The sequence below is a fragment of the Tiliqua scincoides genome, chromosome 2 (genome assembly GCF_035046505.1).
Source record: "Tiliqua scincoides isolate rTilSci1 chromosome 2, rTilSci1.hap2, whole genome shotgun sequence".
In the NCBI taxonomy this organism is placed as follows: Eukaryota; Metazoa; Chordata; class Lepidosauria; order Squamata; family Scincidae; genus Tiliqua; species Tiliqua scincoides.
In genome coordinates, this window is record NC_089822.1 from 184,472,005 (window position 1) to 184,593,900 (window position 121,896).

At 44.2% G+C, this 121,896-nt stretch overlaps 1 protein-coding gene across 1 annotated transcript; it reads right to left on the reverse strand.

The window, feature by feature from the left end:
• Nucleotides 1-72,917: 72,917 nt before the first annotated feature.
• On the reverse strand, nucleotides 72,918-112,692 carry LOC136640194 (organic cation/carnitine transporter 2-like). The gene is made up of 10 exons (XM_066615138.1): nucleotides 112,221-112,692; nucleotides 90,810-90,913; nucleotides 85,596-85,750; nucleotides 83,231-83,402; nucleotides 81,504-81,630; nucleotides 78,934-79,034; nucleotides 78,575-78,789; nucleotides 77,064-77,246; nucleotides 76,210-76,345; nucleotides 72,918-75,309 (listed from the first exon to the last, which is right to left on the reverse strand). The coding sequence occupies exons 1-10, from the start codon at nucleotides 112,608-112,610 to the stop codon at nucleotides 75,222-75,224; spliced, it is 1,671 nt and encodes a 556-aa protein (XP_066471235.1). The 5' UTR covers nucleotides 112,611-112,692; the 3' UTR covers nucleotides 72,918-75,221.
• Nucleotides 112,693-121,896: the final 9,204 nt, after the last annotated feature.

Sequence of the window (121,896 nt, forward strand, 5' to 3'; positions counted from 1 at the left end):
TAACCTTTTGTCCCTTTTATTTTGCTGCCACAAGCTCAGGAATCTAAACTGGAGCGGGGGAAGAGGACTTTGAACCTGAGTGGGTATGACTGTGTAACAAACTGGGTTGATGTGTCTTAGGGCTGTGATCAGTGCATGTGGAGCGGGGGAGGCTATGAGACACCTCCACAGCCATTATGTGCCCCTGCGAATGGCATTTGTTTTTTGCAGGATCGAACTGACAGTGAAATTAAAGTAGCAGCAAATTCAAACCAAATACAAATAAATGTTCCTTGATTCAGTGGCATGTAGCTGTATTGAGTCATTCACTGCCATCAAATGCAGTTAAAGTCCAGACATGTGGTATCAATAATGGAGAGACTGAAATGTGTGTGGCTGACCGGAGTACCCAGCGTGAGTAGAGTTTTGCTTCTGGGAAGGCACCATGCATTCTTAAAAATGTACAAACACAATCCAATCCTGCAAAAAAGAGACAGTTATATTCCTGTGGATGCACAGATATGGGTTCTGAATAAAGATCCCTACAAACTGTAAGTTTAGGAAGAGGAAAAACCTGGCATCAGTCAGACAAAGATGTCTACTCCCATTCTTCACTGTCTCCAAACTTGGCTTTGAGAGGAAATAAAGGAAAGGTCAGGAGCATCAGAGTGAGAACAGCCAAAGAATTCATCTCTTGCTAAATCATAACAGTTCCTCATGTAGTGTAGAGTTACATTGCAGTTGCTGGGAAGAAAGTCAGTACTGTACTTATAATCAATAAGAATGTCAGATCATGAGTGACACCTATAAATGTGCAATGAAGGGTGCAATCCTAACCCCAACCCTAATTTCCAGCACTGACATAAGGGCAATGCAGCTCCAAGGGAAGGTAACAAACATTCCCTTACTTTGAGGAGGCCTCCGTGAGTGACACTCAACTGCAGGATGCAGCACACGTCCCATTGGCACTGCTATGCCAGTGCTGGAAAGTACTGACATAAGGGGTTAGGATTGCACCCGAAATGGAACAAATGGCAGCCTCTCTTTGGGGCAAATAGGAGCATTGGGACTATCATTTGAACTAGGATCAGTGGTGGGGAAAAAAGTTAACCACCCCCCTTTCTTCATGCCATGGTCCTGGTTTGGATTGGGGACCCCATGTACCTGCAGTTTACTAAGGAAAGGGCACACTGGACCAAATAGCATGTTATAGTCAAATCTGATTTGACCCTGCCAGGCATAGTAGACAATACTGCGTCTAGATATAGCAATTATCTCAATCAGCTGCTCTCAAACTTTTAGCACCAGGACCCACTTTTTTTGAACGACACTCTATCAGGACCCACCTAGGTTTACAGGACCTTTTAAAAAGTAGATGTAGAAAGAAATAATATTATATTTTTTGTTTATAAGTAATGATACCCAGAAAAGACACTGAAACATTTATCTCTCTATATTTACACATGCTTGCAAACTGCAGGAACTGAGTTCTTTGCAGGATAAATAGCAGCCACAGCTTCTGATTTTTGAATAGTTTCAGGGTTTGAAACAATTAGTTATCTGATCACCCTTTGGCCACCCATCAAAAATCAGGTCCCAGTCCACAGTTTGAGAAGCACTGATTTAAATCAATATTGTACAAGGTGGCTTCATGTGCCCCTGGGCAGATATACAAGTTTCATCCCAAAGCTGACAAAAACTAATATTGCCAAGGAAGAGTTTTTAAAAAAAGGTCATTCTTCTTACATAGAATATGCAATGAGTCATAGTTTTGTTTTGAATTTGGCTTATGATTAATCAAGACACATTTAACAGTCTATATTTAAACTGCATTTAAAAAAATCAGCAGAAATCAGGTCTGGTAAAATGCTCAGATTTGCATGCTAGACTAAGGGTGCAATCCAGAGTCGCCCAGGAGGGTCGCAAATGTTCCACAAAGCATGTTTGCGCCTCCTCTAGAGTTGGCTGGGCCAGCACAGGGACATGTACTGGCCCACGGAGGCTGAATCCAGCCTCCATGCTGACTTTGGAATGAAGCCTTGCATCAGCTGAGCTCAGCCAATGCTAGGCTCTGGGGTGGGCGGGGAGGAGGAGGGAGGGAGGCATCCCGGGGCGGGAGTGAGCAGACAGAGGGCAATCCCAGGGTGGGCAGGGAGTGGGAAGCAGGACTGGGACCCAGCTGATATGCCAGATTCCAACCTTGTTTCCTGAGCAGCGTGGAGTGTCTTCAAGCCACTCGGCTTTCTTTGGACTTATGCCACTTCCAGAGGTGGCGCAAGTCCAAGGAGACCCACTGGGGCTATAGTGGCTTGCCTGGGGGCAGGGAGAAGAGTTTCCCCTTACCTCTGGCTGAGCCACTTTGTCCTCCTGGCCTGCATGGTCCAGCGCAAGATAGGATTGCGCTGTAAATCTGCATAAGCATCTTGTGCTTGTTTGCTTGTTCATAAGCAAACCTACTAATGAAAATAGTAGGACTTATTTTCAAGTACACATGCATAGAATTGCCTATTGAAAAATGCCCCTTGGAAAAAAGACAGTGTATCAGTTAAGGTTCTACTTTAACCAGTTTTTGCCTGGCCCACTGGTGTGTACACATTTGGTCCCTGTTGCATATATCCAATGTTATATAAGGCTTAGGGTGCAATCCTATCCTGTGCTGGGACAGGCAAGCCAAGAGGCTTGCTCTGTATCCAATGCAGGATAGGGGCCATAAGCAGCTCAACCAGAGGCAAAGGGAAACATTTCCCCTTACCTCCGGCTAAGGGCTGCTGGCCCCCATGGGTCTCCTTTGCGCCACCTCTTGCGCACAAGTCTGAGGAGAGCAGAGCGGCTTCAAGCCACTCCGTTCTCCCTGGGAACAGGGGTTAGGATCTGGCATAACTGGATCCTGCTGTATCTCAGCCCGACCTCCCGCTCCCCACCTTCCCTCCCCCGCACCCTCCCCCTCCCCCACCCAGGAACACCCCCCCCCGCTTACCTTTCCTACTTGAGTTGGCCCAGTTGGGGCCGACGCAAGCCAAGCAAAGGAAGCCAGCACAGAGGCTTGCGTTGGCCTCCACAGGCCAGCACTTCTCTGAGCGCTGGCCCAGCTTCTTCCTGAGGAGGCGCAAACATGCAAGTGAAGGGCAGGATTGTGCCCTTAATGTTATATATGGGCAGAAATTGCTTAAGTCAACTAGCTACACTGAAGTTAGCTATACCAGCCATATGTTCTGAAAAGAAAAGCCCACCCCATTATGTCTACGGAAGAAATTAGTTAGGACATAAAACAGATGGTATGTACATAAAAATGCACAGAAGGCAATGGGACCTTGATAAGAGGAAAAGCTACACCCCTTTGGGCATTTAATGAACCTCCAACTATTTTATTGGAGACAAGTTTTTCAGGCTGCTGCAGGCTTCCTTGTGCATCTCATGAGTCATTTTCTATTATTGTTGTAAGTTGCTTTGGGGATCATTGTGATTGAAAGGGTCTAAATCTATAGTGGCCCAATCCTATGGCCTGGATAGGCTGGTGGATGCAGCAGTGTACCCCGTGATCCACTGGCATGGCAGCAACCTCATATAGCTACTGCCAGGAAAAGCCTGAGAAGCCCCAAGCAGGCACCAGCAGTGCACAGATCATCTGTTGCACCAGGTAAGTAAGTGGAGGGGAAGGATTATGGGCGGATCGTGGTGGGAGGTGAGCCAGCCAGGGGCAGGCCTCAGTGGCAGCAGTGTCCACTGAGAACCAGACTCATTGAGGCCCAACTCACACTCTTGGACTTCCTAGATTCATGCCAGCAAAATAGCTGACATAGATCCATGTTGGTCCATTGGGGCCCAGGAAGCAGGGGAGTAGGGAAGTTTCTTTACTTTCCTCTCTGCCACTGCTTGGGTCCCAGTCAGACCATAGGATGCAGCAGAGGATTGAGCTGCAAGTAAATTAATAAAATAAACATCTTCCTTACACTGCAGCTGGAAGCCTTGAGTCACACATTAACTACAGTTGTAGCTACAGATCAGCACCCAGTTAAATGCAGTGAAACTGACTGATGTTTTTTCAATGTGCTCAGGTGTACCTGGCTTTTTGTTAGAATGTGCCTTTCAGTGTTTGACAAGGTAATTGCCACTCAGACATGGGTCTCTTGTTCAGGCTGTGCCAGGCTGCTACCGACGTCATTAATAAATGAAATAAATGATGACCCTGCATGTCTAGACAGAATTTTTTATGTATTTTGGTCAGAGAGTAGTTATATAACCAAACTTTTTGTAATTATTTTGCTTGTAAGCAATGATGTATGTGCACACCCAGCCCTGATTATCCTGCTTTGTTCACTTACTTGCATTGGTAAGGCTGCATACCAAGCGTCTGCTTTATTTCAGAAGGATACATTTGCAGAAGGAAACATTCAGGGGGGAAAAACATGTTTCTGTTTAGCTTGGAGACCAGATGGAGTGTTTTCAGCAATCACTATGGCAGTGAACTTTGATGCCCTTACTTCCAGGCACGAGAGGGCCAATTCACATTTTATACAAGCGACATCCTTGTGCAGGGCCCATGGGAGGGAGGTTCAAGAGGTACATTGTACCTGGGCCCAGGGTCAAAAAGGGGGCCCAAGAGCTGAAGTAGGAGAGCCAGAAATTTCCTGGGATCTCAGAAAATGTTTGCATATATTGTGTGAAGACTAGCATTCACATTTTGAGTAAGCCTGCATAGTTTTATACTCGTACATCGTAATTTGTGGAAATTGTGATCCAATGTTTGAATGAAATTATGATCCAATGGAGAAGGGAAGGAGTCCAAAGAAAATTTGTACCCCCCAAAAGAGGCCCAAAAGAAACTTTGTACCTCCTGATAAAATTCCTTTCAGGGGCCCTGTCCCTGAGCATGTGTTTGCACAGGTCCTAAACACTGCAAGGCATAAAAGGGATGTGTGCATCTTCGAACAGTTGGGAGTCCCTGGTAAATGTCCACAACAAGTTCTAAGTATTTTGCTGTATGCACCACCACTTCAGTGGAGTTAATGCATACATTTTAGTTAATTTCTTAACCACAGCTGAAAATAAACTTGCAAAATCATACATGGGAAATTAGCATTTTCCCCACAGATGTAGCACATGGTTGGATGCAAAACCCACATAGGTTTCCCAATCTGAGAATCTCTTTTCCCATCTTCTTTATCAGTTCCTTTTTGGAAGGTAAGCACACGGAAAGATTGTGGTGGTGGCCCCAAAACCTTTCTCCTTTCCCGCACCACCACTGCAACTTTCTTCCCACCTTGGGAAGCGAAGATGGCTACAGTGGCTGCCTAGGCCACAGTGACTGGAGAGAGACATGTGGTGTGGGCTTTGTGAAAAGCCTGTAGTCGCAAGTTGCTGCTTCATGAGTGAGCTGACCCTTTGCACCAGGGAGCAAGAGGTGGCTGTGCAGCTGCCTGGCCCATCAAAAAAAGCACAATTTGGAGAAGGTGGGCAAAGAGCCAGAGAGAGATCAGGAGCTAGCAACAGCTGAAGAAGTCTCTCCATTAGGTTAGGGAAGTGCTACCTGTTCCACGCACAGGGCCAGCGAGGCAGGCGGAGATCAGGGGTCTCAATGCGTGGATGAGACGGTGGTGTAGGGAGGAGGGATTTAGATTTGTTAGGCACCGGGGAACATTTTGGGACAAGTGGGGCCTGTACAAGAGGGATGGGCTTTACTTGAACCAGAATGGAACCAGACTGCTGGCGCATAACATTAAAAAGGTGGCAGAGCAGCTTTTAAACTGATCCCTGGGGGAAGGCCAACAGGAGCCGAGGGGCATCCAGTTCAGGACTCCTCATCCCTATGGGACGAGGATGGAGAGGTTAGAGAACAACAAGGCAAAGGCAGAGTAGGAGAAGAAACTGGGAATGGTAGCATGATGGGATGTGATAGACGGTTCGGCACTATGAGAGGATCCAGGGACAAAGGAGCTAATAAGCAGCCCATCCTGGGGCATTCCATGTACAAATGCTCTTATGCAAATGCCCGAAGTCGGGAGAACTGGAATGTCTGGTGACAAGGGAAAACATTGCCATAGTGGGCATAACGAAAACCTGGTGGAATGCGGAAAATCAGTGGGATATCGCAATCCCGGGCTATAAACTCTACAGAGGGACAGGGAGGGCATGTTGGAGGTGGGGTGGCTGTTTACGTTAAGGAAGGGATAGAATCCAGCAAAGTAGAGATTGAAGGTGGGTCCGACTCCACCATAGAATCTCTGTGGGTTAAATTACCAGGCTTGTGCAGCGATGTAATACTGGGGGTGTACTATCGTCCTCCGGAAGGGGACCTTGAAATGAGGAAAGAGATCAGGGAGGTGACAAGGAGGGACAGGGTTGTAATCATGGACGACTTCAATTGTCCTCATATAGACTGGGTCTATATCCACCCAGTCTATATGAGGTACTACCCATCTGGGTAGTTCATGGGTACATCAGAGGTGTGGTGGCTGGAAGGGGGGGGTGTTTAGCTGGGCAATGCACATGAACAGATTTGAGAGTGCATGCAGCTTAAGTGGACCTGAAGAAAGGAAGGAGTGACTGGTTGATGAGGAACAGCAATTGCTGTGTTAACAGCCCAACCCTGATCATCACACTAACCATCAAATTTTTGCCCAAACAGAAGAATCTCAAGGCAGAGCTATATAGTACATTCATCAGTGACTGACCCTCAGTTAGGCTAACGGTACATGGTTTCTTGATTTAGGGCACAATCCTGACCACATCTATTCAGAAGTAAGCCCTACTTTGTTCAATGGGACTTACTCCCAGGAAAGTGAGGTTAGGATTGCAGCCCTAATCTACTGAAATCCAGTCTGGATTTACCCATAGAAAATCAGTTTCTGTTCTTTATGGCTGCAGATATAAGCACTAACATTTTGTACAATTCCTGTTACAGTTCAGAACCAAGACAGCAGAACTTTATCCTGAATTTTTATCAATTGTGAAACCATTTCAAGGTTTTGGAAGGGTCACTGAAGGCTTCCTAGAACATAACTTGGTCAGCTGTAGTAGTGAACAATGCTCAGCAGGTGCACCTCAGCTTTTGCCTATTATCTTAATTACATGGAAAAGAAAATTACCCAAAGCTTCCAGCACATGATATATTTCCAGTAGGGATGTCAGTACCACCTGAGTCCTGAGATTTCACTGTTATGTTTATATACAGCAGTAGTACACTGAATCATAGAATTTGGTCAAGATACATAGAGAGGGTGGGGACCTGTAAAACTGAAGTTTCACCTTATGGTCAGATACCTTCAATTTTATGGTCCCAATTCAAATAGTGGAAGAGTTTGTGTTAAAAAAAACATTTAAACATTTTAAAAGGGTGGGGTGGGGGTAAAAAAACCAATGCATGAAGGGAAAAAAAACCAAACTCCCCCTAGTTTCATTGGGTAGCATCCATACTAGTGCTCTGTTATTAGAATCTCCCTCTGTTACAATCTCCCTATTTCTATTGTGGTCCATTCATGCAAAGGAACAAGAAAGGGTCCTTGGGCAAGCAATTCCTATTTTCTTTCCTATTACAGAAGGAACATCCAATTATGGAGAGCAAATCTGGATGCTACTATCTGCCTACAACAAAATAGTTCACTAATGCAGTGGTTCCCAACAGTGGGTTGGGACCCACTGTTGGGTCGTGACCTGATTTTTGGTGAGTTGAATAGCACTGAGCAGAGTCTCCAATGAAAACACTGGTGCTAGAAAGATCACATAACTAATTCCCACAATCCCTTTCGGTTTGCCGGAAGCACAGTTTATAGCGCTGGGGAACCTCACAGAGGTTTCTTTGGTGTGGGCTGCAGTTGTGCAAGGCTCCGTAAGCCTCTGGTGAGTAGTGGGGATATCTGCACAGGGAGGCGGTGATAGCCTATGGGGGGCGCCATCGCAGAGCTTTGCCCCGGGGAACGGGGCTGCAGAGGTTCACGGCTGCACTGTCTGCAGGATTAAACACAAGGTTTTGATATTGTCAGATGCTTGATACAAAATGGAGCCTATTTCCTAGAAAACCAGTGAGCAGGGGGCCACATTACAAAATACTTCTCAGGACTGTAATCAGTTCATTGCGTTATTCAGGAAGAGGTTTGCTGGTCTCCCAGCCCTTTACACAATTTGCATCTACCCACCATCAAGTGGAACTATATTTGCAAGGCAGTTTCACAATGAATTTGCTGCGGTCTATCTGACTCACAGAATCACAAACTCCACCCACTAAAGGCTTCTACCCCCAAGCATATGTGCACAGGTATTAATCATGTGCATCCACTTATTCAGGAAATTACCAGGCACTGCAATCTGTCTGGATTCTTTGGCTGAAGGCAGTTAATATTCTTCCCAGGTGCCCCATAACTTTCACTACGAGTGCCTTGATTCAGTGTTTGTGCCCAGCCTCTAAGGAAGCACCAGTGCAAGCCAGTTGTGACACATGATCTATAGTGGCCAAGGATAGAACAGGCCCAAGCATTACAATATAGCTGGATGGGTGTGCCCTACCCCATGAGTAGCATATGAGGTAACTGCTTTGCATCTCCCCTTTTTTTAGTCTTTTTATCGCAGGTCAGGATGTGGCTGTGCCTGCCCCAGAATACCTTCTTTTCCATTTCACCTCCTAGTTTATCTAACATAAGAACATAAGGATTGCCCTCAGGATCAGGCCAAAGGCCCATCTAATCCAGCTTCCTGTATCTCACAATGGCCCCAGGGACCAGGGAGCACGCAAGACAAGAGACCTGCATCTTGTTGCCACTCCCTTGCATCTGACATTCTGACACTTCCTATTTCTAAACCCATGAGGTTGCACATACTCAGAGGCTCTGCCAGAGAAACTCTGTCTGTGCCTCTTTAAGGGGCGGGGAAGGGGAAATGCAACAATGCAATTGTGATGATCGCACCACTGCCAGAGATCATCCTGATCACATTGCTGCATTCCCCACTCCCCCTCAAAGACTTACAGCGGCTCCTGAACATCCAGAGAGTTTGGGAGCCACTGCACATACCCATCACAGCTTGCAACCTGTGATGGACTTTTCTTGTACATTTCTTTTTGCCTACCTGTGCAAAGAATTACGTATTACCTATTGCTTACACTATGCTTAACCCCTGGGGGCTGGGGGATTAGAATAGGCCCTCAGTTTGGCTGTACTTGTCGTAAGAGGCGACTAAACAGCCACCGGGTAGATGGGACTCATTAGCCTGGGAAGGCAGCTCATCTGAGAGAAGGAAAACTCTGATCCCAAACCTCCACTGCCTTGTGGCTACATCCAGTTATGGAAAAGCCTTCAGGAGTCAACCTTGAGGCAAAATCCGGAGCTGGAGTCCCTGAGGCAGTTCATGGCTGAACAGTCACGTTCTGGCAACTCCTGCGATGCCGCTGGAACCAACCGTATTGGCCTCTGCCTTTCCATTGGACCATTTCAGCGACGTGGAGAGGGGGGATTTACTGCATGGGTAACAGTCTATCCTCCATACCTACTTTACCCAGGCTTCGTGCACTGGAGAGGACACTCTGTTCCAGAAGCACCATTCAGAGTGCGATACCATAGTCTTCTGAGACTGAAGGATACTAACAAAACACTACAGCAGCAGGCCACAGAGCCAATCCATGGGTAAAACTACTTTTAGTTTACAAACTACCAAGAGCAATCTAGGATAAAGTGATCTACTACACAAAAAGGCAGTCTTTCTGTATATTCTTCTTTTTGACCAGTGCAGCTTGTCATGAAAGGTGAGAAAAGTTACAAAAATTGAAGATCTTGCTTCTACAGGTCTGAAATGTCCAAGTAAGTAGGCTTGTGGTTGAAGTGCTACTAATCAAGGCAGCAATCTTATGCACATTGACATGTGTATAAGCTCTGGTTAATTCAGTGAGACTTCTTGTAAGTAAACATGCATAAGATTGTGCTACAAGGCTGTAATCCTATGCACATCAGCTTTCCAGCACTGCTGCACTGCATCCCGTGGTGTTGGTGGGGCAGTCACAGAGGCCTCTTCAAGGTAAGGGAAAGTTTTTACCGAAGGGCTGCAATGTGGCTGCATCAGTGCTGGAAAGTTGGATAGGATTAGGCCTTTATTTTCAAGTACCAGTACACATGCAGAAAATTGGGCTGTTAGGATGGCTTGATATGTATTTTGTTTCCTAGTCAGGCTCACAATGGACACTGAGAAGGTCTGTTTTAGGATTAGAGTTTCTGACACTCAAGATATCCTCTTCAGAAAATTTGTTCTTTTTCAACCATTGAAGTGGGAAGCAAATTTCTGTTTTGAAGACACAGGCAAAGTACGAGGTGGAAGTGAAGTCATAACAAAACAAAGAAGAGAGTAATTGCATCCTGTTCTATCTACCACGGTTTCCTGACCCAAAGAAGCAAGCAAAGCACTGCTTGACAGAGCAAACAAACTGAAACATGATGCTGACAGGGTGCTTTTGTTGTCATTGGTTGTAGAGAAAGTGAGATGGAAAGGTTCACACAGCTCCCAACATTTTAAATTCCCAAACTGGGAAATATGCAGCCCAATTTGATGCATGCCTACATGCATGACCGACAGTCCAATCCTGACCTGTGCTGGAACAGGCAGGCCAAGTGACTTGCACTGGATATAGCACAGGTTAGGACATGGCTGTGGTACAACTCAGACAGAATATTTATACCCTTAACCCAAGTAATGCCCCAGGCCCCTCCCCATCGCTCCTGCAAATCCAGGAGGCCTGCATAAGGCCAACCAGTCTGAGGCTGGGGTTAGGAGCCAGCCTAAGATACCAAGGCTGGTCCCACCCTTCTCCCAAACCCATCTCATCCATGGGTCCTCCCACTGGCTCACACTCCCATGTACTCTCCCACCCTCCCCTGCCCCAAAACACCCCTGTCCTGCCCTCTCCAATCCCCCATGCCCGTCACTCTTGGCCTGCGCATACTTACCAGATCAGGGCCTGGTTCTGGTGCGGGGAGGCTGGTGCATGTCCTTTTACTGGCCCCCCAACTCTGGAGTAGTCACAAACATGCTTTACTGCACATTTGCAATACTCCCAAGCCGGTTAGGATTGCGCCCTTATACATGTAAGTCCCACTAACTGTGTTCAGTAGGACTTACTCCCAAGTAAGTATGACTAAGGGTGCAATCCTAACCCACTTTCCAGCGCCGACATAAGGCTCCTGCTTATGCAGCTGTAAGCAATAGGTAGTGCATAAGGGTACCGACATAAGGGTAATGCAACTCTGAGGTATGGGAACAAACATTGCACTACCTTGAGGAGGCCTCCATGACTGCCCCCCAACTGCAGGATGCACAGCTATGCCAGTGCTGGAAAGTTGGTTAGGATTGCGCCCTAAGATTTTTTTCAGCCTATGGACCATTCCCCATTGCTTGAAGTCACCATTACTCAGCATAGGGAGGTCAAGGTGAGAAAACCATGGGGAGGTATTGCAACAATTGCTTCAGCTGCTACTTCTATATATGCATTAAAAATAAAAATAACACAGGCCTACAAAATTGAGGGTCAGAAAAGTTTTCCCCAAACTTTATGGTGGTTTGATATGAATTTGGGGTGCCGATTCCAAAAATGGCATCCGTGTTGCCCTATCACGTCTAGTTTTGGAGATATAGTATAGCCTCATTAGTGAATGGTTCAAGCAGCTTCCTCATGAGGAAGTCATGGTGTAGCCTTCCTCATGAGGAAGCTGCTTGAAACATTCACTAAAGAGGCTATGCCGTGTCTCCAAAACTAGATGTGATAGGGCAAAACGGATGCCATTTTTGGAATCGGCACCCCAAATATACCCAGGAATTGGCGTAACAGTCAGGGAAGCAAAATGTGCGTTGGCCTGCCTAATCAGATTGCTTCATGGTATTTTAAAACATGATACCTCACTTCTCATGAAGTCGTCCAAGCTGAATTGGTGCTGGAAAGTTAGTTAGGACTGGGCTGTAAGTCATTCTGTCTTAGCCCTACCAACCACACAAGTCTGGTATGAGGCTCAAAGGAGAAAAAGGAGCAGAAGTATGGCTGGGAACAGGAACAGAGCTCTGTGACTTGGTTTTTCAAAAGAACTTAGCTGAAAAGAAGCAGCAGGACCAGTGGAAGGTAAAGAGAGAAATTTGCTGAGGGGCACATGTCAATAAGTCAGTCGTCTTTCCCAAGGGCTGCCTGAGTAACAGTGTGTAGCTCATGCTACATTAAAGACCCAATTCTATACCCAGCTGCCACTCCACAGTACAGTGGTGCTGAAATGGCCACTAATGTCAACTGCCAGGCCAGGGAAGCAGCTGGAGGTCTCCTCAGGGTAAGGGAACATTGGTTCCCTTACCCCATATAGAGCCCTGGCAGCACTGGTTTATCTACTTGGAGCTGCACCAGCTATTTAGCTGGTGCAGAACCAAGGAGACCTGTGTTGAGTTCTGAGGTTCAGGAGAGGAGATATGATTCTCTGGCAGCCTCTGCCATACCCACCCTGCTCCTGGGCCTGAACCACCCCCTGGGCTGTGTTCCTCCAACCCAGTTTCACCTCTCCCAGCCTTCCCCCCACCAGGTATGCCTTTCCGCCACTTGGCAGGTTACTTACCACCACACGCTCTAACTGGTCCTTCTGCTGATGCAGAGCCTCACACTGTGTGGCTCTGGCCATCCCAACGGGGGCTTCTCCCCTTCTGGCTGCTGCAACGTGCCTTATGGCATGTTTGTGACAGCTTTTGCCAGGGCAGTGCCCAGACCACTGGCACTGCCCCAGCACTGGATTGGGCTACCCAGCTACAAGCCTTTGCAAAGTTACCTGGGAGTAAGTCTTATTGAACACAGTGGGACTTACTTCTTGGTAAATATGCATAGTCTAGCGCTTTGATATACCTTTTATATTTATCTGGGATATTTTTAAATACCATTTTTCAACTTTTATGCACTTGTTTTAAACTACTGCAACCCACTTGAAGGGTTCGGGAGTTAGATCTTTAACTGAAGCAGAATAAAATTTCAAAGTAGGAATTAATGGCAAGAGAAGAAAACGATCTAATGAAGAAATGTAAAGTTGATTTTTTTTTGTCGTATAGTCATACTGGAGCATGCTTATGGAGCATGATGCCTTCCTGCACTTCAAAATTTAAACCGCATTGCTGGGAAGGAGTTGTGTACTCCAGTTTTAGTACCTTTATTGGCATACAATTACAAAAAACATTGAACACTTTCGTACATAACAAAAAAAAATAGCTTAAAAGAGCTAACTAATGGTTAATTTACTGAAAACATACCAAGCTACAATTAATTCCTAGAAACCAAGGACTTCAAGAAGTAGGGGCACGCTTCAAGTTGGACGCCACAATTTGTGAGATGAATGTAGCAATCTGAAAAATGGTGTTAGAGTCAGTGGTAGCTAGTATTGTAGTATGACAGAGTCCTCAGAAAGGGAATTACGTAAGATGGGGTTGAAGAACTAAGCATTTCCCCCTGGCCTCATTGTGGAGTGGACAATGGAAAAGAAGGTGGTCCAATGTTTCTACCACTCACTGGGAGCAGGGACAAATTCTTTCCTGGGGAGGAGTACCATTAAATCTGCCCCAGAGAACAGCAGATGGAATAGAATTGCAACGGGCCATAGAAATGGCCCTTCTGATTTTTGGGCATTCCAAAATGTATAAAGAGTTGGGGATTTCCCCTACTTTAACCGGTAAGTGAAAGTGTATTAGTTAACATATTTTATTAGCAGCAGTTGTGTACTTCATGACTCCTGAGCTTCTTTGAGGAAGGGAATATAACACGTGATAGATAAATATTGCAGCCCTTTAGCAGTTTGCATTGTGTTCAGTATACGATATTTTGCCAAATAAACCAGAATTGTTTGACTGCACACTCGGAGTTGTCAGTCCTTGCTTTTTAAACTCTAACCAGAACACCAGAAATCTGTTCCGAAGGAGAAGCCGTGCTCTCTGGTAGGTCCTGCTGGGCTGATCGGGATGGCTGCTTGTCCGTGGTCTTAACTGGAGGTTTCCTCATCCAGGTCTCATTACTGTATTATAGCAAACCTTCTCAATTAAACGTTTTCCTCTTCTTCATTATAGTGTTATATTTACCCACTTCACAAGACTGATGACTCATTTCCTCAGAACACTGCTATTGTGTTTTCGAAGGGCAATGTTCCTCCCTTCTCTTTGGAGTCTGATTTGTGTTTTATCAGGAATCCCTCTTTCAGAATAAGTATAAACTCCGGAAGAAGCCACATTGCTGCCAGTACTTGTGACCCAAAAAGTTTGTGTGTGTGCAAGGGGCCCTGTTGGCTTCTTTACAGATCAGGTATACAGATAACTGAGTATCTGGATATGTTTCAATAGTTAGCGTGAGTCATTAGCAGCTTCCAGAATAATATTACTTACAAGCAATTTCATGCTTTGCTGAGTAATGTTAATGGCGTCATATGAGATGTTTCGATCAGGTTTCAAGGCTGTAACATTTGATGACTCAGCTTCTGCTAGATTGTCTCCTCAATGAGGGAATGCCAAGGATCAAAGGAGGGGTAGCAGGCGGTTTTAATTTAGAGCCTTATTGTATTGGCAACCTTCAGTCTCGAAAGACTATGGTATCGCGCTCTGAAAGGTGGTTCTGGCACAGCGTCTAGTGTGGCTAAAAAGGCCAATCCGGGAGTGACAATCCCTTCCACACTGGGAGCAAGTGCAGTCTGTCCCTGGTCTGTCTCCCTGGCTATGGGCCTTCCTTCTTTGCCTCTTAGCCTCAGACTGTTGGCAAAGTGTCTCTTCAAACTGGGAAAGGCCATGCTGCACAGCCTGCCTCCAAGCGGGCCGTTCAGAGGCCAGGGTTTCCCACTTGTTGAAGTCCATCCCTAAGGCCTTCAGATCCCTCTTGCAGATGTCCTTGTATCGCAGCTGTGGTCTACCTGTAGGGCGCTTTCCTTGCACGAGTTCTCCATAGAGGAGATCCTTTGGGATCCTGCCATCATCCATTCTCACGACATGACCAAGCCAACGCAGGCGTCTCTGTTTCAGCAGTGAATACATGCTAGGGATTCCAGCACGTTCCAGGACTGTGTTGTTTGGAACTTTGTCCTGCCAGGTGATGCCGAGGATGCGTCGGAGGCAGCGCATGTGGAAAGCGCTCAGTTTCCTCTCCTGTTGTGAGCGAAGAGTCCATGACTCGCTGCAGTACAGAAGTGTACTCAGGACGCAAGCTCTGTAGACCTGGATCTTGGTATGTTCCGTCAGCTTCTTGTTGGACCAGACTCTCTTTGTGAGTCTGGAAAACGTGGTAGCTGCTTTACCGATGTGCTTGTTTAGCTCAGTATCGAGAGAATGAGTGTCGGAGATCGTTGAGCCAAGGTACACAAAGTCATGGACAACCTCCAGTTCATGCTCAGAGATTGTAATGCAGGGAGGTGAGTCCACATCCTGAACCATGACCTGTGTTTTCTTCAGGCTGATTGTCAGTCCAAAATCTTGGCAGGCCTTGCTAAAAATTTAGAGCCTAAGACCAATGGATTGCTCCACAGATTTTTATAATTTCTAAATGATGTTTGTAATGGAACCACACCCACTTCTGAGTTCCAAATTAGAATCTTATGACAAAACTGTTTGGAATGATATTAGTGTAAGTAGGTAAGCTACTATAATAACATTTTATTGACTAGATAAAGGATAGTTTGGAAGCTTTGGGGCATTCTAGGTACTTGCACACTTCAAGTGGTTCACACAGCTCACACACCATTAGAAGAAAAATCCACCTTCCAAAGTCAGCCAAAAGTATCAAGCGGTGAACGTTCAAGTCCTACAGAAATCTTCATCAGGCAGATGGCAAGCAGAAGGAAAGGGGTGGACGAAATGGGGTGAGAAGCCGTGGGCTCCCCAACAGCCTGCAGTTTGTAAAAGACGGAGTTGAGAAGGTTTCTATGCAGACTTAGACCAGCCTCTGAAAGATGTGAGATGAAACCTCACCCTACTGTAGACTGTTGTTCATGGGATGTCAACTGAGTAATTGTATGAGCTATTACACATGGACCGATACAGAAACACTATTTTTAATCACTCAAATTCAGTGGTTTCTAGTAGAGCCTGATAAATTCAGCAGTGAATCAGGAAAAAAAAGTATTTTTGAATTGGTTTTCTGGTAATTATTACTGCTGGATGCATTCTAACAGAGAGTACTATAATTAGTTATAAATGAGACCCCACCTCTAATAGTGAGGAAAACACACAGTTGCATATTAATTTGAAGTAGAGGAACTGAAGTTTTGGAGACACGGCATAGCCTCTTTAGTGAATGTTTGCTTCCTCATGAAGAAGCCTACACCATGGCTTCCTCATGAGGAAGCTGATTGAACCATTCACTAATGAGGCTATACTATATCTCCAAAACTAGACATGATAGGGCAAAACGGATGACATTTTTTGAATCGGCACCCCAAATTCATATCAAACCACCATAAAGTTTGGGAAAAACTTTTCTGGCCCTCAATTTTGTAGGCCTGTGTTATTGATCTGAACTAGGCAAGGCCCAAGTGAGATCCTCAAATTAAATGCCCCCTTTCCTTTCAATCACAATCAAGTATTTTAGAGCCCAATCCTGTCCATATCTACACAGAAGTACATCCCACATGGGGCTTACTCCCAGATAAGTGTGAATAGGACTGCAGCCTTAGGATGCAATCCTATCCTGCACTGGAACAGGCAAGACAAGAGGCTTGCACTGTATCCAGCGCAGGATAGGGGCCCAAAGTGGCTCAACCAGAGGTAAGTGGAAACTTTCCCCCTTCCCTCCTGGTAAGGTGCCCTGGCCCCTATGGGTCTCCTCGGACTTGACCCACCTCCTGAGGTGGCGCAAGTCTGAGGAGAGTGGAGTGGCTTGAAGCTGCTCTGAACTGCCCGGGAACGGGGGTTGGGATCTGGGTCCCAGCCCCACCTCCCGTTCCCTACCCGCCGGCCCCCCGGGGCCACCCCCTGCCCGTCCCCTCTCTGCCCAGGAACACCTCTCTCCCACCTTCTCCCCGCCTCTTCCCCACCCACTCCAGAGCCTTGTATTGGCCTATCTGGGCTGCCACAAGGCTTGATGCCTCCATTGGTGTGGAGGCTTGTGTAAGCCTCCACAGGCTGGCGTGCCTCTGTGTGCTGGCCTTGCTGACTCCTGAGGAGGCACAAATGTGCCTTATGGCACGTTTGTGACCCTCCTGGGCCAGCACCTCTGGATTACACCCTTAGGGCACAATCCTAACCAGGTCTACTCATATGTAAGTCCTATTTGGTTCAATGGGGCTTACTCTCAGGAAAGTGTGGTTAGGATTGCAGCCTAAGGCCCAAATCCTAATTCACTTCCCAGCACTGGCATAGCTGTGCCAATGGGACACGTGCTGCATCCTGCAGTTAGGGGGTACCCACAGAGTCGTCCTCAAAGTAGGGGAATGTTTGTTTCCTTACCTAGGAGCTGCATTGCCCTTATGTCAGTGCTGGAAAGTGGGATTGCGCCCTTAGTTAATTAACTCTAGAAAAAGAAGGCAGATATTTGAAAGGAAAGTTTACAAAAGAAAAAAAAAAGTTAACTGTACAGATGTAGCCTCTGAGTGTGCTATTCACAGAGGGACCTCTGCATTCAGAAACAGGTTGCTTCAAAATAAAGTGATTCAGCCTTAAGAAGTCTGTTGCAACTTTGTCTGAAAGTACCTCTCTTTTACAGCTTTAGGGAAGGAAGTAACAGGATCTCATGGGTGTTATCACAAGCTCAACAAAGGTAGCAGATATTGCTCCTTCATTTACTGATAGCAATGTAATAGGCTGCTTTTCTGAAAACTTAAATACAAAAGCCTTGGCAGCTTTATTCAGAGCTGAAGCTCTCTGGTACTCGAGGACAGAGTTAAGTAGTGTCACTATGTACTTAAGGAGCTTGCATGTCTTGGTCCTTAACAGAATGCGTGGTGGAAAGTACTGTACAGCTGATTTTCACATTCAAGTTCAAATTTTTATATTAAATTTTTAAATTATGTTAAATTTTATTTTATAAATTTTTTATATAAATTCACATTAAATTTTATATTAAATTTCAATTTTCAAATTTTTATATTAGAATCTCAGCAGTTTTCTAGCAGTTTTAGCAACTACTGAAATTCCCTCCTCTACACAATTGTTAAAGATTCATGAGCCTTAAAGTTTAGTTTGTCTAGGTGTGGATTGTTGGTCTGTTATACGGCACCTATTCCTCAAGTCTCAAAATTCTAACAGGAAGCCAGTTCTGGTAAGTGTCCTCATTTAGATTTCTTCGTTTAGTGATCCCCCTCTTGATCTGGACACCATTTTGACCGACTTTCTCAGCTTGGGAGCAATCTAAGCACCCATGATTAAGATATAAAGTGATTGGTGCTAAGGAGGCAGGAGCAAGCCGCCAAGAGACTCATAGTCTCTCTGTGCCTTCTGTATGTGTTTGGAAGGAGCTAAGGAGACCGTGTGGCACACATCTCTTCGTTCCCTGCATGTTCTTAGCATAATGCTATGTGCCAATGCTGCACATGGCATGTGGCACATGGCACAGAGCACTGACACATGGCAAGTACCTCAACACATGTTGCAACAGTGGAGTCCCCTGCGGCAAGGGCTTTTCCTCTAGCCACCACAAGCTGACAGCACTATCTGTGCAACCCCTTAAGCACCACTGAAGTAAATTTAGCCATTGTTAGTTCCTTGAGGGTGAACACATGGGGAGTACTGGAAAACCAATACATGTTATTTTGGTCTATTTCTTCATCAGAATTATGTATTTGATTGGTAGCAGTGGTAGCAATGGTACAAGTCTCGTGCCGCCTGTTAGACTACTTTGCCAGCAACACCTTGGAGTTTTCAAAGGTCAACCTGAATGCAGCTTCAAGTCCATTGGAGCACCTTGACCTCTAAATTGCAAACATACAGATGTGGAAAACTGTGGGGGGCCATTTCTCTTGGCTTGTAACCCAGAAATATCTAAAGCAGAAGACATGATGAGGCTACAGCCTTCATTTTTGCCCATACTAGCAGCCTGGGAAACAAAAACCACAAATATGACACACATCTCCAAACCCACACTATTTGTGTCTCTTCTTTATTTTCAAAGCACACGCTCTATTTAGACCAAGAACATGAAAGAAAAAAAACCAAACAAAACACTGAGGCTTCCTGATGTATTAGTCTGGGTCAGCAGACCTTTAAAAAAAATGACATTGTGGCTTATGTAATAAAGAAAAGTTACAAGCAGACAAAAGTTCTCTCTCTCTCTCTCTCTCTCTCTCTCTCTCACACACACACACACACACACACACACACAATATACAGTGTATAAGGATATGGTGGCTCAATACAGAGGCTTTATGAGAAGACATCCCACTCCAATCCACCTCCAACATTAAGCATCTATGTACACTGTATCAGTTATATATCAATTGTTTCAGTTTTCCACAAAGAATCCTGGGAATTGTAGTTGGGTTAGTGCTGACAATTCCTTTAGAGATTGTTTGCACACTGCACAGAGAGAAAAGAAATTGCAGCTATGTCCTAAACTAGAGGAGATGTGCCCTAAGTATTCAGCCAATGCTCTAATAATGCATTTTTGCCATTTGTTGCAGTTCGATCTAGAATATATCTGTCACGTTTCAGTCTCAGTCACTGAAGAATTCTGCAGGCTAGTGACCTCTTCTGACAAACTCTCCTAACCTTTTTTCAGCTAAGCAGGGAGGTTTGTTTTCCTTTGATGCTTGGGAAGGATGATGATGGAAACATAAATATTTATCTCCTCGCAGTCCAGCTTATAAATAAAAACTAGGCAGCCAAGTCAGAGAAAGTTCAATGCGTACTGTCTCTCCACCCTCCTGCAAAAGTTTCTCCTACATTTTTTGTGAAAGAGCTGGGTGCGATAAATGGTGAACCAATGACATGTTTGAATGGAATGAGGGGAGGAATCTGAAGTGCTACAGTCTGTAACATCTGCCTTCAACTTTGGATCCAACAGAGCCAGTGTGCATCTTCCCCAGGGCAAAAATCCCTGGCGTGATGAGTAAGGTCTCCCTTTGTGCCAGAGTAACAGCTGGACTACTGATCTTCTGCACTGCCCGCCCCACCCCACAAGAACACACACAAGGCAATAGCCTTGACTCAGGGGCTTTTTTGTTAAATCATAAAAGGCCTGAGACAAAGAACTGCTTTCCCTTAATATCCTAAAGAAAGTGCATGAGAGATGCAAAGCTTTGTGATGCTTTGTCTAAAACTGAAATAGCGGCATCAGAATACTGGATATATAGCAATACTATATTTTTAAAAACACTCTGATAGACAATGTCTGAGGGCTTGCTTACACAACCTCTTATTCAGTCAAGACAACCCTGTTACATATTCCAGCATTATTTTTACTAGACTAACAGCATGATCCTTTCCGTGATTAAGAACCTAAGAAGAGCCCTGCTGGATCAAGTCAAAGGCCCATTTTGTTCCTGTACCTCGCAATGGCCCTCCAGGTACCTCAGAGAGAGATGTCCCATTGTGTTTAATGGGGCTTACTCCCAGGAAAATGTGTACAGGGTTGCAGCTTAAACATGTGGATGAGCATTTTGGCTCCAGTGGCTTTTTAAAAGAGTGCTGCTGTCATGCTCTTAGCCGTAACCTGCCTTAAAGTCAACCTGACAGTGGTCAGTTCTGGCACACCACCATGGCACAGAGAGACTAGTGTGTCTCATCTCCGATAGCTTGGTCCCAAAGGCCTCTGGTGGTGTCCTTGGTTGCCAGGTTATTCTATCAAAGTAACCACATTCTCATTCATTGCGAAAGAAACAATAAGACCTTTGCCTTAATTGTTACACAATCAAATTAGCAGCCTTCGAATAACCACAGGATTTCTGGCTAGAGCAGTATAGCTTAACTCAGCTTTTGCTCAGAGTCTCAAGCACAATCATGCTTTGCTAAAGAAACAACCCAAAGGCAGAGGCAGAAAAGTGTGAGTTTCTGAAGAGGTGTTAATATGACCGGATGCAGAGTGAAAATAAGGTGTATCCTTTGCTCTGAGCCCCTTTGTGCACACGCTGAACGCAATGTGGCAGGAAAGCAGCTCCCTGCCTGGAGTGGTGTGAAACCATCCATCGGTTTATCTTCGGTGGTTTCTGCAGTTATACATCATGAGTTCTCTCAACTTCGAAGCTGGAGAGACAGCTGCGGCGGTGGCTTTGGACACACACACACACACACACACACACACACACACACACACTTTACACATTTCCCACAGTCACCTTCTTCCTGTAGAGCTTGTCAGTCAAAAGGGAAGACAGAGTTCAACTTCCGTTTTTCAAAGTACATATTCATTCCCCTCATAATCCATTGTGAGGCAGTTAGCTGCTATCATCACTGGATAATATTAAAACTGAAGCATTAAAGGGTTAAATCAGGGTGTCAAACAGAAGGCCCAGGGGTCAAATGCAGCCCCTGGAAGCCATTTATCCGGCTTCTGTCATGATTTGGCTCTTCTAGTTTGATAATTGGGCTCTCTCTCATATCTTGAAAATATGAAAAAGTTTTGCACATTTTCTGTCGACTGTAGTTAATGAGGTTCTATGTGAGAACTATTTCTGGCCATCATCTGCTTAACGATGTCACTTTCTGCTTAATGATGTCACTTCCGGCCCTCAGTAGGCATCATGAATGCAAGCTTCGGCCCTCTGTATGAAACGAGTTTGACATCCCTGGGTTAGATAGACAAAATAGGCTCTGCAACAGTAGCAGAACCCCTTTATTAGGACCAACTGTAAGTCACAATGCAACAAGCAAAATTACTGATTCACCAGAAGTCTTTTTGAAGCTAGAATGTTAAGCATAACAAAAAAGACGTATTTGGAGTCAGAGGGAAAGAAGCTCTGCTGGGCATGATGAGATGCCCCAGTTTGAGAACTGGGATGAGGCAAGTGGCACAAAGACAACAAAATTTTTGTGCAAAAAGGACTTAGGTTCCAACAAAGCATGCTGGGATGAAAGAACTACAGCTCTTTGGAAAAATAAACATCTGCGTCTGTCTTCAGCACTAATTGAAATGCATAGGCAGAAAGCAGAAGTAAGGAAAAAATGGGGCAGTAATTGGAGTCTTGGTGGTCAGCCATGAAGCTCACTGAGGGTGCAGTCCTAACCAACTTTGCAGCACTGTCGTAGCTGTGCCAGTGGACCATGTGCTGCATCCTGCAGTTGGGGCAGTCATGGAGGCCTCCTCAAAGTAAGGCAAGGTTTGTTCCCTTACCTGGGAGTTGCAATGCCCTTACCTTGGTGCTGGAAAGTTGGTTAGGATTGTGCTCTGAATGGCCTAGCGAGGGATGACCGATCCATTAGGCCAACTGAAGCAGTTGCCTGAGGCAGCAGAGAGGCAGCCCCCCCACTTCCATCCACCCACTCATATCCAGTGATTCTTCTTCTCTCACTTCCTGGATTAGAAAAGGAAGAGGGCAATGGGGTGGAAGGAGAAGTGTGGAGGAGCGGAGAGAGGTGCACTAGAGTGTCATTGTAGCAGAGGCTGGCACATCACCAGGTAAGGAGGCAACATTTGACAGGCTGCCTCAGGTACCAAGAGGGCCTAGGTGAGTCCTGTTTTGTCAAATCAAAAAGGATTGAGTGGGAAGGAGCACTGTAAGAAGCTGCATATTTTTTCTGGTTTTGAGGGGACCAGGTACAGAGGTGGTAAGTCGGGGTGGCAGCAGGTGGTGGATCCAGCTGGGCCATCCCTGCTTGTCTCATAGGGTTGACGACTTCCAAAAGGGTAGCTGTCTATTTCCGCAAAAAACAACAGAGATTTGTGGGTCCTTAAAGAGTTAGGCTGCAGTCTTATGCACACTTCTCTAAGAGTACTGTAAGCCCCACTGGACAGACTAGAACTGACTTCTGAGCAGGTATTCAAATGTTTGAACTCTTAAAAGCATAAGCTTTTGTGGTCTACAGTCCACTTCCTGTCCAAGTTGCATGCCACTTGGAACAATAGCGGATGGCCCCTTCCTCATTGCAACGTACCCCCTCTAGACATTTCTCTGATCTCAACTGCTCCCTCCAATGAAGTTCCAGATCTGTGTTTCTTACAGAAGGGTCTGATGGGTCAATATTTCAGATAGCTGCAATCTAGTTTCAAATCACCAGCCTCTCAGTTTGGGGATAACTACATGGCCTTCTTAGCGGCTGAGATGCAAATTTGTGGAGTAAATTACTCGATGGTTTCCTGAATATAACCATCTAATTAAAATCTAACTGGAAGAGAACACTAAACTTGTACCCATGTAAGAAAAAAAACCTGGCTGTTCCTCATCAGGAAGCAGCATAAGAACGTAAGAAGAGCCCCACTGGATCAGGCCCAGGGTTCATCTAGTTCAGCTTCCTGTATCTCATAGTGGCCCACCAGATGCCTCAGGGAGCAGACAAGACAATAAGATACCTGTATCCTGTTGCCACTCCCTTGCATCTGGCACTCAAAAATAGGCTACCCGACTTGTAACCTCCCAAACCCCATGTCCTGGGGCAAAGGTCTGAGATGGCGTCCGCTTGGGGGATGCTGCTGCCCCCCGCATGCAAATCTGCCCCCCCCTCACCTGAGGCTCACAGTGCCTTGCACAACCGCAGGCAACGTCATATAGCTTCCTGAGGCTTCCCTGATGCTTTAAACTGTGCTTCTGGAAAACTGGAAGCATAGTTTCCAAATCTGTCGGGAGCCTCAGAGAGGCTTCTGCAGGGTCCTAAAGACTTGCACCTGGGGCATTTGCCCCATTCTTTGTAATGGGAAGTCTGCCACTGAACCTGTGATGGTCGTTTCCTATATTAATCTTTCCAATCTCCTTTTAAAAGCATCTAAGCAGGAGCCATCACAACAGCCTGTGGCAAGGAGTTCCACAGATTAATGTGCTGTGTAAAGAAGTATTTCCTTTTTTATTCACACATTTATTATTTTATTCGCAGATATAACTTAGCAGGGCATGCTCCTCAAAAGCTGCCATTCTTAACTGATTATACATGTGTAACAACTTTCAGAGTGTCGTCTCATACTGTGTTTTAAAGGAATCGATTATACATCAACGAAAATTTGCAAATGTTCAGTTGCAAATGTAATACAAGAATGACACAAACAAAGCAGCCCAAAGAGAAATATTTGGAGCATCTCTTGCTCCGGTATAGCGGTCAATGCAAGAAAACATTGAACTCTTGCTTTCCTTCCTATGACTTTGTGTAGTGCACTGTCAGCCCAATCTTATGCATGTCTACTCAGATGTAAGTCCCATTAGATTCAGTGGGGCTTACTCCCAGGAAAGTGTGGATAGGATTGGTCTGACAGTCACTTATTTCTGACAATAGGTTTTCACTCTCTGCCTTGACAGTTTTATGTCACACTTTTCACTTTGTCTTCATGTTTTGGTGTGACCCGTGGTTTCAAACAAATAAATTCAATTCTGAAACAAAAGAGATGAATAATGCAATATCTGAAGTGAGGCTTTTGAAAAGTGTGTATTATTATTTTTTATTTTATGACTATAATAAACCATTCACCATTCTGCTGATAAGGGGACAAGCCAATGGCCTTTCCTGTTGCACGTAAAATGGTTGCTCTATTCAGGCAGCCTCGAGTTTTCATCATTGTAATTAAAGAGCTTCAATGTCTCATGAAAGGCATCTCAAAGTTGTTGGCTTGGGAGTCAATAGGGGTGGGAGGAGTTCTACAACCAGATAGTACTTCAAAGGGACTGTGCTAGGTGGACTTTTAGCTGATACAGAAGATGGGGGCGGGTCAAAGAGTTTCTCACAGAAAACACTTTATGCAGAACAGAATGGAAACATAATGAGCAAAACTGTGGAAGAGAAACAAATAATGTGGTCTGGACTGATGGACATTTACAGCCAGCAAACATACATTCCTGATCCCCTGATCCTTGTAGCCATTGGCCACGGCTTCCCATTACAACACCTCACCTCAGTTACCCCCAAAATGGGGATGAAGGTGTTATAATTATACACTAGAAACAAGGCTGCCAGCGCTCTGAGGCTGCAATCCTAACCACACTTACCTGAGAGTAAGCCCTGTTGAACAAAATAGGACTTACTTTTGAGTAGACCTGGCTAGGATTGTGCCCTGAGTTTGTTAGCAGCACACCTGGAGGGTTTTTGGAAAGGGAGGGGGGAAGTGATGAATTTGCTGGGGGAGGAGAAGACTTTGTTTTGTGTGTATCTGCTAATTGCAAACTGATGCAAACTGAGACCCAGAGACTGTTTGGCTGGAATCCTAACCTCACTTTCCTGGGAGTAAGTCCCATTGAACACAATAGGACTTACTTCTGAGTAGACCTAGCTAGGATTGTGCCTTTTGTCTTATAATAGCAGCCAACAGAGTACCCCTCCCCCCCCCAAAAAAAAGGAGGCAGGAGGAAAAGGGGGATGGGTGAAAAGAAATGGGGATTTTTATTTTTAATTAATTTTTGGAGACAAAGCCTTCAAGAGTGGCTTTTTTCTTTTTTGAAGGGGGAGGAAAAAGAGAAAGGTGAAGATCCTGGGTTAAGCTGACACAGAACCCATGCCTATATAGGTCTACTCAGAAGTAAGCCCCATTTAAGTTAATGGGGCTTACTCCCAGGAAAGTGTGGAAAGGATTGCAGCCACATACAGCAAGATTACAACTCACCCCAAAGCAGATGGGGGCTGCTCACGCACATACACCCAGCATGCAGATGCCACCCCTGTTCCCCCCAGGCAAGACGGAGGGATGCAGGCTGGGGCATTTGGACACCTCCAACTAAGAGCAGGCTGGCTCCCTCCTTCGCTCAGCTGCAAACTCAACCCCCCCAGTTTGAAGCCTCTTCTCTCCTCCAGCCTTGACCAAACCCAGGATGAGGAGCACACTGGGAAATGTAGTCCTTGGAGCGAGGTTGCACATGGAGAGAGCTCCATGATGAGATGCGGCACCTCTGCCTGCCCAGCCAGCCTTCTCTCCCACCTCCCCTCACCATCTTTTACACGCCCCCCCACACCTCGGTCACAGCTGCAGAAAAGCAGCAAGCCAGCAGGCAGCTCTGTGCAGCAGAGCAGCCCAGCCCAGCCCAGCCCCTCTCCCCAGATGCCTAGCAATGCCTCTGGAGGCTAGCCATGCCTCACCAGGGAGGCGGGACGCACAGATTGAATACCTCAGGACTAGATGATCTACAAGTTCCCTTCTCCTCTTTGACTCCATCATTATATGCTAAGGACATAACTTATGTTAAGGGCCATGTTTGTTTATAAAAAGATAATGTATACAAGATGTACATATTTCATTATTTCTGAAAGAAACTGAGCCCTAGGAAGGGCACTAAGTTTTGTACAATCCAAGGAAGTTACATTTACACTCACAAATAATGCAAGCATCTTCTCCCATAATTGTCTAGTACCTGTTTGTTGCTGAGCTTCTTGAGCCCAAACAGAACACAAGACCCAAACCATGCTGTTCCAACCTTACCAAAATGCAAAAGTATTGCATGGGCATTTGGTGGAATATATATAGAAAAACACACTTACTGCACAATCCTATGCTTGTTTACTCAAATGCTTGTTTCCTCATTATGTTCAATGGGGCTTACTTCCAGGAAAGTGTGCACAGAATTGTAGCCTTATGCTTTTAATTTAAGTTAATTGAACTTACTTTCAGGGAAAAGGATTCGGGCTGGTTTGCTCTGTCAGTGTTGTTGACAATCTGTTGTTCAGCCCTAACACTGAAACGGGCACTTCCCCAATGAAGACCAGTCATTATAATGTTTTTGAAAAATCATTAAAATCATGTAATACCAAACCAGGCATTTTCTCAACCAGCTTTCCAGCTTGCAGTGAATTATGGGTGGGGTTGCATGACTGTTCACGGGCAGTGAATGAATGTCACAGAGATAGAAGGACATGAAGAGAAACAAAAGACCGAGAAGCTCACGTCATGCTGCAATGAGGAAGGATTTTGAAAAAGTCTTCTAAAGATTTTTAAAATGACAATGTTTCATAAGAATGCTCTGTCATTTCTCTTATTAATACCACAGACAGGCAAGTACTGAACTGTCTGGGATCACCATCAAGTGACTGAACAACAACTTAGGCATATTCAGGAAGCTGAGAACTGAAGTTGTTTACTTTCTCCATCTTTTTCCATTACAGTGTTTCTATAGATTAGTGCCTGTAAAGCCCTTTAAAAGAAAAAAAGAAGCATTCCCATGCTAAGGTCAGAAGCAAGGTCCAGGTACGTCATGGATCCACTCTAGTAGGTCAGGATGGTATGAAACATCTAACTAGATGGAACTATCCAGTCCCACCAGGGCAAAATAAAATTCAGGCAATCAATCTGAAGAGATTACATTCTGTGGACAGTGGAGGGTGGGGGGGGGGGGTGCAGGCCACACCAGGTGACACCCTCAAGTGCATTCTGCTGTGAACCTGGGAGAAGCAAGGAACCTCAGTGCAACCTGGAAACGGGATTTTTAAACCCTGAAATGAACTGTGAAGACTTGGAAATGGAGTGGTTTTGGCATGAAATGGCAGAAACCCTGATTTTCTTGCTTTTTGTTTGTTTAAAAGACTTTTAAAGAGGGACCCTGGTATCCACAGATTCCGCTATCCATGGGGGGCTCCAGCATGGAACTTCAGATACTGGGGTCCAACCTGTAGATCCCAAGGAAAGCCTACAACCTGCCTGCAGTGACCAGTGTCAGCCCACCTGCTGCTGACCTACTTGTTTCAGTTAGGCCCATGTGGCTTTGCAAATTCCATAGCAGACAGCGATACAGCAGGTGCAGCCAGACCTCACTGGCACCTGTTATTTGCCTGCCTGTTAGGTCATATGCAATGGCCCAACAACTCTGCTAGGAGAAGATGGTTGGCAACTCCCTTTTCAGATGCTGCTCCATCACTCATACAGTTCAACAAAAACTTTTTGTTTTTTATTTTATTCAATAAAACATGTAAAATTAATAAAAATAAAATGTTTCACAAAAACTGGTGATGCATGGTATGCAGAAGCTAAGAGCCCAATCCTATGCATGTCTCCTCAGAAGTAAGTCCCATTACAGTCAATGAGGCTTGCTCCCAGTAAATGTATGCAGGATTACAGCCTGTGTCTGGTTCTGCTCAGTGCCTGAATGGGAAACCACCCTATGTATATACACCATCTTGGAAGCCAATCCTGGAAGGCTCCATCATAGAAGAAAGGCAGAAAATATATATTTATCACTGGTTCTGAACCTGGGGTGCATGGAGCAAAGGTGGTCCGTGAGATCTCAGAGAAAAAGATTGCCTTCCATCACTTTCAGTGTCTCTCTAGAGAGGTGTCTCCCAGAGAGGGCAGAGAACAGACGGCCTGCAGCTGCAGCCAGGAACAAAAGCAGCAACCCACAAAGCTTCTCTTAGCGGTGGGGGTGGAGAGTTACAGACGGCCCACAACAATTCCAGTTTTTGCCTCAGTGATCCGTGGACTCCTAAAGGTTAGAAACCACTGATGTTAAAACAATTGGCTATCAAATTGTTTTCATTCTTTATTTCAGAAGTAGTCTGCATAAAGGACACTAGCAGAGATGAAATGCAATGCCTTACGTGGGGGAATGAAGGTTGGCAGATCTGAGACACCCCAGATCTGAGACAGGACCTGGTAGGCTGGCGGTGACATGTAATTGAATACTTTTGCCTGATTATTTTTTTTAATGTATTTTTTCAGGTGGACAAATCGCACTATTTTCTTTTTCAGAATGAGTTAAATACTTTTAAAAGTAATCTTTTAAAATTTCTTTTTTTTTTTGGGCAGCCAACTGCACTGCTGCAAAACTCCTGCTGCCACCCTAGTCTACCTCTTTCTCCTTTGGGACTACTGAGAGGAAGCAGAGACTGCACCAGCAGCGCACAATGAAGAGGTGTGCACCACTGGCGTAGCTAGAGGGGGGGTAGTGCACTAAGTTTTGCAGGGAGCCTCCCTGCAGCGTGCAAGCGGCTCCCCCCTCCCCTTGGGAGCCATTTGCCTCTGTTTCCCCCCACACACACGGCTCCCAAGGGGAGGGGGGAGGGCCGCTTGCACACTGCAAGGAGGCTTCCTGCAAAACTTAGTGCGCCGCCCCCCTCTAGCTACGCCAGTGGTGTGCACAGTCCACACCAGGTGGGGGGGGGAGAAGGCAATAGGCCTTCAAGATTAAAGTTTTACGCCCTCTAGAAACCATGGCATGGGCTGAAAGCCTGAGATCTCGCAACTCTCTGAGTTCCTTCTGAGGATTAGTTTGCTGACCAAGAATTCTATTCCTGGGAGAAAAAAAGCACAAAGGTAAAACACATAGTTAAGTTGTGGCAAAACTTTGAGGAAATTTTGTGTGGGATTTCTGTGGGGATAAACTCTCGCCTCCACTGCCCCCACAGGTTCCAGCATTCTCCTTAGTCTTTGTTTCCTTGAAATTCTGTGTAACTGCTTGACAGTACAAGCCTGGACAGTTTTTATTATGGTTAGATATGTTTGGCTTGATAAACTTAAAATGCAGAGGAAAAAATAAATTATTGTTTGACGTTTACAAAGGAAGCCACACAGCTGCTCAGGATAAAACCCAGAATGAATCAGCACATCGCTTAAATCTAGCTAATGACTGTGGATATGCAGAGAACTAAAAGGAGAGATTAACAAACATGAGCTGGGTGGAATGTGCATTTTCAAGGGAGGCAGTTTTAATGAGGGCTAAAATTCTGTGTGGACTTTCCTGGGAGTAAGCCCCATTCAACACAGTGTGGCTGGCTTCAAAGTAGACCTGCATAAGGTTGTGTTCTAAGAGAATTGGCGTGGTAGAGTTAGAACATAAGAACATAAGAACAGCCCCACTGGATTAGGCCATAGGCCCATCTAGTCCAGCTTCCTGTATCTCACAGCGGCCCACCAAATGCCCCAGGGAGCACACCAGATAACAAGAGACCTCATCCTGGTGCCCTCCCTTGCATCTGGCATTCTGACATAACCCATTTCTAAAATCAGGAGGTTGCGCATACACATCATGGCTTGTACCCCGTAATGGATTTTTCCTCCAGAAACTTGTCCAATCCTCTTTTAATGTGTCCAGGCTAGATGCCATCACCACATCCTGTGGCAAGGAGTTCCACAGACCGACCACACACTGAGTAAAGAAACATTTTCTTTTGTCTGTTCTAACTCTCCCAACATTCAATTTTAGTGGATGTCCCCTGGTTCTGGAGTTATGTGAGAGTGTAAAGAGCATCTCCCTATCCACTCTGTCCATCTCCTACATAATTTTGTATGTTTCAAAATACAAAATACAGTTGATAGATTTGGACTGAGAATCAGTACATATGTTACATTTATCACATGGTTTGGACCCCGATAGGTTTTCATGGCTGTCTGACTGAAATAGCCACTTTGATCAGTGGTTTTATTTTACCCAGTTGCATAGCCAGAGGGGAGTACAAAGCACTCAGTTTTGCAGGGAGCTTCTCTGCGCATACAAGTGTCCCCTCCCTCTCCTCTTTGCAGCCATTGTGGGCAAAGGGGAGCAAAATGGAGGCATATGATGCTGATTTTACCACAGGCTTGGTAGAGTTCCTACCACCCACTTCCCAACCACAATTTTTCCATTTTCCACTCAATTCAAAAAATATTTGATAGAGAATCCACATTACGCCTGTGTGATCAGAAGCAGACCTGAATACCACCACAAGGTGATTGACACAAGTCAGGAATGGAACCTGACCAACATATCCCAAGGATGAAGAATTCCATTCTCTGAATGTTTGGTTGCAGTTTTAAGTGGAAAACAAACACAAAACAAACCCCAAGTAAGGAAATCCCCAAACAATAATTACATGTTTGTCCTAGCTTTTATACCTCAGGCTTGTGGCTGAATAGGAATTCAATGTTTCCGGGGTGCTGTTGCTATATAGGGCTTTCTAATTTTATCCACACAACAGTCCTGAGAAGTACGGTGAAGGACAGGCCATGGGACACAGCAGTGAACCTAGTGCTGGGCAAATGAGGCAAATACCACAGGCACTGAGCCCATGCACCTCTAGGACTGCACGGGAAGCTCCTGATGCAGCCAGAAATGTTACTTCTGGTTTTCTGGAAGTACAGTTTAAGACTGTGGGGAAGCCTCAGAAGACTTCCCCAGTCAGTCAAGATTGCACGAGGCTCCATCAGGCTTTGTAGATGGAGGGGGTGGCATTGCATGGGGGTGGCATAGCACATGGGGCGGCATCACGGACTTTTGCCCTGGGAGCGGGGAGGGGTAAGTCTGCCACTGATAGGACAGCCACTTGCAGTCCGTCTTCACAGACTGTTGAGCAGATAACATTAGAAAGCTCCAAATAGACATTCTACATTTCCTTGGAGGAAAGACAAGATACAAATGAGAGTTTGGATTATTTCACACTAAACTTGGTAGATTTCATACGAAAGACTATCAATATGTCTCAAAAGATCTACATCATACCACTTGGGAATCATGTTTTTCAAGAAATGCTTATAAATCATTGTAAGGTGGTGTTAGGAAGCAAAATACTGGCAATAACTGCTACGGTGGACAGGGGTACCAGATAATAATATTAATAATAACAACAACAACTTGGTATTTATATACTGCCTTTCTGGTCATCAGATTTCTCCTCTGACTTTATTCAAGGCGGTTTACATAGGCAGGCGTTTCTAAATCCCTCAAGGGGTTTTTACAATCATATATAGTGGGTCCATGCGAATAAAGGAAGGCATAGTGATAACAGCCCAATACATTCATTCCATCTTCAGAACAGAACCTGCCAAATACAAAGCAAACCCCTGGCTTTTTATAGCCTTTAACTCTGCCCAGACTTCCCGTGATTGGTGCAACTGCAACCTTAACTAGAGGGCCAATTGGATGGTAGGATTTCGATCCATCACCTGATTAGCCAGCCATAAGTCTGGGCCAATCAGTTATGCGGGATTTCGATCCTACATAACTTACATACATAACATAAATGGTTCTCTCTGTCAAGAACCACACAACATTTAGATGGATCTTCTGGGTCTGATCTCACTTCTGGGCTCCAGTGCCTCCCCTGCAGGGAGGTGGACAAGCAGCCCCTTCATCTCTCTCAGGGAGGGCAGCCAAGACGCTTCTTCGCTCACACACCGAAGAGAAGAGCAGACGGAATAACTCGGCTCGGCTTGTCAGCTGTTTCAAGGTCTCGCCGTTCAGGGAGCTGCCGGTGTTCTCAAACTGGCGACCTTCTGATGTTATCTTCAGGCTAACAGAGGCTCTACCCTCTAGACCAGACCTCCTCCTCCAGATGATAAAATGAGCAACAAATGGTGAACGCAATATATTTTGACACACTCCACATGTCTAAATACTATAGCTCAGTGGTTCTCAAACTCACAGGGAGTTTGAGACTGCAAGTAAGTCTTGGCAGGAGTGGGAGGAAGACAGCAACTTGATCCACAAGTTTTTTTTAAAACTTACCCTTGCCTGCAGAAGCCTCCAGCGGTGTAGGGAGCCCCACAGAGCCCACTGCAAGGCTCCCCGTACCTTTTCTTCTTCTGGATCAGAATCGCCTTTTCTCTCGACTTTCATGTCGCCATGCAGTGTGACAAGCCAGCACTGCTTCAGTCGGCCCTTCAGTCATTTGCTGTCGACCGCCAACTGAAGGCCCTTCTCCACCAGCATATTGTCTTCAGTGTGCAGAATGTGGCCATACCATCACAACCGAGCTTCTCTCATCTTGTCAGCAGTTGGAGCTACACCATATCGCTACCAGATGTCGTCACTGCGAACATGGTCAAAGCAAGTAATACCACAAATCCAGTGCAGCATCCTTGTCTCCATGACACTAAGATGACATTCAGGATTTTTCTGGAGGAAAAATCCATTATGGGGTACAAGCCATGATGTGTATGCGCAACCTCCTGATTTTAGAAATGGGCTGTGTCAGAATGCCAGATGCAAGGGAGGGCACCAGGATGAGGTCTCTTGCTATCAGGTGTGCTCCCTGGGGCATTTGGTGGGCCGCTGTGAGATACAGGAAGCTGGGCTAGATGGGCCTATGGCCTGATCCAGTGGGGCTGTTCTTATGTTCTTATTATGTTAATTTCTTTCATTCCTGGCCAACATTCAGCTCTGTAGAGTGTGACCGGCTGGATGATTGTCCAATAGATCTTCGATTTAAGATGTCACTGATCTTCTTGTCGCAGAAGACACCAGTCATTGTGCACCACTTTATCCAGGCTGTGTTCACTTGCATGGCAAATCTCATGACTCAGGCTGCCATCAGCCACGATCATCGAGTCAAGATACCAGAATGTTTCAGTACGAGGCAGGTCAATATCATTTATGTGAATTGTCCCAGACTCACCGGGGTCCGTCGTCATGTACTCCATCTTCATGACATTGAGACAGAGGCCAAACAATGCAAGATGGTTGCTCCAAGCTTGTGCTTGCTACTCAAGGTCTGCCTTGTTGTTGGACACGAGGAGAACATCATCTGCATAGAGGAGCGTTGATGGCACTGACTTTTGCAGTTCACTGGGGATGATGTCCATCACTGTGATGAACAGCAGTGGAGAGAGTGCTGAGCCTTGGTGGATGTCAATGGTAATGCGGAAATCTTTTGACGTTCCAGTGACGGTCTGTACACGGCTCTTCAGATCCTTATACAAGAGCTTCACCCATCAAACTAGCTCTTCTGACACTTCTCGGCTACGTAGTACGACACAGATGTTCTTCATGGGGTTGCACATTTGGTTTTGGACTACTCTGCTTGTGTCCTGGCGCCGTCCTTGTGCCATGAACTCTCCCTCATCCAATTCTCAGACAGGCCGGGCCTTGCCTGAATGTGTGATTTGTGGAGGACGCCCTTGCTTTTCGGGGACACATGTTCATCCGATCCATGTTTGATATGATGTTGGGAAAAAAAACCGACTGGTCTGTTGCAGAGGTATGTCATTGGTGTTGGTCCGTGATTAGCTTTCCCCATCAAGGATGGGGAGTTTCTAGTGGCAGCACAAGGAGGAGCGGACCCCACCACCAAGGCTTCTTGCACCCCAAAATAAATTTAAAAATTTGATTGCAATTCACTTCTGGTTTTGTGATGGCAACCTGGATGTTGGTCACAATAGCATTTTTTTTATTATTCTGAGGTGCAGGGAGCCTTGCAAAGTGTGCTGTGGGGCTCCTCGCACTCCAAGGAGGCTGCTGCAGGCAGGTGTAAGTTAAAAAAAACAAAAAACCTTGTGACCCTGTCTGCAGTCATGTTGCTGCTGCTCCCCTACCCCTCCCCTTAAAGTGCCTGGGACACTTGCTCTCAAGCTCATGACCCACCATTTTGAGAACCACTGCTATAGCTGATGGTGCCAGCTGCTATAAATTCTAGAATAGTTATTACCACCAATGGAGGCACAGGCAGTCAATAACAGCGTGGCGGCATCATCTTCCAATGCTTGGCGATGACATCATGTGTCGTTGCTGAATTTCCAGGGTGTTGAGCTCCATGCTGCATAGCTTAGTGGGAACAGTGGTTGCAGGTCCTGCATACATTGGCACTTATGGATGTGTGACTCACAGGCTCATCCTCCCGTAGAATAACTACACTTCTGGTGGGGGCCTAAGTCTTCATAAGAATGTGGGGTCTGACTGTGGCTTAGGAAATCTCAGCTATCCTTACCATATCTATTTCTTGTCAAGTGATTTATGTTTTGTTTCATTCACTGCTTGCCTGGCATGCAGCATCTTGCACACTGTAATCTGTTTTTCTGAAGCTGGCATACGAATCGAATGGCTTGGATTGCATCATATTATTGTTATAACAGAAGCATAGACTAGTTTTGACCTAGCAGCTTGCTTTGTGCACAGATTTCTTTCATTACCAACAGACACAGAATGAAAGCTAAGAAAATCAGATTGCAGAAGTCTTAAGAAAATAGAATCTTAAAGCCAATCAGTCATTGATTGAATAGGAGAGTTAGTAGATCTCACAGTAGATCTCACAGTACTGTAGGTCACAGTAGATCTCACAGTGAATAGATCTCACAGTACTGCCTTGGAGTAGGAGGACTATATGAAAAGCAGAAATAGTTTGTTAGAAGTGATAACTATTAATTTTATCCAATAGGGATTGCATAAGCAATATCTTGCAGGTAGTGCAATAGCTTGGGACCAGAGTATGGGAAGGTCTGTCTTGTCCTGTATAGAACCCTCTAAGGTTGTCAGAGGGGGCCTTTCTTTCTCACTAAAGCAATGGGAGCAGCAGTGAGAGGAAGAGCCTTCAAGGTGGTGGCCCCCCAAATGTGCAACTCCCTCCCAACAGGACTTGAAGTCTTTTTTTAAATTTCAAATGGCTTTTGATTGTGGACAGGATAGGAGGAGTGATTCACAGCCACTAAAGGCAAGGCAGATCAAGATGGATGGGTAGCCCAGTCCTATACAGGATAGGGCTGTTGGCTATAGCTCTTTGTGACAGCCGAAGACGCTTCTGCTGTCGCAAAATGCTGCTCACAGTGTATGGGGCACTCTGTTGGTGGCTATTTTGGAAATGCCATTTGGTATAATTAATGGCTGGCACATTTTACATTTGTGTTAGGAGACCACTTTAAGCAAAACCTACTTAAGCATGTGAAAACAACCAGCATTTTGTACATAAGAACATAAGAAGAGCCCCACTGGATCAGGCCAAAGGCCCATCTAGTCCAGCTTCCTGTATCTCACAATGGCCCACTGATGCTTCAGGGAGCACAAAAGACAGCAAGACACAACCTGCATCCTATTGCCCTCTCCTGCATCTGACATTCTGAGACAGTCTACTTCTAAAATCAGGAGCTTGCACATACCTATCATGACTTGTAACCTGTAGTAGACTTTTCTTCCAAAAATTTGTCCAATCCCCTCTTAAAGGCATCTAGGCAAGATGCCATCACCACTTCCTGTGGCAAGGAGTTCCACAGACTAATTACACACTGGGGTAAAGAAATATTTTCTTTTGTCTGTCCTAACTCTCCCAACACCCAATTCTAGTGGATGCCCCCTGGTTCTGGTGTTATGTGAGAGGGAAAAGACTGTCTCTCTCTATCCACTCTTCCATCCCCTGCATACTTTTGTATGTCTCAATCATGTTCCCCTTCCGGCAGTTCTTTTCTAGACTGAAGAGCCCCCAAACACTGTAGCCTTTCCTCATAAGGGAGGTGTCCCAACCCAGTAATAATTTTGGTTGCTCTATTCCAGGGGTGCCCAAACCCCGGCCCGGGGGCCACTTGCGGCCCTCGAGGTCTCTTAATGCGGCCCTCAGGGAACCCCCAGTCTCCAATGAGCCTCTGGCCCTCCAGAGATTTGTTGAAGCCCGCACTGGCCCAACGCAACTTCTCTCAGCGTGACGGCGGCTGTTTGACCTCTCATGTGAGTTGTGGGATGACGGCTCCCTCCATTGCTTGCTCTTTCACATCTGTGATGCAGCAGCGGCAGCAAAGGAAAGGCCAGCCTTGCTTTGTGCAAGGCCTTTTATAGGCATTGAGCTGTTGCAAGACCTTCATTCGTTCATATAAGTTCATCTTTAATATATTCATTTATGTAAATTTATGTAAATTTATTCAAATTTTAAATGTAAATTAATTCTTTTTTTTCCCCGGCCCCCGGCACAGTATCAGAGAACTGATGTGGCCCTCCTGCCAAAAACTTTGGACACCCCTGCTCTATTCTATACTTTTCTATTTCCACAATATCCTTTTTGAGATGTGGCGACCAGAACTGAACACAATACTCCAGATGTGGCCTTACCATCAATTTGTACAACAGCATCGTAATATTAGCTGTCTTATTCTCAATTCCTTTTCTAATAATGCCAAGCATAGAATTAGCCTTCTTCACCACAGCTAAGGCTGTAAGGTTGTAAACCTATCTTACTTCACATTTCATGAGTACATTTCATGAGTACAGAGAGAGGAACCCTACAGGACCATACAGGGAAGGTCCTCATAGATGATGGCCAATTTCACCTGCAGAATTCCACAAGGAAGGCCTTCAGAGATGATGGCCAATTTCTTATCGCTACATTGGGATCTCATGAATCCCAGCTCAGGAAGAAGGCCTTTCCAGAGAAAGTCTGCAAATGAGGTCCCTCAGTCTCACTAGCACTGATGCTAAATAATTGTATCAAAAGGTCAAAGCACACAATGAACAGAGTGCAATAAGTACAGATTTCCAGGCAAACATAAGCCAAATAAGTCTACAAAACGCAACTTTATTGCCGCTCTCGGGTTGAATGGCAGCCTGGCAAGGGACCAAGAAGCTGATCTCATCCAGGAGTACACAAAGATGCAAAGCAACCACTTCCACAAACACAGAAGCTTTGTGAAAGAGTTCTGCTCTAGTTGTAAGAAGGTCGATGCCATTTGCAACAATAACACCAGTAGAACTGGTGTGCTTTGATCGGTCTCAACTTGATCTGTGACAGAAGTCCCCAGGTCCTAATGCTACAAAAGCTTTTGCACCCTCCAGCCAGCAGGTTCCTGCCACTGAGGGAATTTTCATCTGCATCAGATGATGCTCATATTTTTTTTCCTGTTACCATGATTAAGGCTGCAATCCTAAGCACACTTTCCTGCGCATAAGCCCCATTGAAGAAAATAGGACTTACTTCTGAGTAGACCTGGTTAGGTCTATTTATTAGGTCTGGGGTTACTTGCCTTATCGAGGGGAAGGGGATGAAAGTCCCCTTTCCCCAAGGAGCTGCTGTTCCCCTGTTGCGCACAGGATGCTGTTTCCCCTGTTGCGCACAGGATGCCACAGCAGCTGTTTCGGCGCTGCAGCAGTCCTGGTACAACAGGAAGCTCAGGATTGAGCCGTAAGGCTGTAAACCTATCTTACTCACTGGAAACAAACACCTCTAGTCATGGTAGATGACAGGTTCTTTCTCATCATAAGTCAGATGTGCTGAAACATCTTTTAACATGCAAACACCTTGTCCAGAAGGCAATGGATGTGCCCTGCATTTCACTAGTTTAGTTCCATGCAGCAAATCACCCTACACATGTTTACTCAGGAATAAATTCCATTGGATGCTATGGAAGTGTCTTGAGGATTACAGCCTTAGTAACCCAAAGTGAACATCACAGCCTCTATGTAATTAGCAGTTTCCATCTGACATCCACATTCTATGCCCTGAGAACACAAAACATCTTAGAGCAGTGGAAGACCTTAGAGCAGTGGTTCCCAAATTTTTTAGCACCAGGAACCACTTTTTAAAACAACACTCTTTCTGGACCCACCTAGGTTTACCAGACTTCAAAAAAAGGAAACCTGGAAAGAAATAATTGCATTTATTTATAAGTAATAATAACCAGAAAGAAAGACCCACAAACATTTATCTCCCTATATTTACACATGCATGCAAACTGCAGGAGCTGAGCTCCTTGTAGGGATCTGATTTTTGAACAGCAGGTTGAGGCATCTTTCCATCTTTCCATCACCCTTTGGCGACCCACCAAAAATCAGGTCCCGACCCACAGTTTAGGAAGCACTGCCTTCAAGGAAGTTTACGGCACATGCCTTGCAGGAAGGTAACACAACATTGGTGCATAGTTTAAACAGATTTTTTTTTCTGCTCAAGTGAAAAACAAACATTCACGCCCAGCATAGTGATGAGCTGTTCCTCAAAATCACGTGATTTGCTTTCATTGGCAAACTGCCAAGTCAGTGCTTAAACTCACTTCTCTCCTTGTGGCCGTTGTTAGAAAGCAAGGCTCAGGGAGACAAGAGGCTCGAAATAAAGCATTGAGGCTACAATCCTAGGCATGCTTTCCTGGGAGTAAGTCCTTTTGAACACAGTGGGACTTACTTCTGAGGAGACATGCATAGGATTGTGCTATAAGTCAGCTTCCTCTATTCCTTCTCAGTGCTCAGCCTTGTCTTCTTTATTTGTTGTGCTAGGCTTCTTATTTTACTGCCCTGCTGCCTTTTTAATGCTCTTCAGTTCTTTTCTAATACTTAGGGGGGAAAGGAATATTCTGGAAGATTATGTGGGCCATCTCTAGTCACTTGGTTATTTTTTTTAGGTGATAGGAATAACATTAATAATAGAAACCATTTGGGGGAGGATTCTTAAATTGTACTTAAGATAGCATGTCATATTATCCTGGGAGGAGGATCAATGCTTAATTTTTGTTGTAAGAGCTTCCACAACAGTAGCTCTGTTACATTGTTACAGAAAAGGCAAAGAAAATCTTTTGACCATCTCCCAGATTTATTGTGGCATCAGGGTTAATGATGGTTTCATGCCATCAGAGGTAAGAAATGTTATCCCCAGTAGGCAGATGTTTACCTATGTAGATAAGAAATATAGACAGGTATAAGGAAAAAGCTGTATAAAAGTGGGGTCAAAAGTTCATGAGATGCAAGAAGTCCATTGCACAGAAAGTTCAAGTGTGCTTTTCTTGTATGACCTGCTATTGACATTGCTTGTGGTTGCTACACCACTCCTACACATATGTCATCTGTCAGCTGGGGATGACACTCCTGAAGGGGGCTCTAGTCCCCAAAAACTCATGTGGCTTCCGGCAGTGCAAGGTTCTTAACAGCAGAGTGAAAGCCACTGTTGCTGCAGGTGGCAAGAGGCGTGGCATGCGCAGCAATGGCTCCCGACTGCTTTGCAAGCAACAGCACATTGGCAGTGGGGGCAGGAAGGGGGACGTTGGGGGCATTCTGAGATGGGGAGGGAACAGGGCAAGAGGTGAGGTGTGGGCCGGAAGGGGAGGATTTCAGTAGCAAATGTGTATGCCAGATCTTATTCCCCGTTTTTCAGCCTGGCCTGCCCCTTTCTCTCCTTGGATTTAGCTGGCATGGGTCCAAGCATAGGCCGTCACAGGCCTATGCAGAGGCAAGTAAAAATATTTTTACTTACCCCTGGCAGGACTCCAGAGGTTGCTACACCAGTCCGGATCTTTGCCAGCTATTTAGCTCAAGCAGGTCCAAGCAGACTGCCCTTGTGCCATGGAGGCTTACTGCCAGCGAAGGGAACAAACGTTCCCATATCTAGAGGAGACCTCCTGCACTGCCACCTTGCCCTGTAGGATGCAGTGGTTGCCATTTTGGTACTGCTGCATCAGAAGGGTAATGAATAGGATTGGGCTCTTAGGCATCTAGGAAACCATTCATGGCAGCGGTTTACAAACTCTCAGGGTTTCAAAACCAGAAGTGAAGTGCAATCTCTGTGCTTTTACTTTTCAAGACCTGGGGAGCCCTGAAGACTCTTGCACAGGGCTCCCCACACCCCAGGAAGGTTGCTGCAGGGACTGGTAAGTAAATGCCAGTCCCTGCAGTCCCCTTAGTGACACGATCCTGGGGATCACGTCACTGCCTTTCCCCCCCCCCTTAAGGGGAAAGTGGCCAGGGCTCACAGATTAGGGTATCATGACGCCCCAGTTTGAAAACTGCATTCAGGGTATTTTGGGAGGCATGTTTTCTCCATGTGTTTCTGATTACATGGAGAAAACACTGTGTCAAGCATCAGTACACAAAACATTTTGTAACAATTTCTGTGATAATGGTACCACCTAAATGTATTGCCACAATCCTGGAAATCACTCGCATGCAATTTTTCTCTGTGCCAGTGGTTCTCAAACTTTGGCACTGGGACCAGTGGCGTCACTAGGATTCGCGTCACCCGATGTGGGAGGCCTGCGCGTCACCCCATGCAGTGGGCGGGGCAACACCCCAAGTGGTGGGCGTGGTGATGTACCATCACCCCACCCCCACTGGTTTTTTGGCTGTACCTTTTGTTAGAACACAAATATTTCAATGTGGTTTGTTTCCTTGCATTCTGCATGAAATTACGCATTGATTGATATATAACATGATGGTATTATTCCTCCAGACTCTGATTTTAGTGCTTTTGAAAACTTGTAGAGTCACACACACACACACCCATGTCAACTTACTAACACCTTATTGCAGCAGTTCTCATACTTTGAGCACTGGGACCCACTTTTTAGAATGACAATCTGTCTAAGACCCATTGGAAGTGATGTCATGGCCAGAAGTGACATCATCAAGCAAATTAAAATAAATAATTATAAATAATTAAAATAAAAGAAATAATTAAATAAGGGGGAGCCAGTCCTGTTCCACCAAGTGAATTTTCTCCGCAGTCTGCCTGCAATAACTCCCCCCTCCCCCAAAAAAGTCAGTGAGATTTCCAGCCCTCCCCATTGCCCAGTTTAAAGTTCTTCTATTTCATGCATATCAAGATAAGGACCCACCAGGCTTTGCAAGTGCAAAATAGAAAACTTTCCCCTTACCAGTTCAAGCCTCTTTTCTTTGTCCTTTTTATGGGGGGGGGGGGCTGCCTTCTGGAGCATTTGTTGGGCTCCAGTTCCATTGGATTGGGACCATTCTGGTGTCCTCACATTCCCCTTTGCCTGGCCTGACCACCAGTCAAGGCACGTCTGTCCACTCACAAGTAAACGCAACCATGAGGCTGCTTTGCTTTCCATAGGGGTTCAATACATTCATCTACTTGGAGGGAGGGACTTCCTTCTCAGGTGTTTTTGGGGGCTGCATTCATTGGATCAGGACCATTCTGATGTCCTTGGAGTCCTCTCAGCCTGCCCTTGCTGACAAACTAAGGCAAGTTCGCCTACTTGCAAGTAAATGTGGCCAAGTGGCTTCATTTCGGGCCCAGACTTGCAGCTGGGAGGGACGGACCTTCTCAGGTGTTTTTGGGGGGCTGCATTCATTGGATTGGGACCATTCTGGTGTCGTTGGATTCCTCTCAGCCTGCCCTTTCCAACAGACTATGGCAAGTACGCCTACTCATGAGTAAACGTGTGATACGGCTCACTTTCATTTTCCATAGGGCTCCATGCATTTTTTCTTTCCAGTTTTTTAGCAATAACTTTTGAAGGAAAGAAGCAATTTTGCTCTGGTTTATTGCATTGCATTCTGCTGAACATTCTGCATCCAACAGTGTATGGCATGATGGGGTAGCCCCTAAAGCCGTGATTTTAGCGCATCATTTCCCCAGGGTGCGTCACCCACCTGGAGCGTCACCCAGTGCGGCCCGCACCCCTCACAGCCCCCTGACCGGGACCCACTTTTTAGAATGAGAATCTGTCAGTACCCACCAGAAGTGATGTTGTGACCAGAAGTGACAACATTAAGCAATTGTTTTGACAATCCTGGGCTATAATCCTATCCACACTTACCCAGGAGTAAGTCCCATTTACTATAATTGTTAAAAGCATATCCATAGTAGTTTGTTAAAAGTACAAATCTGTAACATGTCCTGACCCACAGTTTGAGAAACACTGCTCTTTGCAAATTGCGTTGTCTGAATCAACAATGTGGATCAACAGTGTGGAACTTTTGCCCAGTTACTACATTTCATTAAAGATATCTCTATGATTTCAAGGAAGAGTTACCCAAGCGAGATAAATAAAATTATGTCATTCATGCACTTAATTTCTACCAGGCCAAAACCTCTGGATGGTTTTTCTCTGCCAATTACTATAAACTCTCCAACTTCCCATTAGTTATTTGCACAGCAAGGGAGACTTCTACCTCTTCTAGGAAAACAGCCTAGAATGGAAAGACTGTTATCAAGGCTTTACAGGCAATAGGACCAAGTGCAAAGTGCAACATTGTACAGGATCAATCCACTGCTCAAGACAAGCAATAAGCCATTGCAGTATCTGAAACAGCTTTATCTTCCCTTTTGGCATAGAGGTGAGTAATTCTGAAAAACGTATTGGCTTATCAGAGCACCTGCTCCTAATCAGTTCCCTGTGCTGCTATTATCTAAGACTTTTAATGTGTGTGCTTGAGAAATAGCCAGTTTTGCAGGTTGAATTTGGAAACCAAAAGAGACAGAAAAAGCTGAATGAAAACAGTATAAAAATTATAACACATCTCTTGTGAAACCACACAAAATTAATTCTCTTTCTAGGCAGCACATGTTGAAAACGTCCATTTGGTGGACTTGTTAAAAGGCAAACAGTTATTTTATAGATACAAAGAACTGCAAGGACCTGTCACCCAAAATTATGTTGGATGAGAGGACATTCTAACTATTTCAGAACAAGAATATAAGTTTTTGAGTATGCAGTTACAGCAAGGTTGACTGGCTACATTCAAGGCAGAGCAAGCAGACAGCAAATTAATACAGTTTAAATTGAATTCATCATGGTTTGTGTAACTAACTGATGGAATGCAGCACATTGCTCAGGTGATTTCAAACACTTTAAAATAATATTTTGTGGTTATTTTTCATTTCCCTTTTTTGGTATTGTCTCTGACTAATTTTAATAAAATATGAGGAAAAACCACAGGACATGGAGAGTTTCTTGTGGAGCTTAGCTGAAGCAGGGATGCTGCTGGAATCCAAAAGACACTGGAGTAGCTGCCACTTTTAAGGTATCTGCTTGCTTCCAATCAGCACTGAATACAAATTTATAAATAAAACAAATATTGTGAGCCTTGTTGTCATAATTTACTACCAAAGCAAGGGAGAGAAATTGTGAGAAGTATTTGTAATTGTGCATATTGTTGTAGGTCTGTAGTACTCTTTTATCCAAAGGATAGAAAAATGCTGCTCAATAATACAGGTATTGTTCCAGAAAGCGCCCTACAGGTAGACCACAGCTGCGATACAAGGACATCTGCAAGAGGGATCTGAAGGCCTTAGGAGTGGACCTCAACAAGTGGGAAACCCTGGCCTCTGAGCGGCCCGCTTGGAAGCAGGCTGTGCAGCATGGCCTTTGCCAGTTTGAAGAGACACTTGGCGAACAGTCTGAGGCAAAGAGGCAAAGAAGGAAGGCCCATAGTCAGGGAGACAGACCAGGGACGGACTGCACTTGCTCCTGGTGTGGAAGGGATTGTCACTCCCGAATTGGCCTTTTCAGCCACACTAGACGCTGTTCCAGAACCACCTTTCAGAGCGTGAGACCATAGTCTTTCGAGACTGAAGGTTGCCAACAATCTTCTTCCAGAAACCATGGGCAGAAATGCACAGCTTAAGCCATTTCTCCCCAACGCATATACACAACTTGCCTGCCTGATGCGAAGGCTGCAGACATCACTTCTCATCTAGACAGGCTAGTAGACAGTGCGGGGGGAGAGGTAGCGGCTGTGGTGCATGTCGGCACCAACGACGTGGGCAAGTGTAGCTGGGAGGTCCTGGAGGCCAAATTTAGGCTTTTAGGCAGGAAGCTGAAAGCCAGGACCTCAAAGGTAGCGTTCTCTGAAGTGCTACCTGTTCCACGCGCAGGGCCAGCTAGGCAGGCGGAGATCAGGGGTCTCAATGCGTGGATGAGACGGTGGTGTAGGGAGGAGGGGTTTAGATTCGTTAGGCACTGGGGAACATTTTGGGACAAGCGGGGCCTGTACAAGAGGGACGGGCTCCACTTGAACCAGAATGGAACCAGACTGCTGGTGCATAACATTAAAAAGGTGGCAGAGCAGCTTTTAAACTGATCCCCGGGGGAAGGCCGACAGGAGCCGAGGGGCATCCGGTTCGGGACTCCTCATCCCTATGGGATGAGGATGGGGAGGTTAGAGAACAACAAGACAAAGGCAGAGTAGGAGAAGAAATTGGGAAAGGTAGCGTGATGGGATGTGATAGACGGTTTGGCACAATGAGAGGATGCGGGGACAAAGGAGCAAATAAGCAGCCCATCCTAGGGTATTCCGTGTACAAATGCTTTTATGCGAATGCCCGAAGTCTACGAGCAAAGGTGGGAGAACTGGAATGTCTGGTGACAAGGGAAAACATTGACATAGTGGGCATAACAGAAACCTGGTGGAATGCGGAGAATCAGTGGGATACCGCAATCCCAGGCTATAAACTCTACAGGAGGGACAGGCAGGGGCGTGTTGGAGGTGGGGTGGCCATTTATGTTAAGGAAGGGATAGAATCCACCAAAGTAGAGATTGAAGGTGGGTCTGACTCCACTGTAGAATCTCTGTGGGTTAAATTACCAGGCTTGTGCAGCGATGTAGTACTGGGGGCATGCTATCGTCCTCCAGACCAGAAATCAGATGGGGACCTTGAAATGAGGAAACAGATCAGGGAGGTGACAAGGAGGGAGAGGGTTGTAATCATGGGGGACTTCAATTATCCTCATATTGACTGGGTCAATTTGTGTTCTGGTCACGATAAGGAGACCGGATTTCTTGACGTGCTAAATGACTGTGGCTTAGATCAGCTAGTCACAGAGCCCACCAGAGGACAGGTGACTTTGGATTTAATATTGTGCGGTACGCAGGACCTGGTTAGAGATGTAAACGTTACTGAGCCATTGGGGAACAGTGATCATGCTGCGATCCATTTTGACATGCACGTTGGGGGAAGAATACCAGGCAAATCTCTAACAAAAACCCTTGACTTCCAACGGGCAGACTTCCCCCAAATGAGGAGGCTGGTTAGAAGGAGGTTGAAAGGGAGGGTAAAAAGAGTCCAATCTCTCCAGAGTGCATGGAGGCTGCTTAAAACAACAGTAATAGAGGCCCAGCAGAGGTGTATACCGCAAAGAAAGAAGGGTTCCACTAAATCCAGGAGGGTGCCCACATGGCTAACCAGCCAAGTTAGAGAGGCTGTGAAGGGCAAGGAAGCTTCCTTCTGTAAATGGAAGTCTTGCCCTAATGAGGAGAATAAAAAGGAACATAAACTGTGGCAAACGAAATGTAAGAAGGTGATACGGGAGGCCAAGCGAGACTATGAGGAACGCATGGCCAGCAACATTAAGGGGAATAATAAAAGCTTCTTCAAATATGTTAGAAGCAGGAAACCTGCCAGAGAAGCGGTTGGCCCTCTGGATGGTGAGGGAGGGAAAGGGGAGATAAAAGGAGACTTAGAGATGGCAGAGAAATTAAATGAGTTCTTTGCATCTGTCTTCACAGCAGAAGACCTCGGGCAGATACCGCTGCCCGAACAGCCCCTCCTGACCGAGAAGTTAAGTCAGACAGAGGTTAAAAGAGAAGATGTTTCAGACCTCATTGATAAATTAAAGATCAATAAGTCACCGGGCCCTGATGGCATCCACCCAAGAGTTATTAAGGAATTGAAGAATGAAGTTGCAGACCTCTTGACTAAGGTATGCAACTTGTCCCTCAAAACGGCCACGGTGCCAGAAGATTGGAGGATAGCAAATGTCACGCCTATTTTTAAAAAGGGAAAGAGGGGGGACCCGGGAAACTATAGGCCAGTCAGCCTAACATCCATACCGGGTAAGATGGTGGAATGCCTCATCAAAGATAGGATCTCAAAACACATAGACCAACAGGCCTTGCTGAGGGAGAGTCAGCATGGCTTCTGTAAGGGTAAGTCTTGCCTCACGAACCTTATAGAATTCTTTGAAAAGGTGAACAGGCATGTGGATGTGGGAGAACCTGTGGACATTATATATCTGGACTTTCAGAAGGCATTTGACACGGTCCCTCACCAAAGGCTACTGAAAAAACTCCACAGTCAGGGAATTAGAGGACAGGTCCTCTCCTGGATTGAGAACTGGTTGGAGGCCAGGAAGCAGAGAGTGGGTGTCAATGGGCAATTTTCACAATGGAGAGAAGTGAAAAGCGGTGTGCCCCAAGGATCTGTCCTGGGACTGGTGCTTTTCAACCTCTTCATAAATGACCTGGAGACAGGGTTGAGCAGTGAAGTGGCTAAGTTTGCAGACGACACCAAACTTTTCCGAGTGGTGAAGACCAGAAGTGATTGTGAGGAGCTCCAGAAGGATCTCTCCAGACTGGCAGAATGGGCAGCAAAATGGCAGATGCGCTTCAATGTCAGGAAGTGTAAAGTCATGCACATTGGGGCAAAAAATCAAAACTTTAGATATAGGCTGATGGGTTCTGAGCTCTCTGTGACAGATCAGGAGAGAGATCTTGGGGTGGTGGTGGACAGGTCGATGAAAGTGTCGACCCAATGTGCGGCGGCAGTTAATGGACAATGGACAGAGTGGATAGGGAGATGCTCTTTACACTCTCACATAATACCAAAACCAGGGGACATCCACTAAAATTGAGTGTTGGGCGGGTTAGGACAGACAAAAGAAAATATTTCTTTACTCAGCGTGTGGTCGGTCTGTGGAACTCCTTGCCACAGGATGTGGTGCTGGCGTCTAGCCTAGTCACCTTTAAAAGGGGATTGGACAAGTTTCTGGAGGAAAAATCCATTACGGGGTACAAGCCATGATGTGTATGCGCAACCTCCTGATTTTAGAAATGGGTTATGTCAGAATGCCAGATGCAAGGGAGGGCACCAGGATGAGGTCTCTTGTTATCTGGTGTGCTCCCTGGGGCATTTGGTGGGGCGCTGTGAGATACAGGAAGCTGGACTAAGTGGGCCTATGGCCTGATCCAGTGGGGCTGTTCTTATGTTCTTATGTTAACAGGGATAAAATATGTATGTCTGTGAGCTGGGCAGAAACGGGTTAACTTGGCAATGAATCTGAAGGACTTTGGCTTCCTCCACACAGTCAAAATCAACTATCAAAGCAGGTGTTAGAACAACTGTGAGAAACATGGGGGAAGATGTAGAGTGAAGCTCCCTTCAGGTTTATTTGCCATCCAAAAAGTATTTTGCCATGTGGGTTGCATGTAGCAAAAAAAAAAAAAAATTAGCCCTGGGGAACCCCTAGGAGCATGGTCGGTTTGTTGTTGCTGCCAGGTATAGGAAAGTCCCTTGAGTAATCATGCTAAACAAACCTCTCAAAAGCAAGGGTTGTTTACATGGGCATTAGGCTCATTATTAATGATGACAGGTCTGTGGGAGTAGCAGTAGCTCTGTCCTTCTGCAAACTTTGTATTACACGCACATGTGTGTAGCCAAGTCCTGCCTTTTTTTCCTTTTCAATGAAAAGCAGCTTCAGGAGGCTGCAATTTTGAGCCAAGGAAGGAGCGGAAAGAGGCTTCACCCTTTTGACCATTGATAAGTTGCCATTTATCCATTTCTGATAAATTTCTGAAGAGCTCCCCTCCAAGTGGCATTCCAGCAGAAATGCTCCAGATGTGTGTTTATGGACAACGGCCCATCTCTGGCTGGGTCATTCTGACAACCCTAAGAACAGTCAGCAGGATAAAGATTAACATAAGAACATAAGAATAGCCCCACTGGATCAGGCCATAGGCCCACCTAGTCCAGCTTCCTGTATCTCACAGCGGCCCACCAATGCCCCAGGGAGCACACCAGATATTAAACACACCATATCCCTGCTCCTTGCTCAAGATTGCTTTTCATTTATAAAAAGACAACAAAACTTTCGGGACTTTATTAGACACGAGTGTGTGTAAAATGTAAGTTTCCCCATAGGTTATACAAGATGGCAAATTAGACAGAGCTATTTAGGAAAAAAAAGTCACTGAGAACTTGTCCTTTAATGGGTTCTGCACTGAGTTAGAAGGAGGGAGCAGAAAGCAATTAACATTTGAATTTAAACCAATTAAATTAAAGCAATCAAGTCATGTTATCCTCAAAGATATGGGTGGTTCCAAGAGCCCCATGCCTACTAAAGAAGCGTGGAAATGTAAAGTCTGCACTATAAACTACATGGCTAGTTCAACCAAGCCATTTCAGCATCCAGAGCCACTTTCAGACTTTTGCCTTAGAGACGCCGTCTTACGGAGATGGCTTGTTTATTATAATTCCAACTTTACAGTTTAATGCAGGGGTACCCAAGCCCCAGCCCTGGGGCCACTAGTGGCCCTCGAGGACTCCCAATGTGACCCTCAGGGAGTACCCAGTCTCCAATGAGCCTCAGGCCCTCTGGAGATTTGTTGGAGCCCGCACTGGCCCGATGCAACTGCTTTCAGTGTGAGGGCAACTGTTTGACCTCTCACGGGAGCTGTGGGACAAGGGCTCCCTCCACTACTTGCTGTTTCACATCTGTGATGCAGCAGTGGCAGGGAAGGAAAGGCTGGCCTTGCTTTGTGCCAGGCCTTTTATAGGCCTTGAGCTATTGCAAGACCTTCATTCATTCATATAAGTTCATCTTTAATATATTCATTTATGTAAACTTATGTAAATTTATTCAAATTTTAAATGTAAATTAATTCTTTTTCCCTGCCCCGCCCCCACAGTGTCAGAGAGATGATGTGGCCCTCCTGCCAAAAACTTTGGACACCCCTGGTTTAATGGTTTTTCTTCAGAAGACGTGAATGAATTCACACCTTGTAGGAGTAAAAGCAGAGAAGATAATTGGTTATTTTCCAATTATTTCCAGAGAAGAGCCATTTAGTTATTTGAATTTTCTCTGTAAACCGCTTTGTGAACTTTTAGTTGAAAAGCGGTATATAAATACTGTTAATAATAATAATTAATAATAATGGCAGTCAGAACCTTTCACCTTGGAGTCTTCTCTCTTTAATCTTTATTACCCTCTGGGAATCATTCACCTTCCAAAAAAAGTTCATTATACTCCATTGGAGGTGCTTGTTCTCAGAACTATTATTTGACCTACCAACCAATTAAGGATAGTGCTTAGGCCACAAAACATTTGCTGGCGTTTAATATGCCATGGTCCAGCCATGAGTCAGATTTACAGTGAGATGGAGAAAGTGTGTATTGTAGGGCCCAATCCCGTCCAACTTCCCAGCTGCACTGCAGCTGCAATGCAGACCTGAGGTAGGGGAACAAACGTTTCCTTACTTTGTGAAGGCCTCCATAACTGCCTTCCTACTGCAGGATGCACTGCACATCCTGCTGGCATGGCTGCATCAGCACTGGAAAGTTGGATAGGATTGGCCCCAAGCAATCCTAATGTGCGCTGGAATAGGCAGGCCAAGAGGCCTGTGCTGGATCCAGTGCAAGGTTGGGGCTGACTGCAGCTCAGCCTGAGGCAAGGGGAAACTTTTCCCCTTAAAGCAGCAGCCCCAATGGGTCTACTCTAATTAAATCTGTGCCACCTGAATAGGTGGTGCAGATCCAAGCAGAATACAGCAGCCCAGAAGTGTGCTACACTGCCCGGGAACAGGGCTAGGATCCAGCATAATGCCCTACCACTCCCTGTCCGTCCCCCTCCCACTTCCTCTCCACGCCCCCCTCAGTTCCCTGTGCTGGCTGAGCTTGGCCAGTGCAAACTCACCTGCTGCTGCCTCCTTGGGCTAGCACATCTCCATGCGCTGGTGCAGCTTACTCCCACAGAGTCACAAATGTGATTTAAAGCAAGTTTGCAACCCTCCTGGGCTGGCACAAGGGACTTGCACTGGCCCAGAACACACTTAGGATTGCACCCTTAGTTACCTCTCATCCCTATATACTCAGCAAACAAATTTCATTGGGCGCCTGTGCAATGATGACAGAGTTTTGCATTTTTTTGGCTCTTTTGAATAATTGCACATTCTGTAAAACATGGTTCATCCCTTAGCTCTAATATACATTCCTACGAAATACATGATGTTGGAAAAACCATTTTGGGGGGTCATCAAGAGCTCTTCCTCTTGAATTCTTCACTTGTAAATCTGCCATGTTACCCAAAAATTAAGACAGGTTGGATGCAACAAGTCCTGGCAAGCTAAATTGTGTTAGAAATCTTCAATTGAAGTGTAGTTAGTCCTCAGCAGCTGGACTGTTTTCAGTTCTGCTGTCCTCCCTACCTTTATGTCTCCATCCAAGAGATAAGATAGCCCTCCAAGGTCAATGCAGCTTTAGCCATGAGTGGCAGAAAATCTTCACAATATGGAATAATCCATTGATTCCATGAAAATTAAGATAAGCATGTATCTTGCAATTGGCACAGCTGTCATTGTAATAAACTTGCAGCATTTTAGGTTCCACTTGGAAATGTGTATACTGTATTGTGGAGTGTCAAAAGCAGTACCAGAAAATCCTGTTAACTGCATTAAGAAGTGTTGCTCATTTGTCTCTCACCTAGCATGGCCAACCAGATTAAAAGGATGTGGTAAAGGCTTCTGTACTGTTCACAGTTGTGTAGAAGAGGAAATGTACTTAGCAGAAGGAACAGTTGCACCTGACAAGTGCAACCCATGAGCTGATGAGTTAAGCAGCTTAAATTTTTCTTCTGCACACTTATTAAAGGTACAGGAGCCCCGTCCTCCCTTGCATTTGATCATCCTACGTTTATCACCAAATGACACTACTTTCATCATCCCATTTTGGTAAGGGAAAAAATAATCAAGAGACTTCTTTGTAAACTTCCAACCACCATTGCCTTCAGATTGGTTTAAAGCAAATGATGTTGCAGGCCAGTTGCTGGGATAAATGCAGAAGCCTTTTCAAATGCATTGGTTGTATCCTACTTTCCTTTCACAAGTTTACAGACATGCCCAATGAACAAGCACAATCAAAAGAACAATTGAATTAATTTGGAAGAGAAAGAGATGAACCCCTTGGTGAGATTGTTTAAGCATTAAGTGACTGAGTGACAGGAGCCATTTCCCAACAGTGCCTTATTTCCTAATTACCTGTTCCTTTCATCCTTGGCCCAGAAATGAGGGAGAGCTACATCCAATTTAATTTCTACATACGATGTGTTGCATTTGCCAATTTTTAAAAAGCATTTTATCAGCCTTGCCTCTGGGAAAAGGCATATAGGGAAAATTCCACTTGGTTTCTAATTATCAGGTGCCATACAGCCTATCAAAGCCAGTTGTGGAATATGCAAGGCCCATTGCCTTTTCGGTTATTCTCACCTCATCTTCCAGTTTTCCAGCTCTCCCTGGAATGTTCAGTGTTGCATATTTCCCAGAGAAAAGGCCTTGAACAGACCTGTTAGGCATCATTGTTTGGTTGACTTGCAAATGATACCCATGGTGGAAACAAAACAGCATTAACCATAGTTACAGCTCAGCCCAGATCTGCTCAATCCGCGTTCAGTTTTGCCCTCCAGAATTGGGTTCTCCTCAACATCAGGAATTCCTTCAGAGTACTTATCTGCCTTACTGGGTGAATAGGATTGCACCCCCAGTGTTCTGACATTGCCTCCATGCAGAAGTAAGTAGACATTCCAAGCATGGAGCCAGTTATGAAGTGTAAATAACCCCTGCTAATTGGGTAAGAGGCACTTTTTCAAGTGGGTGCTCCTTTTTTATTTAGCAGGGGGAGAGTAACTGGCCCACCTCACCCCAGCAGCGTCTTTTCTAGTGGCTGTCTGCTGGTATTCTTTTGCATCTTTTTAGATTGTGAGCCCTTTAGATTGTGAGACAGCGAGCCATTAGTTATTTGATTTTTCTCTGTAAACCACTTTGTGAACTTTCCATTGAAAAGCGGTATATAAAAACTGTTAATAATAATAATAATAATAATAATAATAATAATAATAATAAATAAATAAATAAATAAATAAATAAATAAATAAAGCTTGTCAAACACCTATAATGGCAGACTACATATAAGAGAAGAGGCTTTCATGCAGACAAGAGCAGCCACTCAGATAAGACTGGCAAGAAATATCGGATACATATATTACCTTTTTCCCGTAACAAAGTGGCAGAGCAGGTCTTTATAGCTCCCAGAGTCATGTGACCTCAAGCAAGCCACAGCGGCACCATTTAAAGTTCCTGGAACTGTTGTTAGTGAAGGATTTGGAATTTGGCCATTGCTGTGATAAGCAGACGTGTATACTTATGACCTGGTATGACCGCCAATTCTGAATGCTTTCAAGGTACTAGTCCAGGTGTCCAACTGGTTTAGCTGACTAAATAGTCATCTTGTATAATAAAGCTGGCTAAAGCTAAAAGTCATAGATACAGTGCACATGCACTTGGATGATACAAGGTACAAGATGACTGACGGGGCAAAGGAACAAACAATCTTCTCAGGAGGCAATTGGGAGCGATTCTTTGACTTTCTGGAATACATACAAGTTATCAGTAACATAACAGCTATGTGAATGTATCTTTTTTCCCCAAGTTAAACTACAGGTAAAACCACAGCTTGATTAAAATTTAGACAGTGGTGTAGCTAATGATTGTGTAGCCCAGTGCAAAGCTCAAAATGATGCCCCGTAAGTGATGTCACAACTGGAAGTGACATCACGCCTGGACTTTCAAAAAGTGAAAATTGGGGGGAAACCTGCCTCCCCCCCCAGCAGCTCTCCACCCACTTGCTTGCCACCTCCTCCAAGCCAGTGGCATAACAAAGGCATCTATCTGCTACCTGGGGTCAAAGTAGATTTGTAGCCTCCCTCCTCCAAGACAAAATCAAATTTAATTAAGTAAATAAATAAATAAAAAAGTGCCCCTGATAGGTTTGAGACACTGTGCTGGTGTGAAGAGAGACAGTTATTCTCCTTCTGCTAAATATAAGAGGAGCACCACTTGAAAAAGTGCCTTTTTACCCAGTTAGCAGGGGTAACTGTATTATGATACATGGAAATGAGAGCTGACTCATATTAATACCTTATTGGTTCCATGCTGTAACATAATAACACATCATTGACTCTCAGAACAATCAGTCTCATAGGTCAGTTTTGACTTAAAGGAATTCACTTTTTGTTCCATAAGGCAGTTGTGTTTTTATTTTCTGGTTAATTGGCCAAAACGTTTGATAGAATACAGATATTTGAATGGGGTTTGTTTCATTGCATTTAGCATTAAATTACATTTCCAATGATATATAACATGATGGTGTTATTCATACATACCAAAATTGCACAATTTTGGCCACTAATACATAAGAAAATAAGAACATAAGAATCAAGCTCAGCTTGTTGCCCCCCCTAAAGGTTGATGCCCAGTGCAACTGCTACCCCCTGCACCCCCTTAGCTATGCCACTGGCTGCAGGAGTTCTAATCCAACCTGCACACCAGAGCACGTCTCCTTTTGAAAGTTGAAAAATGCATCAGGATATCTAACAATGGATCACCTACAAATGTGTGGTATTGCTGGATGAATTCAAGTTTTTTTCTCCGCAAGTTAAGGCATTTAACATGATTTGTTAAATTCTTCTAAGGCTGCAATCCTAACCACACTTTCCTGAAAGTAAGCCCCATTGAACCAAATAGGACTTACTTCTGAGTAAACCTGGTTAGGATTGTGCCCTAAGTCTTGGTGCCAACATTTACATCACTCTTCTCTGGGAACTGAAAAAGGACAAAGAGGCAGTCAGCTCTTGTCAAGCTGCAACATGCCAAACTCACATGGCAGTCTCATCATTGATAGTGCAGATAAACTGTACTTCTATTCTGTCACTGTTCAGTCTCTGGAAGAGAAAGGCAGCCTACGGGTTGACCTAGCTCTTCAAGTTGTGTATCAGGGCTATAGATCTCATATTTTAAAGAGATAATTGATGCTTTAACAATAACAAACCTGAAAGCTAGCCAAAGGCAATACAGGTGATGCCTTGGCATCTGTGGGGGTTCTGTTCCCAGAATCCCTCGCAGATGCTGAAACCCACAGATAAACAAATTCATGGGTCAGAGCACCCAACCAGAGCTCTACGGACACGTGTGGCCTCCCCAACCCTCAGAGAGCGTTCTAAGGGCCTTAAAATGTCACTTCCAGCTTTTCTGGGAAAACCAGAAGTGACATTTTAAGTCTGTTAGAAGGCATTCTCAGGGTAAGGGAGACCACATGCAACCTCAGGCAGATACCTCTCCCTCGGGCAAAAGACCTCGGGCAGATACCGCTGCCCGAACGGCCCCTCCTGACTGAGGAGTTAAGTCAGATGGAGGTTAAAAGAGAAGATGTTTCAGACCTCATTGATAAATTAAAGATCAATAAGTCACCGGGCCCTGATGGCATCCACCCAAGAGTTATTAAGGAATTGAAGAATGAAGTTGCAGATCTCTTGACTAAGGTATGCAACTTGTCCCTCAAAACGGCCATGGTGCCAGAAGATTGGAGGATAGCAAATGTCACGCCTATTTTCAAAAAGGGAAAGAGGGGGGACCCGGGAAACTATAGGCCGGTCAGCCTAACATCTATACTGGGTAAGATGGTGGAATGCCTCATCAAAGATAGGATCTCAAAACACATAGATGAACAGGCCTTGATGAGGGAGAGTCAGCATGGCTTCTGTAAGGGTAAGTCTTGCCTCACAAACCTTATAGAATTCTTTGAAAAGGTCAATAGGCATGTGGATTTGGGAGAACCCATGGACATTATCTATCTGGACTTTCAGAAGGCGTTTGACACGGTCCCTCACCAAAGGCTACTGAAAAAACTCCACAGTCAGGGAATTAGAGGACAGGTCCTCTCGTGGATTGAGAACTGGTTGGAGGCCAGGAAGCAGAGAGTGGGTGTCAATGGGCAATTTTCACAATGGAGAGAGGTGAAAAGCGGTGTGCCCCAAGGATCTGTCCTGGAACCGGTGCTTTTCAACCTCTAAATAATTGACCTGGAGACAGGGTTGAGCAGTGAAGTGGCTAAGTTTGCAGACGACACCAAACTTTTCCGAGTGGTGAAGACCAGAAGTGATTGTGAGGAGCTCCAGAAGGATCTCTCCAGACTGGCAGAATGGGCAGCAAAATGGCAGATGCACTTCAATGTCAGGAAGTGTAAAGTCATGTACATTGGGGCAAAAAATCAAAACTTTAGATATAGGCTGATGGGTTCTGAGCTGTCTGTAACAGATCAGGAGAGAGATCTTGGGGTGGTGGTGGACATGTCGATGAAAGTGTCGACCCAATGTGCGGCGGCAGTGAAGAAGGCCAATTCTATGCTTGGGATCATTAGGAAGGGTATTGAGAACAAAACGGCTAGTATTATAATGCCGTTGTACAAATCTATGGTAAGGCCACACCTGGAGTATTGTGTCCAGTTCTGGTCGCCGCATCTCAAAAAAGACATAGTGGAAATGGAAAAGGTGCAAAAGAGAGCGACTAAGATGATTACTGGGCTGGGGCACCTTCCTTATGAGGAAAGGTTACGGCATTTGGGCCTCTTCAGCCTAGAAAAGAGACGCCTGAGGGGGGACATGATTGAGACATACAAAATTATGCAGGGGATGGACAGAGTGGATAGGGAGATGCTCTTTACACTCTCACATAATACCAGAACCAGGGGACATCCACTAAAATTGAGTGTTGGGCAGGTTAGGACAGACAAAAGAAAATATTTCTTTACTCAGCGTGTGGTCGGTCTGTGGAACTGCTTGCCACAGGATGTGGTGCTGGCGTCTAGCCTGGATGCCTTTAAAAGGGGGTTGGATAAGTTTCTGGAGGAAAAATCCATTACGGGGTACAAGCCATGATGTGTATGCGCAACCTCCTGATTTTAGGAATGGGTTATGTCAGAATGTCAGATGCAAGGGAGGGCACCAGGATGAGGTTTCTTGTTATCTGCTGTGCTCCCTGGGGCATTTGGTGGGCCGCTGTGAGATACAGGAAGCTGGACTAGATGGGCCTATGGCCTGATCCAGTGGGGCTGTTCTTATGTTCTTATGTTCCCTAGCCCTCAGAACATCCTCCAGATGCTACCAGAGCACAGGTCCAGTTGCGTTCAGAGGGAACAGGTCAGGCCTCATCACAGACAAGGGGATCCATGTTGAGTCAAATCTGCAAATGGTGAGGTCCAACCTGTACCATAAGTGGTGGTTCCCAAACATTTTAGCATTGGGACTCGCCTAAAAAAATGTTTAAGGGTGCAGTCCTAACCCCTTATGTCAGTGCATTCCAGCACTGGTATAGCGGTGCCAGTGGGATGTGTGCTGCATCCTGCAGTTGGGTGTCACTCACGGAGTCCTCCTCAAAGTAAGGGAATGTTTGTTCCCTTACCTCAGAGCTGCATTGCTGGAAAGCACTGACATAAGGGGTTAGGATTGCGCCCTAACTTTACCAGCTGCTCAAGTTTCTGTGGTTATAATAGTGATTGAGCAGCAGGGTCGTCGTCCCCCCCCAAATAGCAGGTTGTTTAATCCTTGATGCACGTAGTCTAATCTGCCTTGTCAGTTTTGCAACCCACCAAAAATTGGGTTGTGACCCATTGGTGAGTCATGAATCCACAATTTGGGAACCGCAAAGTTGATATAATTGCATGCTGTTCAGCGTCATAGTCTGATCCACATAGATAAAACCATATTAATGTTAACATAGCACTATAGGATTGGACCTTTAATGGATTTATCCAGTGACTAGAACACTAATTGTGAGTTAACAAAGTAGAACAATTACTGTAATAAATAAACAATAGCAAGAGGGGGGGATACAATACACTATCAATTTGTGTTAGCTTCGTCAATTCCAATTTAAACATTCCCTTATGTTGTAAGAGAAGGTAGCCAGAGAGGGTAGGCTCACCAAGAGCAGAAGAACCTAGTGGTTAGTGTTTACGGATCCCTTCCTGCTTTTCACTTTCCCTTTTTACTGGTTCAGTGGCTGAATGGGGAGAAAAACTGGTAGTTCTGTCTGCTCCATTCCAGGTAAAGTGGGGGGGGAATCTCAGAAAAACCCCTCCCAGGAGATCACAGAGCCCCCTGGAGTCTTATTTTAAATCAAAACTGCAGTAGCACCCATAAGTGATCAGATGTGTCACCTGGACTAGGCAGGCAAATAATCAAAGTATAACTGGTTTATTAAAAATTCAAAAAGAAAAGGAATTACAGAAAATTGGGGAAAGGGGTTTAGAAGAAAGTTGCAAGCAGGGCAATGGAAAATGCCTGACCTCGGCAGGGTGGACATAAAGAAAAAGTTTGACCAAATGGATACAATAACTATAAATGCCCCATAGATGGAGCTGGGAAGATACTCAGAAGCAGGCAGACAAAGCCCCAGAGCTGTTCAGCCAATGGTGTCCGCAGGCTGGCTTGGAGTGAAAAGACCAAGCAAAACAAAATCAACTCCCTAAATGCATCTAGCTAGAAATACAGTCCCTATTGCTAGCAATTTACACTGCCCTAGGAATTCTGGACCTGCACTTAAATGGGTGTGTCTTCCACAAACCAACACTAGACTTCACAGCAGACCTGGCAGAAACGCCCTTGAGCATCCCTGTACTTGAACTTAAGTACCCTAGGTTTGATTGTGTCATGGCATTACCTAATTGGAGGAATGGAACTCATTTGGCCACTCCGTCCCTCCCATTCACTAAACAAGTCTGGCTATGGAGAAATCAAATGCCCATTGCAGGATAAATATAAGCTAAGGTTGCCATCCTAAGCACACTTTTGCAGGAATAAGCTCCACTGAGGTCAATGGGATTTACTTCTGAGTAAAGATACTTAGGGTGGCACTATAGTATACCTCAAGGTAAAATGGATAAGGAGCAGATTCAATTTTTAGTATTTTCACCAGAAGACTCGCATAATGAGGAAGATCAAGAAAGGTATTTGCCCTATCTTGTTTTCAGCACAATGTAGAAGATATTCATAATTTACACTTTCAAACAATGTTTTCTGCAGTTTTTGGAGTGCTGATATTTTTATCAGATGCTAGTTGTGTACAGACAGGGTGCAAGACCTATTAGTTGTTACTTCCTGGTTCAATTTGTGTCCAGCCTAGGAGGAAGTTTTCCAACCAAGATAAGTTGTCAGTGGCAGATGACCATGAAAAGATACAAACCCTCCTGGAAAATACATATATTGCAAACAGGGTAGACCTCTTTGCAAAAGCAACTCAAAAACTGAGACATGCTTATCTTGGCGTATTGCCAAAGCAATTTGGTGACTTGAACGTAAATCTGTGCTGCCCAGTTGCTACAAGTGCAATTTAATCTCTGTATGTGAACAAGCTCTGTGCATCTAAGTTGTGATAACCTTTGGTTAAATAGCAAATTGTGTTGTGAGTATGCAACTGCTATTTCAATAACATACTACTTTGTAAGTTATTGTAAATGGTTTTTATTTACTGTACAGTATTTGTATTTTTGGTGCAAAAATGCAGTACTACTTTGAATGTGCCTTTATAACAAAGCAATTAACAACAAAGTCATGCATGAATCCTCCCCTGCCCTCTGTCCTCACAACATCCTTGTGAGGTAGGGCAGGGCTGAGAGATGCTGACTTTCCCCAGGTCACCCAGTAAGCTAGAAGACTGAACAGGAATTTCCTGGTCCAACAATGTAATGGCTACACCGTCCAGTTTCTTAATAAGAATAATACCAACACATCTGGGAATAACACTTATTAGAACATATTTTTTCTCTTGGGAAAGCAATAAACACCTATCTCCATACTACAAATGCTATCATTCAACATGTCTTCCTTGGCTACACCTACATTTCCACACCTGTGCACATGAAGCAGTATAAAATTGGGGACATTTTCTTCTGACACTCACAACTGTGGTCTACTTGTGGTCAGGCTGAGCTAAGTGCTCAAGAGTGAGTGTGGTGTAGTAAGCAGTGTGAACCAGGAAAACCTGAATTCATGACCTCAGCCATGAAGTTCACTGGATGACCTAGAGACAGTCAGTTTCTCACCCGCCTAACGGGGCTGTTGTAAGGATCAAATAGGTGGAGGAGACAATTGTACACTAGTAAGTACATAGAGGCCTGCCACTTCCCCTTGAAGAGAGGGGACAGGGAATAGAGTAAAGCTGCAGGAATTATTGCAAGTGATAAAATGCACCTTTTGTTGCACACTGCAACAGCTGATAACAAGGCTGAGATCTGTTAATAGGATTCTGAGCCTTTTGCAGTGAGTGATAATTAATATACTCATTTCAGTGCAGCAAAGGAAGTACTCAGGCTGATATCACTATCACTGCCTATTAATTGGGGCCAGAGAAATTTAATAAGCTTCTTCCCCCAACTGCCTTCTGTAGCTCAGAACCCACAGACAAGAACTTGTGCAGCTTCAGTGAGGCGAGAAGTGTCAACTGCTGCTGTAGCTTTGGTTTCTCTACCCAGAATAATCTCTCAAGACAGGAAAGGGTGGGACAGGTATCGACATGACAACAAGCTCCAGTTAATAGGAGGTGAGAGCTTCAAGTCACTGAACCATCAGAGCCATTGAAAAGGCCCTTTATGCAAAGTGCACAGGGTGAGAAAGAAAGGTGGAAAGAAATCACAGAAGCATTTGCAGTGCTCATTTCCCCCTCTACAGCTGTGACACAATGTGCAACATTGACACCATACATTTTCAGGAGTGGGGGGAACATGTACATTGCAATTGGATGCTGATTCTGATGTGTTTGGAGCAGTTTTTGTTCACCAGCAAATTGGTGATACTACAACCAATACTTTGTTCTGCATGGGGAACACCCACGAGGTCTATAGGAAAAAAGGAAGTCACTGCCTTTCAGTGCCAATTGGCTCTAGCTGATAATCAGGATCAGTTGGGCATTCATGTGCAGCACCACATCAAGGAAAAGTTGGGGTAGACCAGTAGTTCACAAACTATGAGACGTAGCTCCCTGGGTAGCCATGGAAACTGGCCAGGGGAGCTTGTGGAATCCTCGTGAAAACCCATCGTCCTGTGCAATGTATAGGATTGTAGCCCTAATGGGGAGTTGTGACCCTGTAGGTCAAGGGAGCTGGCAGCTGACAAAGTTTGGGAACCACTACTCTATACCAAAAACAGAGGTGGACTCAATGGAGATTCTGAGAGGGTTCATGGTAGGTGTCAGGGTAGTGCTTGTTCCTGACCAGCCAGGTGTTCTTGGAAAGCAATGAACATGGGTAAAAACGGAGCAAGCATTTTAAGAAGAGAGATGCTGTGAGCAACAGCAAATAAATTGGAGTGTTTGCACATCCAGTGGGAGTGCAAGGAGATAAGAGGAAAGAGAATTTTTGTTCAAGCCAAGTTGGAAATCATCTGAATGTCAAGCCACTGCCCTTGTCTGTAAGGAATGCTTCTGCAAATTAATTCTGTGGCTTAAGGGGAGTGAGGAAGGATATCCAGGAGTGGTGTCACAAACCCAAAGGCTGATCTAGTTGAGTCCACTCTGAGGACTATCCTAGACATCATGAAGTTGTCTGCATGTTTACCCAACACAGCTTCAGAAGTCTCAAAGAATAACAGGCGGCGCAGACTGCTCAATCCTTTTTCCTTCTGATTTTTCCCTACCAAATTTGCCACTTCATTTGCTTTTCTCTTAAGGGGAAGATATCCAAATCTTTTGTTCCACTGATGAAAATCTTTTGGGGGTAGGAGCACCCTTTTTTGACTGGAAAAGCAATAGGAGAGCAAAAGCGTAAAGCAGCTCCTATTCCACCCTTGTTCTGCTTAAACTCACAGCCTCCTGAGGCTGATTTTTCTTGGGGGGGGGGATGGACTTTAAGCAAAGCCTTCAAGTGTCTTGTAGCACAGTCAGGGTAGCTGCACATATTTATAGTCCAATATAGATCATAAAGATTCCTCGTTTCGGTGCCAAACTGAACGGCCATATTTTCATGCCTTTCTTATTTAACAGAGAAGTTCCAGCCACAGCCTCCAATCTAAACTATATTTCTCAAGCATAATGCTAAGCAGAGTTGCTGTTTATTTTAAGTGTGCATATTTCCACACAAAAGGAGGTGCACAAAAAGTTGAGGCTTGTGAGGATCTAGGCCTGAGTGTCAGAATCCTTAAAGCAAAATCCAGATACAGTACTTTTAAGTAAAGAGAAAATGTAATCAGGAAACACAGAACACATTCAGGTATATAAAACAATAAACAGAAAATACGGTGATAATGCTGCTCTAGTCTAGATGTTCAAGACTAAAAAAAATAGGACAAAATATTTAGTTGAAACCTCTCAATTAGAATTAGAATTCTATAGAGGTGATTAATCCATTGTGGATTAAGCCTTTGTTCCTCTCCACTAGAAAGCAAGATGTGGCTCTGCCTTAGTAGCTGACTTGCTAAAATCTAAGGCAGGGACCCCAAGGTTTTTGCAGAAAGATCCCCAAACCTTTTGCTTGGTAAGAGTGATTCAGCCCAGTAATCACTTCATCTAGCAGGAAGAAAGTGCCTGTGGCAGATGGAAGAGGGACGAGAAAAGGGAGGAATGGGGAGGTCGCATACAATTATAGTCAGTTCATGGGGCTGGTCAAAATGTGTTGATGGGCCTGATGTGGCCCATGGGCTGTAGGAGCCACCAGACCTAAGGAAACATCACCTTCAATTGCTTCACCAAGCAAAGAAAACTTGATTCTATATGAAAAATAAGTCTTAATACTAGGCCTAAAGAATGACCTTGTGAGTCATGTATTGGAAAATAAATCAATAGCATTTTGGTTACATGTCAGCTGGCCAAACATTTAGAGAGAGGTCACTGTGAGGAAAATAATAATAATAATACTACAGGCATTTATATACCGCCTTTCTTGGTCGTCAGATTTCTCCTCAGACTTTAATTCAAGGCAGTTTACATAGGCAGCCTGTACTGAATCCCTATAGGGATTTTTACAATTGAAGAAGGTTCTGTCTTTCAAAAACCATGACATTTCAGATGGATCTTTTATGATCTGGTATCACATTCTGGCATCCAGTTTCCTCCCACGCAGGCTGACAAGCAGCTCCTTCATCTCACTTGAAGGGCGGCCAAAGAGCAGGTGAAATAACTCGGCTAGACTTGTCAGCTGCTTCAAGGTCTCGCCATTCACAGTGCCGGTGGCCTCGAACTGGCGACCTTTGGATGTTATCTTCAGGCAAACGGAGGCTCTAGCCTCTAATACGGGGGTGCTCAATACGTCGATCGCGATCCACCGGTTGATCGCGAGGCAAAATGAGTCGATCGTGAGGCAAAATGAGTCGATTGCAGGCTTCTCTCCTATCCACACATCCCTGGGAGTGAGCCCCGCCCTGGGAGTGAGGCATCCCTGGGAGTGATCTCCTGTCCACGCAACCCTGGGAGTGAGCCCAGGGACTCTACTGGGGCTGAATCATGAGTAGACCTGGAGAGGAGCCGCTGGCAGGCTTCTCTCCCGACCACGCATCCCTGGGAGTGAGCCCCGTTAACTCTACTGGGGCTGACTTATCTTTCCCCTGTTTTTGCACTGGTATGTATGGAGATCTGCCCCCCCCCCCAAACTTCCATCTGTTGGTTCTGTGTGCAAGGGGTTTTTGGTCTTGCTGTGATGTCTATATAGAGGTCTTCCCCACACCTTTCCCCTGTTTTTGCACTGGTCTGTATAGAGATCTGCTCCCCCCCCCCACACACTTATATTGGAATCGAGGAAGATCTGGTGAGAAGGTAGATGTGGTGTCAGCAGTGGCCCCTTTAAGGGTAAGGCCTGGGCATCCAGCAGAGTGTGCTGCACAGCTGCAGCCACTTGAAGGCAATAGGGCCCTCAGGGATATAAGAGCACCTGAGGCAGGAAGGGCTCCACTTATTTATGTGAGTCAGCCTTTTCCTACATGAAGATCATTAAGTCCAAGTACCGTTCCACCATGACTGATGAACATTTGGAAGTGTGCTTGAGGCTGGCTGTCAGCAGCTACTGTCTGGACTATGCATCGTTGGCTGATTCACTTCAGTGCAAGTCATCAAAGTAAACTCAAGTAATTACAAAAAATGTTTATAGTTAATTATGTTGTGTTGTGCAATATTGGCTCATGCGGTTATGCAAGGTACACCAGCATACATTGTACACATAAATGTTAAATGTTATGATGGCGCGAACATTGTAAAAAAACTCTGGTAGATCTCCAGGCCTTGCTGGGTTTCAAAGTAGCTCTCGAGCCAAAAAAGTGTGAGCACCCCTGGTCTAATATGTATCAAAAAGTAGCTGAAGAGGATCGGACCCAAGGACAGACTTGACCAAATGTTAAATTATACAATACTCAACACTTATGACTGGCTGAGAGTTTCACCATTAACTTTCACAGTTTAAGCATTAAAAAAATTTATCAGTACTTTGGCCATAAGGAAAACCAAAATTAATATATAGGTTTATTTTCCTACCACTTCCTATATATCTCTGTGAGGTGGTTATGTGTTCCAGGTGAGGTTTTTAGATAAAGGATCGGCCTGAAGAAACGCCAGCTGTTATTTTAGAAGATGTACATACGAGCAGTAGGAGGAAAAAACACAAGCAAAGACACAGAAACCAAATTGTGCTTGCAGCCCAACTTGCCTGGGATCTCCGTGACCTCTGTCAAACATATCTATATTACAAACTTCCTCTAGGTGCACTAAATATGCTCCAAAGGGAGTGAGATAAAAGCAGGGAGTATCCTGTTTCCTTTGCATCTCTGTTTATTTTGAGGTCACAAAGAGACTGAAACTGACAATGATTTCTGACGTTAAAGAATTTCAAAACATCTCACGGCTACTTCTAGCAACAAGTTCTTCTCCTGGCTCCCTCACTTTTGCACTCGGAGAGAACACACTAAGCAAAACGAGAGTTCTTCAAGCAAACTTGTCATTTCTCTCTTCCGGCAAAACATCCTGTCTGTCAAGTTCAGTAAGAGGCAAGAAAAACTGCCGGACTGATCCCTTTGCGAGGTGGGCAGAAGGTACTGCCTCATGAGGCGGATTGGGCTGCCATATAGGAGCAGCACATTTTGGCAAAGTATGCCTCTCCTCGCCCTCTCTAGTCAATTGAAATGGCAGGAATGGGGTGGGAGACAAGTGCATCTGAGATAGCACTGGCTATTCACACTGTGTACAAATTTCCAAGAATAGTTGCTCTAGGGAGGTGCCATCTTGTTCCTAGCAGAACTGGCAACCAGCCTGATGAAACACAGCCAGGTCGACCTTCCTGCCTTTCATTGTGGTCTGGTCTGCAGAAATCACCTACTGACACTTTTTACAGTATTCAGGTAATGTTTGTCCTATCTTCACCCGTGCAGATCACACTGTTATGAAAGGCAGGGGGTCAGCTATGCAATTCTAGCTGGCAACTCTAGTTCCAGGAGAAAACACACTAGGAAGGCAGTCTGCAATGCACATTCCTGGTGCCAAGCCAGACAGCCTTCTTTCCCTCCACGAAGCTGACTGGGGCAAGGCTTAAGCCTTTTCCTGAGCTAAGAGTGGGCCTGAAAAAAGTTTGCCTACAAGTTTTATATGTCTGATTGTATTTCCTCTATGCTTCTTTAAGCCATATATGCTGTAAGCTATATAGTAAACATTGCATTTTAGTGATTTTGGCTGCAATCCTAACCACACTTTCCTGAGAGTAAGCCCCATTGAACAAAATAGGACTTACTTCTCAGTAGACCTGGTTCGGATTGTGCCCTTTGTGCATATTTCTTCACCCATTGCTGCCCGGCCCACAGGTGTACACATTTGATCCCTGTTGTGTATATGCAACATTGGGCAGAAATGGATTAAATATATTTCAATATAAATAATAATAAAAACTCTTGGGTTGTCATCTTATACACACTTACCTAGGAGCAAGTCCCACTGAACTCTGAGTGGATATGCCTAGAACTGTGCTGTTGCAGTATCATTTAAAGGTTCATAGTACAACAAGTACATACCAGGAAGAGTCCTCCAGAGGTCAAATCAAGCCTGTAAATAATAAACTCACAGCAGGGGTGGAACTGTGGCTTGGAAGTTGTTACGAGCATTAGTTTAGCCTAGAAATGAATTTACATTCATACAAACATAGCCTACATGTATGAATTTTCAAACCCTGGAGCTGTTGCTTTTGCTTGTTGTAGTTTATGACACAAAAATTTACATATAAAACCTCTTTTTAAAAAAACTGCGTAGCAATCCGATATGCTTTGTGAGTATTTTATACAAACAGTTTGTGCAATGGATGGACAACACGCTAGACTTGGACAAGGGAGTCCCCGAGCTCAAATTTCCGCTCAGCTGATTGGGCCAGCTACCCGCATGCTGCAGCCTGCCTCTCAGAATTGCTCTAAGGCTAAGGTGCCCATGTGCCTGAGAATGTCTGAGTGCCTGAGGGCAGTGGGAGAGTTGGAGAGCCAGTAAGTCCTTGCAGGGGCAGGGGGGAGGAGGCAGTGGGGGCGGGGGAAGGCAGTGCCACTTCCGCTTTAGCAGGGGGCGGGGCGCAATCGCTCTGCATCTACTTTCCCTGCTGCGGGGAGCTCTGCCAGAAGTCATGCCAGGCTCCCCGCACCCCAGGGAGGCTGCAGGAGGCTTGGGAAAGTGCACCCAAGCCCCTGCAGCCCCCTGAGTGGCGTGGTCCTGGCCTTACTTCCGCTTCTAGGCTGCCCCCACCCCTTAAGGGGGCAGAGACCAGGGACCTCATGCTGGGGCGTCACGATGTCCCAGTTTGAATAGCACTGCCTTAGGGGAAGAGTCAGATACAAATGTAAATACCAACAGTAGATTAAAAGGTGACTGGCAAAAAGTGTAGCTATGTTAAAATAGAAAGAATAAAGTGAATGGTGTTATTGAAGTGGGAACAAATGTGTCAGATCAGTTACTGTGACTCCATAAAACTACAGACTCCTGCATACATACCATCTTGTTTAAAAGAACCAATGCAACTTAAAACAGCAGCTTTTTAGACTCTTTGGGCACAATCCTATCCTGTACTGGAACAGGCAAGCCAGGAGGCTTGTGCTGTATCCAGCGCAGGATAGTGGCCATAAGCAGCTCAGCCAGAGGTAAGGGGAAACATTTCCCTTTACCTCTGAGTAAGGGCTGCTGGCACCTATGGATCTCCTCAGACTTGCACTACCTCTTGAGGTGGCACAAGACCGAGGAGTGCAGAGCAACTTGGAGCTGCTCTGTTCGCCCTGGGAACGGGGGTTGGGATCCGACATACCCAGCCCTGCCTCCCGCTCCCCACTTGCCCACCCCTGGGGCCGCCCACCGCCCAACCTCCCTCCGCCCAGGAACGCCTCCCTCCCACCTCCACCCCACCTTCCCCCCACCTACTTTTTCTACTTGTGTTGGCCCAGCCTGGCTGACGCAAGCATCCAAGAGGAAGCTGGCATGGAGGCTTATGTCAGCCTCCGCAGGCCGGCACTTCTCAGAGTGCCTGTCCAGCTTCCTCTCGAGGAGGTGCAAACATACCTTATGGGATGTTTTGATCCTCCTGGGCTGGCGCAAGGGACTTGTGCTGGCCCAAATCCAGGTCTGGATTGCACCCTGAGAATGCTCCCGTTTTGTAGGCCTTATTTATGTTGTTTTTTTTAAAGCTATTTGGTGTAAGGAGGTGATGTATGCGTTCTTCCTGCTGATACTACATTTTATTTTCCAACCAAGTCACTCTTCTGGAAGGATGCTACCACCTGCTGGTTCAAACACATTAGTGCACAGACAGAAAGCAGCATTCCTCCATCAGAAAGAAGTTTTCCAATGTTCAAAATGCAATACTGAGTGACTGTGCAGGCTGTGGAGTTAATCCACGAGGATTAACCTGGAACCATCAGGACTCAGAATCAATCTCGAGATGATTATTGAAAGCAGTCTTTCAGATTTTAACAGGGTCTCCAGGGATTTCCAACATCACATCGTGTTGGAGAAAAACGTCTCCAGGAATTGGCAGCCCTAGTAGGCTGGAGGTGAAACACTCTCTCTCTCTCTCTCTCTCTCTCTCTCTCTTTTGGAAGCAATAAATGTGAGCTCAGGCATGGTGTTAACCAGAGATGGGCAAATCCAGCACTGCTTGACTCATGAGTTTGACTTGAGCTTGACATGAGCTTGACTCATGAGTCATGAGTTTCTGCCCCCTTTAATTAGACTCGTAAACAAGCCCTAATGGGCAGACTTTCCAAATCTCCCAGAGCATTTTGGGGACTCCAAAAGATTTGAGTCCTGAGTCTTTTCCATAAAAAAAGTCAGCCGTGGCTCTGCAGAAAAAAAACCGAGCTGCTGCTGGGGTGTGTGCGTGTCAGAGTTCTCTTTAAACACTTCCTTGATGACCCCACCCCACCCATCCTATCAGCAAACAAAAGCCATGCTGTTCTTCAAGTGAAGGCAGCAGTGCAGAACACACTGATTGGTTCCATACGTATGATCCCCAGTCGCAACAAACCCACCCCCCTTCACATCACAGGCATGGGTGGACCTACAGAGCGCACAGCCCAACTGTTGCAGTATGGGAGTGAGCGATGCAATGAGCATGCAAACTGTGGGTAGCTCACTATCGCTGCAGGAGCCACCTCCCCCAGCTTCCCCATCTCCTCCTGCTCCTCCCTGCTTGCAAAAACCCACTTGCCCCTATGGCCAGAACCCCCTTTCCCCATCTGTGAGGCTCCTCCTCTCCCTGAAACGCAAATTTCAGGACACATCCTCCATTCAATGGATAGTCTGGAAGACAAGATGTAGTACCTCCCTCCCCCATTTTCTGGACACATGCAGCACCCAGTTAGTTACTTCTGCAACCCTTAAACCCAAACAAAAAAATTAACTTTTTCCCCACCCCCAGCACTAATCTCTGCCTCCTGACTGAACATGATGTACCCTGCTGCTGGTTGCTCCTGCTCAGGCAGTTCTGAATGCCCAGTTTCTGGATCACCGCATGAGGTCTTTTGGGTAACACGAAAGTGGCGTGACATCAAAGTACACAAGCAGCACCTCTGAGCCATGTCTGGGTGACTTGAGTCATCCAAATTCATGGCACTTTCTGAGTGAATAGCCCCAGAGTCGAGTGTTCCCCTGAGTCTTTGACATGTGTTACTCGAGTCTGCATGAGTCAGCAAAAAACGCGTTTTCACAACTGACTCGAGCCACTGAACTTGAGTTGCCATCCCTTGCATTAACCTTTGCACATCTCTGTCTCAAGATTATTTCAGTTTTAAAACTGATAAGGTGCCAGGCCTAGAACAGGGATGGGCAAACCATTTTGGCAGGAGGGCCAAATCATCTCTCTGACACAGTGTTAGGAGCCGAGGAAAAAAAAAAGAATTAATTTACATTTCAAATTTGAATATACTTACATAATTGAATACATTAGAGACAACTTATATGAATGAATGAATTTTACTGATCTTATTTATAATACATTTGAGAACTGTAATACAGGCATGTATAACCACATGAGAACTATGAACTGTTTGCCACACACGTCTTGCACAGTGAAAACATACAGGCCAGGCCAAGCCCGACCAAACCAGAAACACATGGAGACATAAGTTGTTCAGAGGCAATGGGGGGCTTACAATAATGCTCAGGAAAAAGCAGAAAACACCTGGAAACTATAAAAGGCATTGCTCTAACTTGACCTGCAGCTGTGTCTGGCGGTCATGACGGGCAGTGGTGGGCCAGTGCGGGCTCCAATTGTCTCTGATGGGCCGGAGGCTCATTGGAGACTGGGGGCTCACTGCAGACTGAATTGGGGGACCCTGAGAGCTGCAAATGGCCCCAGGGTTTACCCATCCCTGGCCTAGAAGATAGCCTGAGTCAGTACCAAGCAGATCACCCTAAAGGACAGCATTCCAAAAATGGAATCTCACAGTAGAGGAAGTCCTACCGTGTCATGTCACCCTCCTCCTCCTAAGGAGGCAGCTCCACCTCCAGAGACTGTTAAAAACCGTGGACAACAGTGGCATCAGACTGGTAGCTCAAGTCTTTTTACTTAACAAAAGGTTAAAGGAGAAATTTGGTGGCAGTGGTGGGGAGGTTATGCCTCCCTCCTCCCAAGGTCAACTTCACTCTTATACCATCAAGGTACTCCCGTGCCTTGGGGTTATTAGGAGGCCTTCCTCTCAAAGTGTAGGCCAGGGTATGGTCTCGGATGGTAGCAAAGGCCCTGTCATCAGTTGGCTCATGGTCTCCCCCAGGTTATTGCCAGGGCTGGGTTGCCTGTCTTTTGGATGTGCCCGCTTGGTTTCCCTTCAGTAGAAAAGGGCCTATAACGGCCTTCTCCGTCTACTCTCCTAGCTACCTGCTACACTACCATTTTGCCGTTCTTGCCCTGTACCCCAATATTCAAGCACTGCTGCAAAAATGGTTAACTTTGACCACTTGGTAATGGACTTTTCTTGCCTAGTGTTCCTTGGCATCTTGCAATCAGCTATTAAGCTATCTAAGACTCCAGGTGGTTCGTGGCTGTGGCTGCGGCTGCCGGAAGATTCAAGAGTTACACCGTTCAGACACTGCCTTGCACGTCTTTAGTTTCACAGTGCCTTCGCCTGCCCCAACACCAGAAGAGCATTAGCAGTGTTTACTTTTGCCCTCGTTCCTGTTTACTTTAGACTGTGAGATCACAGAGCAAGGACTTTTATGAAGCATTTGGAAAACAGCTTTCTCCAACTGAAGGCAACAGCTAAGCTACACTCTCAGGTGAGGTAAAAAGCTGTTGACCCCCTCCCCCCATCCTTCCCTTCATTTTATACATACCATGTGGTCAGAAACATGTGAAGACATCTCACTCTGAATTGGGATTAAACATTATGCAGCTGTGCAGAGCAGAGCAGAGCAATCCATGTCTTTATTATGTTTTAATGATCACCGAAGAGCTAAGTGTGCAAGGCATATGCACTATATTCTGAGAACAAGGTGTTTCCACCTCATTAAAGGAGGACATTTCCTCAATTTTGTGCCAAGTTAGAATGTTAGTTGTCCAGCAGCAAAAGGTGACCTCAGGCTAGTCACTATCTCTGCGCCCTCAGCTACCCCATAGGGTTGTTGTGAAGACAAAAGGAGGATAGGAACTAGGTCACCTTGAACTCGTTGGAGGAAGGGTGGTATAAAAATGTGAAAAAATAACTAGAAGCAGAGGTGTTGCAGTAAAGGTGAAAGGTAGAGACCCTACACCATAATAAAGGATGTCATTAGCTGCTGACAGTCATATCCTCAGTGTTTCATTAGATCCTATCTGCTCTTTTCAGGCTATATTTATTTTTCAGGCTACATAGTTTAATACTGATGATCGCAGATGACATCCATTGGACACAGACCATTTTGGAACCATAGGAATGCAAAGATATCCGAAAGAAAAGCCAGGACAATTGTCCACCAACAGCAAATGTAGAAAGAAGTCCCTTTGTGATCAATGGTGTGTTGTTGCATAGGATTGCAGCCCAAATTTGCTGAGCACATGGTGAGAAACACTGGCTCAGGCACCGCATTTGAGCATGGGAACAGATGCTTCACAGTGTTTGGAACTATGTCTGAATTGATCTACAACCATTTGCAGTCAGCTGGTGAGCCAGAATCTGAAGGCAAGGTTTGAAGGGGGTTTCCAGCTATGGTTTGTGCTAACAATGCTATGGCAGTATGCACGGGTGGATTGAAGAGTAACAGAAAGTGTTGCCTCTGCTGTGCTTTCAACCCCAATTGCTAGGGGTTAACCCTTAAAAACACATGTATATAGCCCGGGGGCGGGGGTGGATGTTAGGGACACCTGCAGAGTTCATCCAGAACCCAGATCAAGGACCTCACTCTGTTTCAATTCACATACACAAAGCATCTGGATAATTCTTTTCCCACTCATCTCTCAGTTTTAAATACATATTTATGTTGCTGTCAGGCAAGCTCCTCAAAGCAGTTTAAAAAAGTCCAAAATACTGTCTACCATTACACATAAACAAGAAAAATACAAGAGCTACATTTAAAAAAGCCAGGATAAACTGAAACTGGTCTTCCTGTCCATAACAACACCACAGAAGCTCTTCAGCAGTAAGAGCAAACCAACTGTCTTTTGAGGAATCACTGGAAGATACCTCCAGATGGACAAAAACAGAACAGAGGCAAGAACTCCCTCACACTGATATATACTTCTTTTTGTATGTGTGCTTTGCAATTAGCATTTGAATTATGAGGAGAAAGATTCCAAAAAGTACTATAATGCATCTTGTTAGGATCAAACTATATCTACATCAGAAAGCAGCACCTTGGTATTGGGTTTCCACATACATTTTCCCTAGTCTAATATTCAGCCAAAGAGTTGGAGAGGGGAGGACAAAAGTCTCTTTTTCTTCCTACCTCTTCAAACTTAGTTTTTGAAATACAGTATGGAGAACCAGGCCCTTGGGCATTCCACCCCCTACTCACCTTTCCCAGCTCCCCTTACTTTTTTCAGTGCTGCTTTGGATTATGTTAAGATGGCTTCCAACTCCAGAACAACCTTTGTGTATTTTGGTTTTCTAAGAGCCACATGAAATCAGTACATTACCAGCCAAGACGTGGTTCCTTTTCTTCAGCAGTCCATACAGGGCTCAAGTAGAGGAAAGTGAGCAGTTAGCAAGTCTAGCCAGGTTTCCAGAATTTCCAGATAAATCCATTTTCTTTTGTACTCTTCTTCTATCAGATCCAATGCAGAGACGACTGCAAACCTCAGATTGCCACATCAAAACAAAAACTGATTACTACCACTTTCACTTTTCTTTTTGCACTCTTTCGTACCATGCTACAAAGAGGAAAAAAAAAAGTGTGTGCTAAGGCTGGAAGAACGAAGCAGCTTCAGAAAGCAAAAGTGTACAGGTCTTAATGTGAGCCAGGCCTTGGCTCTAGAATTTATTTGTAATGCTGACATTCAATTCATGGAATATTGTAACTGGAAACTATAATAAAGATGAAAATGCTTCTGAGCATGTGCAGAGCATCTTCCTCCACCCTATAAATCTGGGTGATTTATAGAGCAACTATATCCACCCTATAAATCTGGTATTATTATTAAGAATGGAAAGGAAGGGTATCCAGGTCAATGCCTGCTGTTTCTGAGTAGGCTTCAATCCTAGGAGGTCTCAGTGTAGCTGCTACACATATTATTAATACAGGAGTAGAAGGACTCTTGTTCAAATTGCCCTTTATGTGATTATGAAAATTGGAAAATTGTGCTGGTGAGTGGCGTCAGGAGTCAGCCAAGCTGGCATTAGTCCAAAGGTTCACAACCATCAGAGTGCCCACCTGCCTAGGCTGTGAACCTTGAACTCTGTTGGCAGTGGTAGTGCCTACTGCTCCATCAGGCATTTGCTCCAGGGCCTCCAATATCTTGGTGCTGGCACTGGTGCAATGTTTATGCTCATGTCCCCATGGGCCTGTTCAAATGTACAGTGTGAACTGGCCCTGTAATCACTCAGCTGGTTCTCATGCTGCTTCAGATTCCCTCCAGCAAACTTCAGAGGTTCTGGACACCTCTTGTTGATCAAGGAACTGCAGGAACTAGAATTTAGCCTTAATTTTGTGGTCATACTAAGGGGCTTACAGGCTAACCTGATTCTCCCTAGATCTACAGGCCTGAGTAAAGTGTCTCCTTCCCCCCCCCCCAATAACTGACTCCTGGTTGGGAGGGCCCCCATGAAGTCAGTGTTCCTAGATCAGTCTGCACAAAGTAACTTTTGCCAGAAATTCTATTGCCTATTATTTTGTTTATTAAAAATATGTCTAGGAACCATCAAGTCATCTTACAAACATTCCATAAAACAGCATTAACATTAAACAATACCACACATATAATAAAGTCAATTTTCAAAAGACCACCACATTGTTATTTTTCAAATGTTTTTTTAATGTTGAATAATATCATACTTCTATTAATATTAAAATCTTCCATGGATAAAGTATTCAAAACACTGGGTATTTAAATAGAAACCAGTCTTTGATGAAAATATTATTTTTCTATACAAAAGGCCACAATCCCAGGAACGCTTTCAGGCACAGATGAACAAGCCTGACCCTAGATATTTTTTCTCTCTCTCTTCGAAAGGATATATCACACTGCAAACTTCTTTTGAAATTCCGCAGAAGTGGGGCTACTTTTCCATGACAGACAGGAAAGCTAACGTAAAAAATATATTGGAAAATGGTGGAGGGAGTGTATGCAACAGCCTCTGAAGGAGAAAAAAGGCATAGGGGAAAAAAGATGTTTGGAAGAGCAGGCATTCAAAATAGTGCAACCTGCCTTTCAATGATGGCATGGGCATCATCCAATAGATTCCCTTAACATGAGGGCAACTAATATCTCCACAATTAAACTTGTACAATTTAACTAGTGGTGTTTAGTGGTGTTTCCTGGGACAACTATATTACTCACATGGATGTGAGTGCTTGAGTGCTGGAAAATCTGCATTATCTGCTCCATATATATTTAAACTATTTATACATCAGAAGTGCTTGTTGGGCTGATGCCTTTGAGGAAATTTAGTTATAGACACACAGAGAATTACCATCACAATCCCACATGAATGTGTCGGCAGTACATTTCCTTAGGGGTCAATCAATGCTCAATTTGGCAGTAGTCACATTGGGAACACCAAGGAACATCAAGTTTATAGGACGACTTTTACACAGCATCATGATTCCTGGAATGTCTGCAAATTGCTAAGTTAACAGAAACAAAAGGCTCTGTAGCAACTCGGGTTAGAAAAAAATTATTTTTATTTATTTAAGATATGTATATCTTGTCTTTCTCTCATAAACCCCCAGTGGGAAACAAATTATTAAAGCAAAAATAAAATTCAATGTTAATGCTTATTAAACTTTTTAAAGCCTACCGCATTAAGCACCACAGAAATTTTTTTAACTCTGTAGTCATGTAATTAAATGTGCAAATTAGAGTGTAGACTTAAAGGAAAAAAAGTAATATGCAATCAAGTTGGCTTCCATCATCAGTGAGCAAAAGATCTTGGCAAATTTGAAGCAATTGCTTAGGTACAAGATCGTTTTTATAGGTTCATGATACTCTTGAGGTTAGTCAAAGGCAGCAGTTAGGGCTGTAGGCAAGTGTCATCAGCTGAAGAAGGCACTGGATGGACACATATAAGTAACAACCTCTCTGCTGTAAAGTAATTGAACAACTTAATATATAACTGAAGGCATTTCTGGCAGAGATAGGCAAAGATGGAAGGGTTTTGAATTACATACATGCGTTTGCTTCTGCTTTAAGCTTCTTTCAGAATTAAGAGGCTGTTTAAGACGAGAAAATTATGAAATATTATAAGAATGAGTCATAGAGGCAACCTAATCAAATTGCTTAAAAAAATAAATTCATGCCTACAATAGGCAAAATTTCATTCCCAGATGTAATCAACTGCACCCAACAGTTACTGTTTAAAACTACATCTGAAATAAGTAAAATACTTGGCAAACAGAAGTAGATCGCCACTGTTTGGCATGTGAAACTGTCATTCTCATGTTTCTATGTCAAATATTTAAAAAAAGGTATCAAATTATTCCAAAACTTTGTATAGCATAAAATAATTTGTGTAATGTTTGTTTCATGTCTACTCATCTTGATGTTTCCACATCATTTCAAGTTTTAAATTTTCTGAGCAAAGAGAAGCAAAATCCCAAGTTGACTGGTGACAACTTTTAAGCTCCCACACATGCTTCACTTTTTGCCAACATGTACCAAATTCCACTAATTTGTATCTTCAAGTGTCTTTCAAAACTTGATCTTACAAAAAGTGTTTTTCAACAGTCCTACAGGCAAACAGACGTTTTCCGGGATATCGTTCCATGTAAGTTGTACAGTTGCTGGATGAGATCCCAGGTGCTGGGATATACAGTATCTTCTACATTCATAAAAATGAATGTATTGAAATAAGTGTTTAATAAATAAGTTTATGATCACAAGTCAAATTGTTTCCATAGGTCCTTTCTGAGAGGAAATAAAAGGAAACGTTTAGGGATCTTTCAGTCCATACTATAGCTTACAATGCAGTTTTATCAGAAAGTTGTTGTTTTAAGAATCACTGAATTTTCTTCTTCATTGTTTGGTTTCCTTTTGCTTTTAGATGTATTTCTGTATTTAATTCTGCAAATAAATTGAAAAGGAAAAAATAAGTAAACTTTTTTTAAAAAAGAGAACACACTCCAACAAGCTCTGGTATGTTTCATTTCCACAGTGAAGGAAGAGGCTCATGCTTCATTCATTTGGTGAAACTAAATTTCACCAAATGAAATTTCACCAAATGAACTAAATTTTGGTGAACTAAATTTCACCAAATGAAATTTCACCAAATGAACTAAATTTTGGTGAACTAAATTTCACCAAATGAAATTCACCATCAATTTTAGTTGATGAACTAAATTTTAAAGCAAAGCCAAACTCTGGCTTTTGTTCAAGCACTTCTGGTCACATGTGCAGAAAATATAGCAGGTTTTGGGGGACCTCATCAGTACTGCCCCCTTCCTGTTTCTTTTGTACCCAAGTAAAAAAAATTAAAACAGTACCACTAACGACAGTTCATGTGCTTTGCTGTACTGCTAGTCTAATAAAAATAGGATTTTCTGTGTTCATAACTGTGATGACTGAAGCAGGAGGAAAACACGGGTGGACAATGAATGGATGATGATGTCATGTAAATCCCTTATAAAGAGCAAGTGACCAAAGTGTGAGAATCCCAGCTGGAAATTCCTTTAGACTTGTGAAGCCACAACAATGATAAGTGATGAGAGTTTATCTAGTCTATGAACCACCAGGTCTTTCACATTGTTTCCCAGAGAGTTTTTTATACTTTTATTATGTCTCATGCAATTTTCTTCAGTTTGTCAGGAGTTTTCAAACAGCAATATTTATGGTAGGCAGATATCATTCCATGCTAATTTCTTCCATACTCTTACTGTTTTCCAATGTTTTAACAATACAACCCCACCAATACTCGCTGGAGGTCCTGTTTCCCTTTTCACTAGGCAAACAATCATTCATCCTTACCCTTTAACCCTGAGCATCTGCTCAATGGTTTCTGGGAGAGGTGTGCCATAACTTTCTGGAAGAAACAGGGTCAGGATTCCTGTTAGCACGGTCAAGCTTCCCATTAAAATGTAAGGAAGAAATCTATCATAGGCACCTAGTAGAAAACACAAGAGGGCAACAGTAATAATGAGTGATTAATGACAATTGTTTTATGTAGAACAATGGCTTTCGAACTATACTTTCTATAGGATTGCCTAAAAGGCAGGAGGTCTGGCTCAGTTGGTAGAGCTGCCGCCTTGTATGCCTGAAGATCTAAGGCTTCCAGTTCGAAACAACCGGAAGTACCCGAGAACTGACGACACGCTGATATACTGATGAGCTGACCCTCAGTGGCAGAGAGGAGCTGCCGTCAAGTGGAGCGTGGGAGGCGAAGGGCCAGAGAGAGGCCAGACCGGGAAGGAATCCAACTGGAGTGAGGAGTTCTATGAAAGACTAGAACTATTCAATTGTAAAAATCCCTACGGGGGTTTAGAACAGCCTGCCTATGTAAACCGCCTTGGATTAAAGTCTGAGGAGAAATCTGACAACCAAAGAAAGGCGGTATATAAATACCTGTATAAATAAATAAACAAAAAGCTTACCAGGGCCTTTCAATACATGAAGATCAGTAATGGTAGACAAGCTTCCATGAAAGACAGTGGTTTACCCACCACTACTGATCTTCCCCTGTAATGGAACAGATTACATTTCTTGAGTATAATGAAAACCTGAGCATCCAAAAGTGGCTTTCATAAAAACAAGTGTTCATTGTAGCAGGGGAAGGTAAGGCATGGGTATTGGCTAGGCAGAAGATAAGACAACTATTAACTTACCGAAGTATACAAAGAAAGGTGAGAGGATGCTGCCAAGTCTGGAGGCCATTGAGCTGGTACCAACTCCTATGTTCCTCACAACTGTTGGGTAGAGCTCAGCAGTGTAGACATAAACCATTGAGAAGGAAGACGTGATACCAAATTTGCCAAGCATTACCAGGGTAATGGACACAGCAGTGAGATCTACAGGTAAGAAGCAAGCTACAAATCAATAAAGCTCACTACCAAGTCAGAAACACATTTATATGCCTCCTGCTCCTAAAGCACTCACTTTTATTTCACTCTTTACATGTATAACTTTACAGGTGTAAATTCAGGAACTGTAGCTATATTACAGCCCAATCCTGAGCTCCTGTGGTGCGTAGTTTTGGCGCCACTGAAAATGGCTGCCGCCCAATCCTGTGCATCTCGGGTTACCGCAGGCGGAAACTCAGGAGAAGGGGACTTTCGTCCCCTTCTCCCAGGTAAAGAAAGTAGGCCCGCAATGGGGCTACTCAATTCACCAAAAGGCTGGTGGTGAGGTAAAAGTGTTTGTGTAGGACACAGAGCCCCGCACGAATGCTCTGGATTTGGTGGAGCTCTCCCTCCCCACTCTCTCTCCGCCTCACGCCTCCTCCCCGCCCTCTGCCCGCCTCCCCACCCCTGCTTTCCTCAATGTGGCTCGGCTGGGTAGCACGGGCGCTGGCCCGGCATTAGGCCTCGCAAACGTGCCTTACAGCACATTTGCGACAGTGTGCGCTGCAGTAAGCTGTTGCGTTGAGTTCAGGATTGGGCTCTTAGTCTGCAGCAGCAAAGACTAAATAAGATTATGCAATACCTTAAAAGACTATAAGCCTTTGCAGACAATAGCCTATTCATATTTCAGGTTATTTTCTAGCATAAGCTTAGTTATTTTTGGATTTAAAAAAGCAAAATGTTAAAAGTTACATTCAAAAAGGACTGACGTATCAGCTTTCAGTTTGTTTGTATGCTGGAGATGGATTTAAATATCAAATAACAGCTGATAGCCTGTTTACAGCACTGTGAGCTTCCTTTCTATACCATATATGCTTTCAAACTTAATGAATCCAAACAAGTAATTGTCCTCTAATTTCCTTTACTATTTAACTAACATATACTGCTAGTCGCTTAGGCTAGCAATTCTAACCTCACTTTCCTGGGAGTAAGTTCCATTGAACACAATAGGACTTACTTCTGAGTAGATCTGGTTAGGATTGTGCCCTTGGCTTACTACATATCATAACTCTTGTTCCACTCAGACTTCAACTGTTCCTGTGGATTATGGACTGTATTCTAATTCTTTTTGTAGAGTGCAGGGCATCACTGGACATTCCTTCTATTCCCAGAAGGAGTGCTTGGCTTGTGCAAGGACCCCTTGAATAAGCTGAATTGGTCCTTACTTGAGTGGAATACTCCTGCTGAAAACAAGAGGAGCTTCTACAAAGACATTAGGATTCAACCCATAATTTATAGAAGTGTGTAAACGTTTATGTCAGGAAAAATAATCTTACATGAAGGCACCAGCTGAATGAAGAGAAGGACACATCCTCCCAAGAACAAGACTGCTGCAATTGAATATCGCCGGGGCAGATTTTGGAGGAGCAGCCAAGATATGGTATAAGCTGGGACTTCAATTACAGCTGAGAGAAAGCAATTGAGGTAGAGGTTTCCATGCAAGTTAGGAGTATCCAGAGAGAGGCCAAAGTAGCCTATGGAAATCACCATCCTGAAACATAAATCTATACTGTAATTTAAAAAGCCTGTGAACTCAAAATAGTGCTATACTGGAGCACGAAAGTGAGAGGAACATGTAGCTCCAGAGCCACAGATATATGCATGTATTCAAGGAGCATGTTCAAGATTTGCTTACCATAAAATCACACACATGATAGTGATATATCTTATATTTCGGGTTCTCACTAGGTCCAAAATATTGTATTTCTGCTGGTCCTGGGAATTCAAATGTTGGAGCTATGAACAAGCACAAAAAACTAAAACATGAGTGACTAGTTTACTTGTTCTGAAACAAAATGTCACAACAATACTTTTTTATTGTAGGTAACACATTCAGCAGGAAATCTGTTTTATGTCGGATGCAAAGAATCTCTCATTTCACTACACTTAGGGGGGTGTCTAATGTTGTCTTGAAACCCCTTCTTTCTTCCCACACCCAACTTTTTGTATAGAAAATAATTCTTCAAATTACATCTCCTTTTCCTTCAGGTCATGTAAAATTTTACAGGCTCTCATTGAGGACTACATATTTGTATACATGGGAGGAGTAAGGAACCTCCGCACAACCTGGAAGTGGGTTTTTCAACCCTGAAGAGGCTTGGAAATGGCACACTTTTGCCGAGAAACAACAGGAGCCCTGATTTTCACACTTTTAGGGGGTTTATTTTAAAGCCATTTAAACTTGGACTCTGGTGTCCATGGATTCCTGTATCTGTGCGGGGTTCCAGAACAGAATCCCGCAGAAACTGGGGTCCAACCTGTATTCAGAAGCAGAAGTCAGCTAAATGACAAGTGGGACTTTGCTGGGGAGAATTTATATTTTCACTGAAATATATAGAGTAGTTTATGTTTTGGAAAAATGCAATATGCCTGAAATGTCTACAATCCCATGCTGCCAAAAAGCAAAACTTGCACAGTTGTTAGGCTATAAATGAAAAAAAAAGGGTAAAACCTTTAACATTATGCACCAGCAAAACATACAGACTTTCAAAATATACAGACAGTGCTGCACTCAAAATTCAGTCCAGAGACCCTTCCCTATGGCTGTGATTTTGCAAGGAATGAAAAAGACACTTTATTTATCCAGCAGCTTTATTTCAGGTGGTCAGTAAACTTTCTCTCACAGGGGAAGAATACATTAATGGGCATTATTACAATATCTGAATACAGATATCCAGGGAGCAGTAATCAACAGGTGCAACTGTTGGAGAAGACTCCTGGGGAGAAGATAGACTGACCAAGGGTGCAATCCTAACCAACTTTCCAGTACTTAACATAGCTGTGCCAGTGTGGCATGCAATGCATCCTGCAGTGGGGAGGCAATCAGGGGGGGCCTCCTCAAGGTAAAGGCATGTTTGTTACCTTACCTTGGGGCTGCATTGTGGCTAGGTCAGTGCTGGAAAGTTGGTTAGGATTGCGCCTAGATGAGTAGCACCTGAGAGCCAAATCCTTAATGGGCTTTGGCTTAATGCCAGGGCTTAATGCCACGGCTTTGTGCTGCCACGCACTGTCGCAAACATGCCATAAGACACGTTTGTGAGCCTCACCGCTGGGCTACCGCCCATGCTAGCCCAGCGCTGGCCAGTGCTGGGCTAGTGCCGAGTTAGTGTGGGGCGGGTGCCCAGCCTCCGCAGCTCAGTGATCTCATGGTAAGCAGGGCAGGGAGGGGGGTGGGGAGGAGGCCGGTGGGGGCAGAGAGAGGGTAGGGGGAGGTGTGACTGGGAGGGGGGCGGGCGGGAGGCATGCTGGGGGGAGGAAGCGGGGAGGCGGGTCCCTGGAGCTCCACTCCACCAAGGCGTTCGTGCGGGGCTCGGCGCCCTACACGAATGCCTTTACTTTACTGCCGACCTTCTGGTTGGTGGTAAAGTGAGTAGCCCCATTGTGGGGCTGCTTACCTTACCCGGGAGAATGGGATGCAAGTCCCCTTCTCCTGAGGCGCCGCTTGCGGTAGCCTGAGGCGCTCAGGATCCAGTGGCGGTCGTTCTCGGCTGGGTGCTCCGGGCAGCTCAGGATTGGGCTGCCTGATGAATAGCATCTAGTGGCTAGCATGCATGCACCCCTTCCTGCTCCCTGCTATCCCTTTACTTGACAGATTCAGTAGCTGAATGGGTTAGAGTTCGTATTTGCTACCACCAACCAAGGCTATACAGAGGGAGACCATCTAGGAAAAAAACCTTTTCCCAGGAGAATACTAAATCTATATAAATTAAACCCATAGTAATGTCAGCAAAGTGAAGAGATGTGACAACACACTGAAGAACTCATGAACATGGACAAGGCAGAAAGAAAGTCAAAATGTAACTAGTTTATTAATTTTAACAAAATGAGGAAAGAAAGAAGAGTTGTAAAAGTATAAGCAGACTTAAGGAGAACGCCTGTGCTTGGTCTGAAAGCACAAAGAAAAGATTTGATCATATGGATCAAACATCCCAGCAGATGGAGCTGGGATGCTAGTCAAGAGACACAGCCCCCTCCCCCTAGTCTGTCACTAACCAGTGAAGTTTGCAAGGAGACTGGAGGAGCTGGCATACACGTCTATAAGTGGCTAATGGTGTTTCAAACAGACAAAGGTGGCAAGCAGAGGGATGTCACAGCAGTTTTTAGCTGCTGAATCTGCACAGGAACTTCTGGGGAGTTAATGGTGTCCAAAAACACAGAAAAATAGGCAAAACAGTGGAAAAAACAGTAACACATCTCAAAGTTTACCTCCAATGGATCAAATATTACATCCGGAGGTGTCACACCATTCTTTTCTGCAGCCTTCCGAATGATGGCTTCTGCTTCCTCGATTCTTCCCTGAGAGAGCAGCCACCGAGGGGATTCTGGAATGTACCTGCAACAAGTGTCAATGTAATTTCAGTCCAACAGTAATGTTTATAAAGCCTGCCTTCCACATACACCACCATGATAATAAATAATTTAATTTATTAAACTGCAGTTCACATGAAAAAACACAACATCAAGCAATGGACATCTGAGTTAACCCAAAACTTGGCTAATGCACTTCCCATATCTTAGCAGAACGAGTGTGTCCTTGTGCCCGTCTTGCCTTTCCTATGGCTGCCCACCAAAAGGCAATGCAAGCCTCCTGTACACTTGGTTTATATGGTTGAGTTTTTTTGTTGTTCTTTGTGCAAGTCTGTAAAATCTGTTTCTGCAGATGTGCAGTTTCAGTACGGCAGAAAGATGCATTTATATACTGCATATTGAAACAACATATAATTAAAAAAGGATTAGAGTAACCTGCCACTTATAAGTAGGGCATGGGCTATCGCTCCTCATTTGCAAGGCTCTGTTAAAAAGAAGACTTGAGAGAACAGCAGGCCAGCAAACACTTTGCTGATAAGTGGGAAAGGGGAGCCACAGCTGTGAAGAATGGATAGGTGCTAGCCCCCTGCTGAGCAAATACCAGCATTCAGCAGCATCAGAAAAGCAGGCAAGAAGGAACAAAGGTAGCACAAACACCACACAGAGAATTCTTATTATGAAACCTGCTGGATGCTGTGAATCCCATAATTTACTTTTGCTTTCAGGCTTGCTTTCTAAGCCCCCCATGGGGGGAAAAAAAGATCAGTAGTTTCAGCAGAGGTATATTGAGCTCTAAGACATTTCAGCAGACCTCATAAAACGAAAAGGGGTTTCTTTGAAGAAGCCATAGTTTGGCTCAGAAGTGTGGATGAGCCTTTAAAAAATGAATGATAAAACAGATTAATTGAAGCCATGACAGATAACTTCACCCGAAAATTATATGCAAATTTGTATTACAGACTTTTTGAATACAAGATGAGTACCTCTGTTTATTTTTATGCTGTGTTTAAACCATCACCTGTGATCCATGCTACTGGACAAGGGAGGTTACTGGTAAATAATAAAAGCCAGGATCTTGTTTTATCATTATAAAGGAAGTAAGCAGAAATATATAGCAGACGTTACAGCCCAAGACAGATAGCATATTTTTAAAACATGCAGTGAAAAACCATGATGTACTCATAGATGATTATTGTTGAAATGGTATTAAATACTGATGCTATTATAAAGCAATAAACAACAATGGATGAATTTTGATAAAAACTGGGCAGACCCACCACAATCTTAAGGGGATATTGCCTGTTAGTCTGTATTGTGCCCTGTAAGGGCGCAATCCTAACCCCTTATGTCAGTGCTTTCCAGCACTGGCATAGCGGTGCCAATGGGACGTGTGCTGCATCCTGCAGTTGGGTGTCACTCACAGAGGCCTCCTCAAAGCAAGGGAATGTTTGTTCCCTTACCTCAGAGCTTCATTGCCCTTATGTCAGTGCTGGAAAGCACTGACATAAGGGGTTAGGATTGCGCCCTAAGTTAACCAGAGTTGCCACATTGCCTCTAAGGGCATTAACAAGATTCTTTTGTTGGGGCTTTGGATTGTGAAAGCCTTGATTGTAAGGTACACTCACCACCAGAGTGGAATGTATAGCAGCCCAGGTGCAGTGAGAGCCAGTAGCAGCATCCGCCAGCCTCTGATGAAGTAAGCACACAATGGCAGCAGCATGTAGCCAAATGCATAAAATATGCAAACGCCTAACGTGCAGTATATAATGCGAATTGATTTGCCAAGAATTTCTGTGCCTGTTCAAAACAAGGGAGTGTTGATTAGCATTTTAACTTTTAAAAACTAAGGGCTGCAGTGCTCCACATACTAACCTGGGAGTAAGACTCATTGAGCTCAATGGAACATACTTCTGAGCAGACTGGCACAGGATTGTGCTGTAACCATTTTACTTACTATATGATGTGAACTTCTAGAATGAAAGTTCTAGGAAGCCAATTCTTCAATGAATTAAGAGAGATGCCTCCAATTTGATTTTTGCTAATTACATTTACAGGGATGAGTAAGGCTATAATAAAAGAGTCTTTAAGTTGCCTGGCAAAGAACAGTTTCTGTGTGCTAAGTAATCTGCTCTCTCCTTGGCAACATATTCCACATCAAATTATTGCTGTAATCAAGTTTACAGTAAGTAACATTGTATTATTTGGGAAAATGGGATGTTATGTATCTGAGCATAATTCTTAGAGGGGCTCCAGCCTTCATATGAGATACAGGTTGAGCCTACTTATCCGTGGATTTTATATCAGCAGATCAGGCTCAACACGGGTCCCCTGACTGCATCTGCTGACAGTATACCAGCTATATCACCTACCTATTACACTTTTAAAGTGATTACAATTATAATGTAAAATTCTGAATACAAACACATTGTGTTCTGTACTTCTAACTTTGGAAAATATCAAAATCCACCAAAAATAAAACAGTTTCCTCCCACCTCTACCCATTGGGCATAATCTCCTCCCCTGTACAAACAGTTCTTTCATGGAAGCACTAGCATATGATTCAATAAAAACTGTCTCTCACCTCCAGGAATTCATGGGGTCATTTTAAAAACTGCATTTGTGTGTGTGCCACACCTATCCCAATCCTGTCCTGGCAAAAAACAGTAGAGGGCACTTGAGCTTGAAGCAGTATTAACTTCCATTGAGGGGAGAAGAGAGGTGGAATGAGGCTGAGGGAAGTGTAATTTAGGGCCCAATCCTATCCAACTTTCCAGCACCGGTGCAACCACAGTGCAGCCCTAAGATAACGGAACAAGCATTTCCTTACCTTGAGGAGGCCTCTGTGACTGCCTCCCCACAACAGGAAGTAGTGCACAACCCATTGGCACGGCTGCTCCGGCACTGGAAGATTGGACAGGATTGGGCCCTTATTGATGTATTTCCAGTATTTCTATTTTTCCATTAATAAAACATCCTGAAGTGGTTTATCACAAAATTGAGCAATAATAAAATATGAAAAACAATTTTAAAACAACAATAGAAGTGTTTGGAAGAATCAGTAACATCAAACACTGACATAAAATCACGGCTGCCGTGATGAGGTTAAAAATGTTCAAGAATTAAAAAGTGTTCAGCTCCTGAAGTGGGAAAAGAAGGCACCAGCTCTTTTGAAACATTCAACAATTAATGAATGCTGTTGTCATTTGTGACTTCAGAATATAATGGAGGGGACACAGCAATTATACTTTCAACCATTTCAAGAATATCTTGGGGGCAATGCACATGTTACATCAAATAACAATGCACATGTTACATCACATGTGTGTGCTGGTCATTTGTTTTGATTCTTTATTTTATAAATAGGGCGGGGGACTGAAATGGGTCAAATCTGAAGCAGGGGTAAGGTCATGGTTTCAATCCCAACTGCATCCTTTGCAACCCCTGCTAATTGGGTAAGAGGCACTTTTTCAAGTGGGTGCTCCTTTTTTTAGCAGGGGGAGAGTAACTGGCCCACCTCACCCCAGCACTGTGTGTTCTAGTGGCTGTCTGCTGGTATTCATTTGCATCTTTTTAGATTGTGAGCCCTTTTGGGACAGGGAGCCATTTAGTTATTTGATTTTTCTCTGTAAACCGCTTTGTGAACTTTTGGTTGAAAAGCGGTATAAATACTGTTAATTACTTTAATGAGAGCAAAAAAAAAACCTGCAGCTTATTTTCTCATTTAAAAAGTACCCTTCTATCTTGTGCTTTGGTTTTATGTGCCAAGTCTAGATGTGGAAATCTAAATGTCAATTCAGACTGGACTGTAGAGTGTTAAATATACTGTTACATTAACTGACAGTTTTCACTTCTGCCAGTGAAAATTTTAAAATAAATAAACGAAAACCTTGTTCTGCTTAGCAACGCTGGCTGCACTGCTTGGAAAAAAAATAAAAACAACCCACTGATCGCTGAGAAATGATACACACGCCAGTTTAGGCACTCACATACCAAGTACAAATGCTGCCACGTAATTAGAGATCTGCCCCATCCCAACGATGAGAAAGAAGATGGAAAACATCTCCCAGCTTGTTGAAAAGATCTGGAGGAAGCCAAAGCCAGTCTGGATTCCCATTGTTGCAAACAGCACATTCTTCCTACCAAATCTATTGTGGGACAAAGGTTAAAAACAAAAACCACAATATTAGAGGGCTGTTAAAACCTTAGCATAATAAAGAACAACTAAGGACCAAATCCTATCCAGTTTTCCCGTGCTGGTGCAGCTGGGCCAATCCTGCAGTAAAGGGGCAGTCACAGAGGCCTCCTCTAGGTGAGGGGATCTTTGTTCTCTTTCCTCAGGGCTGCATTGCGGCTACACCAGATTGGAAAGTTGGATAGCACTGGGCCCTAATTCATGTAGAGTTGCTCCTCAGACTGAGAAAACACTTTGAAAAGCACCTCAGGTAGATTATGGATCACAGAGAAGCATCCCCACTGAAGGTGGAGCAGGAGCAGAAGGGTAGTAGCAGCTCCCATCCATCACTGAAAGAATGCAGGACTGAGGACATGCAAAGCAGGGCCCTTTGCATTTAGTCAGTGTGAAAGGAAGGCGAGGGAGCTGCATGTGGGCCTAGTGCACCTTCTTCATTGATAATGACCTAACATACTATGGTTGAGTAGCCCGAACCAGGCCAGTGTGTCTGGTTTGAAATGAGAATCCCACATTTAAATCCCTGCTCAGTAAATGAAGCTCAACCCCAGGAAAATCATTATCTTTCAGCCTAACCTTGAAGTTTACAATTGCTATGAAGTAGACTGAAAAAAGAATTAAAGCTTACATTGATTAGAATGTACAAGTCTCTGTTCTGCACCACATTCATGCCAAACTAAAAGGTGGTTCTTAACATCACTTGATTAAAAAAAAACCTAAAAGCATTTCTGAAGTACAGCTGATTAAACCCTGGCAGTTTCTCTTGTTTCCAGAGTAGTGCCTTGAAGAGCTAACAGTGGCAACTGCCTTGGGCCTCTGTGCTTCAACATCACAAAAATGTGAAAAGAAGAAATGGAGGTTCAGCAGCTCCATATTAATTCCTCCAGCCCCACTGCTGCAATCACAGCATTGGCAGTGAAGAAGCTGCTAGGGGGCTATTGTGATTGGAAGAAGAATCACCCTTCTCTAGAAGAGTTACATCAACAGGACTATGGGCCCAATCCTATCCAACTTTTCAGCACTGGTGCAATCACAATGCAGCCCCAAAATAACAGAACAAACATTCCCTTACCTGGAGGAGACCTCCGTGACTAACTCTCCACCACAGAAAGGAGTGCAGGCCCCACTGGCATGGCTGCACTGGCACTGGAAAATCAGATAGGATTGGGCACTGTGTCCCCTTACTGCCACTGTTGCCTGCTTCCTTCTCTACTGCCTGGCTAGGAGGAGCCAGCATTTCTCTCCCAGCATTCCCCTGCAAATGCCTGTTTTGAAGATGTGACCGGTGTGGTGAAAAAGGTGATGGTGGTAACCGGAGGGGGGGGAGGGATTGGGGGAACTGCCTTGTTGGTACCTTCAACAATGGGGAGCGGTCTGGCTTTGCTCAGACCTGCTTAAAAATGTTAAGGGAGGCCCATATATGTTCATTTGTCTAGGCCTCATATGAGAGTTGGGTCTGCCCGTTTCTAAATTCAGTGGAAATTATAAACTGACCACAGACACATAGTAATGAGCTCGATCTTAAATGTTGGATAAAGGTAGGCGTATATGCAAACAGATAAGAAATGAACTACGAAAATGCTTTGATCTCAAAACCTCATGCCCTATGAATAGTTATATAACTAGGGTGGGGCACTGAGGGCATGTTCCCTGGGCATTAAACATTAAACAAGGATGGGGCGGAGTCGGCATTTGAGATCCAGAGAGTCAATTCCAACTCTTTTTACAATCACCTCAATTAATTTTTTAAAAGTATATTTTTTGCACTCAATGAGTCGTGCCTAGCTGCCTAAATTTGCATCCAAACAAGGTGGTTCAAGACCAAATATGTTAAGCCCCTCCCACCTCGAGACTGAAAGCAGTGGATTTCTGCTTCCATTGCACCCGCTTTCTGCAGTCCGAATACTGCTAAGTACAGGAGCAAGGGGTACTCTTTTTTCCTTGTCCCCAGCACTAATTTCCCTTGTTATGGCAAAATGTAGGAATAAATTCTTTTTAAAAGTCTTAGTTTTCAGGGGGGCAGAGTTAACAGTGAAGTAGCAGGGAACCTTGGAGGGCTCCGAGGGGAACTGATAAATAGATGTGTTTTCCAAGGACCTCAACAATGAGGTACTCTTTGTTGCCAGGAAGAAGGAATGAAGGCTGAGAGCTTGAACAGGGGCAGTCTCTTGAAACAGCGTTTTCAGAGATATTTCCCCGATTACTTTGTGCTGAATCACATCGTATCCCGGATGCCAGCTTTGGAGACGATTCGGACAGCTGAGGACTCCCCCCCCCCCACGGCCTAGATAAAACATGAAAGCGAACAAAGCCTTTAACTGTGAGTAATCAGTTCATTAAAAGGCTATAAAAAGAATTGCAATCAAGAGGTTGGAAGGAAGGAAAGACAACTTTAAGATTATTTACGTTGGCTTGCAGCCACCCAGACGGGAAAAAGAGCGAATGTGGATTTTAAAAGTCCCTGTTGGAGAAGTTTTTTTTTCTTCTTATTTGTAACAAGGATGCTTGGAAGACAAGAGATAAAGGATCACCCTGTTGGAATGGTATGCATGGAAAAGAAATTAACAATTAATCTTTAAAGTATGGAACAATTTTCACTTTCGTTTTTGCCGCAAAAGACTTGACTCAGGCCTGAACAATTAAAGGTATACTAACTTAATTTGACAGTGTTATTAACTTCAATTGGATTACTGACCCACCCCTTTCAGATAAAAAAAGACTATCTTTGACAAGAAGGGATGCAAGAAGGGATGCAAGAATTGGATGACTCTTTAACTGTGGGAATTGGCTTGATTTGATACTGATAAGAATATCAAAAAATTTAAAGGATGTTAGCAAAAGCCAGACCTCATTAATGGAGATGTTGCGAAATTCAGAAATGAACTGAAGCAAGAGGTTGGAAAACTATCTGAACAAATGAGGCAAATAAACTTGTCCCTGACAAACAGACAAACAAAGAAAAGTATGGAGGGGATGGAAAAAAGAATGGACCAAATGTCAGATGAAACTAAAGAATTGGAGATTTTTGTAATGAGACAGGAGATGGAAAAAGCAGCATTTATTATTAGAACTCAGAATTTTCAGGAAGAAAAAAGAAGGAACTCTCAGAGAAAGAGAGCGTGTCCTTTCAAGAAGAAGAATCTTTGGATTAAATTCAAAAAGAATAAAATGGAGAAAACAGAAGAAGAAAAGAGAGGGATCAAGAAATATAAGGGAATTAAGAGAAAGAAGAAGGAGTGGAAGGAGCAGTGGGAGGAGCAAGAAGGAAAATATCAACAAGACAGAACAAAGAAAATACTAAGAGCAAGTAAAAATGGCTGAATAACAAGTGGAAATTTTTCTTGTAGATATTAATGGATTGAATTCTCCTCAGAAGTGAGGAGTATTCCATTAATTATGTCAAATCAAGTAGATGTAAATGAAAACAAAGTTGGAACACAAATATTAGATAATTAAAGCGGTATCTTCTAAAGAGAATTTATATAAATTGTTTTACAGATGATATTTAATGCCAGAGGAAGTAGCAAAAATGTACCCTGGATCATCAAAGAATTGTTAGATATGCAAAGAGAATGAGGGAATTCTTTATTATATGTGGTGGTTATGTGGAAAGTAAAGAAATATTGGAAAATGATATATATTGTTACAAGACATATTGAATTGTGTAGTACCATTCAAACCGGAAATACTCCTTTTAAATGTGACATCAGAAATATCAGATATAAGATATAAATATCAGATATATATCTGATATAATATCAGATATCAGAAGACCAATATAAGAAACATTTTATTGTACATATCAGTATAGCAGCAAGAATATTTTATGTGCAAAATTTGAAGCCTTTTTATGATTGGATAAATACTTTTAGTTAAACAATAGTGATTGTTTATTTAAAACATTAATTAGTATAATGACAAATAGGATAATTTCTGTATCAATGATTTTTTTTTTCAGTCATTGATTTCTTTTTTGGATTAAGACATGTTGTAATCTATGGCCAATAACCTCATGTGTAACCTATGTAGTCCCAGCCCTAAGTTTAACCCATTTTCCTTACCTGCATCTGTAATAAATAAATAAACTTTAAAAAAAAAGTCTTAGTTTTCAAAATCTATGAACATTTTCTAATGAAACAGTCCAAACAGGCTTAACTCTTATTTTTCACGTTAGGTGGCTGCTGGATACCACAGTGCCAGTTTTCATGCCTGAAGATACCAACTTTCATTGCCATCTCTCTCACTTATTTATTTTATTTATAGTATTTTTATCCCACCATTCTCTCACACCACAGGGGACTCAAGGCAGCTAACAATGCAAAACATAAAATCAATACAGTATATATTAAAAACAATTAAAACATTAAAACAAGATATATACTTCTCATGTCATATTATGTTTTATATCATAGGTGTTATGGTCAAGCTGGAATTCAAACATAAAATGTAGAATTGTGTCCTGAACGTGTGTACCACTGGTGTCTGAACAGTGGAGATACCACATGACTTCATAATACATACAAATTGTTTGGCAACTTGTTTGAATTGCTCAATAATTCCAATATTGTCATTCATGTCTGCGATAGGCAAATGTGAGATATAAGGAATGACTTCAAAATAGATTGGTTAGAGATGGCTTATTTTGTTCTCTGTTGCCAGCTTTACTTGGTGGATGTCATGACCATTTCAAACTTTTCAAGAGGAAAAAGATAATTTGTTTCACATAATGTTGTAACACAACATTTATTTAAAAAAAGAACAGACCATACCGCATGGTTAACTAAAACATTATGAATATTTAACATTCTGCAATAAGAGAAAAGGTAGGTTATGTTCTCACTATCCCTTCATATTAGCTGTGATTATGGTTAAGGAAAATTATAGCAGCATTGGTAGAAACATAACAAGAGACAAACAAATTCACTGCAGTTGAACAACAGATTCACTCTCAGCAAGAATATTGATTGAATATAAGAGTTGTGTACAGAGGCAGACCTTTAGTATATATACATTACCTATCTGAAAGTTGTCCAGATATAAAGGATCCAAACAGTACACCCACGAAAAACAAAGAGACAGTTAGGGGTGATTTCCAGTCATTGTCACACACAAGATCCCACTGCAAGAAAAAGGAGAGTTTTAGTGTTTTTGACTTGCACTTAACATATGTGGTCAATTTTCCATATACCAGTTATATACCAGTTATATACCAGTTTCCATATAGTCTGATTCTATATGGAGGAAAATGTTTACAAATCTGTGCAGTTATCTAGGAACCAGAATTGAATGTTGTGATCTGAAAACTGTTTGCACATAACTCTTTTTAGGCTGCAATCTTATACACAACTCTCCTGGGAGTAAGTCTCACTAGGCTCAACCCTATGCATGTCTGTTTCTGTTCAGAAGTAAGTCTGAGTAGACATACATAGGATTGAGCCATAGTCTATCTGCTAAAGCTTCACATTAGACTTTCAAACCACAAAGCTCTAAAGAGCAGGGCTGGTACATGCATGAGGCAGAATGAGGAAGTTGCCATAGTTGGCAGATTGGTGGGGGATGAATATCTGTGTCCACTCACCTGCCTCCACCACTCCTCCTGCTTCCTGCTTCCCAGATTTGAAAAAGGAGGGGCACAGAAGTGGAAGAGAAAGTGTGAAGAAAGTGTGCTAGAGTCCCGCTGTTCCCTTTTTCCTTTTCACATGAATAGCAGTGTCGGAAGCTTGTGTGATGCCACAAAGAACAGGTCCAAGTCCTCCCAGAGTCTCTGCTAAACATAATCCAGTTTGAAGGACTGAGCATCAGAACTAATTCTTCAGCATTGGACAATTCTGATAAAAACAACTATCTGCAAAGAATCAATTGCTTTTGCATTTCAGATAGAATAATAAAATATTAGAAGGAATCTTAGCAGTCATCAAGTCCAGCCCCCCTGCTCAGTGCAGGCAATTGCAATAGCCTCTCTAACAGGAGGTCATCTAGCATCTCCTTGAAAATCTCCACCGAGGGAGAGTCCACTACTGCACAAGTCAGGCTGTTCTAGTACCAAACAGCTCTTACAGTTGGGTAATTTTTCTTCATGTTTAGTCTAATCTACTTCCCTGTAGTTTTCAACTCCCTGCATACAGGAGTCACAGAGTGTAAGTCCTGCCCTTCTTCTGTATAACAGCTTTTCAGATATTTGAAGACCGCTATCATTTCCCTCCTTAGTCATCTCTTCTCCTGACTCAGCTCTTTCAACTGTTTCAAACAGGACTTTGTTTCCAAAATGCTTACCATTCTTGTTGCCTTTTTTTGAACCCATTCTAACGAATTGATATCCTTCTTAAAATGTAATGCTCAGAATGGCACACAGTATTTCAAGTCAGATATTACTAGTACGGAATAGGGTGCAACTATTATTTCTTGTGATCTGGATTCAATGCCTGTGTTAATGCAGCCCAGAATTGTATTGGTGTTTTTTGCAGATGCCCCACACTGCTGGCTCACATTCAGCTTGTGGTCCAACTAAGATACCTAGATCCTTTTCACATGTGGCGCTAACAAGGCAGTTTCCCCATCCTATATTTGTGCCTCTGATGGTTTTCAGGCATTTGTCTTCACTGAACCTCACCTTTGAGGTATTTGTACCTCAAAGAAATATGAATAAGACAAATTCAGTGGGATTCATTAAGGGTATCATCTCAATCATTTAAAGAAAATACTTCATTTAAGTTGGTTGCAGTATTTTCTTTCTGCTGATAAGATGAAGAGTGCTGCTTTAGATCAGCGTCGTATATTAAGATAAAACTTCAAAGGAGAACAAAACAGGGAGAATCTGCAGTCGACAACATGTCTCATCTTAGAATATCACTTCCCATAAATACCAAAAAGGGGGCAAGAGGCCTCCATGGAGTACAGCTGTTATTTTTGCTTAACAGTGCAAGTTCAGCTCTAGGGTGTGTATTGTACAACACTATAAAAAAGATTATTCAACAGGTTTAGGAGCATGACTGCCAACTTTTTTCTGTCTGGGACAATTTATGTTGGGATGATATCTTCATTTTAAAGGATTTGCAATTTGGGGTTAAAAACAGGCACAAAACAAAAGTTTAGAAATTGCACTTGTGAAATTGATGTGGATGGCAACAAACTTTTCAAGTTGCTGTGGGCATCACAGCAAGTTACTATGTGGATGATAACAAGTTGCTGTGGGCATCTCCTGCAGCCATTTCCTTCCTCATTATCAACACCATTACCACAGCCACATATTAGATATAACCTATGCAAAAAAAGAAAAAAATCCACACATTCTGAACTAGAAAGTACTGTACGGTCATCTTCTTTCACTTAGTAGCTTGAGATGCTCTAATTTGGTCCACAAGAAGGTGGTCCACTAGGAGGTGCCAGAGAACAAGAATATCTTTGTTGTAGTCTCAGAGGAAAAGCCTACTATCCATTTACATTTAATACAGGCAGTCTACGGAGTTTACAGAAATTCCTTTCTAAATGTTATCCAAACAACTACTAGTACTTCACAAGCATTTAATACTGACAGTGTTCTGCTGCAACAATGCAGAAGTGAGACTATCTTTGTTCAGAGATATATTCTGGCTTTAATTAACCAGATAACAAAGTAGTCAAGGAATGGCACTGAAGTGGAGACAGAGATGGGAGCCTCTCTTTAGCCAAGGTCTTCTGCAGATGAACCGACTGCATCTTTCATGCATATCACAGGTCCCATACGATAAAGCAGGGTTGGCATCAGGTGTTGGCCAGATCAGCCTAGAACATACCAGAGTGAGTTTCATGATTACTAGATAAACTACTGTGTTTCCCCCCTCCTCTCCTAAACAATCAGCATGTCCAGCAAGCATGCTATGTAGGTAGCAGCAGTGGTAGCAGAAGGTTATGCACAAGTCAAAACAAAATCCCACTAGAATGAGTTTTATTTAGTACTCAGTGATCCCTCCCGCTGTCCCCCGTCTCCATTTTATTTCTTTGTTGCCCTCTGAATACAGTTACAGAATAACTGTATTGCTTTTTCATTCATAATTATGGATCACACAGACAGGCGGATGGACGGACAGGAGGATGGGATATATATCTACTCGCAATAACTGCAGAACTTCTTAGTTGCACACAAAACCACAAAAATTTCTAATCCTTTACATGCTTGCCAATTACTGGCATTGATCAACACTGTGATAGACAGGGCAGTCGTTTGCCCCCATTACCTAATTTTGCTGTTGAAAATGCCAATGGAAAGAGAATCTTCATTTACTTTAATGTCTCCTTTACAGTAGCTAGAAAGGACAGAATCACAGTGACAGCAGCTTGCACTTCCACTGTGACGAGCACTTTCAAGAACAAAAGGGAGAAAGTATAAATTTTCTGCTGACAGTAACCACGGGCCCAGCAACCTAAAGAAAGAACAGCTGCTTCAGAATGTCTTGTCAAAGGTGAAGGCCATGGGAGGGATGCCCAATTTCTGCTGGCATGGTAGGATTCCCAGTGTTGCAAAGTGAACATCAGGGCAAAACTCCAATCTATCTGGTACCCCCCCAAAAATCTGTGAACTTTTGTGGTTCCATACCTAATGGTAAACAGTAATTCACAGGTAGACTTGCTAGACTTTCTATGCAGCAGAACTATTTGTTTGTTTGTTCATTTATTTGAATGAATGAACGAATGAATAGTTGCGCAGTCAGGCAAATTCAGTGTGTGGCTTTTTCCACCACTGGGATAAATTAATATGCAGCTGCCAAAATTATGATATCTGCTATTCAAACAGTAAAGGCAAATAAGTGCTCTGGAGGCATGCTCGCTGGCTAATTTACACTGGCTTCAGGGAGGTAGAAGCAAGTGTCTCCATAGAGACTCTGCCCCCTTCCCAAAGGCCAAGAGGGGTTGCACTGTTTCCACTGATACTTTGATACAGGATTCAAAGTATCATAGTTGACTTATGAAAGTTAACCGTTTGGTCTAAAATCTGGATTAAGTTATTTATATTCACATCACCATGAGGTACCTTTCCAAAGAGATGACTGTTACTGAACAGAGTTGCTGGCACTAGCTCCACATTCTTGAGAGTATTCATTCTTGATTTTCTTGCTCTTTTTTCCTCGACTCCAAGCCAGCTTGCAAACTTCACTGGTTTAGGAACATGCCATGTTGGGGAGGGGGCTTGTATGCTTTGCTGTTGAGTAGCATTCCAGCTCCACCCACTAGATGTTATTAGCTACTGTATTTAATTTGGTCAAGCTTTTATTTGTGTCCATCCAACAAGTTCAGGCATTCACCCTCAGCCTGCTTGAACTTTTTGCTACCTCTCTTTTCTCCCCATTTAGTTTTATTCCCTTCCTCATGGATTTTTAATAAACTAGTTACGTGTTGACTTTTTGCTAGCCTAATCCACATTCATGAGTAATTCAGTGAGTAGGTTGTCATGCCTGATCACTCTCAGAGATGTTACTGTGGTTTTTATTTTAATAGGAACCCCTGGGATTTCCCCTGTAGATGACTCTCCTCTGCCAGATCTCTGTAACCTAGGATGGTGGCAGTGGATAGAAACCCGCCCCCTCCATTTTCTGCTGCTGATTCAGTAAAAAGGGAAAGCAGGGAGCAAGGGATGGATGCATGTGCACTATTCTCTTTGGTCAGCCTGCCCTCACCTGGTACAATCCTCAACACAGTTAATAATAATAATAATAATAATAACTTTATTTCTACCCCGCCTTTCTCCCCGAAGGGACTCAAGGCGGCTTACAACATATTAAAAACAATTTAAAAACAAATAAAAACATATTAACACATACTAAAAACAGCAGTCAGAGTAAAAATAGGTAAAAAGAGCATAGAGCAGCAGCAAGTCATAAAAGAATCAGGCCTGTAAAAAAAATATTAAAAGATGTTAAAAAATGTTAAAAGGCCAAGAACTCAGAAGGCCTGTTTAAACAGAAGGGTCTTCAGGCCTTGCCGAAAGGTCTCAAGAGAGGGAGCCATTCTTAAGTCAAGGGGAAGGGAGTTCCATAGCGTTGGTGCCACTATTGAGAAGGCCCTATTTCTTGCAGCCGCCCCACGTACCTCCCTAGGCGGCGGCACTTGTAAAAAGGCCTTCTCTGATGACCTGAGAGGGCGAGCCGGATTGTACGGGAGCAGGCGATCTCTAAGATACCCTGGTCCAGAGCAGTATAGGGCTTTAAAGGTCAATACCAGCATCTTGAATTGGGCCCGGAAACGAATGGGCAGCCAGTGCAGCCGCTGGAGAAGCGGACTGACAGGGTCGAACCGCCTACCTCCAGTAACCACACGGGCCGCCGCATTCTGCACTAGTTGCAGTTTCCGAACCGTCTTCAAGGGCAGCCCCACATGGAGTGCGTTACAGTAATCTAATCTCGATGTCACTGAGGCATGGATCACCGTGGCCAGGTCTGCACGATCCAAGTACGGCCGCAGCTGGCGCACCAGCCGAAGCTGAGCGAAGGCCCCCCCTAGCCACAGCCGCCACCTGGGAATCCAGGAGCAGCTGCGAGTCCAGGTGGACCCCCAAGCTGCGGACCTGCTCCTTCAGAGGGAGTGCAACCCCATTCAGGGCAAGCCGATAGTCCAGCACCTGCATCGAGGATTTCCTAACCAGGAGAGCCTCTGTCTTATCCGGATTTAATTTCAGCTTGTTAGCCCCCATCCAGATCCTCACTGCCTCCAGACAGCGCTCCAGGTCCTCAACCGCCACCCTGGAGTCTGGAGGAAAGGAGAGATAGAGCTGGGTGTCATCAGCATATTGATGGCACCCCACTCCAAACCCCCGGATGACCTCTCCCAGCGGTTTCATGTAGATGTTAAATAGCATGGGGGACAGAATTGAGCCCTGTGGCACCCCGCATCTCAAGGGCCAGGGTGTCGAACAGGCATCCCCCAGCACCACCATCTGGGACCGACCCTCCAAGTAGGAGCGGAACCACCGCAAAACAGTGCCTCCAGCTCCCAACTCGGCCAATCGGCCCAGAAGGATACCATGGTCGATTCTAGTTATAATTCTAACACAGTTCTTACTGTATAAGAAAAGGAAAAGGTCACTCATTCACTCATGAGAGATGATCTGCTTGTTACTATCAATAAAATTACCTAATTGGAAAACATATTCATATCTCTTGTAAATATTCACCAAATGGCCACTGCCAAGCTTAAATACCTCATTTTCACAGTATTAGCTCTATAAATGCTATATACTCTACCCTAGTGGAAACCTACTGTTTCCACAGTAATGGAAACCTCTGCTGTTAAAGTTCCACCCTTTATTCCACTTCTGCAAGCAGCTACAGACAGAACAGGGCTTATATTTAAGTACATTACAGCTCTCAAAGGGCAGAGATCCAGCTGGCCAAAGGCCGAGTCCAAACCATTTATAGTGTTGACTGGCACAAGAATCGGCATATATGTGGATGAGCTATTTAATATACAACTTAAAACATTTATTTCTTAGGGATTTTGCACAAGTTTAGACAATGGTTAGAAGGAGGTTGAAAGGGAGGGTAAAAAGAGTCCAATCTCTCCAGAGTGCATGGAGGCTGCTTAAAACAACAGTAATAGAGGCCCAGCAGAGGTGTATACCGCAAAGAAAGAAGGGTTCCACTAAATCCAGGAGGGTGCCCGCATGGCTAACCAGCCAAGTTAGAGAGGCTGTGAAGGGCAAGGAAGCTTCCTTCCATAAATGGAAGTCTTGCCCTAATGAGGAGAATAAAAAGGAACATAAACTGTGGCAAAAGAAATGTAAGAAGGTGATATGGGAGGCCAAGCAAGACTATGAGGAACGCATGGCCAGCAACATTAAGGGGAATAATAAAAGCTTCTTCAAATATGTTAGAGGCAGGAAACCCACCAGAGAAGCGGTTGGCCCTCTGGATGGTGAGGGAGGGAAAGGAGAGATAAAAGGAGACTTAGAGATGGCAGAGAAATTAAATGAGTTCTTTGCATCTGTCTTCACGGCAGAAGACCTTGGGCAGATACCGCTGCCCGAACGGCCCCTCCTGACCGAGGAGTTAAGTCAGATAGAGGTTAAAAGAGAAGATGTTTCAGACCTCTTTGATAAACTAAAGATCATTAAGTCACCGGGTCCAGATGGCATCCACCCAAGAGTTATTAAGGAATTGAAGAATGAAGTTGCAGATCTCTTGACTAAGATATGCAACTTGTCCCTCAAAACGGCCATGGTGCCAGTAGATTGGAGGATAGCAAATGTCACGCCTATCCTTAAAAAGGGAAAGAGGGGGAACCCGGGAAACTATAGGCCAGTCAGCCTAACATCTATACCGGGTAAGATGGTGGAATGCCTCATCAAAGATAGGATCTCAAAACACGTAGATGAACAGGACTTGCTGAGGGAGAATCAGCATGGCTTCTGTAAGGGTAAGTCTTGCCTCACAAACCTTATAGAATTCTTTAAAAAGGTCAACAGGCATGTGGATGTGGGAGAACCCGTAGACATTATATATCTGGACTTTCAGAAGGTGTTTGACATGGTCCCTCACCAAAGGCTACTGAAAAAACTCCACAGTCAGGGAATTAGAGGACAGGTTCTCTCATGGATTGAGAACTGGTTGAAGGCCAGGAAACAGAGAGTGGGTGTCAATGGGCAATTTTCACAATGGAGAGAAGTGAAAAGCGGTGTGCCCCAAGGATCTGTCCTGGGACCGGTGCTTTTCAACCTCTTCATAAATGACCTGGAGACAGGGTTGAGCAGTGGGGTTGCAAAGTTTGCAGACGACACCAAACTTTTCCGAGTGGTGAAGACCAGAAGTGATTGTGAGGAGCTCCAGAAGGATCTCTCCAGACTGGCAGAATGGGCAGCAAAATGGCAGATGCGCTTCAATGTCAGGAAGTGTAAAGTCATGCACATTGGGGCAAAAAATCAAAACTTTAGATATAGGCTGATGGGTTCTGAGCTGTCTGTGACAGATCAGGAGAGAGATCTTGGGGTGGTGGTGGACAGGTCAATGAAAGTGTCGACCCAATGTGCGGCGGCAGTGAAGAAGGCCAATTCTATGCTTGGGATCATTAGGAAAGGTATTAAGAACAAAACGGCTAATATTATAATGCCATTGTACAAATCTATGGTAAGACCACACCTGGAGTATTGTGTCCAGTTCGGGTTGCCGCATCTCAAAAAAGACATAGTGGAAATGGAAAAGGTGCAAAAGAGAGCAACTAAGATGATTACTGGGCTGGGGCACCTTCCTTATGAGGTAAGGCTACGGCATTTGGGCCTCTTCAGCCTAGAAAAGAGACGCCTGAGGGGGGACATGATTGAGACATACAAAATTATGCAGGGGATGGACAGAGTGGATAGGGAGATTCTCTTTACACTCTCACATAACACCAGAACCAGGGGACATCCACTAAAATTGAGTGTTGGGAGAGTTAGAACAGACAAAAGAAAATATTTCTGTACTCAGTTTGTCATTGGTCTGTGGAACTCCTTGCCACAGGATGTGGTGATGGCCTCTAGCCTGGACGCCTTTAAAAGGGGATAGGACAAGTTTCTGGATGAAAAATCCATTACGGGGTACAAGCCATGATGTGTATGCGCAACCTCCTGATTTTAGAAATGGGTTATGTCAGAATGCCAGATGCAGGGGAGGGCACCAGGATGAGGTCTCTTGTTATCTGGTGTGCTCCCTGGGGCATTTGGTGGGTCGCTGTGAGATACAGGAAGCTGGACTAGATGGGCCTATGGCTGATCCAGTGGGGCTGTTCTTATGTTCTTATGTTCTTAATAGATCAGACAGCTTATCCATTTTCAGTAACTGTAAAAATGTTGGTGTTACCTATGTTAGGGCGCAATCCTAACCCAGTTTCCAGCACCAACATAAGGGCAATGCAGCTCCAAGGTAAGAGAACAAACATTACTTTGAGGAGGCCTCCATGAGTGCCACCCAACTACAGGATGCAGCACATGCTCCATTAGCACAGCTGTGTCAGTGCTGGAAAGTTGTTTAAGATTTGGACGTTAGATTAACATCTCCTTGCCACAGATTAGCCTAATCTTTGCCTTAGATTAACATCCTGTGCCATCCTTGCCACAGGATGTGGTGATGACATCTGGCCTGGATGCCTTTAAAAGAGGATTGGACAAATTTCTGGAGCAAAAATCCATCACAGGTCACAATCCAAGATAGGTATGTGCAACCTCCTGATTTTAGAAGTAGGCTGCCTCAGAATGCTAGATTCGAGGGAGAACACCAGGATGCAGGTCTCCTGTTGTCTTGTGCGCTCCCTGAGGCACCAGGTGGGCCACTGAGAAACAGGAGGCTGTACTAGATGGGTTTTCGGCCTGATCCAACCAGGCTTTTCTTATCTCCTTTGACTATCGATCCAGATCAGACTCATTGTGTGAGATAGAGAAAGATGGCAGAAACTGAATTGCTACAGATAGTACTCTGTGTATTCTCATTGTCAGATGAGATAAATTGACCATTATGACATTTTTACTACAGTCTATTAGTACTGAGATTTCAAGGCAAACACCACAGTGACACAGTTTATTGTTGACCCACAGCGACAATACGTTTTTGGAGTGATGTGGACATAGTATTTTTCTAACAATTGAAACAGCACCTCTATTGGAATAGCAAAGTTTGAAGATCCCTTTTCATCACACTGGGGAGTACAAATCAGGATGAGAAATATATAACCTTAGGATGCTTGCACCCCTTGTTTTAAGTGCTTAACAGAGAGCCACCATCTGCTATAAATGAATACTGCATTGGATCTTCAGCTTTTCCTGAAGTGTACAGAAATGCTTCTTGAATTTAAGTCTGCAGTGCATCTTTTGTTATCAGCATAAATAGCATTCTTGGGGCTTAGTTCTTTGTCATGTGTAAATGCCAAGTTGTTTAACTAGTAGCTCTGACTCATAACACCTGTACACAAATTCCTGGTCACTCATATTACATTTCATCAAAGTTGTGTTTGCACAGAAGAAGACTACTGTGTAAGCAGAGTGTCGGATTAATTCAACAGCACTATAATTGTCATTTTGCCTAACAGTGTTGCTAGTTGGGGTTGATTCAGGCCTGAAAATAGCAAGGCAAGAGCTATTTTCATTCTCCTTCTATGCAAGGTTACTGAGGTTTATTGAGCTAGGCTGAAAGCTTCATATAATGCTAAATTCAATGATATGTTTCATGCAGAACATGGGAGAAAAAGTAAATCTTGAAAAAGGAAATCTGGTTAAAAAAAATTCCCTAAACTTCACTACTGATCTGTCAGAAATTGCTTGCATTATCACAGAACAGTAGAAGGGATTGCACTGATAGTTGTGTGATATTGACTTATAAGGAGGTGGGCTATGGAAGGTCATTCCTTAAGGCCCAATGCTTTCCAGTGCTGATGCAGCCATGCCAGAGAGGTGTGCACTGCATCCTGGGGGAGGGGGGCAGTAATGAGGTTTTCCCAGAGTAGGGGAATTTGCTCCTTTACCTCAGGGCTGCATTGGTGCTGGACAGTTGGACATGATTGAACCCTTAAAAACTTACTACAGAACCTTCAGCTAAATATCAAGTACCAACTGACTACAACAGATTGAAAATGTGAAGTATCAGGAACATAGAAAAATTTGTCTCACCATGTTGCTAAGATAACAGGCTTGTATCCTAAGTTTAGTCAGTCAGGGTTCAAAGCCACTTAGTCATGATTAACTATCGTAAACTTAGGATACAACCCATTAACTACCAGGCCTCCATTAATAACTTATTACATAACCAAACAGTATAAAACTGCCAAAGTGATTAAAAGCAGCAACTAAAAAGATGCCAAATCTTGAAAATGTCTGTTGGAACAAAATATTTAAAGGGACACTTCACAGATGCAAATTCATGACTTTTTCCCTATATAGAGTCTCTCTGGTATAAGGCATTGTACAGAGAAATAGCCTCCTTTGAGAACTGCAGTAAAAGCTTAGTTATCCACCACACAAGGGAAAATGAGCTTGCCAGTTATGCAAATATGCTAATGAAGCTGCTAAGGAAGCTTTCACAAGAATGACAAGCCCCCACCCATCCCAACATGCCTCCTTCTCTACCTTCCTTCCCTCTTAAAGAAGGCCCTCTATAATGGAGACAACCCACATCCTTTTTCATGAGGGAAGTGGAATGTCTCCATTCTTAGAGGGGCCCTCCCAATCGAGAAAGAAGGAGGGCTGGGCAACGCCTCAGAGGGAGAACTGTTAGGTAAGAGAGCAAAGGAGCTAGTGGCTTACATAACCAAGGCTTCTTTATCTGCACACTCATTTAACTGGCATGTCCAGCTGTCCAAACAGCTGGCAAGATTCCAATTAACCAAGGGCTGGATAAGAAACCTTTTCCTGTACTGTACTATGATCAGAGACATCATGTCCCTATGGATAAGCCAGTTTGCACTGAGATTTCACCTTGCTGTGACCTGCTAAGCAGGAGGGATTTTGCAGAAAAGAAAAACAGCCAGTTTACAGTAGGTCTGAACTGACTCAAAAAGAATTTCCTATCAATGTTCCAGAGCTGGAATTTTCATATGAAAGCTCAACAATTCCAGAACAAGTATATAGCCAAGTAAGCACCACTTGTTTGTCTTCTGTGACCTGAAATCTCTCACATTCATGGGGAAAAAAAATCCAAGCTGTGTTAATGACACATAAATATGCAGAGTCCCTCTCTCCCAGTGATTTACAGTATAGGTCAACAGTAAGTGCCTGTTCCTGTGCGGAATGATCCTCTGGGAACCAGCAATAGCTAACTGTCCATATGTCCTTTTTAGAAGACAAAACAGACAAAAATCCAAAATATGATTTTTATGCAATAAGGCACTGGGGTAGCTGCTCAGAAAAATCAGTCTCCTGTGAGTCTGAGACCCTTCTACTTTAGACAGACTCTCTAAAAATGCTTCAGGTTGCAATCCTAACCACACTTTCCTGAGAGTAAGCCCCATTGAACAAAATAGGACTGAGTAGACCTGGTTAGGATTGTGCCCTCAGTGTTGTCAGTGTGCAGCTTGCAACTTCAGTGAGTCAGCCACAGGTTTGTCACAGTGGCCAAGGTTGAAATGACCTTACTGTACAAAAGAGCAGTGTGAGATGCATCGCATCTTTCTTGGACTGGAAAGTTACAGAAGCAACAACTTGTCTATCCAATGGTTTGGCATGAAGTAGACATATTTCTTGGATTACAAGGTGTGCCCATCCAAGTAGAGGGCAACAAGATCTTGATATATTGGCAAACCTTTCCATACCACAGCTCTTACAAAGATAGTTCACTGCAAGTATCAAATACTGCCTCCCTTCAAGTCGAGTACTCAGTTTCACCCCATTACATATGCATGATCTTTTAGAGTTCTGCCACAACAGCATGTGCTGTCTATTTACAAAGGCATATAACAGATTTTTAAAAGACTAAATGGAAATGTTTTCAGTACTGAGCCTGCAATTCTAAGCACACTCATCAGGGCGTAAATCCTACTGAACCTAAATGAAATTTATTTTTGAGTAAACACAGGCATAGGATCATGCTCTTAGTATCTTCATATGCACTCTCCTCACTATTTTTTTTCCTCCATTTCTTTTGAAGTTCAAAATAATTGAGATTTTTGGCTAGTGACAAGTACCTAATGGTCAACATTTCTGCAGACATTCAGCAGATCTGCACACAGAACTGTTAATGTTCCTTTGTAACTGACAGCATTTTCGTATAAGTCAATATATAGTCAACCGGGCTTTCCTAAATTATTACATAGCATATGGAGAAAATATTTAAAAATATTCAGTACTGTAAAACGTGGCCCACACTGTGTGCCTTACGATATTTGTCAAATGCACTCTGGCTGTTTATTGTCACCGTGAAAAGAGATCAAGGAGGAAAAGTACATTACTCAGGGGTACCAACCAACCATTTTGTCTCCTGAATGAAAGCTGACTTCTGCAATAATTCATTGATAGGTGGAACTAGGCTGCCTGAAGATGACAAGTACATGATAGATTCTGAAGACACAAATTATGACAAACCTAGGTTGTCTAACTAGTGGGAGTTAGTGGAGTCTAACACTCACTGGACTCCCTTTTAAAAAATCAAACACAAAACAAAACTAGCTGCCATGCAAGGTCACAACTTAATCTACCGAAGCTATAATCTCAGCAAAATGTCACCATGACTAACTGACTAGGAAAGGGAGGACAGGCAGCCAAGCATGAGGTTAGTGAATCATAAATTGGCAGGACTATGCACAGCCAACAGATCAGAGTTAAACAAATTTAAAATTGAAAGTAGGTGAAAGGCTACAGGTTTTATGCAATTGCCCCTGAAATGTGCTTAGGTGCCCAAGCAGTACAGTTTAAGTGCCAATTGTAACAAGCATGGGGGGAGGATTGTCAGACAAGAGGCAAATAAACTTGCCACTGCCAAGCTTATCAGGTTTATGTGAAATGCAATTATCTCTAGCATATCAATTTACTCCATTTCTTGAAAGCTGGAACTTGCTTGTCAGTTATTTTAAACTGCATCAGGCACATTTGCTAACGTGGAATACTTATATAGACTACATATTTAATTGTTTCTTTCCTACCTGTCATTTTTTTTTAATCATAGGAATGGACATCTTAAAAATCTGGGTAAAGGATCAAAGGACAGAGAACTTATGTGGAGCAGGGCAGGGGTTTACGGAAAGTTAAGGAGTTAGATGTGTCCCGGAAACTCAGTTCCTTTTATCTTATGTTTAAACATCATGTAAATTAAACAGTTCAGATAGGTACATATGTGTCTGTACGGAAATTCCATCCACAAGCCCTTTGTGCTGAGTACTTTGATGGAGAGCCAATCATATTTACATAAGTTTCTTTGATTCTGATCCCATTAGTTATGGAATATAGAAATACCTAAGTACATTAGACAAAAACATCCAGTGCTTCTAAGGCTAAGGTAGTATTGAAACATGGTAATAAAGGAGATCACACTAAGGGCCAAATCCAATCCAACTTTCCAGCACCAATGCAGCCACAATGCAACCCCAAGACAAGGGAACAAATGTTTCCTTACCTTGAGGAGGTCTATGACTGCTCTCCCCCCTCCCCAACTGCAGGATGCAGGGCACGCCCTGTTAGCATGAATGCATCAGTGCTGGAAAGTTGGATGGGATTGGGCCCTACATGCTCTACGGCACATTTGTGACCCTCCTAGGCTGGCACAAGGGACTTGCCCCAGCCTAACTTGTGGTTACGAATGTGCCCTTTGTCATAAATAACAACCCGAGTTTTATTCAAAGTTGACATCACCAGAGCTCAGTGTTTCAGAATTTGTTTTCACTGCCAACTCTCAGCCTCAGAAGATGTGAATAAGATTATATTGGAAATGTAAAAAACAAGAAAGTTCCTATGATAGAAATATAGGCATGCTACAGTATCTGCAGGGGTTCTGTTAGGAACCCCACCCAGTTAACTGAAACTGTGGATTCCAAGGAATGCACCCCACCCTCTAGAGGTTAGGCGAACTCTACTCCCGTCACCTCTGGAGGGTTCTCTGAGTCCTGCAGAGGCCATGCATGTCTGTCCACAGTGTCTGCCGAGCTCAAACAGAGCCTTAGAATGAAAAAATGTTACTCCGTTTTTCATAAAACTGGAAGTGAAGTTTTTAATACTCTATAAGGCAGTGGTTCTCAAATTTTTAGCACCAGGATACACTTTTTAGAATGAGAATCTGTCAGGACCCACCAGAAGTGATGTTATGACCAGAAGTTGCATCATCAAGCAGGAAAAATTTTTAACAATTCTAGGTTGCAATCCTACCCATACTTACCCAGAAGTAAATCCCATTTACTATCTCTGTTAAAAGTATATACATAGTAGCCTGTTAAAAGTACAGATCTGTAACAGAGGAGATAAAATAAAATGTCAGGGTTGTAAACTTTATAACTCCAACGAATTGGGATAGACTACAAACCTCTTCCTACACTTAGTAGCTATTTGCTGGTGTTTCTTCTGTATATATGGGCAGAAGGTCTCGTCTAGAGGGGAGAGCCTCTGTTTGCCTGAACATAACATCTGAAGGTTGCTAGTTCGAGGCCACCAGCACCCTGAATGGCAAGACTTTGAAGCAGCTGCCGAGCCGAGTTATTCCACCTGTAAGTGTCTTGGCCGCCCTTCAAGTGAGAGATGAAGGAGATGCTTGCCAGCCTGCGTGGTAGGAAACTGGAGGCCAGAATGTAACACCAGATCAGCAAAGATCCATCTAAAATGTTGTGGTTCTTGAAAGATAGAACCTTCGTCAACTGTAATTTTGAAGAAGGTTCAAAATTTAGAACCTTCAAAATTTAGGTTCATAGGATTTAGAACAGCCTATGTAAACCGCCTTGAATTAAAGTCTGAGAGAAATCTAATGACCAAGAAAGGTGGTATATATATACCTGTATTATTATTATTATAATTATTATAATTTTATAATATATATAAATTTATATATTATAATTTTATATATATTATAAAATTATAATATATTATAATATTATATTATAATAATATAATATATTATATTATATAAATATATTTATATTATAATTATATTATAATATAATATTACATATTATAATATTATATAATAATATAATATTATATTATTATAATATAATAATAGTATAATATAATATAATATATTATAATATTATAATATAATAAAATTATAATATATTATAATATATTATAATTTTATAATATATATAAATAAAATAGTAATGTGAAGATCCAACGTGTGAGGGCATGAATGGGACATGAATGGGAATGCCACACCCCTGGCACTGATATGCTCCAAGGACATCCCTCTATAGGGCCAGCTCAAGATCTGGTGGCAAGCAAAATGCTGCCCATCTCACCCTGCAATGTTCCAGCCTCTGCTTCTCTCACTTCCTAGACTGGGAGAGGAAAAGCAGAAGAGGAAGCATGGAGAAGAGGAGCACGTGAACTAGAGAGAGAAAGACACTAGAGGCTATCACTCTCCTCTCCACTACACTTCCGCTTCTACTCCTTTACCCTCTTTCCTTTCCAATCCAGGGAGTGTGGAGAAAAGGAACACTGGAAGCGGATAGGTGGACAGAGGTGGTTGCCTCCCCCCACAAATCCGCTGCCTGGGGCAACTGCCTCATAGCCCAATCCTAACCTGCCCTGGAGCAGGTGGGCTAGTGGCCTGGGCTGCACTGCATTCAGAGCAGGGCTGGGATGGGTTGCAGTGCAACTCAGAGTAAGGAGAATTCATTCCCCATACTTCATGTCGTGCAGCAGCTGTCCCTACGGGGCTACTCGGATCTGCAGAAACTAAAGAGTTGGTGCAGATCTGAGTGACCTGGTGTGAAGCCAGGCCGCTTAGTGGGATATTGGGATCCAGCCTAAGTGCTGGATCTTGGTCCCACTCCCTCACAGGCCTCTTTGCTCTCAGGGTTCAGAGTCTGCAGCATCCTCACGTACCGACTCCTTGGGTCCCAGTTGCTAGGGGGAGTTCCTTGTTGGTTATGAAGCCCCCTGAATTCTGCAACTAAGGTGCATAAGGTAGAGAGTCGTGTGGGAGTTTTCACAGGGAGTTGTCCCTGTGGGAGGGAGTTCCCAAGTTGAAAGGAACCCTTTTGCCAGGGGAAGGACAGGGCAAATCACAAGGGGAGACTCAACAGCACCCAGTTAAGGCAGGGCGCTGTTATCCCAGTGCACTGAGACTTGTATATTTCCCATGCTTTCCTCTTCCAAGGGAGCTATCTTCCATGCTTTGCTCTTAGTCAAAAAGGTACTGTGTGTGTTTGCCTCCAGTGGGGGAGGGGAATTGCTACAGTATCCTTGTAGTATGCACATGTCATTATGGTATCTCCCCATGATTATTGGTGGTGAATGTCCCCAAGGTCCTCATTCCTAGGGCTTCTGGGGTGAGTGTAACCCCAGAGGTGGCTGCCACTGGAGCTTTGTTACTCACTATCTCCTGCTTGGTTCACACTAGCAGTTCTTCTGGCCGCTAGCACTGAGGCTGTGTAGGTGCTGGCAACTGGCTGCTTGCACATCAGACTGACATCAGGCCACCACTTAATGACTGGTGAGCTGTGTGAAGGGTTCCATGGTCATTGAAGGCATTGGAGTTGCTTGCATTGTAGAAGAATGGACTTGCTTAGGCTCTTGTTTCTCCCTCCTGCTTTTTGCTGGATGGGCTTAGCACTTGAAGGACAATGCACTGATGTCACAGCAGCATTGGTGCAACTTCAACAAGATTGCACTGTTATGCTCAGTTTGCAAGACTGATTTAAACAGAATTTTCTTTCCCCTGTTTGAAGAACACTTGTTTTTTTCATGCTGTAGTCATAGTTGCAGAGACAGAATACGGGCAGGAAGAGAAGGGTTGGTAGACAGATGGTTGCACCCTGCTGCAAAGGGTTGAATTAGATGAACCTTTGGTCTGTATCAACTCTTATGACTCCACAAAACAAATCTGGTACAACCGGGTCAATCAAGGGCAGCTTTAGTTTATGACCCACTGTGATGCTGGGAATCATTTAGCTCAGATACACCCAAGTGGTACAAGGGACTATGCACGCTGCCAGTGTGTGTTAAGTAAATATTTTAACAAGTTACCGGTATATGTATGTAAAACTAATGGCTCAAAGAATACTAGACTCCCCTTGGTGTACAAAAATTCATGGCACAATATGTTGTCTGCATAAATTGCCACTCTAGCATCTCTAAGCATCACTGAAATTACTTTATTTCAAGTATATACATAGGCATTGGGTGTCAGAACAGTAATTATATCCCCACACCACTGGAAATCTTAACTACAGCAAAGCTATTGGAAGGAAACATTTCTGAAATACGCTTTTAAAAGATTCCCTTCAATTTTGCTAAGAAAAAAATGTATTCAGAATAAGAGAGATTTATGAAGAGCATAAATAAGAGATTTATGAATAGTACATTAACTTTCTATGGTTGCTGCCTTTTACGCAATTTTGTTTTTCATGAAATGGTAAAGGAATGCACTGATCCTCTTAACATACAGAGAGAAATTACTTGTAACAATTTTCAAAAAAACAATACAATGGGATGTGTGGTGTTGCCCAACATGCGTCGTCAGCCTTTTCTTCTCAGATCACTTATTTCCCTTAGCTAAGAGCGCAATCCTAACCAACTTTCCAGCCAGGGGGGCATGTGCTGCATCCTGCAATTGGGGGGCAATCACGGAGGCCTCCTCAAGGTTAGGCAATGTTTGTTCCTTTACCTTGGAGTTGCATTGCCCTTATGTCGGTGCTGGAAAGTGGATTAGGACTGCGCCCAAAGGCTGCAATCCTAGGCACCCTAAACACAGTAGAACTTTCTTGTGAGAAAATAGATCTAGAATCAAGCATGCTTTGATTTTTTTCCAAGATATAAAATAATCCCATAGATACAATTTAGTTTGGCTTTGCAGATAACTTTGAAATTACAGGAAATATGGAGCTTTGAGTTTCATGCAAGAAAGGTGGAACATACAGTATATTAAATACCATACCGAAATATCTCAGGTATCTCCTTCATTTCTCAAATTATATTACACAAAAATCTAAGCAGGTGTCCTATTTTGGGCAGATTGCAAAAAAAAAATTGGGGAGTGTGATTTGAGTCATTTGTGCAACAAATCTAGGAGGAAAAAAATACTTTCATAAAGATATACTGTCTTCTGTAAATGCAACTGTTGTTAGATATTAATGTGGTATCATCCTTCTGTCAGACTCATCTGCAGCACAGCAAACCTGTCAAATTCCCTTTTCACACCTCTCCCATCACATGATGGGGGCACTGGAACCTTGACCTATGGCATGTGACATGGGTGCAAAATAAATGCCAGTGCTTGTACTGTTGATCTATTCACCACAAATGAGTAACAACTTGTTAACAGTGCATCTGAGCCCACTGCATGGCAGGCTAGTACATGACAATTACAAAAACATAAGTGAATCAATTCACCTATGACTACGGCTGTGTTTTTTGGTGATTTTCCCCCCAAAATTTCTTGATTAAAATAGCTAATTGTGATGTTATGTGTTTTTTATTCCAAGGGCACATTTTTATAAATTATTCCAAGGGCACATTTTCCTAAATTATAATTATAAATTATAATAGCTTTTAAAAATGTACTAGGTAGGCGATATATTGTCAGCCGATGCAGCCACAGTATTATTTCTAATTGGAAAAGTAATTATTTTAATTTCAGAAAAATATCTTAAACACCAAAATTCAGTGTTTTGTGTTTTTATTTGGATATTTTAACACAAAGGTGGTGTTTTGTGTTTTGAATATGTTTTTTGACAAAGAGAAACCGCACCTATGACTCAGATAGTAATGAACTCATTAATGTCTGAGAGTTGCAACTCAGAGTGTTCTCTGCTTTCAGGGAGTGAAGGCAGGAATGCACATAGATAGCTACAATTGCTCCCTAAAGCATTAAAGTAAGCCATTGGTGATCACTGTCAACTAAGGATGCTGTACAAGACAGATGATACTGCTCTTATTTCATAAAGCTGAGACAATTTCATCTTTGGCAGGATAACACATGAATGAAAGGAATACTGACTCCTTAGATTAATCAGGGGGAAAAAATGAGGTTTGTCTTTGCCAACTTCTCATTCTATCCCCACATGGAATACTCCACATAGGTTATACTACCTTGTTACTGCATGTACAAGGAGGCATCCCAACTAAGGAGCTACTGTTCAGGGCTGACATCTGGGGCCTCTCAGAATCTCATTGTGAAAGCCCAAGGGCACCAATGCTAACTAGCTGCTGCTGAAGTTTGGGTTCCTTACATGAACAGGGCCCTTTTCTGAAACATGTACAGCAACAATAGCAGGGATTCTCTTCTTCCACTTCCTACTGCCTGCAAGTGACTGCTTGCCTGCAAAGCTAAGCAAGTGAGTGATGGTTGCAAGGAACAGGAAGATGCCTTTCCTGTCCCTGTGGAGCAGTCTACTGGATTGCTTAGGTTGACTGGGCCCAATCTCCATTGCTCCTCTGCCCAGAGGACATCCTGAGTGAGTGAGAGGATGCTATAGCAGTGCCTTGCATGAGCTTCTGCCTATGTTCATTGCGTGCCCACGCTCTTGCATAGGTGGCGCAAGAATGAAGAGGACTGGCCCAATCCACTCTGCTGCACTGCCAGGGAAGAGAACAGGCTTGCAAACAGGGAGATAACTGGGCCCAATGGGGGGAGGAGAGTTTGGGGACCCATGAAGGGCACATTGCTGAGTACTCCCCTCAACATGAGTGCTGCTACTGTTCATAATATCCTATGTTCTGAGTTCACTTTTGTTCCTAGTATGTTACTAAATGAGTTTGCACTCGTCCAGCTGTATTAAAAAGAGAACTGTCACAGACAAAAGCATGAATAAGATGGTAGGTAGGAAGTGAGAGGTGCTTCAGAAGAGAATGCTGAAGAGGAGGAACTTGGAGCCTTATGGACTCTGAATATGGGGGAAAGGAGAAGTGTTAAGTGAGATCCCATTATATTTTCTTTAAAAATAGCTGACACAGAATAGGGTTAGGTTAGAGCAGCGTTTCTCAACATTTGTCCTCTGCTGTACCACTCTGAATGGTCTACCTATTGGAAGTACCACTGAAAGTAACTGTGGTGATGACATTTTTGCCAGTTACTTCTGATTTGGGAGGCCAGATATGACATGACAAACACCAATAAGAGGTTCAGGGTGGGCAGGAGGGCTTGTCTGAAAAGCATGCTTTGGAGTTCTGCCCACCGAGCGGAGGCTCATATGGCTGTTTGATTTGTCACCTTGCTGGTGGGCAGCAGGGGTCCTGTGCATAGCACCAGACACCACCTCAAGTACCACCAGTAGTACCTGTACCACTGGTTGAGAAACACTGGGTTAGAGGGCTGCCTCAGAGCCCAATCTTATGAATGTCTATTCAGAAGTAAGTCCCTTATAGTCAGTGGGGCTTACTCCCAGGTAAGTGTGGATAGGATTGCAGCCTCAGAACCCACTCCTCTGCCTGTCTACTCAGAAGTCAGTTCCATTATACGCAATGGGGCTTACTTCCAGGAAAGTGTGGATAGGATTGTAGCCTCACAGCCCCATCCTCTGCCTGTCTACTCAGAAGTCAGTCCCATTATAGGCAATGGGGCTTACTCCCAGGTAAGTGTGGATGGGACTGTAGCCTCACAGCCCCATCCTATGCATGCCTACTCAGAAGTAAGTCCCATTGTAGTCCATGGGGCTTACTCCCAGGGAAGTGTGGATGGGATTGTAGCTGAGACTGGGAGGCAGAGCCGCACTGAGGGTGGGAGAGGCTGAAGCGTGACAGACGCGTGACAGACGCCTCCGCCCCCGAAGCGGAGGAGCCCCGCGCGCCCTTGGACCACCCGCGCCAGCAGGGCCCGCGCCCTCCCCCGGGGCCCCCGCCTGGCCTCGCTCGCCCGGCCTACCTCGGTGACGATGGTGGAGAGGTAGGGCTCGGGGCTGTAGTGCCAGCCGTCGAGGCAGGGCTCCTGCGGGACCTGGCCGGGGTCGACGTCGCGGCCGGGCCGCAGGCTCAGCGCGGAGAAGTTGGCCAGGGCCTGCAGGCGGAGGCGGCGGCAGCGGCTGGGCACCTGCCGGCCGTCGCGCTGCTCCAGCGGGATGCTGGCGTTGAGCCACTCGGCGCTCAGGTTGCCGGCCGGCACCAGGCAGCGGTGCTCGGGGGTGCCGGCCAGGAAGACGGCCGACATGCCGTTGAAGCCGTTGGGCACGATGCTGGCGCTCAGCAGGAAGAAGATCAGGCGCTGGAAGGGCCCCCACTCGCCCAGGAAGGCGGTGGCCTGGTCGTAGTCGTACATGGCGAGCGGCCGCGAGCGGCTCCGGCTCCTGCGCGCAGCAGCCCCTCTGGCCGGGCAGCCACAGCCCGGCCGGCGGCCGCGCTCCGCATGGGAAGCCTGTGGGTGTGGTTTGTGCACAAAGGCCGGGAGCCGCGCTGGGCCCGCGCCAGCAGCCTCTGCAGGCCCGGCCCTGCGGCAGCCGCAGGGGGCGCCTGCTGGCACGCGGACACTCCGCTGCTCTGCTCCGGGTGGAGCACGTGGGAAAGCTCCGGGCCTGGCTGGCTTCGCGTGCCACAGGTCTGCACGCCTGGTCGGCCAAGCAGGGCTCGTTCACCAGTTCAGCTCACGCACTGTTTCCTTCCTTACATGTGACTCAGGTCAGCACCAGCTGTGCTGAGTCTGCCCAGAGCAGCTGCTCAAGCACTGGTGCCCCCAGTGGTGCTTAAGGTGGTGGCACTCGCGGGACCCCTGGGCACTGGCCGCCAACCAACAGTGGTGGGAGGCTCCAGGCATGCTTTCCCAAGCCCAGCAAAACCCCCTCGCCCACCCTGAGCCTCTCACCGGTGTTTGTCGTGTTGCATCTGGCCTCCCAACCCAGAAGTCACTGCTAATGATGTTGTTCCCACTTACTTCCAGCGGTTCTTTGCAAAGGTGGACGTGTGAAGTGGTATGGTGGAGTGTTGAGGAACACTGGTCTAGAATCAGTGATGAGAGTCAGTACACTGAATCCAAATACTAGAACACAATCCTTTGCATGGCTGTTCGGAAGTAAGAACATAAGAACAGCCCTGCTGGATTAGGTCATAGGCCCATCTAGTCCAGCTTCCTGTGTCTCACAGCGGCCCACCAAATGCCCCAGGGAGCACACCAGACAACAGACACAACCTGCCTCCCTCTGCCCTCCCCTGCATCTGGCATTCTAAAATCAGGAGGTTGCACATACACATCATGGCTTGTAACCCATAAGGGATTTTTTCTCCAGAAACTTGTCCAATCCTCTTTTTAAAGGCATCCAAGCCATATGCCATCACCACATCCTGCGGCAAGGAGTTCCCCAGACCAACCACATGCTGAGTAAAGAAATATTTTCTTTTGTCTGTCCTAACTCTCCCAACACTCAATTTTAGTGGATGTCCCCTGGTTCTGGTGTTATGTGAGAGTGTAAAGAGCATCTCTCTATCCACTTTATCTTTCCCATGCATAATTTTGTATGTCTCAATCATGTCCCCTCTCAGGCATCTCTTTTGCAGCCTTATTATAGCCAGTGGGCTCACTCCCAGATAAGATTGTTGCTCAAGTCCTCCTGCCCCTTTCCTCAAATAGCAGGACAACTTAACCAGGTTAGGTTACTGCCATAGGGCCCAATCCTAGCTAAGTTTCCAGTACTGGTGCAGCTGCAATGCAGCCCCAAGGTTAGGTTACTGCCATAGGGCCCAATCCTAGCTAAGTTTCCAGTACTGGTGCAGCTGCAATGCAGCCCCAAGGTAAGGGAACAAACATTCCCTTACCTTGAGGAGGATTCTGTCTGTGACTGCCTCCCCACCACAGGATGCAGTGCACACACCATTGGCACAGCTGCACCAGCACTGAAAGATTGGGTCCTCATTCACTGCCATCTCCCAGTAAGGATGCAATCCTAACCATACTTTCCTGAGAGTAAGCCCCTTTGAACAAAATAGGACTTACTTCTGAGTAGACCTGGTTAGGATTGTGCCCTAAGAGCCCAATCCTATGCAGGTCTACTCAGAAGTAAGTCCCATTAGAGTCAATGGGGTTTACTCCCAGGAAAGTGTGGATAGGATTGGGCTGTCAGTCTCCCAGTTGAGCCCTGCCCATTTTGTTAGGCCTTTTAATTTCAGCTGAAGTCGTACTTCATACTTTGTACATAGTTGGAAGGGACATAACAGGTCATCTAGTCCAACCCCTTGCATGTAGCAGGAAATCCTCCTAGAGCATCTCCAACAGGTGCTTGTTGGAGCAGGAACCTCTGCTTGAAGATCTCCAGTAAGGGAGAGTCTACCACTTCTCACAGCAATCTGTCCACTGCTGAACTGACCGTACTATCAGGAATTTTTTCTTGGTATCCAATCAGAATCTCTTCTCTTGCAGTTTGTACTGGAAAGTTCTACTTTCAGAGATAGTTAAGAACAAATTTGTCCCTTCTTCCATATGATTACCTTGTTGGCATCCTTCAGTCTCTCGAAAGCCTATGGTATCGCGCTCTGAATAGTGGTTCTGGAACAGAGTGTCCTTTCCAGTGCGCTAAGCCTGGGTAAAGTAGATATGGAGGATAGACTGTTACCCATGCAGCAAATCCCCCCTCTCCACGTCACTGGAATGGTCCAATGGGAAGGCAGAAGCCAATACGGTTGGTTCCAGGGGCATCGCAGGAGTGGCCAGAATGTGACTGTGTTCAGCCATGAACTGCTTCAGGGACTCCGGCTCCGGTTGACTCCGGAAGCCTTTTCCATAACTGGATGTAGCCACAAGGCAGTGGAGGTTTGGGATCAGAGTTTTCCTTCTCTCAGATGAGCTGCCTTCCCAGGCTAACGAGTCCCATCTACCTGTTTAGATCTGTGGCTGTTTAGTCGCCTCTCACGACAAGTACAATCTTGTCGCTTCTTATGACAAGTACAAGTCCATATGATTACCCTTCAGGTATTTGAAAGAAAACTGTCATATCCCCTCTCAACTTTCTCTTCTCCAGGCTGAACATCCCAACTTCCCTCAACCTTCCCTCATAAGGCTTGTTCTCCAGTCCTCTTATCATCCTTATCACTCTCCTCTGAACCCACTCCAGTTTGACTGCATCTTTCCTAAAGTGAGCTGCCCAGAGCTGGACACAGTACTCCATGTGACGTCTAACTTCACCAGAAAGTTTTCTGCTGTTGTGTGACACAGCAGATAACTTCCTATGTGTGCTTCTATGACCAGGGAAAAACTTTGCAGAATCTTTAAAGGGAAGATGGTAGGTTTTGAAACACAAATATACATACTGTCACTGACTCTTGGCCATATTAGCAGTGCCACTACTAGTTACATACACCTTTCCAGAAGAATACAAATACTGTACTCATATCTCCAATTTCTTTTATAAGTGTATCTTAGTGCCTAATTAAAGCTACAGACATGCTTTTATTTCAGAATAAGAAATAATGTTTCATAACTTTGTCATATTATGTTTTCTTTGCTTTCTGATATAAACAAACTGTTCATCCCGGCATGACATATTTTCCAGTGTCTGTTGTAGCTATCATTTCTACACATCTTTTTTGGGTGTGAGACCTTCCTGGACAGGGAACCAGTTATTGATTTATTTTGCTACATAATACCACTTCGTGAACTACATTTTGTTGAAATGCACTATATTTTCTTAATAATTCTAATATCCGAGTAAAAAATGATGGAAGCAAAAGATGCAACATTTCTGCACAGCAGTGGAGATTGATGGGATGAAACTAATATGCCAAAGAGCTGCTCTTACAAGTCTCAAAGGAGCAGAAATGACCATAAATGTGCTTATTAATGGTGACATTTTGCAGCAGAGCATGTCAAGTGGCTGAAGATGCTGCCAAGTACAGAATTTCTGTATTTAGTAATAATTGTTATACATACACATTGAAGACGGCCTTTGAAAGAATAGCTCTGCAACAGAACTAGACAGCCTTATAAGAAAGCTAGTAAACAGTTTTTATTGTATACATAATTGATTAATCTGTGACAGGTCATGGGAGAACTGGGATAAATCCTAGGGTACTCTGAGGCATATTGTTTTTCAAAATCAAGGAACAGAAATCAGATTGTGAAAGTGTATCTTGCTTCAAGCCTCCATCAATAATATGCTTATACAATAGATTAAGCTTGGATAAACTCCACACCATATCTTCTATGCTAGCCTGTTATCTTTATTCATGAGATATATATGGCCACAGGGCAGTCAGCTGAGCCAGTTGCTGAGATGTGTACACAGCTGAGATGTGTATTGGAATTTCGGAAGATCTGGCGAGGAAGTAGATGTGTCAGCATTGACCCCTTTAAGGGTACGGCCTGGGCATCCAGCAGAGTGTGCTGCACAGCTGCAGCCCCTTGAAGACAATAGGGCTCTCAGGCATAAAAGCACCTGTTGAAGGGAGCGTTGGTGTGGGTGGAAAGAGAAAACTGGATTAATGTGTGAATGGACTTTGAAAGCTGCTGGAGCAGAAACTACTGGAGACACTAAGACTGATGTTTGGCTGCTGTGCTTAAGACCTGCTGAGGACCAAGGGTCTGCTGTAGTGGTGGGAGGCTGCTGGCAGGAAGGAGGACCTCTGTAGGTTAAACAGGTGAACTACCCTAGTGGTGGTTTCCAGCAGTACTACAGGGCAAAGCCAGGGTCACTTTTGAGGAAAGAAGGGGAGCTAATTAGCTAAAAGTGGATACAATTCTCCAGATGGAGCTTGGGCTGGGAATCTGGCAGAACAAGATGGTTTATGGAATCTCTAGTTTCTAGGAAAGTAGGTTTAAATACTGTGGACTTTATGGGCTGATGTTCAGAAATCTCCTGATATAAGACTGAAAAAGTATTGTGGCTTCCACTAGGTAACTGACAAAGGGCCCAATCCTATCCAGCTTTCCAGCCCCAGTGCAACTACAATGCAGCCTCAAGGTAAGGGAAAAAGTGTTCCCATATCTTGAGGATGCCTCTCTGACTGCTTCCCCACTACAGGATGCAGCACATGCCCCATTGGCAAGGCTGCACTGGCAGTGGAAAATTGGATAGGATTGGGCCCAAAGTCGTTTCTTCATTATTGAAAGTACCAAAAGCACCAAGCTGATCATATCAATGTTGAATCTTCTTGGTAGAGGGACATTTCCACAGCTTGTTCCCATGAAGTATCTTGCAACATTACTGAGGTGCTGTAAAACTTAATCACAGCTGACTTATCTTTGATTAAGGTTATCAGTGTCTTACTCTTGCAGGTTTTGAGGGCGTTACATGAGGAGATGTGTATCTTTCCATTGTGTAATGTTAGTAAATTAATTTAGCAGAATGATGTTATGTTTCTTTCCACAAGGCAAACAATAAGATATTGTGCTACTTCACAATCATTTCAGTTTTGAAAGTGCTCTGGAGAAAAAACCAAACAGCATTCCAGAGAAAACGAAAATGTTTTCTGGAATTGATATCCCGTGCTCTATTGATTATAAGCCACAACCATTTTCCAGGTCAAAGCAATGCTTGTTCTTGCTGACTTCAGTAACCACACAGTGATACAAAGAGGTTTGCTTGATTTCTCAAAGTAGGAACTGATGACATGAAAAGCGTCTCTGAAATGTTGGCTTCCGAAGGCACTGAGAATGTTATTTAATCTCCATATTGCCTTCTCAAGAACAGTTGAATCGCACTGTTTGCAACAGTAAGTCGGACAAAGTCTTCTCTATCATTATTTCAAAAGTTCTTGAGGGTGAACCCTTCACCTACTTGTTCAATTGCAGGGTGCTGTTCTTGACTCTTCAGTTTGCATTTTGTTAGCTTCTGCAAGCCTGTACCTTATTCAGTTGATACTGTAATTTAGTTCAGGAGTAAATATATGCATCAGTTGTTTGAGCATACACTTGGTCTCTGCATAGCTGTTAATAAAAGCACTTGATCATATTCATATTTATCCTCCCACACACACCATCAAATGACCTTCAAGCATATGACATAAATTAAACTGTGAACTGACCTCAGGTAATATTACTAGCCAACTAAGAGCCCAATCCTGAACTCTGCGCTCCGGCTTACTGCTAGCATGCACTGTTGCAAATGTACCATAAGGCAGGATTGCAAGCCCTAACACCGGGTGAGCACCAGTGCTAGCCCAGTGCTGGGCAGGTGCCCGGCCTCCGCCACTTGGCGGTCACATGGACTGCCGAGCAGCAAAGAGGTAAGTGGGAGCGTGGGGAGAGGTGGGGAGTAGGTGTTTCAAGGAGGGGGGAGCAGGGAGGGAGGGAGGGAGGGAGGGACTCCACCAGATCCACACCTCTGCGTCAGGCTCACCGCCCAACACAGAGGCTTTTACCTCATTGCTGACCTTTTGGTTGGAGGTGAATCAAGTAGACCCATTCTGGACAAAAGTCCCCTTCTACCAAGGTGCTGCCTGTGGCGGCCTTGGGCATATAGGGTGCAGTGGCAGCCATTTTTGGTGCTGCTGCAGCCGCACACCCCAGGCAGCTCAGGATTGGGCTCTAATATGGCACTTATGAATGCCTTTGAACAAGTTGCAGTGAGTTCTGTTTATCTGTCTGATTAGACCTCAAAGCTATCCTTCCAAGGTTTGCCTACAGGGAGTATGTTCAATAAGAATCCTTGCTCATATGGTACACAAATTCTGTATCTGGTAGTGTCTGTAGTCATTTGGTGACTATGTGATAGATAACGGTAGCATCAGTAACATGGTTAGAAGTAAATTCCCTGCTTAGAGACTTGTAGAGGCTAGCTCTTTGGGATATTATGCATTCGTGGGAGTCTGTTTTATTCCCTTCATCTTCATTCCTGTGCTGCTCCTTTTGTCCCAAGCATCTTTAATTCATTCTTTACATCTGCAATCAAATACCTGTACTATACTTTAAAATGTTACCTACTTTTTCCATTGTGCAATGAATATCCAGTGTCTTGTACACGTCACTAGCTTTAATTTGGCATTAAACAATTGCATTATATAGGAAAGTGAAAATACAGGCGATTATGTATGTATTATATTGAAAACATATGCCACTAGTGTTGAGAGAACCACTGTGGTTTAGTGGTCAGAGTGCTAAACTTGGAAGACCTAGGTTTGAATTCCTGTTCAAACATGCAGCTTACTGGGTGATCTTGGGCCAGTCACTATTTCATAGGCCCAAAGCCTAACCAACTTTCCAGCACTGGCATAGCGGTGCCAATGGGATGTGTGCTGCATCCTGCAGTTGGGAGGCACTCATGGCGGCCTCCTCAAAGTAAGGGAATGTTTGTTCCCTGACCTCGGTGCTGCATTGCCCTTATGTCACTGTTGGAAAGTGAGTTAGGATTGCTTTCTGAAGGTTGTTGTCAGAATGAACAGGGGAGGGGAAAGAGCCACATGTACCACCCTGAATACCTTCAAGTAAAGGTGGTACATAAATGTGTAAAATAGTGATTGACTGAATCTACAGTACATCTAACTAAATGATCAAGAATCCAGTTGTCTCTCCTAAGTTTTTCTTTTCAGATCTACCCTCTTCCCAAGGACCCTGAAAAGATTTTCTCTGGACACTGACAAGCATTCAGGAAAGAACCCAGCTGCTGTACTATGATACCTACTTGCTACACGCAACTTGCAATTACAGTCCATTTACATGATAGCCGACTGTTGCTTCAGGGTCACTATTCTGGGGTTTTAGCTTGTTTAGACATTTAAACATTACAAATGTTCAAAATATTGATTTGTATTACTAGCCAAAGTTTGACATTACATAGTGGTGCCTGATGCAGTAAAATGCCATATACTTGCATATTACGTAAGAGTTCTTACTGTTTTCCTCGTTAAGATATCTCCAAATGCCAGAAATGGGGGGTGGGGTAGGAGGATAGTGGGTTTTTTTTTAAAGGGCTTTTTAAAAACTCTTGTGTGTGAATTTGTTTGTTTTTGAAACAATTTGAGCTGTGATTAGTATTTATATTTTTAAAGTGCCCCCAAATAATAAAAGATGCATAACCTTTCCTCATAGTAGAGCCAAGTCGGCAGGTGGAGATTCCAGCTGAATTCCTGATCAACATTAGTTCATACTGCATGTGGTTAGTATAATAAGAGCTTGGACTGAACTACGTATTAAGATCAAGAAGTACAGAAACTGTGTTTTATGAGAAAGTTACTTATGATGAAGGCAATGGAAGTTCTCTTCCACCATTGCTTGTCAATGGTAGAGCGCGGTGGCATGGAGACTCCACAAGCCTGGGCAGGCAGCTCTACCATGCCCTCTCCAATGTGTGGCAAATTGGGTGAGCTGCAAGACTGGGTGATGGGCTGGATCCAGCCCGCAAGCCATATGTTGTCAACCCCTGATGCAGAGGGTATTTTTCTTTTTCTTGTTTTTATTGGTTCTGCCCAAACTCAGTTCCTTTATAGATAATTATTTCTTCAGCAATGTGTTTGCTAATCTTTTACCCAGATTGCTCTTAACAGAAAGTATCACATGAGAATGTACCTTAGTGACAGTGCTATAAGGCTCTAGACAGTGCAGTCACCGAAGAGTTGCTACCTATGCCTATCACATGAACAAATAGGAAAGTTATTATAGTATCATAAACTGTAATGAATTTCAGTATGACTTGTTGCCACAGGATCTGAGTATACTTAAGGACAAGGTAGAAATTACGAAATTGCTTCCTGCGCTATCTGTTTTTAAAATCACATTTAACTTTATTAGAGGGCGAGGCTTCCATAAAGCAAATGTCAAAGAAGGGTTGGGGTGTTGTACATGGAGGCATTCACTGTTCAAGTTGTTTTTCATACAGCTACTGGGACAAAGGTGAAGCAAGACAGTACAGTGCTTGGAACATATAATGATCGGCACTAGGTAGGCTTCTTGGGTAATTTCACAACACTCTCCATGCAGAATGTAGTAGTCCCAATTTGGAGATAGCCAGGGCACAGAGAACTGTCAGACTTAAAGGAACGGTTGCAGCTGGTAAGGCTGTAGCCTTGCAGATGTGTTCCTGAGGTCTTATATACTCTTTCATGGCTATTGGATCCACAAGTCAAATAGCTACAGTAGCAGGACAGTTTTCTCCCAGATTTGACATTGTTAAGGAGGGCCGTGGATGCATTTCTGGGCCCGGTGTGTAGCAGGAGTTGCCACTGCATGCCCATGGTTGTGTCCCCAACTTCATGCGCAGAGTTCAGGTGCGATAGGAAAATGTCAGAACCCAGGAACTTTCTGGGCCCCCTCCTTTGACTCCTGGGCCCCTTTCTGACCCTGGGCGTGGATACAAATTACCCCCTTTACCCCCCCCCCCCAGGCCCTGGCAGCTGGTCTGCTAATGGTAACTAGTAAAAAGAGCTGCTGGTCCTGGCAATTCTAGGATAACTATCTCCTAAAATTATAACTTCTGGACCAGCTGTACCTTTTACCAGTTTTGATGGGTGAGTTACTGGGTCAGATTATATAATACACAGAGAGCACAATCCTCTCTTGCCCCTCTGCCGGCACAGTGGTCCCTGCTATAACTCTCAGGGAGTTTGAGTCCTGCTATAAGTTCTTGTGAGGGAAGGGGGGAAGGAAGTGACACAATTGCCAGCATCACGTCGCTGTTGAGGGGTGCAGG

Bases quoted from the DNA above. Each gene is read 5' to 3' on its own strand.
- LOC136640194 (XM_066615138.1), bottom strand. From the start codon at position 112,610: ATGTACGACTACGACCAGGCCACCGCCTTCCTGGGCGAGTGGGGGCCC. The intron at 90,914-112,220 runs GTAGGCCGGGCG...TTTTTCTTGCAG, and splicing joins TCTCCACCATCGTCACCGAG to TGGGATCTTGTGTGTGACAA. The intron at 85,751-90,809 runs GTAATGTATATA...GTCCCACAATAG, and splicing joins TCTGGACAACTTTCAGATAG to ATTTGGTAGGAAGAATGTGC.